Source organism: Ips typographus, linkage group LG13 (genome assembly GCF_016097725.1).
Source record: "Ips typographus isolate SLU linkage group LG13, UJ_Ityp_2.0, whole genome shotgun sequence".
NCBI lineage: Eukaryota > Metazoa > Arthropoda > Insecta > Coleoptera > Curculionidae > Ips > Ips typographus.
The window spans coordinates 4,888,550-5,010,445 of record NC_138434.1 but is presented as its reverse complement, the minus strand read 5'-3'; the positions used below and the strand labels follow the sequence as shown (position 1 = coordinate 5,010,445).

General features: G+C 36.2%; 3 protein-coding genes and 2 long non-coding RNA genes across 9 annotated transcripts; 2 read left to right on the top strand and 3 right to left on the bottom strand.

The window, feature by feature from the left end:
* Nucleotides 1-268: 268 nt before the first annotated feature.
* LOC145737085 (uncharacterized) lies at nucleotides 269-7,046 on the bottom strand. Its single transcript, XM_081991685.1, has 2 exons — nucleotides 4,397-7,046; nucleotides 269-2,117 (listed from the first exon to the last, which is right to left on the bottom strand). The coding sequence occupies exon 2, from the start codon at nucleotides 2,106-2,108 to the stop codon at nucleotides 1,647-1,649; it is 462 nt and encodes a 153-aa protein (XP_081847811.1). The 5' UTR covers nucleotides 2,109-2,117; nucleotides 4,397-7,046; the 3' UTR covers nucleotides 269-1,646.
* An 8,084-nt stretch (nucleotides 7,047-15,130) lies between these two features.
* LOC145737028 (uncharacterized) lies at nucleotides 15,131-45,415 on the bottom strand. Of its 3 annotated transcripts, XR_014180198.1 has the most exons (4): nucleotides 44,304-45,415; nucleotides 43,963-44,167; nucleotides 15,357-15,463; nucleotides 15,131-15,264 (listed from the first exon to the last, which is right to left on the bottom strand). It is a non-coding gene; the product is annotated as an uncharacterized LOC145737028 (long non-coding RNA). The 3 variants fall into 3 exon arrangements; XR_014180199.1 differs by lacking the exons at nucleotides 43,963-44,167; nucleotides 44,304-45,415 and adding an exon at nucleotides 15,828-21,311 and having other exon boundaries at nucleotides 15,357-15,475; XR_014180197.1 differs by lacking the exons at nucleotides 43,963-44,167; nucleotides 44,304-45,415 and adding an exon at nucleotides 15,828-17,220.
* A 22,716-nt stretch (nucleotides 45,416-68,131) lies between these two features.
* LOC145737161 (uncharacterized) lies at nucleotides 68,132-78,291 on the top strand. 3 transcript variants are annotated; one of them, XR_014180288.1, is made up of 5 exons: nucleotides 68,132-68,673; nucleotides 68,732-68,804; nucleotides 68,914-69,022; nucleotides 69,071-69,273; nucleotides 78,280-78,291. It is a non-coding gene; the product is annotated as an uncharacterized LOC145737161 (long non-coding RNA). The 3 variants fall into 3 exon arrangements; XR_014180287.1 differs by lacking the exon at nucleotides 78,280-78,291 and having other exon boundaries at nucleotides 68,149-68,673; nucleotides 69,071-69,491; XR_014180289.1 differs by lacking the exon at nucleotides 78,280-78,291 and having other exon boundaries at nucleotides 68,150-68,673; nucleotides 69,079-69,488.
* LOC145737205 (uncharacterized) lies at nucleotides 75,481-76,803 on the bottom strand. The gene has a single exon (XM_081991807.1). It carries the CDS (start codon nucleotides 76,171-76,173, stop codon nucleotides 75,481-75,483), a length of 693 nt encoding a protein of 230 aa, XP_081847933.1. The 5' UTR covers nucleotides 76,174-76,803.
* A 31,129-nt stretch (nucleotides 78,292-109,420) lies between the features above and the next one.
* On the top strand, nucleotides 109,421-115,140 carry LOC145737320 (uncharacterized). The gene is made up of 2 exons (XM_081991955.1): nucleotides 109,421-110,146; nucleotides 110,750-115,140. Exons 1-2 carry the CDS (start codon nucleotides 109,792-109,794, stop codon nucleotides 115,138-115,140), a joined length of 4,746 nt encoding a protein of 1,581 aa, XP_081848081.1. The 5' UTR covers nucleotides 109,421-109,791.
* The last annotated feature ends 6,756 nt before the right edge of the window (nucleotides 115,141-121,896 follow it).

Here is a 121,896-nt window from a genome sequence, read left to right as displayed (position 1 = left end):
AGTGTTATACATTTAATATTACATTATTACAACACAACCTAATTTAATGATCCTTTTTACATACAAAAGTTAATACACAACTTAAAGAGAATGCAATAAAGTGTGACGCGTTTTTAAAATTCTTCTATTTACCGGCTCTAAGCTCGGGCGCCACCTACTGAGTCGTTACGTGCCAGTAGGAACACGATTGCCTTCGGGCGGCTTTTAAACAGTGGAGAACGAAGTTTCTGGGTTTGTGAGCTCCGCAAGGATGAGTAAAACAAACTGGTAACAAAACATCTCTCTTTATTCGGGAAAGTATACGGTGACACTTAAAATAAAACTAACAACTCCGCACGGTGCAAGAAACTTAACAGTACCCCTTAACCTTAAACTCCCGGTCTTATCCTAGCGAGCGCATGCTTAACCTACGGTGCCTAAAACTAACGCGGCAATGTTCGGCGGCCGTCTCGCTTTGGTGAGAACTACCTTAAGAAGGAGCAGGACGAACGTCTGTACGACACTACGCCATACTTGGTTCGGAACAGGACCACGTTCGACCATACGCCAAAACGTGTTACGGTGGGGGAAAATATGTCATGCGAACTACGCCAACATGACCAGGTAACCCTGCGACCCTACGCCAACAGGAGGAAAAGGAGGGGAACGGATGTGTTCGACCATGCGCCAGAACACAGAGTGAAGGAGCGTCGTGCGACATGCGCCTGCACGACCAGGTATCCCTGCGACCCTACGCCAACAGGGGGAACAGGAGGGGAACGGATGTGTTCGACCATACGCCAGAACACAGGGAAAAGGGGCATCATGCGACATGCGCCTGCATGACGAGCAAGCCCGGCGACGCTACGCCACCAAGCCACGGTACTTACGGTTACGGACGGACGGAACGGTTCGGTTAGGTAGATCGGAGAGAGTCTTACGAAGGCGGTGCAAGACTGCCGGCTTAGTGCCACGGAGCTTCATTTATACTAATCGCCGGGCCCCCACTACAATGACGCGTCGGTGGTGGGGCCGCCGCCGCACAACACAGGAGCGCCACAGTTCCGATCGGTACGTTGCTCGAGGCTTACCCCCTCCACAATTTCGTCAAACCGCACACAGAAGCGTATTTACAATAATCCACGGTGCACAGTTTCACCCGTTCAGTGGAATTTAGTAACGAATTTAAACGCTTCGTTACACACCCCTCCTTCTTTCGGAAAAAAAAACAGTTACTTGATCGCTGTTTTTTCCTAATGCTAAAGAATAAAAGCACCCCGGCTTCCCTTAAAACAACCTTTATTCAAATATGAAAGTATAACGTAAACACGATGCGGAAAACTAAAATGACGTGAGATACCATAGTAAGGCGGAAAACTAAAGCAACGTGGAGTGCCGCAACAATGCGGAAAACGAACTTAACGTGGCACACCAAAATAATACGGTCAACCAAAGTAACGTGGAACACCACAACAATGCGGAAAATTAACCTAACGTGGCACACTAAAATAATGCGGTCAACTAAAATAACGTGAAACACCACAGCAATGCGGAAACTTAACGTGGCATTCTACAATAATGCGGTCAACTAAAACAATGTGGAACACCACAACAATGCGGAAAACTAAAATAATGCGGTGACCTAAGCGCTAAATAATGGTAAAAACTTATTTACAAAATGTACAACGGCATGCTAACGCTGAATTCCCGCCAGCGTCGGCATCTCGGATCCGGAGCAGGTACGGCTCAGCCGCCCTGAACTGAGCCGGTGACAGCCGTCGGGTTGGAGGCGGAGGCGGAGAGCAGGCGCAGTTACGGGAGAGGACTCCCAGTCTCCCACAACCTGAACAGAACAGGATGGCGGCGTTCTGCGCTGGGCATCCCTGCCGGCTGTGACCATGCTCCCCGCAACGCCAGCAGGTGTTCGGTCCCACCGGGATGAAGAGGGTAGCCCGACTTAGCCTCGTCCACTCATGCCGGAGTAAAGTAAACGGTACCGGGCCGACCGACTGGTCCGGTATTGTATTCAAGGGATCTTCCCCCTCGACAGCTGGTTTCAAACCTCTAGGCAGGGCGACAGCCAGGACCTCGGCCAACTCCTGAGCCAATTGTTCGGTGGTGTTGGTCATGACGGTTACCTGCGAACAATATACTATAACACCCGGAATACCCCATTCAGCTTGTTTTCACAAAAGCGAGGCGAAACGGTACTAAAACAAACTTTATTCAACGGACGCAAAAAAAATAACAACTAAACGGTATATACTCAAAAAAAAAACAACAAAAAGGACAAGGGGAAAGGGAATTAAGGTTTCGGTAAAGTTACTCGGACCCAACCGCCGCCGGACACGGGGAGCTTTCGGCGCACCCGGCCCTCCACGCCCTGTGGCCTCAATGCCCGTAGGGCCTCGACCACCCATGGCTCCCAACTATCAGGGTTTGGATGGCCCTGGATATAATCCCCCACGGCTGTCGGGGCGGCTGCAGTATCGCCCCTCTCCGGGACCTCGTCTGGGACTGGTTGGTGCGGTGGGGTGTCCGGAATCGGCGACAGCATCCGCGGTATCGGGGATGGCCACCGGATAGGAGACCCTTCCGGAGAGGGCCTCTTGGGAGCTTGTTTTCTGGCCGGTACTGGTCGGGTCGGTACCCGCTGGTAGGTGGCCGTGAGTAGCTTGGCCTCCCGGGCCAGGATTTTCACAGCCCTGGTACGCCTTGCATCCTTCTCGCGCTTCCGGTGCCGGTCTAACACCGGGCGAGCTAACGGGCCAGTGGTCGCTTGTCGTGGCGGAACGGTAAAATCCTTGGGCATCTATAAGGCGTCATACTAAACTTGTAAAATTACGGTTCAGGTAAACAAAATTATAAATCCCAGAACCACTAAACAAAAGAAAACATAACGTCGTATTCCTCAAATAACTTAAGTTTAACGGATAGGCGGCGGTCCGGTTTGCCCCAAAAAAAAAAAAAAAACGAAGCGACAGTCAGTATCATGCGAAGCTGGTATGGTATCCGAGGCAACAAACAACAAACAGAACCACTTCCTGGGCTGCCATCCCTTTTGCAACGGAGTTGGAACTCGGGTATACGGTCCATGGACAGCCAGTCAGTTCGGTTCAACGGGTGCCCCTGAAAAACGTTTACAAAACCTCGCCTGACTCTCCAAGATGTCCCGGATATCCTCCAGGAGTCACCGACAAAGTCCTCCAAGGTACTCCCATGTACCCACCAGGAGGTTTACGGTCCGTCGGTTCTCCAAGATATCCCATCCATCCTTACAGGCACAGTCAGTCCTGACCTACCAAGATGCCACGGCGCATCCTCCAGGCACGGTCAGTGGTTTACTTCCGGACCTCACGGAGCTCTAAAAAAAACAAACTAACGACTTACGCCAGTCTCGGACACCTTTTACAACAGGAAAGGAACCTCTGCCATGTTGGTGGAGTCACTTACGGCGGACGGACGGTAGGTTCCTGCAAATAACTGATTAAACTGCCAAGAGACTACAAACTACGAACCGGGTACAATCTGGGCAATGACTAACTACGGACTCTCTAATCCCTCAAACCTTTCGGAGCTCAAGAACTTACTTCGCGTGGTCCCCTTTACTAAAACAGAACAAAAAAGGTCCCTGCTCGGGCGCCAAATTTGTGACGCGTTTTTAAAATTCTTCTATTTACCGGCTCTAAGCTCGGGCGCCACCTACTGAGTCGTTACGTGCCAGTAGGAACACGATTGCCTTCGGGCGGCTTTTAAACAGTGGAGAACGAAGTTTCTGGGTTTGTGAGCTCCGCAAGGATGAGTAAAACAAACTGGTAACAAAACATCTCTCTTTATTCGGGAAAGTATACGGTGACACTTAAAATAAAACTAACAACTCCGCACGGTGCAAGAAACTTAACAGTACCCCTTAACCTTAAACTCCCGGTCTTATCCTAGCGAGCGCATGCTTAACCTACGGTGCCTAAAACTAACGCGGCAATGTTCGGCGGCCGTCTCGCTTTGGTGAGAACTACCTTAAGAAGGAGCAGGACGAACGTCTGTACGACACTACGCCATACTTGGTTCGGAACAGGACCACGTTCGACCATACGCCAAAACGTGTTACGGTGGGGGAAAATATGTCATGCGAACTACGCCAACATGACCAGGTAACCCTGCGACCCTACGCCAACAGGAGGAAAAGGAGGGGAACGGATGTGTTCGACCATGCGCCAGAACACAGAGTGAAGGAGCGTCGTGCGACATGCGCCTGCACGACCAGGTATCCCTGCGACCCTACGCCAACAGGGGGAACAGGAGGGGAACGGATGTGTTCGACCATACGCCAGAACACAGGGAAAAGGGGCATCATGCGACATGCGCCTGCATGACGAGCAAGCCCGGCGACGCTACGCCACCAAGCCACGGTACTTACGGTTACGGACGGACGGAACGGTTCGGTTAGGTAGATCGGAGAGAGTCTTACGAAGGCGGTGCAAGACTGCCGGCTTAGTGCCACGGAGCTTCATTTATACTAATCGCCGGGCCCCCACTACAATGACGCGTCGGTGGTGGGGCCGCCGCCGCACAACACAGGAGCGCCACAGTTCCGATCGGTACGTTGCTCGAGGCTTACCCCCTCCACAATTTCGTCAAACCGCACACAGAAGCGTATTTACAATAATCCACGGTGCACAGTTTCACCCGTTCAGTGGAATTTAGTAACGAATTTAAACGCTTCGTTACAAAAGGAATAAAAACTATTTGATTCTTGTATTTTGTTGTTACAATTTTACACTTCACATTAGTAAGTAAATATCGTTTAACAGGTTCTAATATTAAATTTTCACTTTTATAAATATGGAGATGTGATGACTTTATTGGAATTTCGAACACATTTTCTAAGTTATTTACAGACCTTCCATAAATAACTGCTTTATTATTTATTAGTTGAGCATTCTGCAAAGCAACAATTTTGTTATCATTACTTAAAAACCACTTATTATGAGTATCTACAGAAAGAAAAACATCGCTAAAATCTATTCTAGAAAAACATCCATTTGCATCCTTTTTTTTCAGAATAGGAAATTGTATACCGGAATTTGATCGAACGTTTTTCATTAAATCAATTTCCCATTGTATGACTTCACTAATTCTTTTGGCAACTTGAGATAGTGGAAGATTTCCATTTCTTAAAAGTCTGTTTATATAATAAAGTCTGTTTTCAAAAGGATATGAACTAAATCCTATAGACGGACCAAACCTTCTAACTCCATCAGCTAAATGTACCAAATTATGCACATTACTACTAATATAATCCTCGCCATAAATATCTCTGTACTGCTCAACATAAGAATTAAGTAAAGCTTCAGCAACATCAATAATATTAAAATAAAATTTTGAGGCGCATATTGTTACAGCACAAAAGAACTTCAAAAAATGTTGATAGGCATCTTTTGGTAATACATCTTTTAGTATAACTATGCTTAAATAATGCAAAAATGTGTGATACTCTGAGCCTTTCCAGTGGCAGAGTACATCTAATCCTCGCACAGCTCTATGAATCTCAGATGGCATTTTACAATTTTCAAGAAAATTGGATACAAGAATGATGTCTTTCGCACACCATTTAGTTTTAAATTTTCCAAAAGTACCATCTCTCCATCCAAATAAGCATCTCTTCATTATTCCTAGGTCAATTAAATGCAAAGAGTCTCCAACAGGGAAATCTTCGACCATGTCTATTGGCAGTAAACATTAAGGAGTTATTTGTTTGTGATGTGATCCATATAACTTTTTTTTAAACATTTCGCTAGTTCGTTTTGGACAGTCAGCCCTTGGAAAAAAGACAGTGCGGGAAATATAAGAATATTCACCAACAGTCGTACATTTGAGACAACCGTGTTTACCATTGTAGTTTACTGTACCTAAAAGAACAAGAAAATTGATAACAATTTAATACAGTGTAGGTCGAGTTTTTTAATTAGGGTAATATAATGTGTACCTACCTTTAATAAAGGCTCTGGCAGGTGAATCACAGACAAAGCATCTTAATTTGACTTCAACCTTGTTTCCATTTATAGAAAGTCCATTTGAAAAAATAACTTGGCTTTCATTTACGAAAGGTTGCAAGAACTGCAACAGATCGCTAGGTTTTCCTTTGCCACAGAATATTCCAATTATCATGGGCTTTATATCCGGGTGCTCTTGGATGTTAAATAGAATGGGCCAGAACTCTGTTTTACTGCTTCTGTAGATTGGCAATCCATCAATGTTGATTGTAAGAGATAAACGCTCAGGACGGAATTGTTTAATGATGTTAAAATTAGTTTGAGACAATACTCAAGACCATGATGCCAATAAATTCCACTTTCGCCAATTTTTGTCAAAGATATTGATTTATATGTTTTTAAAAAGGTTCTGGGATCTTCAGGAAATATGTTATCAATTCTTTTGTTTAAAATTTGAGTTAATTTTTTAAGTGCTACATGGGAAATGTTATATGAAATGGCCCACTGTCTAAGGTCCTGCCTAAATTCGACATTCTTGTCTAGGTCTGAATTACGCATGCCACTCATCTCAAGATTCTCCTTTTCTAGTTTTACTAAGCAATTACTGTTTATCACTCCGATATCTTCCTCAACATCACTTGAATAAATATCATTTGTTAAACTGATTATTGTATCACTGCAAGATGAAGGTGCTTTATTATCACTATTATCAGCTACTGCAATCCCTTGAGTGCTATTCTTCCTTGCAAAATTAAAGCTTTTATTATGCATAATACTTTCATAACGCAGTTTTACTTTTCTGCGAAACGCTCCACTTTTTTTAATTTTTTTCCAGTTTGATTTTTGATGTTTCATTTTCAGCTATAATTCATAATAAAGTATATCATTTTAATTTTATATATTATATTTTTTACCACGTACTTACTAAGATAAATTGTGTTCAGCTATAAATTATTTACACAAATACAAAATAATTTATTTAACATAACCACATTTTAGTGTACAATAACCTTCAGAAAAATTGTTATAGTGAACATCTTAATAGAATATTTTAATTAAAGCGGCAAATAAAATACGTATAAAATAATTGTATAACAAAGTTAGACAATCACACAATGTCCTTTATAAAATATTATTGCAACAATTTCGAGAAAGTTAGCTGAAATGTTTTATAGTGGTGCAAGTAAAGTAGCTATAAGTTCTTTTGCAATTTTATAATAATAGTTTTATTAGATAACCATAATATTTGTCATGGAAATGTGATGGTAATAATTTTATAATGTAGATTTTAAGCCAACACAATTTAGTTCCAGGTGAACCTTTTATAAAATATATAAATCACAGGAAAACTTTTACATAATGGTAATAAAATATTTTTGTCACCAAAACTTCCAATTATAAAACAAGTTTTCTAGTTGGGTAAGCTATTTCGTGGAGACGTAACTCCAGCGCGCTTCTTTACAATTCGTCCAGCTGATAATCTGAATGATGACTAACTTTAGCCTTGATTTAGCTTAGTAAGGCAAAATAAAACTGAGACAAACAATAATTGCAACGGGCAAATGAGTTGTAATGCAATAATGAGAGTTTTTTTAATATGCCAGAAATGATTTAAGTTAATCATGTAATACTTGCATTTGCACATTAACCCTAGAGTACTAATACTCGTAAGATTTACGACGCCGAATTATTTGTCCCCAAATTCGGCAACAACGGAAAGTTTTTGTGTCTCCCAGTAGCTTCATCTTTAGTACTGTGCTAAACGCTGATGGATTCACGTCGGTCGGATTTTTATCGGTAGTGCGGAAATTACACATCACGTCGTAAATATTACGACGCTTTAGTATACGTGATAATATTGGCGATAGTATTGTGAGTCTTTTCTTTGGTTTTATGCTGACTTTTTTGATTTGTTGTATAAGTAGACTAAACATATTTTATATTTTGTAGAAACAGTATGCAAATTTAAGGGTCAAGCTAAGATTTATATGTTTTTTAATTGTAGAAACTGAAAAATGACAAATAAACCACTAACTGAATTGGAACTACAGCAAGAAGTAGAAAATATTATGAATGGAGATATTAGGATATTATGAATTGGGACATTTTGATTATAATGAGCCTTACGAGGACAGTGAAAGTGACTGGGAGGATATGATCAAGAATCATCAGATGATTGACCTTTAGCCAACCTATCAATTTTGAGTTGTTTCAAAAAGTGCAACGTTCTTAGCAATAAGTTAAATTTTTATATATCTATCCACTGATACTAGATACTTTTTTCTTCTTTGACGTGTTTAAACATAATTACCCTGTAATTATTTGTTTTAAATAAAAGCTGTTATCTATCTATCTATCTATCTATGTCAAAGCCGAGGTCGAAGCCATCCAAATATTGTTTTTCCTAAACAAACAAACATGAAAGGTAAGAATAGTCAAAAGTAGTCATCTATACGGTATTGTCAAAGAGAGTCAGCTCAAGAAACATCGTCCATTTTATATCCGGTTGCAAAGGAGAATCTCGTAACTGTTCTTCTATAAGGACCCACTTTCTACACTTCTTTCATGACACCATTCTTGACATAGTGATTCGTTACACCAATGAATAGATTGCAAGACACATGTTTGAAGGGATCATACACAAATGAATAGAACTTACTAGACACATGTGAAGTAGTAGTCCATTTTTTCTCAAAGTGGAGGTGTAAGTGTAAAAGTGATGGGAAAGAACACACAGCCTTCTTCACAAAAAATTATATATAATTTTAATAAATATTTTTTGTGGAGAAGGCTGTGTGTTCTTTCCCATCACTTTTACTAGACACATGTTTGAAGGGATCATATCAGGAACTTTCTATCGAGCTATTCTGAAAAAAGCATTTCTGAAAATCTAATTCCAGGAAAACCTGATATAATTATAAACTATAATGAAACCAAGTCAGGAGTAGATACTTTTGATCAACTGTGCAGTAATATGACTTGCTCCAGAAAAACACGGAGATGGCCTATGTGTATTTTTTATGAAATGATTAACATAGCTACCATAAATTAGTTGTAATGCAATAATGAGAGTTTTTTTAATATGCCAGAAATCATTTAAGTTAATCATGTAATACTTGCATTTGCACATTAATAAGATATTTTTCTTATTACAGAAAACAATTAGGAAAAAGTGAAAGAAATTTAATTGAGAACATTGCTTCCAATTTTTGATAAAACAAACTTCTCCAAAAGAATTTGAAGTTAAGTAGAAACGATTTCTGTTTCTGTACTTTTTTGAAGCAGGCTAATACGTTCTACTCGTTATAAAATGGAAACTAGAGCGTCTGTTACATACTAAGGAGTTCAAACTTTTTAGTTTTGGGATCGGATTATTGATTATTTTTACATGTCAATTAACTTTATAGTATAGGTAACTCTATACTACAAGTTATAGGTAACAATAAATGCAAATTATAATTTGAATATAAGTATATTAACCTTTGTTCATATTTTTATTTCATGTAAACGCACACATGAGAGTCCACAAGCCAGAGCGAAGTAATACCCCACGTTGATCCTGCTCTGCTGAAGACATTTAATTTCTTCCACGACTGTCGACGTTGGTGTACAACATAGTCCACACGCAATACCAACACGTCATAGACTTTTAACCACATCACATTTTATTGGCATTTAGTGATGTGCGGACATTGTGCAGTGCAAACCTTCGAGGTAAGAGTGAAAAATTATCGCTTTAACAATAATGTTTTCTGTGTTGCGCTATTAAATTATGTTAGATTAAAAATGTATTTAAATAGAAGCGACTTAAGGCAAATGGAGTAGAGTATTACGCACATTCAATAATTGGTATTTTCAAAGCCTAGATATTTCTTTCTTTAGAATTTTACTCCAATATTCTTTTTTAAGTATATTAAAAGTTATTTATTTTAACCATAAGCAGTAGGTACTATGTTTTAATCAAACTGTACTTAGTAGTACCATAACATTTTATGTACGTCGATCTAAACTTTCGTTGATTTAAAACTGGGAACCAGTTTTTCTGGAGAGGGGGCATATGCCATGAATAGAAAATTTATTAATTCAAAAGATAGACTTATTATTTAAAAAATGTAAATTCATTAATTTGAAGCAGATGTTCGAAGATGGAAAAATAATAAAATGCGCGAGGCAAGGTTACAGTCAGAATGCAAGTAGTACATTATGTTTATTTTTAGCGATCATAAATCACCGCTACTGCTATGCAGAGAAGTGAAAGCGACTCTCGAATATTTTCCAACTTCCAGTACGCAGAGCATACGAGGCAGTGAGGCGTTCAAGCAAATCGTCATCTGACGAAGAGCATTTGAATAATTTTATGCTTTTCAAATTTTCTATCTCCAGTCAAACGTCTTTCACTTTAAAAAAAAGCGACACCTGCAAAAAGGCCAAATCTGCCCATAGGCAGATCAGAAATCGATTTTTCTGCCAGTCTGGCTTCTGACATGCACGGAAATCAGTACCAAACAGGATTTGTAGAATAAGCACTCTGCTGAAAAACCAGTTCTGATCCACGTGCAAGAACAAGACGCTATTCCAGTTTCCGAGGTCAAAACAGACGATCTAGAATCAGAGGAAGTCAATTCGAGTAGAGTAGAGTAGAGAGTAGAATTACAAGAGGCAGAGAACTATGTCCTTGATATTGATTTGCTTTGTCTGAAATTGCAAGCTCTTGAAAACATAAATGACTTTTATCATGAAAATAGAGGTAAACAAGACAGTGGTGATGGCTTCATAACCAGCAAACCTCATCTGACAAAGAACATGGGAATACGTCCCGCTTTTCGAATCTTCTATCACCATCCATTCCATTTCATTCCTAAAAATAGCGACACCTGCAAAAAGCCCAAATCTAAGTGCTGATATTTACCAAAGCCCTAACCCCCAGACAGATCAGAAGCCACCTCCTCAGCTAGTTTGGCTTATGTAACTTGTCCGGAAATCAGTGCCAAACAGGATTCTGGAGTCAATCTAGAGAAGAAGCACTCTGGCTAGTGGTTGAGTGCAGATAAGTCAACTGAAAAACTGTTAATTGTGGGTGACAGTGTTGACGCCAAACCGTCTACAAATGCATCAGGCAGTTTAGTCGAACGGCCAGTTAGTTTGTCTTGCACAAACTTACTCAATTTTGAAACCAAGCATCAGCAATTATCTTCAAGCCAGAATTCTAAAAAACTCAATCTAAGTTCTCGTGATGATAAAGCAAAATATTTAACCAGAGAGATCAACGTGACAACGCCGCAGCCTTTAGGCGTATCGAAGGTATACTGCATATGTAGTAAATAATCTCGTTAATCTCGTAAAAAAACCGCTTCAGAGGCAATTTTGATAGATTAATGGTCAAATTTAAAAAACAACGTTTATTCTTAATTGAGACTCAGCTGAGAATAGCTGCAGACTGGAACTCGAGTAAGCTTCCATTTGAAGTCAAACGGCAAGATTCCCGATACTCTTATGATGGTGTACAAGATAATGAAAGCTCCACATCATCCTAGTCGTCTGAATATCAAGAGAGCTTGCAGATCGACAGTAGACTATAGACCAAACTATAGCCTTGACGTTGAACTGCTTTATCTAAAATTGCAATATCTAAAGGATTCCAATAAAAATAAAGCTAACGATGTACAAAACTGTTGTGATAGCTTCATATCAACTAAAAATAACGTTCAGAAGACAGTTTGTCGATTAGTTTGCCTTATATCATCAATACAACAGTAACCAACAGTCAGACGAATTTATCATAGAAGAGGAACCGATAGTAAACCGAAAGGCTACAGACTATAGCCTTGATGTTAATTTACTTTGTCTGAAATTGCATTATTTAAAAGAATCTTATGAAAATAGAGACAAAAATTTGCATGTATTATGATGGTTCCATATCAAGCAAAAACGAGGTCAAAATTTACTCAAAAGGATTCCAGAAAAATTTCGTCAGTTATTGAAACCCTACTTAATAGTTCATAAGACGGAACATCAAAACAACTGTAACTAATAACAAATCAGACAATGTAAGCTACATATCAGTCGAATTTATCCAAGAAGAAGAGGATGTGCCATCAGTTGACGACGTTGAAACAGAGGATCGAGTGTCAGAGGAAGTCAATTCGGAAGGAGAAACACAAAACGCTACAAACTATACCCTACAATAGCAAACTATTGATCGTGATTTGTTTTGTCTGAAGCTGCAAGCTCTAAACGAGTCTTACGAAAATAGGGCCAAACAAGAAAGTGATGATGACACTAATTCATCAACAAACTCACCACATAGTTCAGAAGAATTAATTTGCCTTGTATAACCAATACTTCGCAACTATCCACAAGTAAAAAACGTGAATAACTTAATCTGGACAAAGATTTCATTGACAAATAATATTGTTACAAAGGCCTCAAAACCAGTAAGTTTAAGTGATTTCTAGTATTGTAAATTGTTGTGTAATTAGTAAATAAAGTTTGTTGAGTTTATTCAAAGTCTCACTTATCAAAAGAACCCAGTAAAGTGTAACAATATGTAACTAAAGTGATCAACTTGGCAATATCGAAGCTATTATATGTACTGAGACCAGCCTGGGATCAAAAGAATACCGCAATGGTGGATGGTGGTAAAGGATATAGTAAACTACCGCTTCAATATTATAAAAATTTTGTTTCAAAGGAATTGGAAGATATGAGGCTATGTTCGGATGTCCACCTCGGATGGGATTAGCCTCAGCTGGCATTCCACATGATGTAATCAACCATTTGACCACTGAGGAAATTGTAGAAAGTTTGCGAAAAGAAATGGAAGAAGACCCTAACGAGCTTGAGACTCATACCGCATTTAATTCGCCTAGGGAAAGAAAACATGAAGAAGACACAGCTCCTGAAAATATTCAATTGCAAATTAAATTTGCTGAGGCAATAGATGCTGAAAGTGTGCCGGAACACAGTAAGTTTATTTACTGATGTTATTATTTGGAATTTGACTTAACAAATAACATTCTATTTCATTATGGTTGTAGCGTACGAAGAGAGAATAACCAGAGAGTTTGCAACCAGTGCTCTACAGTCTTAGATCTCAAAGAAGAAGTTAATATTGACGGAAAATGTCTTAATTGCGAGCGACAGGAAAACATTACTTATGAGCGTAAAAGATCGAGAGAATCTTTGGAAAAACAAGCACAATGCTGAAGCTCTCCGATCAAAAATTCTCCGAGGTTCAGGTTGGAACTACGGTTCGTGTACCATACCGGATGTAGACAGAGCTCGTGGATCGCCCCTTAATGTATTGGCTGTTATCAGTAGTGTATATGATGGTCTTTATAAGGTTTGTGAGTATGCGATTAAAATGTATACCACAGAATAATTTTGAAATTTTCGAGACTGTCCAAGGCGTGAGACTTAGAGAAGTTGCAGCTGCAAATTGTATTTTAGGGGCGCAGGGCTACAAGCGTTGTCACTGCAAGGGTAGATGTAAAAACAATAAGTGTGCATGTCGCGCAAATAAGAAAATTGCAACTCGAAGTGCCATGGATATCTCTCTTGCCACAACAAAAATGATTAGTTTTGGATAAATTTAATGTCATTTTGTTTTGTTGATTATTTACCTACTGCAACGGTTCACCTTTGATACCTCAGTGATCAAAATAAAAGACACTATCCAGTCCTTCTTAGTGATTATCGTTAACGGCCGGTAAATGTGTTTAAGATAAAAATATTAACAACATTACCAACCTAGAACGGACAATATCGCCAATGCCCGGACATTATCGATATTAGCGAGCAAAAATGGATATTTACGACTAGGCCTGGTCATTATCCTCATTGTCCAATTATCGTCTTTATCCGTAACATATACCTATATTACAAACCTACAAGCTTGCGCTTGTTGTTTGGTATTCAGACATGCATCATACACACTCAATTTAAAGTGTGTATATCTTAACACGAACAGTACCCAATTTCGTTCATTCGAAAAACAGAGCTATATTCCAGCCAGGATTCCCAGGACGGCCGTTTCGGTTCCTACAAATCGATTAATCACCCTTCAACGGATTTTTTTCATCGATGTTCTAAGCTGCGATTTTAAAACCGAGAATCGATTTTCTTTGGCGATTATAAAAGAAAAATCGTTTTTAAATGTTTTTATTAAAAATATAGACTAAAAATATTAGAAGGAAAGCTTAGCTCTATAGGAACCGGAATGTGTGACGTGTGAGGTGACGAGTAGGTTAAATGATCTGAGTTAACCGGGATCTGTAACCGCGTGATATTGGTTTTGTTTGTCAATAAGGTAGTCATATGACATATGATATGATATAACATAACCTATACAGTTTAGCAAACGGAGCGAAACTGGCATTGATGACATTTGAAAATTCCTTATGTTTAGGTTGAGGCAGTGATTTTGTATAGAGTATAGATGCAGCTATGCCTAATGCCTGAACCTCTTAATGGCAGGCTATGTTACGGACATGCCCAACATATTTTTTTCTACCCGTCTCTTTCTACGTTGTAGAATTGCGTTCTATCATCTCTTATCGTACCCGGTCCCCACTTAACGTTGGAACAAAGAGAGGACATACGCGTTGTTTACGTTTTTAAACACCATCTGGCATTCTAACGTCCTTTCCTTTCGAGATAGAATTATAGATAGTGATTTAGAAGTTTTGTCAGTGGTTGAACAGGACCATGATTACTTTGAAAGTTTACTGACGTTATCACATTTTGTTGAAGAAATTGATATGAAGTATATATAAAAATTGACTGCAAAATATGTCAAGAGCATTTATGCGACAGAAATAATAAGTGTAATTCAACACTAAATGAATTAAAAAGTCGAGGCGGGCTCATCAAACCCAGTACAGATGTCGTCAAAATATGTAGCCGACTTGAAACTATAATCAGGCAATATAAATCTGATATATTTTTTGTAAAACAAGTTGAAGATAGGGTATTACTAAAATTAATGCGTAATAGCGGGGATTTTTTTGATACTCCTGAAATGAACATACACATTTTAAGCCAAGATATATTAGATAACCATAAGACGCAAATGATTAAAATTTTTGCTAAATTATATTTAAAATTAAGATTACGTTATGAAGCTAAGAAGAAGGCGGATAAATCAAGTATAAGACAAAAATACACCAAACTTATATTATTTAAAAATCAATACATATTATGTAAAAAAGAAATACATGGTTTTATTTTGTTTTCTAGAGCACCTTTAAATTCTCGCCTGAATGAAAACATTAAATCCATGTTATGATGTTCCCTGCAAAAAGACATTTTCAGAAAAAATTGTACCTGAGATTTTCAATGAAGCATTCCAAAAACTAAAGATTATATTCAGTGGATAAGCCTTACCACAGATATTTGGAGTTCTATGAACTCAGAAGCATACTGCACAGTAACTGCACATTTCCTCCAAAAATCAAAATTATGTTCAGCAGTTTTGCAAACATCTGAGCTTCCTGAAACCAAGACTGCAGAAAATATTAAAAATTACATTGAACTGTGTGTGCAAAGCATGAACGCCACTTACCATGCTTTGCACACACTTTAAATTTGTGTGTTCATGATGGATTGTCAAAAGACGAACACTTAACTCAATTGCTAACAAAATGTCGTTCAATTGTAACTTACTTTAAAAGAAGCAATAATGCAATGGATTTGCTCAAAAAGGAGCATGACCGAATGGGAAAGCCACATTTAAAATTGCTAAAATATATTGACACAAGATGGAACATGATGTATTTTGACTATGCTCACAAGAATAATAGAAATTGGAGACCAATTAATAATGGTTCAAATTAAATCTGATAAGGCACCACCTACCTTGTAATCATGTTCTAAATACTATTAATAAAAGTATGTTGTGCTTTCAACTAAACTTTTTTGACTCACTTTTTCTGTCACCCCCTACCTGCTTCCTACCAACTACCTATCATACTTATTATTACTATAAGATACCTGACATCCCTCTTTTCTTATAAAAAATAAAAATATAATACAATTTGTTATTTTAACGAACATAATCTTTAAGATATTCCGGCTTTTTAATCAACCGTCCAGACCTTGATAGACCAAGTACCCCGTAGACCAAGTTGTAGGATTATTTTCAGTTGAAGGTCTAATATTATTAAAATTCTGCAAAGAATTTTCTACAAAATCAGGTTGATTCTCTGGAACATGGTTTACATCAAAATCAATCAATCAAGTGCATCATCAGAACTTACAGGGTTAGGTGAAGAAGCTTGGTATAATTGCACGCGATTACGTTCAACTTCAATTCCATTTGCTAATCTTACCCTATAATTTCTAGATCTTTGAGATGGTTCAATTACTTTTGCAGGAGTCATGTTATGTACAAGATCCTTAACATAAACATTTTCTCCCTTCTCGAAATCAAGAGGTTTACCTTTATTTTTTAAAACAAAATACGTAGTTCGCGTAGTTCGGACGTATTTTTATCGCTCTACATTTTTGTTTATTTTTGTGGTATTAAAGCAGACATAATTGCAAAAAACTATACAATGGACAGTGATAGTGGCGGTGACGAGATTGGTGGTAAAAATAATTCAATACAACGCATATTGAAGACAAAAAGAAGTGCTTCTGTGGGATCAATAAGCCAAGCAGAAATACGAAAAATAATTGGTATAAATAAATTACCTTTTCAGGCAACTCCTTTGAATAAATGTGATAAAAAAGATGTTATTTGTGATAACAAAATGAATGAGAAATCTGTCGGGGAAACATATGATAACAATAGCATAAACATTTCAAAATCACAACAAGAGAGTTTTAGCACGGAGAACGTAAATTTAACGCCGGATCAAGTTTTCAAACCTAGAAAATCGGTACAAATAACGCCACCCATGGCTACATCTTCCCAGAAGCAATCTCGAAACGATATAACTGATGCCGATGTCTTTGGTCAGAAAAGTGACATTACTGACGGAAAATCTTTGTATCTTTCCCATATTGGCTCCCAAAAAAGACAGCGATCGGACTCAAACCCAGAAAGTAACGAAACAAAAAGAAGGCCAAACTATCAACATATCCAGAATAATGAAAAAAACACCAAAAGCAACTATGTTGCGCAATCAACTGAGGATATCCTTATTGCAGTACTTGATTCTCTCCAGATTGTTCAAGAGTTTACTACATCTAATATTCTTAATGAATCTAAAAATGTCCAAACAGCATTATTTACAATTCATAAACATGTCACAACACTAGCATTCAGAATAGGACAAACAGAAAAAATAACCTTGAATTGAGAAATCAAATTAGGGAACTAACATTAGGCGTTGGAACTGCACTACACTTGCAAAGCCCTTCACCAAGTATGTCTCCTACTCCTCAGTCAACCGTTAAACCTGACAAACCATCATTTAGCGATATGTTAAAGTTTGTCCCAGCGCGTAACAACCCTGGATCTCCGGCAAGATCACTGAATGGAAAACACCACCCCAGTCTAAAACCAAACACGAGACAATAGTAAAAATAAAAGGACAAACTGACCCCAAGGTTGTTTTACAGGAATTAAAAAATAGTATAAAAACCTCAGATGTACCTGGTACTTTTAAAAGGGTAAAACAACTACCAACTGGAAGCATTATCATTGAATGCCAAAATGCATCTCAGCAAGAGAAACTAAAAACTAGTCTTGCCAGCTTTGACAAAAACATTGAAGTTAAGACGATTTCAAATACAGACCCTATGATAATGGTTACTGGAATCCTAAAAGGGTATACACCGGAATTTTTTATTAAGGAATTTGTCAATGAAAACCCAGACATGACAGTAACTTTTGGTTCCGATGTAGCAAACCATTTTAAGTTTATCACCAAAAGGGATTGTAAAAACAAAACAAAAGAAAATTGGATATTTCAGACACCACCTGACACTTTTAAATGGTTGATTAGGAATAATAACCTTACTTTCGACCTCTGTCCAGCATATGTCCAGGAATACACGAATGTTGCATTGTGCTTTAAATGTTGTTTATTTGGTCATGTTGCCAAGTATTGCACATCAAATGAGTGCTGTCATAAGTGTGGGGAAGCACATAGTTACACTAAATGTGAGGTAACTACCTATGACTGTCCTAACTGTAAGCGCTACAAACTAACCAATAGAAATCACTCAGCTCGAGATCCAAATTGTCCCATCTATATTCAAAGAATTAAGCGAATGCAGCAGCACACAAATTACACAAGCTCAACTTTTTTATGTTAGATGCAGACAAAGGACCAACAGAAAACTCACTGACTGCTGAAAATTTAGTATCTACTGAAGTTTCTGACTTAACATTTCAAATTGTGTACCAGAATGTTCGCGGCCTAAATAGCAAAACAAAAGACTTTTATAATGCAGTGCATTCAACTGAAAATGAGTATGATGCAATAGCTGTGACCGAAACTTGGTTATCAAATAGTGTCTATGACAGTGAATTGTTCCCAAAAGAATTTCAAGTTTATAAAAATCGAAATAGAAGTGACAGCAAACGTGGATGGGGTGTACTGATAGCGGTAAAACGATGTTTTAAATGCACTTTACTGGTATTAGATTATGTGTGTCCAGACATAGACTTAGTAGGTATTAAGATATACACAAGTAGCGTTAGTTTCATGTATGTATTAATTGTTTATATTACACCTAGTTGTTCAGCTGATAACAGAGATACTTTTTTTTTATATATTGAAAGTCTTGAATTTCTTTATCAAAATAATTTTATAATACTTGGGGACTTTAATATTACTGGCTTAAATAAATATTACTTAAATAACTACACAGACAATAATGTGGAGATGTTGCTAAATTTTATTGATTTTTTTGATTGTCAACAAGTGAATCGAGTAGCGAATTTTAATAATCATATATTAGACATTGCCATAACTACACATCATTGTAATGTATGTGAGAGCTCTTATGGATTAGTGGAAGTAGACCGACATCATCCACCTTTAAGGATAGAAGTTTTACTCAATAACAATAAAACTAAAGACAAACCTCTTGTACATTACGATGTCAGTCATTACAATTTTAGAAAAGCAGATTATTGTGCCATGTATCAGTTGTTTCAGAATACAGAATGGAACGATTTAGAAACCTGTAAAGATGTCAATTTGGCTGTCGACATTTTTTATGTAAAACTAAATAATATTTTTGATATATGCGTGCCCAAAAACAAGCCTTGTCCCAAAATATATCCTGTATACTTCACCAAAAGCATTATCAAAAATATTAAATTAAAAGAAAAGTTAAGAATTAAAAGCATGAAAATATTTAATCCCGAAATTCGCCATGAGTATGCCCAACTACGCTCCCAAATTAAAAGGGATATTAGCGCAGCACATAAACAGTATCTGAATAAAATACAATCTGACATTAGCCAGGATTCACGGTCATTCTGGCAGTACATAAAAAGTAAAAAAGAGGCGCCTGATATACCAAATAAGATGTGCTTTGATAACGTTGAGTACACTGATGGATCTATAGCAAATGCATTTGCGGCATACTTTAGTTCAGTCTACACAAAAGAAAATTCAGATATACCAGAGAGCTCTCATATGCACGAGGCACCTGAAGTGCTATATATTAGCGATATCAACAATGAGGATGTCTGTGACGCTATAAAAAAACTTAAAATAAATAAGGCCACTGGACCAGATAACATACGATCTTATATATTTAAAGGAATGGTTGGTTTTCTTGCAGAACCGCTTAGAATTTTGTTTAATAAATGTCTTAAAACAAATACTTTTCCAGTAAAATGGAAGGAGACCAAAGTGTGTCCAATATTCAAAAAAGGAGAAACATCTGATGTGCAGAATTATAGGCCTATTTCCTTACTATCATGTCCTGCCAAGTTATTTGAGTCCATTATATGCAGATATGTTTGTAGTTTTGTACACAACAGAATCAGTGTGTATCAACATGGATTTCTTGCCAAAAAATCTACAACTACAAATCTGTGTAATATTACCCAGTACATTGCTGAAAACTTAGATAACAAATACCAGGTCGATGTGATCTACACTGATTTTGCAAAAGCCTTTGATAAGGTGTCACATTCTATACTATTGAATAAATTGAAGAACGAATTTTGTTTTCATGAGAACTTAGTAAAATTTTTTCAATCATATTTAAGAAATAGGCAACAAAAGGTAGTCTTAAAAGGATTTCAGTCAAAGTATTATTTGACCACTTCAGGTATTCCTCAAGGTTCGAACCTTGGGCCTTTGCTTTTTCTTATGTTTGTTAATGGTATAGTGAATGAGATTACAAATTGTGGAGTATTGGTGTTTGCTGATGATTTGAAATTATACTCCAGGGTACGTGATGAAAGAGATTGTCAAATTCTTCAAGAAAACTTAACCAAAATACATAAATGGACCATTATTAATGAACTTAATATTAATGTTAGTAAGAGCTGTGTACTTCAGTTTTCTAGGAAAAAAAGTCTAACTAACTTCACCTACAAAATAGGCGGAACAGCACTGGCTCATGTTTCGGAGATGCGGGATCTTGGAGTGACTTTTGATTCACGGTTGACATTTAGGTCTCACATACACGAGATAGCAAATAAATCTTTAAAAATGTATGGTTTTATAGTTAGGAACAGTAAATTATTTGTGAATACCAATTGTATCCGTATGTTATATGTTTCATATGTAAGACCAATATTGGAATATTGTTCAATTGTATGGAGTCCATATTATAACAATCATAAATACACCATAGAAAGAGTGCAAAATAGATTCTTAAGATATATATATTATAAGGAAACTGGTAGGTTTGAAATCCATATACCCAAAATTGATGTCATGAAAGCACATAATCTCAAACCTCTAGAAAATCGTAGAAAAATCGCATCTATTGTCTTCTTGTATAAACTAATACACAATCTTATAAGTGATCCTGAACTATTGGCTAAATTAAATTTTTGTGTTTCAACTTACAGAACTAGAAAACCATCAACATTCTATGTCGATAATACTAGAACTAATTACTATTGCAATTCTCCTATCAATGTAATGTGTAGTCTATATAACCAAATTCAGGATAATATTGATATATTTAGTTTAGGCTTTAACTCATTTAAAAGAGAAACAAATGAATTAATTTAAATTAAATTAGTTATAGGCAGTAGTTAGAACAAATGTATTTTCTTTTTTTTTTTTTTGTCTTTGTTTTTCGTTTTGCCTACTCTGTAATTGGATAGTTATATCTGTAGAGTTTGTAGTAAATAAATAAATAATAGTATATTATATTACAAGCATGGAATGATACTTATTTCCCACGAGTACGATGTTTGCGCACGAGCCGTAAGGCGAGTGCAGTAAATCGTATGAGTAGAGGAAATAAGCATTCTGTGCGAGTTATATACGATTTTTTTTCTACGTCTGCAATTATTAAAAACACTTTTCAACATTTTTGTTATCTATTTATTTTTAATTGGTATTAAATTGGTATTTGACAAATTGAATGTGTCAAAATTGTGTGCGCCTGTATTTGTTTCTACGGAGACTGCCTTCAAATAAAAAAGGTGACCGTACGAATGCACTGTTTTTTGATATAGAGATTTTCACCGTTGTCTAAATTCACATTTAGTCATAAAAAATATTATCAGTTTATATATCTCATAAACAACACAAAAGTAATTAACTAGGTTATTGCCGCTAATGCACCGCCAACAGGTCACCGGGCAACCAGGTATCAGACGCAGCGTCAGCAGGAAAATCACCAAACCTTCCAATGTAGAGCACAGAACAATATTGGTCAGCACTTATTATTTTCATTTGTTTATAACGTTTGTAAATGTGTATAAATAGTTGTTAACTGTTAAATAAAAATCAGTATTAATCCAACAGCGGTTCTAACTCAACCTTCCAACCTAAACAACAATAAACTACCAAGTATCCTGAGCAATCTTCCTGAATTCCATTACAGGAATTTACATTGGTCCTTCGAGCAAAAAAAAAAAAAAAAAACCTTCAAAAAACCAACTGATTAGAATTCTCTCAAGCCTGTGCGGTGCCCAAGTATACCTTGGGTGGGAGTGGTTCTTCTCAGTTAATTCCCTTTACAAATAAAAACACATACCTTCCTTCCTGCTGTAACAAGTGCCTTGTCTGGTTGCAGCATTCCAAACTGATTAGAATTCTATCAAGCCTGTGCGGTGCCCAAGAATACCTTGGGTGGTAGTGGTTCTTTTCAGTTATTCCTTTGTATAGCAGGTGCACTGTCTGGTTATACAATTCTTGACCAAATTATACCATCCCCAATCAAACAAAGAAATCGGTTGAGATACCAGCAAACAACAAACAACTAACAACAAACCCAAACAAAGAAATCGGTTGAGATACCAGCAAACAACAAACAACAAACAACAAACCCAAAACAAAGAAATCGGTTGAGATACCAGCAAACAACAAACAACAAACAACAACCAAACAAAGAAATCGGTTGAGATACCAGCAAACAACAAACAACAACCAAACAAAGAAATCGGTTGAGATACCAGCAAACAACAAACAACAACAAAAAAAAAAAACACCTACTAAAATCATAAGAAGAAGCCAGGATATACAAACCTAGAAGAATGGGAGAAGCCAACAAACTCGCCAAGGCACAAGAGACCTTGGGTAAAAAATTAAAAACCCTATTTACCAATTACAAAAAAGGCGCCCACGCGAGGAAAAATGAACAATATTTTCTCAAGAAAACTGCAGAGTTCGAGGTCATTTGGGGAAGCATTGAAGAAAACCATAAACAGCTTATAAAGCTTGACGTTCCGACGCATCCGTATTTCACAACCAGTTATTTTTGTCAACTACAAGAGCTACTCCAAGAAATTACCAAAGATATTTCCGATTCCAAACAAAAGTTTCTTCAGGCAGCCAAACCACTCGCACAACAAGAAGCCGTATATTCTAATCCAAACCAGTGTCAAGCACCGAAAAATCGTTTAAAAGAAGAAGAGGTCCGAGTAAACCAGATGAGTCAAACTTTAAGAGACATCTCAACGGAACTAATCAATGAGCAGTCTCGAAGCCGATATCAGTTCCTACTAGAGAAGTTATCCAAGCAATGGGACGTTATCTCTGAAATATACATCGAGCTTCAAGTTCAGGAAATTGACCATACCATCAAGAATCCCATACAAGACCTTGAAAAGCAGTACGAAGAAACAGTACAAAACCTACAAGACAAGATTCAAGGAGTACAACAAACTGTGAGACAATGCAATATAGTCTTACCTCAAATCAAATTGCCAAATTTTGATGGCCTATACGAAGAATGGGTCACATTTCGAGATATTTTCATCAAAGTGGTTCATGAAAATCCAACAATTACAACAATAGAGAAAATGCAGTATCTTAAAACGCATGTCAGAGGGGAAGCTGGAAGACTGATCCAGCAGTTGTCCATAGCAGAAACCAACTATAATCCTGCTTGAAATATTCTCAATGACAGATACAGCAATGATAGACTCATAGTCTCCAAACTAATAGACAGGATCTTAGATCTTCCAGTAATTCAACATGAGTCACCATCCAAGATAAAGCAGCTTCACAATACAGTTGTGGAATGTCTTGAAGCCATCAATAATCTAAAAATTGATACTTCTAATTGGGGACCTATTATCAGTCGCATCATCTGCCGAAAATGGGATCATGAAACCAACAAGCTTTATGAACAATCGCTAAGCAAGCCCCATGAAATACAGGACTTTGTTGAAATTAGAAGATTTCTTCAAGCAAGATTCCAATCATTAGAAGCAATATCAGATGCACAAAAGAAAAATCCATACAACTCAAACAACAACAATGACAATAACAAACCCAGAAGTACTGATGCCTGCAAGTACTGCAATGAAGCCCACTTGATTTACCACTGCACAAAATTCAAAGCCTTATCATCAGAACTTCGACTAAAAGCTGCCAAGGACAAAAAGCTATGTTTGAACTGCTTAAACCATGACTACAAATCCAAATGCAATTCATCAATGATATGCCGCATTTGCAACAATCACCATCATACATACTTACACATCGATTACGACGACAAAGTAACAGCTCCAATACGAGAAGAGACAGAGATGCAGCAGACATTCTATTAAATACAATCAGAGCTGCCCAGCCACCCACAGAAGCGATTGTCCTCGAACCAGTATTTCCCCATGACGGCGCTGAACATTGATGGCATGGCAATAGACTGCCCAGAATGTCTAAATTCACATTTAGTCATAAAAAATATTATCAGTTTATATATCTCATAAACAACACAAAAGTAATTAACTAGATTATTGCCGCTAATGCACCGCCAGCAGGTCACCGGGCAACCAGGTATCAGACGCAGCGTCAGCAGGAAAATCACCAAACCTTCCAATGTAGAGCACAGAACAATATTGGTCAACACTTATTATTTTCATTTGTTTATAACGTTTGTAAATGTGTGTAAATAGTTGTTAACTGTTAAATAAAAATCAGTATTAATCCAACAGCGGTTCTTACTCAACCTTCCAACCTAAACAACAATAAACTACCAAGTATCCTGAGCAATCTTCCTGAATTCCATTACAGGAATTTACAACCGTTGCCAGCAAACAATAATTTCGGGGGACGGGTTTAGCCGTAGGAAATAAAAATTGAAAATACTGTTAGGAAAATGTTACTTAATCGATTTTGTTCAAATTATGATGACGTTACGTGTGAGTACTTTAAAAAATATTTATTGTTCCTTTGACGTTTCTCCAACTGAGATTTAACAAGGTAGTCCTCTTGATACTTGACTCCATTATTAAATGATTCTTAGGTAGGCAAAAAACCATTTAAATTGCGACCAAACCTCAGTTCGCTTGGTGACTTATTTATAACTGAATCAATTGGAGTAATTCGGTACTCCAATAAAGCTATATGTATATATCGGCCAAACTTTCTTTCGGCCGAAAAAATACAAGTTCACGGCCTAGGTATACAAATGACTATTATGATACCATAACGAGTAAAATTACTTTTTAACGCAGCTATTATAAAAGGTGAAGTTTCTTGTTGTAATTCTTAAACAAGAAAAATAAACAACAATTAAAAGGTATTTACGGGTTTTAAAATAAAATATGTCTATTCCAAGTTGTTTCCAAGGTCCATTAGGAACATCCCGTAATAGCATTTCTTCACCACTATGAGTTCTTTGGAATTTCAAGCATGTTATACAGTTTCTAACTTTATCTTAAATTTCTTTTAACTTATGTGGCCAAAACAAAATACGTTTAGCTCTATTTTTACATTTCTCAATCCCCAAGTGATTATAGTGAATAAGTTCCAATACTTCTTTTCTTAAAACTTTAGGTACCATTTTGAACGACTTGTATAATTTTGAGTGTTTACAGCACCTGTTTTGGGCTAGGGCTAACAAACCGGGAAGTAAATACCTGCTGTACTTACCGTTCAGCTGAACGGGAAGTAACATACAGGATTAAAGGAAATCTTCAGTTTATTTAGTAATTAGGATGATTTTGTTGAAGTGTTGATTGATAGTGTAAGCATCACGAGCAGTAATAGCTTTACTGATCTCAGACAAATTAGAGGTTTCGCTTCGCTCAGCCGCCAAACTTTGTCATCGATCAGTAAAGCTTACTTACTGTTCTTGATACTTAATATACTATTTCATGATTTTCCGACCAAACAAATTCTATATTTTTTTCGCGCATTGAATTAGTTAGATCAGATAAATTTCGAATAAATTTACTAATACCTACATATTTCTCTGATTATTACTTGTTGATTTCCTCTACAAACAAACCTTATATATGACTATTAATTGTGATTTATGAATAGCTGTTTATAGTTACTTCCCGCTATAAAATTAGTTTTAACATAGGAGGGAAAGCTGTAATGCTTCCAATAGTTTTTGTGCGTTTGCACCATTATCTAAAGAACTAAATGCTTTCTTTTTCATATGAGGGTCCAATAAAGTAACTACCTGAAGTGCTTGTCGTTGTTCATAGGGAAACAACCTCTGAATTATGGCTTCTGTTAAATTTTTCTTAAGCTTTAATGCAACTCTGGATACTACTGCTTTTCCTTATATTTTAGTATTTTACTAAATAATCCAAAAACAGTAGGAATTATTAGTGACGCAGTACAGTATTTTTCACCTACAATTGAAATGATAAGTACACAAAGATAGCATATTAATAATAAGAGAAATTCAAGTTGAATTAACCTGAGAGCTGTTTTATAGCATCATCAAAAGGTAAAACCTTTGCTAAGTCAGACAAGTCCTGCATTTCATAGGGGATGTCAGGTATCTTATAGTAATAATAAGTATGACAGGTAGTTGATAAGAAGCAGGTAGGGAGTGACAGAAAAAGTCAGTCAATGAAGTTGAGTTGAAAGCTAGAAAAACATTTTATTTCAACCAACAAATAATGAGACCGTAAATCGACATGTTTTTAACATTAGAAATCAATTAGAAGGTGAGCCAATTGATGTATTTATCACCGAGTTGAAAAAATTAAACAAAAATTGTAATTTTGAGAAACTGAATGATCTGATCTGAATGATTGAAAATGAAATCCATTATTAGCGAGAGATATCAGTTACCAACATTTGAAGAAGTAGTATCTAAAATGGGAAAACCCACTATATTCTCAACACTTGACTCTAATAAGGGTTTTTATCAAATTAAATTACATGAAGAAAGTCAATTGTTGACAACTTTTAATGCAGGAAAATATGGTGGATGGTGTTACAAGAGACTTCATTTTGGTATTTGTTCTGCTCCAGAAGTGTTTCAGAAAACGTTTACAGAAATATTTGGTGATTTACCTGGAGTACAAGTGTACATTGACGATATATTGGTGTATGCAAATAACGAAGAGAAACATCTTCAAAGACTAAATGCAGTTTTTGAAAGCGCAAAAGCCGTCAATGTTAGGTGAAATGAAAGTAAATGCAAATTTGGGGTAAAACAAGTAAAATATTTGGGGCACGTGCTTAGTGCAGAAGGACTTTCTCCAGACAATGACAAAGTACAAGCAATTATGGACATTCGAAGACCAGAAAGTAAACGAGAGTTGCAAACAATATTGGGAATGGTAACATATAGGTACAGCCATTGGCTCCATGTTACAAAATGTCAACTAAATATCCAATCACAGTGGCAATATTTCTTTGATTTTTAGTTAGAAATCCTTGTGGATTGCATCTGTGAACAGGCATATAAACGGCCTTGGACCTAAATCTCTTTCTCTCTTTCTAGTTTCTAGCTAGGAATGTTTGGATGACCACAGTGGACACTGAACACAACTGAACAGTTTTTAATGAAGACAGTTGCACCACTCTATGAGGTACCTGAACGTAAAAAAGTATCTTCCTTAATAGATGAAAAACATGAACTGCTCTCAACAATGTATAAGCATAAGCTGAAGAATGTGTCAACTGTTTCAATCACAACAGACATATGGACAGAAACAATAAATACAAATACAAGTTTGGGTTTGACCTGCCATTTTGTTTTAGAAAATAAGTTAACTAGTCTTACGTTAGGAGTGTTTGAATTAGATCAAAGGCATAATTCAGAATACTTGTCAGAATGTATTACCAAACTTTGTGAAGAATGGAACCTTCCTCCTTCAAAAGTCACAGCAGTCATTACAGATAATGGCCAACATTGTGAAAGCAGAATCTACAGTATTTGGGAAAAACAAGCACGTGCCTTGTTTTTCCCATACATTGGACTTGGTAGCTTCTAAAATTACAAATGATATAGAACAGATTAAATTTGTTATCGATAAAGTAAAAACAATAATGACTTTTAAACATAGCGTTGTGGAAGCAGATGACCTGAGAAAGGCTCAGCCAGTTAATAATGTATTAAAGTTGGAACAATCAGTTATATGTTAGAAAGGCTCACAAAGTTGTATGAATATGTGGCTCCTTTTTTGCTAAAGAGTCCAAAAGCTCCCCCTATGATTGATGCTTCGGAATTAGTACTAATCAAAGAAATTTTGACACCAGCAGATATCTGCCCGGAGTAGGTCATCAGCCCGTTCTGCACAGTCCACTCTCGATGGTACGAGGGTCCTGTAGCAGAAATCGGTGGCAACCGTGCCCGGCAGAACATCGGAGGGCATAGCAAGGAATTCGCTATTTAGAATTTCCGCAAGTGGCCCTCGAGGCTCCATGTATGTGACCAGGACACGGATATTATGGAAGAGCCGGTAGGAGACCATCCTTACCTCTCTCTTAAGCAGGAGCTGAAGGGAGGGTAAGTTAAGGAGGCGCTCCAACGCGGACGTGGGCGTTGTCAAAGCTGTTGCATTTGATATGATAATAAATAATGCCCATTCCAAAAAATGGACTCGACAGCACACAAACACAAAATTACAGACCCATTACACTACTTCCAGTACTTAGTAAACTGCTCGAACTGATTATAAAAAAAACAGACTTCAAGAACAAATCGGACAGTACATACCACCATATCAGTTTGGTTTTAAACCAAAACACTCGACTATACATCCACTTTTCATCTTAACTAACAACACACAAACAACGCACCTCAACGGCAACAAAACAGCTTATTTGTTCATGGACATAAACAAAGCTTTCGACAGTGTTTGGCACAAAGGACTACTTTACAAACTGCATAGACTTAACACACCAAAATACTTACTTTACACAATCAGAAACTTACTGGAAAATAGACAACTCCACGTTCGAATAGACAACACACTTTCCTTTGCTTTCAGTCCTGAACAAGGACTACTGCAAGGTGCACCCCTACCTTACAATATCTACTTTACAATATCTACTTTACAATATCTACTTTACAATATCTACTTTACAATATCTACTGCCACAACATATACGACGACAACAAGCGGGACAAAAACCAAATGGTAAAACAGCATAGATTTTACAATACGCAGACGACACTACAATTATTGTTCACGACAAAACTACATCAAAACTACAGATGGAGACTAACGCCCAACGCAACGAAAAACCAGTTTTTATTACTAAACCATCAAATAAAAAACGACTCTCCAAACATAACCACAGACGGCCACACAACTGATCCTAAACAAAACGTAAAATAATAGGGGTAACACTGCACCAAAAGCTACAATTCACTAAACACCTTAAAAATGCACGTACTGAAATTATTAAAAGGATAAAATACTTTAGGTCATTAACATACAAAAACAAGGGTATTAGCACGAAAACAGCAACTAAAATATACAAATCCATCTGTACACCAGTTCTAGATTACGGACACATACTCAGAGCAAACGCTACTGACAAAACTAAAAAATACACTCACATCACAGAACAGATTGCTCTAAGACTAATAACCAAAATACGACACCCTGCAAACCCACTACACAACCAATCTAAACAACTTCTCTACGAACGTACGAACATGACTAAAATAACTGACAGTCTCGTACAACTACAAACCAAGTGGAAAAATAACCCAAACAACTGGACAATTGTAAATCCACTATGCATAACAAGACAGACCAGAAAATCACGTTACCTTTTCACCGCGCTTCCACCCTGTTAGAGCACTTTATGTAGAATTATTTTTTTTTTTTTTTAATTAACTTGTACATAATTAAAAATAAGAGAACATGTACACAAAAAAAATAGATCTGTAAACATAGGCAGAAAGACCCTGGTAGTCGATAGCCTATTTTTCTTAACAATATATGATTTTTTAAATTTTATAGTAATATTGTGCCAAAAACTGGCTATCATCCATATCATTATAAGGGATAGACTATACTTACAATGGTGAGAAGGTGGATTGTTTTAAAAAAAAAAATTGTGGCATTATTGTAGTTTTAAGCACAATAAAACTATTAAATTTAAAAAAATCATATCTTGGTAAGGAAGCATTTGCGGACCCATGTTCATAGAACATTTTCAACTCGAACCCTGTATATATGTTATATCATGGTCACCCACCAGAGACGGACACTGACCCATAAGATTGCCAAGTCAGCTAAACGGAAATCGTGTTCCAACTACAAAACCATAGCTATAGTAAAATTGTGCAATCAAGCTGTGTCAGCATAGGCTAATATTATAAATTAGAGGTGTAGTGTAAAAATCGCGTCTATTAATATTAAACTTTTGCATGAGTAGTTAATAGTACCATTATTTTATTATTCCAATATAATTAAGTGATTTCTTGAAATAAATAATTTTTTTAAAAAGTGCTTCATAAGAAGAAGAACCCAACAAATTGGCGCAGTCAGCAGTAGGATTCGTAAACGTTGCTAGAACACGAGTATTCTAACTAGTAACGGCGGATTCCAATCCCTTAACGAAGAAAAGAACCTCAGACTCAGAAGTCAGAAGCAATCCGATCATCACTCGTGAAAACTACGTCCGGAAAGTCCAGTAGCAGCAGCGAGAACACGACGGAATGTTAATTTTTATGTAAGTAAAGAATCATCTCGATTTACTTTACAATTTTACATTTTTGTGTGAAACTGTTCGATTTTCCAAATATCGCATTTCCTTACACCAAACTATTAATACCCTATCCTATCTTTGGTTTAAGCTATAAGAAAGTAAACTTAAACTAAAAACAATTTTAATACTAGTTATAAAAAAAAATTATCTTAACATATCAAAATGCCAGATACAACAGCAACAGTTGTAGAAGTAGAACCTTACAAACTATCAGAAATTTTTTCAATTATTCCTCAATTTGATGGTGATCAAATCTTTCTAGGAAATTTTATTGATGCTTGTGATTGTGCTTTTAATATGGCTACAACACAACAGAAAGTTTTTCTTTTAATTCACATAAAAAATAAAATGAGAGGTAGAGCCGCTCAATTAATAAGTTCTAGAAATCCAGGAACTTATGCAGAACTTAAACATTTACTAAACTTACATTTTGGAGACTCAAGAGATCTCTCATCGCTAATTCAAGATTTACAAAGATTAAAACAATTGCCAAACGAATCACCCCTTACATTTTATAATCGACTTCAAGTATTAAATTCAAAATTACTTGCTAATATTCAAAAATCAGGCTTATCTAGACAACAAAAAGATGCTCAAACTAGTTTAATAGAAACTATGGCATTGAACGCTTTATTAACCGGTTTAGATTTTCGCTTAGGACAATTAATTCGTGCTAGTAATCCACAAACTTTATTAGAAGCTCAAAGTAGAATTCGAAGAGAACTTCAATTGTCTTATTTTGAACAACAAAAATCAAGTAGATTAACTCAAAATCCTAAACCACAAACCAAACCCAATTTGATTTCCAGATGTAACAATTGTGGCCGATCTGGTCATATTTAACTGCTTAATAAACTATGCAGATGATACTAATTTGATCATAAAAGAGGCAAGTCTATCAAAATTGGTATTGCGGATAGAAGAACAATATAACTTAATAAAGAAATGGTTTGATAGTAACGGCTTAATTTTAAATTCAGACAAATCACAGTGTGTTTTCTTCAAAGTCAAAATTGGTATACAACGGTGTTTTCCTATCGTCTTTACGTTATGGCATAAATTTTTGGGGCAGTGGAACAAATCTGGATAAAGCTTTTATTATTCAGAAATTGGCTATAAGAATAATATTCAAACTGCAATACCGAGAATCGTGCCGCGGTGTTTTTAGAAGAAGCGGTTAAGAAACCGCCCCAGTATTATACATTTATGAGTGTGTTGTTTTTTTAAGGAAGTATCCTGAAAAGTTTCTCCGTTTTGAAATAACACATGGTTTTGACACGAGAAATAAATTATACAGCTCCAATAGAATAGACCTTGAGTGAGAAAAACTGTACCTACTCTTGTCTTATGTTATACAATAGGCTGCCTGTATCATTAAAAACAGTGACAGGTTTGAACAGTTTTAAAACATCCCCTCATTTGTACCTTTGCAATATGAAGCCATACTCTTTGGGTGAGTATATGAATTTTATCGGCCCCACCAGTGCATGCTCATGAAGTGTAATTCAATGTTTTGTTGTTTTAAATTTGTTGTAATGTTCGATTTTAAGGTATATTACATAATTGACAATTACATGCTAAATTTCAGTGTAACGCGGTTTTATTGATTGATTTTTAATGATTTATATTATATTCATTTTTAAATTTTAGTGTGCATTTGCACTTTAATTCTGTATGACCTGTTTCAGACTTTGTGTACTTACGCAAATATGTTTTGAAATAAATGCCTTTTCGATTTTTTTGATTTTTTGATCTCATTTAAACAATTTGCAATACGTTGTATTACATACCTTACAGTGTAGGTATATCATGCTAGAAATAGTCTAATTAAATGTATTGTCTTGGGCAAGAAAAAGGCCTTGGCAAGAAATTGGTGAGCCTTCCTGTTCTACTTCTGTTGTTCTAGCCAGTGAGGGTACGCCCCCTAATGTGGAAGAAAACTTAGAGGAAACACCAAGAAAAACGAAACTCAGAAGGTAGCTATTCCAAGCTGTAAGCAAATGCCGTGTTAAAGAAAAAAAAGTGAGAGTGTTAAGGCAAAAAATAAGACGGTATAAAAAGAAAATACTATGTTTAAAACAGGTTACTAAAGATCTAACAAACAAAAATTTACTACCTCTAGAAAATTCCAGGGTACTTAATAACTTACCTGGAAAAACCAAAAAATTACTGAACCGTAAGTTGGGAAAAAAAAAACAAAATATTCTCCTGAGTTACGGAAATTTGCTATAACCTTAAGTTTCTTTTCCCCAAAAGGTTATGATTATGTTAGACAAGCTTTTGACATATGCTTGCCACACCAAAGTACCATTGGAAAGTGGTTTAAAAACATAAATGCAGAACCTGGTTTTACTACAGAAGCTTTAAACATTTTAAAATCTCATGTACAAATGTCCACAAAAAAAGTATTGTTGTTGGCACTTATCATCGATGAGATTTCTATTCGTAAACAAGTAGAGTGGGACGGAAAGAAATTTCATGGTTACGTGAACTATGGCATTAATCTTCAAGATGATGACAATGATATGGCAAAGGAAGCTTTTGTAATCATGATTAGCTGTATTAATGGGCAGTGGAAATTGCCAGTGGGATATTTTTTGACAAATGGCCTAAACGGAAAGCAAAAATGTTCTCTTTTATCTCAGGGTATACAATTAATTCACGAAACAGGTGCTTTTGTAGTATCATTAACTTTTGATGGAGCACCATCAAATGTTTCTATGGCCAATATTTTGGGTTGCCAAACTGAGTTTCAAATTTTAAAACCATTTTTTTCCTTTAATGAAAAAAATATTTACATTTTTCATGATTACTATCATATACTAAAACTAGTACGAAATACATTTGGGGAGCGAAAAAATTTTATCGATGACAAGGGAGAACTTATTAAATGGGATTTTATTAAAAAGTTGGAAAATCTCCAAAACTCGGAAGGGTTGCACTTAGGTAACAAGATCCGAAAAGCACATATTCATTTCTTTAAACAAAAAATGAAAGTTAAACTGGCAGTACAGCTGTTAAGTAATTCAGTTGCTGATGCATTGTCGTATTGTGAGGAGGAACTGGGGCTTGAAGAATTTAAAGGGTGTCAACCAAGATGCAAATTTATTAGAATATTTAATAATGTTTTTGACATATTGAATAGCCGTTCGCTTGTACCTCCAGGATTTAAAAAAGCACTTTGTGAAAAAAATATTGTCCTTACAACAAATTTCATAAATGAAGCAATTAGTTATATTTTTACATTAAGGTTTGCTGATACTGGTGAGCTAGTCATAAAATCTACAAGGATTTTTGGGATTCATTATATGTTTAAAGAGTGCACTGCTTTTATATAATGAATTGATTTCCCAACAAAATTTTTTAATATATCTGCCTCTATATAAAGCTAGCCAAGATCATTTAGAGCTTTTCTTTAGCTCTATACGCTCCAAAGGTGGTTGGAATAACAACCCAACCAGTCGACAGTTCAGTGCTGCATACAAAAGATTGTTAGTTAGGACAGAAATTCGAGATAAAGGAGTGGGGAATTGCATCCCTCTAGAGGATATCCCAATTTTGTCAGGGCCAAGTAGATTTAAAAATCCTGATTTAAATATTAATTTGAATGTGTCGAGACTACTTTCTGAGGATAACCCAGAAGAGTATGCATTACAAACAATTTGGAGTGAACACGAATATATAATGAATACTAATGTTATTAGTAACTGTTCACTACAAATTGTTATTTACATAGCAGGTTTTGTGGCATATCAACTTAAAAAAAGTATTAAGTGTGAAGAGTGTTTAGGCGCTTTAAGTGGTAATCGGGAAAATTTCCTAAATTCATTAATAACAAAAAAAAATCGTGGAGGCCTTACATACCCTTCTAAGGACATTATAGAAATATGTAAGATTTCTGAACATTTTTTGCCGATTAATACATTAAACCTGACAAAAACTAATATTGTAAATACAAGGTGTCTAAAAAGTCTGGAATATTGCAAATATCTCGAAAACTGCTGATTTTATTTTACTCAAAATTTGCGTCTTGTTAAAGTAAATAACAGCGCATGACGTGAGGGTGAAATGAGGTTCGCAAGTATACAGGGTCAGTCACAAAGTATACCAACTTTCTTAATTCAAACCTAACACACTGTATATTACTTCAGATTTTAAGAGTACTCATAAAGGCCAATTCAACGATATACGATTTTTATTTTTATTTTTTTTTTTTTTTTTTGTAGGAAAAGACTGACATCTTAAGTATCCTTCTCACTCAAAAACACCATTTTAAGTAATAGGAAAATTTGCCAATTAATTTAACATTATATTGACGTTAGCTGTCATTGTTACACCTATCATTGTTATAGGTGGGTAAAAAAAAAAAAAAAAAAAAAATCGTATATCGTTGAATTGGCCTTTATGACTACTCTTAAAATCTGAAGTAATATACAGTGTGTTAGGTTTGAATTAAGAAAGTTGGTATACTTTGTGACTGACCCTGTATACTTGCGAACCTCATTTCACCCTCACGTCATGCGCTGTTATTTACTATAACAAGACGCAAATTTTGAAAAAAATAAAATCAGCAGTTTTCGAGATATTTGCAATATTCCAGACTTTTTAGACACCCTGTATATTAAAAATCAAAATTATGTTTAATTCAATACAAAATAATTATTTTAGTAACTTAATCGATCATGTTTTAAATTGTAACACAAACCATATTTATTTTTTAACAGAATCCGTTATTTTAAAATACCTTAATATACGCATACATTTTATAACAAAAAGGCAGTCTGAAATTACAGATCCTGTTAGAAACCAGTTAACAAAACTAATATTGTTTAAAGGCCAATAAGTTTGCACAACTTTTGTCTCATGTAAATATTTATTTTTTTATAAGTTTGTTAGGTTAGGTAGTTTAATTATTGTTAATAAATTTTTAGCTAGATAGATAGTTCTACTAAGTTTTCATAATAATAGTTATAGTTTTATAATATTATTATAATAAAAATGTACCTATGTATTTTTTAAATATACCTGAAAATAACAGAAATTAGTGTAATACATTGTGTCTATTGATTTTTCCCACATTAAACAACTCAAAAGTAATAATAACTATAATTATTTTTTAACATTATTATTATTATTATTGTGTTAGTAAAAATCTACATTCGCTTTTGATGATACGCCACTGGGTCAATCGGTCTGGTGACAGATTGCTTCAGGACGATAGATGACAGCACTGAACACCCGATCATGACCACACCCGGATTTGACAACACCCGATTTTGACCTCAACTTCATCTTTTGGAGCAAGTATTATTAATGTTTTCTGTTTTTATGTTTCAGGTACCAGCCATGACCAATCCAGCCAGGATAAAGAAGACCAACCCCCCCACCAACGACTTTCCCCCCGGGTGGCGAGAACTTATTCTCAAAACTTTTCTTCACACTTCAAATGAAGTCGCAGATAATCAGAATGTTGCGTCAGATCACGAAGTTGCTACTTACACCTTAACTAAGTCGCAATTTCAACCAGTTTTAAGAAGTGATAATTCAGTTATGAATGGTCCGCTATGTCAAATAACCACTCTCAATCTCAGGTTTTGTTAGCCACCGCAGTCGTCACCCTATTTACAAATTCTGGCAAACCTATACAAGCTAGAGTTGTGTTTGATAGTGGAAGTCAAACATCTTTTATAACAGAACGATTAGTTAAACAGCTACAATTACCTGTTTCCAATTGTAATGTTAATGTTATAGGAATCAACCAGAATGTCTCAAATTCAAATGAGATGATTGACCTTAAAATTAACTCAAAATTGAATAAATTGCATACTTTCACTGTTCCTTGTGCTATTTTAAAAACAATAACATGCAATTTACCTCAAGTACCTATAAATATAAATGCCTGGAAAATACCTTCAGAAATTGAGTTAGCTGACCCAACTTTCTTTAAACCCAATGCAGTTGACATTCTTTTAAGTGCAAGTAGTTATGCAGAAATGCTCTGTGGACAGATTTTGCATTTGGGTAAAGGTATGCCAGTGCTTCAAAAGACCCATTTGGGCTGGATTCTTTTCGGTAGCATTCCTACTGCTCAATTTAATGTTAAAAATAGTTTATCGTTTTTTACAAGAACTTCTAGTTCAAATGACAATGCTTGTATTACTAAAACTCAAGTTGAAAACACTGACGCTTACTAGATTTTGGGAATTGGAAGAAATTTCAAATCTGCCAATTTTAACTCCGGAACATGAACTTGCTGAAACTATATTTCAGAATTCTTTTAAAATTCTTGATGATGCCGATGATGGTAAAATTCAAGTAAACCTACTGTTGAAATCTCGTGAAGAATATTTAAAACTCGGAAACTCGTATTCTGTTGCTCTCAGAAGATTTTTGAATCTAGAAAAACGTTTTCAGCAAAACCCTGAACTCTTTTGTAAATATAAAAATTTTGTGGACGAATACGTCTCTCTAAATCATGCGGAACGGGTGCCATTTGCTTTATCCAATGAAAATGACAAAAACAGACATTTTATGCCTCATCATTGTAATTATGCCTGCCTCAACATCGAAGTTAAGTAGCTTGACTACTAAACTTCGAGTGGTGTTTGATGCTTCTTCAAAGTCAGCTTCTGGTTACTTGTTGAATGATATTTCCTTGAAAGGCTTTCAGGTTCAACCTGACTTATTTGACATATTATGTAGGTTTCGAGTGGGAAAATATGCTGTAACCACTGATATCGAAAAAATGTATAGACAAATTGACATCAATCCCGAACAGCGTTTTTTGCAGTCAATTCTGTGGAGAGAATGTCCAGAATTACCCCTCGAATGTATTCAATTAAGAACAGTATCGTACGGTACCACTTGTGCACCTTATTTAGCGACTCGAACTTTAAATGAAATTGCAAACTTAAATAAAAATAAATACCCTTTGGCCTCTAAAATTTTACTATCTCAAACGTATATGGATGATTTACTTTTTAGTTGCGATTCCATTAATCAATTAAAGCAAACATGTAGTGAATTAAATCATTTGTTAAACTCTTATCAACTAAAACTACATAAATGGGCATCCAATAACAAATCACTTTTAGAAAGTAACTCTAGGCTTTTGTCAGCAACTTGCAAAAATCTACAAGATATTACTGGGTCTCCCACTGATTTGAATAAAGTATTAGGTTTATGTTGGCACTCAGAGGCAGATATTATTACTATAACGACACCAACAATTATCAATGCAAAATTCCCTTTGACCAAAAGAATGGTGCTTTCTCTATTAGCCCAGACATTTGACCCTCTCGGTTTAGTAAATCCAGTGACTGTAAAGGGCAAATTGCTAATGCAAAAAATCTGGTTAAATAAAATTGATTGGGATACACCTTTAAAGGGAATTCTTGAGACTGAATGGACTGAATTTATTGAAGACCTACCTAAAATAAGTCTTTTAAGGTTTCCTCGGTATGTTTTTGAAGACCAGGCTGCGATTAAGTATATCGAACTACATGGGTTTGCAGATGCGAGTCTAAGAGTTTACGGTGGTTGTGTGTATTTAAGAGCAGTTTATCAAAATAATTCTGTAAGTTGTACATTATTAACTTCTAAATCCAGAGTTTCCCCAGTCAAAACGGTCTCTTTACCGAGACTAGAGCTCTGTGCTTTATTGATTTTATCAAAATTAATTGACAAAGCTATCTTTTACAAAGAAACGTTAAATATTGACTCAGTGACTCTTTAGACCGACTCTGAAATTGCGTTAGCATGGATAGCTTCTCACCCTTCTCAATGGAATATATTTGTATCAAATCGTGTAAGCAAAATTCAAACATTAACTGCCAATTACAACTGGTACCATATCCCTTCAAAACTAAATCCTGCGGATCTATTATCCAGAGGTACTTCGGCAGAACATATAACTACAAATGAATTGTTATTTAACATCCGATAAATAACAATTATTTTAAAACTAAATGTGTAAAAACCGAAATACCTGAAGAAAGAAAAGTTGTTTTAAAGACTTAATGTAATATCAACTCAACACAAATTTTGGAATAATATGTTTTCCAAATTTTCTTCTTTTACGCGCTTACAACGGGTGATTGCTTATTGCCAAAGGTTCATTCATTTAAAAGTTTCAAAGCTTAAACCTGAAATTGGCGCTTTAACAGCAAAGGAGCTGCAAGCTGCACTTAACCTGATAATACGTAATGTACAATTAATTCATTTTGATACAATGATCAAGGAGCTATCTCAAAATAAACCCATTTCACAGAAATCACTATTAAATCTTAAGCCGTTCTTGAATCAGTCAGGATTTTTGTGTGTTGTTGGTAGATTGAGTAATGCTGAAATTTCAGAATCTCAAAAACACCCTATATTACTGCCATCAAACAGCTATGTTGTTCATCTTTTGCTGAAGTATGAACACATTCGACTGGGCCATGCGGGTCCACAAACGGTATTAGCAAATGTACGGCTAAAATACTGGTCTTTAAACGCTTTAAGAAGTATAAAGAAGGTTATCGGAGAATGTATGACATGTTTCCGATATCGTGCTCAACCGTTGCATCAAGAAATGGCGGATTTGCCTGATTGGTGTTGGTATAGATTTTGCTGGTCCTTTTACCATCAAATCATCATCACTTAGAAAATCTCCTTTACTAAAGTGCTACGTTGCTTTGTTTATTTGTACAGTAACAAAAGCAGTTCACTTGGAACTCGTATCTTCTTTGTCCACTGAACACTTCCTCATGTCCCTTAAAAGATTAATTTCAAGAAGAGGAAATCCAACCTTAACCTTGAGTGATAATGCGTCTAACTTTCAAGGAGCCCGAAACGAGTTAAATGAGGTTTATAAATTTTTTAAAAATAAAACTGAATTCTACTCTATAAGAGAACAATTATCTCAAAATGGTATAACTTGGAAATTCATACCGCCCAGAAGTCCTCATTGGGGAGGATTATGGGAAAGCAACATAAAATCTGCTAAATTTCATATGAAACGCATAATTGGAAACAGTAATTTAACTTCTGAGCAGTTTCAAACTGTAATAACTAAAATAGAGGCTATTCTAAATTCTAGACCTCTGTGCGCTCTTTCTTCAGATCCCTCAGAATTTCAGTGTTTAACGCCCGGCCACTTTTTAATTGGCGCAAACATTACTGCTTATCCTGAACAAGATCTATGTGATATTCCCTGCAACAGACTCTCGTTTTATCAATTGTGTTCAAGAATTCAACAACATTTTTGGAAAAAATGGTCTAGAGAGTATCTTCATTACAAACTCGCACCAAGTGGGTAACTGAATCCAAAAACGTTAAAGTGGATGATTTAGTCCTTATGGAAGATAATTTACCACCACTGCAATGGTGTCTTGCCCGAATTTTAGAAATTTTTCCTGGACCGGATGGTAAGGTCAGAGTGGTAAAGGTGCGAACTGTCAATGGCATTTACAACCGGTCAATAGCAAAACTATGTTTGTTACCAGAGCCAACCGAGTTTGGAACAACAACAGCTTTGATCAAGAGTTAAGTTTCAGTTTAGTTGATATTTACGTTATTTTAAATAATTTTGAAGATATTACTTCAACGGGGGGGGGGGGGGGGGAATATGTTCGAAATTCGCTCAAATGAATGGCAACATTGCCCAGACGGGGCCGTTTTTGTCGGCGCACCGACGTAGCGTACCAAGTAAATTGTTACCGAGGCTTCGATGTAAAATAATTGTACTATTTAACTGGACCGCTACGGTCTTTACCTTGATTTCCGAATTATGTCTATTTTTAGTTTGTTTTCGTTTTAAAAAATTACAAGAAATTTCAGTTTCGTTTGATATGACCAAGTGTTATCTCCTCCTCTAGAATATTTAACCAAGTTTGGTCAATATTAATAGAGGATGTAGCAACACAGGAGTCATGGTTTAATCTAATATATGCACTTTCTTTTATTTTACGTCTTTTTGAAAAAGTTTCTTTGTCTATGATACTACATTCATTCCATTTGACTCTATGATCATTATCAAACGCGTGTTGGCATATATTAGATTTGTGAAAGTCTCCAGTTCTTAAATAATTTTGGTGCTCTTTAATACGTTTTTTTAAAGGTCTGGAGGTTTCACCAATATAAAATTGATTGCATTCGCAAGGAATTTTATATATCGCGTTTCTTGTAGATTCATTTTCATTGTGAGGTTTTGTTTTAGTTAAATGTGATCTTAATGTGTTTTGAGTTCTAAATATTGTTCTGATGTTATATTTTTTAGCTATTCGTTTGATTTTGTCAGAAATACCTGGAATGTAAGGAATAAAAAGGTTAGTAAAAGGTAAAATTTGATTTTGATTTCCAGATTGTTTTGGATGTTCTAAATCCCTAAAACATTTATTAATAAATGTTTCAGGATAGTCATTTTCTTTTAGAACATTTTTAATGAATAATTTTTCTTTATTAAATTGTTCATTATTGCAAATAATTTTGGCTCTATCAAATAAACTTTTTACAATATCTTTTTTTTTTTACCATTATTGGATGATAGGATTTGTAGTTTAAATATCTATTTGTGTGGGTTGGTTTTCTGTATACTTTTGTTTCAAATTTGTTTATCTTTTTTGATTAGAATGTCTAAGAATGGAAGTTCGTTATTTTGTTCAGTTTCTGTTGTAAATTTGATTGTGGGTTCTATTGAGTTTATGTGAGTTAGAAATTGTTTGAGATGATCATTACTGAATGGATATATTGTGAAAACATCAATATATCTCCACCAGATTGTTGGTTTATAATTAAAATTATTAATGTTATTTTCTTCGAAATGTTCCATAAAAATATTACTTAATATTGGAGACAATGGAGAACCCATTGCCATTCCAGAATTTTGTTGGTAATAATCATTTCCATATTGGAAGAATGTTGTTTTAACACAAATTGTTAAAAGTTCTAAAATAGTGTTTACGCTTAAGCTTGTACGTTCCCCAAGACTTGAATCATTTTGCAATTTAGATCTAACAATTGAAAGAGTTTTGTCAACTGGGACGTTCGTGAATAAACGTACAACATCAAAACTTACCAGAATATGATTTGGATTAATGTCGATATGTTTGAGTTTTTCAAGAAAGTGAGGAGAGTTTTTTATGTAAGAATCTGTGTTACCTACTAAAGGATTTAAAATGTTTAGCAAGAAGCGAGCTAATGAGTGAGTAGCCGAATTAGGAACACCATAAAAATGTGGTGTTTTGCTATTATGTGGCGTAAGATTACGCCTCTCAAGATCAGAAAATTGATCTCGATGTTTTTTTAAAGTAGTGTAAATTTGCCTTTCAATTTTTTCTGTTGGGTTTTTATTTAGTTTTGTGTAATTGTTTTCATTTAAAAGAGTCATGACTTTGTTGTGGTATGTAATAGAGTCCATTATGACTGTAGCATTACCTTTGTCTGCTGGAAGTATTTTTATGTTGTTGTCTTTTCTGAGAGAGTATAATGCTTGTTCAGGTTTGGATAGGTTTTGTTTGATTTTGTGTTGTTTTTCTAAGATAAGTTTTGATCTTATTTTAAATTCTTGTTGATGTTCTTCTGGCAAATCTTGAGTTGTCTCTTCAATTGCAGAAATAATATCAAGTTTGGGAATGTGTTGTGGTGTAATGGCAAAGTTTAAACCTTTTGAAAGAACAAGTTTTTCGCTATCAGATAAATTTTGAGTTATCTTTTTTTTTTTTTTTTTTTGTTTTAGTTTATAGTTTTTTTTTTGTTTTTTATTTTTTAGTTTTTTTTCTAATCAAAAACAACATAAACAAATTTGAAACAAAAGTATACAGAAAACCAACCCACACAAATAGATATTTAAACTACAAATCCAATCATCTAATAATGGTAAAAAAAGGTATTGTAAAAAGTTTATTTGATAGAGCCAAAATTATTTGCAATAATGAACAATTTAATAAAGAAAAATTATTCATTAAAAATGTTCTAAAAGAAAATGACTATCCTGAAACATTTATTAATAAATGTTTTAGGGATTTAGAACATCCAAAACAATCTGGAAATCAAAATCAAATTTTACCTTTTACTAACCTTTTTATTCCTTACATTCCAGGTATTTCTGACAAAATCAAACGAATCGCTAAAAAATATAACATCAGAACAATATTTAGAACTCAAAACACATTAAGATCACACTTAACTAAAACAAAACCTCACAATGAAAATGAATCTACAAGAAACGTGATATATAAAATTCCTTGCGAATGCAATCAATTTTATATTGGTGAAACCTCGAGACCTTTAAAAAAACGTATTAAAGAACACCAAAATTATTTAAGAACTGGAGACTTTCACAAATCTAATATATGCCAACACGCGTTTGATAATGATCATAGAGTCAAATGGAATGAATGTAGTATCATAGACAAAGAAACTTTTTCAAAAAGACGTAAAATAAAAGAAAGTGCATATATTAGATTAAACCATGACTCCTGTGTTGCTACATCCTCTATTAATATTGACCAAACTTGGTTAAATATTCTAGAGGAGGAGATAAAACTTGGCCATATCAAACAAAACTGAAATTTCTTGTAATTTTGTTTTCATTATAAAACCCACCTTTCACTACAACAATAGATAACCTTTGCTATTGGAATGACAAAAATCAAAATTTATGTCAATTTTTATTGACAAAACCCTTCTCAGAGTTCCAAATTGAACATTATCAGGTTTAATATTTAATAAGTTGTTGTTTTCTGTGTTCTGCCGCTGTGTTCTTTCTTTTTTAGATTCTCTGAGGACGGTGGTAGATTTTCCACCGAAACGTCAGCATTTTTAGGTAACAAGACCGAGCCTAAGTCAGTGGTCTTGTGTTGGGACAACTAGGTTAATGTTATTTTCAACTTCGTTGAAAATAGTGCAAAATTCCATTTTCCCAACAAACCTTTTTTGTGTGAGACAGAAGACCCAATAAACAAAGAAAAAATGAGTAACTCGTCTCAACAAACATATAGAACATATCTCCAGAAAAAGTTAATAAAATCATGTACCTAAGAACTATCACTTTTGTGATAATATTCATCTGTCAATGCCAGGTTAACCATACTGCAGGTCCAAAAAAGGCAAAATAATTTAATTTTAGTATTAGCCATACAAAATTTGGTTTTTAAGTGAATTCAGTTATTACTAATAGTAAATTTAAATATTTTTTTTTATAAACTCCTTTGGTCATAAACATTGATTATATTCTTAGTACTAATATTAATAATATTACTAAAATTAAATTTTCTTTTATAAACTAGGCTTAAGTTAAGTCCCTTCCATTTCATCAAATTTATGCAGTACCTACTTTACAAAGACACTGTATTATACATATTAACTCAAAGTTGAGCAATGCAGTTTACTAAAGGGTATAATGATAAGTGTTAACCATAAAAGAATTATGAAAACTGCATTGGTTTTCATTTAAATGTTAATTTAAGTAAAATCAATATACTGACCTTAAAACTTGCTTTTTTCTTCACTGTTCTAATGTAGGTAGTTGAACCCATTGCACACAATTTCACTCTTTTCAAACTAATTGTTATGTTGCAATCTTCTTAGTGGGTAATTTGTTCTTCGCTTAGGTCAATTTCTTCGTAAAAGTTATATTTTCTCATCCACATGGAAAAGTAGTGAAGTATTCAGCATATACAGGATACAGATCTGTGAAATAGGCCCAATTTGTTAGTTGAACCACCCTTAAAAAATTGTCAGACTAGACAAATTTTTAGTAATGTATACATCAGCAGAGATTATTTAGGTTAGGTATGTAATTGCCTAATTGTCATTGTAATCTTACCTGGGCTAGCAGACGTTGTGTGCATTATGACCATTGAAAAATATACATTTACTTGAATTTAGTGTATGTATAGTCTTCACCAATTAATAAACTATTGTAATAAAAATACAATTATTTTAGCTGCATGTTAATTTTTTTGACACAACAAAACAAAAACAAAAGCCAAGTGACAAGTTGGCATTTGACATCACAACAGATCCAAGATGGCCTATCAGCGGAACTTCTTTTCTTAACGAGATACGCCGGGTGACGTCACAGTGGATGCTCGGGTGCACAATATGCACTTAATACCCAAGGGATTACAGGCGTTGTCCGTGGTTTGGTATTACTATTTGCTAGTCCATCTTCACAGAGTGGAGACATTACATTCTTCTGAGATGGTATTTATAGGAAGGGGTAAGTTCGACTAAACGAAATATCTAAGAATGTATGTATATTCATTAAGTATTGGATTTATTGGTTTAAAAGAACATTGAAGCAGCACAAGGATGTTTTCTTTACAATTATAGTACTTGATAGGCAGATGTTGTCTCATATAAGAGGTTTCTAGAACGAATATTTAAACTCACCACAAACTACTTTATTAAAAAATATGACTACTATTTCTTAGCATGCTTTTAGATAAGGCTACATATACTCGTAAGACATATTAGCATTAGAGGTTCAGCAATGCAGTTTACTGAATCACCTAATGATGATATGGTTATATTGTGTTAAACATAAAAGAACACTGTAAACTGCAATGATTTTCATTTTTCAGTGAATGTTAATATTGGAATTATAGTATTAATGTTAGTTTGAATAAAAACAGTTAACTTAGCTTAAAACATGCTTTTATAATGTTGTGTTATGTTATAATGTTGGTAGTTAAAAAAATTGCACCATGTTACACTCTTCACCATTGTTTTTAGTTTACTATAGTTATTCAACCTCGGGTTAGTACCGGGATTTCACTCTCAGGGGGCGCGTAATCCGCCGGTCGTTTACTATTACTATAAACCATAGAGAAACTAATAACTAAAACTAAGAAGAGAAGTTAATTCCATGATATGTGGTTGTTACAGAGTTTAGCAGTACTCGACAGTGGCGACTAGCTTGGCGGCTAATTGATCGATAGTGTCGATAAAAAAGATCCCACTTTTCTTCGCTTGATAATAGGCGGGACTTTTAAACGTACCAATCAATTGTTTAGCTTTTCAAAACTGTATGACCTTCACGGAATTTGGATTGCACATGCAATTTGATTGTGTGCAGTTACCAAGTATATAAAATAAAATAACTATAACTATTAATTTTTGGTACCAATTCGTCGTCTATAACCTGAGATGCTGGAAATTTTTAGACAGACATCTTCGATAAGATTTTTCCATTTTACTGTGTTCATTAAGGGAATCAAACAATTTATACATGTCGTGTACAAATTGAGCAGTGTGCATGGCCTCCGGAGGCAAAAAGCCGCCTGAGCAACCAGAACTACCAGAAGCTTGTTACGGTAAGTTTTAACCTTGCCCGTAACTTGTTTGTCCGTGATTCAGAGTTAACATCGACTGAATCGTCTTTAACATCTGTATACTTCCATGGTCGTGACAGTTGGTTGTCATTCTTGTTGTGCCGGTCAGTCCATGTCAATAGTGTCAATAGAGTTCAATGAAAATGGTGCATCACCAACTTGAAAAGTTTGTTCGCTGAGATTCTAGAATTGTGCAAGTCTATAAAAGGCCAATTTGTCATCTGGCCAGTTCTTTTTTGCGCTGACTATCGAGCGAGATCCACGAATTTGGTGTTCGATTTTGTGACACGCGTGTGTGTGAGGTTATTTCCGCCATTTTGGTAAGTTGCCTTAATTTGCTAGAAGCAACCCAGGTTTTAATGTTGGTTTTATTTAATGGTGGCCGTATTCCAGTGGTTGGAAGCGGGCCGTTTTGCTTTTTCGTCCTTTTTTGGAAATAAAAAGGTAATTTTCTTGACATGTGTTAACCTGGGTATTTAAAACACGTTGACTGCTATAAGAAATTCAGATATTTTTTGCTAGGGGCCTATTGTACTTTCACCCTTCTGAGTACCAAATAACACTATATTTAAAAAAAAAATATGTATACTTGTTACTTTTCCTAAATTATTAGATTTTGTGTGCAGGTCCCATCGGACCTATGCGGCCTATGAAATGGATATGTAATGTCATGAGCCGCTGGTCCCGCCAAAAAACCTAACCTATAAAATTGTGTTTGTTTACTTCGATTTCAGTCGCCGCGAAGTGATTTGCTTGTATAAAATACATATATAACCTGTATCGAGTTAGCATTACGCCCAAATCAAAGTAAGTAGCATGTTTACCATCAAATACATATAGGTATTATATTTCTCTAAACTCTTATTCAGATGGCTCGAAAATTGTCACCAGAAGAACTGGAAAATTTAGCCGAGAATTTTTATGAAGGAGTTTTGGATGACGAGGAACCGTTTCAAGACTCTGGAAGCGAGTACTGTCCCTCAACAGAATCTTCAGATTCAGACGAAGAATTTGAAGGACCAAAACAACTGGAACAACAAGAAACCGAAGAAGCCAATCAAGAAGAAGGTGAGACGGAAAACATCAATTACGGCAATAATGACGATTTGCTTATAAAAAAATTCCAATCTTTATATGTACCTAATGAGTATGTATGTGTGGACGAAACACTTTTACCTTTTCGAGGGCGTCTATCATTTAGACAGTACATAAAGAACAAGCGCCACAAATATGGCATCAAGCTTTTCAAGCTTTGTTCCGGTTTAGGATATACATTCAACGTCAAGATATATACAGGAAAGGAAAATGATTTTTTGACTCCAGAAAAAATAGTTTTGTTTTTGACAGAAACTTTGGCTCAAAAAATGTTAGAAGCAAATACGCATATCGTGGGAACTTTGAGAAAGAATAGAAAGAATATTCCGAAAACTGTAGTAAATAAGCAATTGAAGAAAGGTGAAGTATATGGGGAAGAGAAGGATGGGATGGTTGTAATAAACTGGAAGGACACGAGAAACCTGCTAATGTTGACAACTAAACACGGGTCTGAGATGGTTGAAGTAACATCTAGAAATCGTTCAAAACTAAAACCAAAAGTTGTAGAAGACTACAATAAGGGTAAGGCCCCGGTTGACATTTCGGATCAGATGGGAGCTTACTCCAATCCCTTACGGAGATCTCTAAAATGGTACCGGAAAGTAGCTTTTGAATTGTTGCTTACGACATCAATGGTAAATGCTTACATTTTATTCAAACTTACTACGGGAAATCAAATCAGCATAACGGAGTTCAAAGAAATGGTAATAAAAGATCTGGTCCGAATTCAAGATGACGTCGTACCTGAAAGTAAAAGGAGAAGGACAGTTCACACTTTACAAGAAAAACAGGGGGAAAAGAAGCATTTAGTACGTAGGTTTTGTAAGAATTGTTACAAGAAAAACAGCGCTACCCATGGGAGAGTATATGCAACAAACCGAACAAAAAAATGTACTACTTTTTGTGATGACTGCGAAGGAAAGCCGCATTTGTGTTTGGACTGTTTCAATGAAATCCATGATAATAAATAAGTGTCATAAATAACTGTAACTTTGTATTGCTTCGTTGGCAATATTTGAATATAACAATTATTTCGAAACTAGTGTTTTTTATTGAATCCAACAACATAGAGGGACCTTACAATGACGCTACTAAAAATTCTGCATACCAATGACGCCTTGCTAGGCCCCGCAGGTCCCAACATACGGTTTCTACCGTCTAATATACCGGCCTGCGGCCCCCAAAGCAACATTTGATTGTTGGTCCCATGGGACCAGCAGAGCCTGTCAGTAACATTTGGTGTTGGTCCCATGGGACCAGCAAAGCGGTCAACGTGTTAAGGTTAGATTTATCTGAAGGACCCCTCCTGGTTGTGGTCAAAGCTTGTCTCCTGGAGTCAGAGCAGGGTAATTTGTTGGAAACAAGCAGGGAGTGGTAGTTGGTTGATTTGCCGTGGACAGACCCACGCGGTAGCTACAGGGAGCTAAGAGTTCGTGGATTGGTGGATTGAAAGGAAACAAAGATTCAGGCACCATTTTATTTTCCTGCTGGATGACTGGCCAGCGGATAGCCACGTGCTAAACCACCAAGAGATTGGTGACTGTTTTGGAGGGAGCATTTTGCCTGGTTAGTGGGTTATAGTTTTATTGTGATTCACAAAGCAACTGGAACTGAACTTGATAGCATTTAGAGTAATAGTTACTGTTTTGACTTTTTAAGTATTGACCTTGGCTCGGTTAACCCTTGTAGTAACCACTGGAAGGGGACTTGTATTCTGGCTTATTGCCACTTAACAGATTAACCGAGTCAAGGTCAGTTAGCTTATTGTTTTTGGGTGCTCTTGATTTCTGCCTAGGTATTCTACAACAACGACATTGGCCTGGAGGATCGTGCTGTAGCGCTGCATCCCGATTCGTCCCCGGCTCCAGTAAATCTGGCAGTAAGGGCGGTATGTCTTAAGTTAAGAGTTAGCAACAGCCCTAGAACTGTGTTCGAGTAATTTCCTGAGTAAATTTTAAGCCTTCAGCCTTAACTGTTTTTATTCTTTGTAAACTGTAAATTTGTAAATATAGATTGTACATTTCACCTAGTTCAGTGTATGTTTTCGACTACCTTAAAACCCAAAAGTGTTGCTTAGCAGGGCTATCTCATGCTCAATTATCCACGCCCGAGATAAGTTTTAATTTTATTAGCAATAAGTAAAAAGATTGTAACAAGCTATCATGGACTCAATGGTACTGGCAACAGTTTGACTTAATGTTCGGGCAGCCACACAAAATTTCATTTTGAGTCGATTGTGATCATTTAAATATAAATAGACTTCAAGAATTTTTCTCATTGCTTGAAATTTTCTTTGTTGGTAAAATTTGTAACTTGCGAATATATGAAAACTTTGCTACTTGATCGTTAGATTTTAAATCGTATTTCATAAAAGCGTTTCGGGTTGATTTTAATAGATGTGGTGGATCGAAAATTGTAAATACTTTGTCCTGATTTATATTAAAATATGGTCCTGGCCTATCAGATTCTTGACTCAATTAAAATATTGCGGAGCGATTCATTGGACCTTGATCGAATACTGTTGCCAGTACAAGGTGGGCAAATTTCGATGTTTCTATAGGAGATCTGGAAAACTACAAGCGATAGAAGAAAACTGATATCCAAGTCTCGATGTCTTTTTTTTTGAGATATGTTTATGCTGTATTCAAAATTTTTTATTAAAAATTAGTTTTTGTGTTAAGTGCAAAACACCGATTTTTGTTGATTTAAAAATAACATTTTAATTTCGTTATTTTGGATTGTAGCTAAATATAATTATTACATTATTTGGACACTTTTTCGCATAGATTCCAGTGACGTAGATGAAATTTTTATAAACTCATTGTTTTTTGACTCATTTAGTTCCAATGCAAACAGACCTAATTACGGTTCAAGACTAGGTCCTTCCTATTCAAACTTCCGTCCCCGGAATATGCCAGTCATTGGAGATGTATACAATACCGAATTAGACCCTACATACGATCAATCTAATCTATCAACAAATCTAATTACCAATATGAAAATCCAAGCACATATTATCTTGACGGAACCGTCAATGAACAAACTGAAAATGATTTTTTTCAAGAAACTATGCCTGAGGGATCTGTTCAACAGTCCCTTCAGAAAGAAGGAAATTTTCACCAACTTTTCGAAAGCGACAACAACACTTAATAACACCACCAACTAAACCCCAAATTATATCCTTTAACCTAGATTCTAACAGCGAGTTATCATATATAATATTCCCTGAACATAACTTAAAGATACTCATTGACTCAGGATCAACTAGATCTTTCATGAATCCTGACGTAGTAAAGGCAATTTATCCTGATCGAATATCTTACGACCCGTTTGTAGTAAGTACAGTTTTCCAAAAATCAAACCACGAGTTTAGTGCATTCTTGCCAACTTCAAAAATATTTAATTTACCAAATAACCAAGATTTCTACCTTTTTAAAGTTCATCATGCGTCCGACGGTTTGTTAGGATTACATAACTCAAAATATTGTCACGAATGGAAAATCCATTAATTCAAAAGATGAACTTATTGACTTAAAAACATATGAATATTCGAGGATTGCAAAATATTAAGCGCACGAGGCAAGGTCGCACCGAGTGCATCATATCGGTGATGAGTCACCACCACCTGCTTTGCAGGAATATGAAAAACAGGCGACGAACAATAACAAACTACGTCAGCCGATCAATCGGGTATAAAACACGCCGATTGCAGCAGTATAGGATGTGTTAAGTGTTGAGATAATATTTGAATATTTATGTTCCAGTAGACAACCCACAAAACACGCAGTCAGCTGTGCATTTATGTTTAGTGGGTTGGTAGTCTTGATATATAGTAACTTTTGTTTTTTTTTGGTTGGTTACTAGATTAGTACCGGTAATGTAGGTTATGTATGTCGATGTTGAACTGATTAGCTGTTTTTCCCGGTTGCATTATTTTTCAATAAACTTCTATTAATTTTCCGGTCATCGGCGTTTTATTTAACAGGTTATGGGCCCAGGTACGTCGTGTCGGTTTTAGGGCAACCTGTTGATCGGAAAGTTCGGGTAAAAACCAAAGTACAAAGTCGTCACATTGGTGTTCACGTTCAAGTCGTGTTTTTTACGCGTGGTGTAATTGTAATTACGTTCAAGTCGTATCATTAAACTAAAGACTAAAGTGATGGCTTCAGCAGCAGTCAAGTTTGACTCCAGTATCCCGAAGTTTGATGGCTCAAACTTTCAGCTATGGAAGTTCAGTATCACCATTTTGTTGAAAGCAGAAAATCTTCTGTCCATAGTCAATGGCACAGAAAAGATGCCCGCCGATCAAAGCTCTGAAGAGTGGAAAGTTTGGGATTTGAAGAATTCCAAAGCACAAGTGCTGTTGTTATCGACAATAACACAGCAGCAGATGCTATTTTTAATAAATTGTGAGGATGCCGCTCAAATGTGGGGACGATTAATTTCAATTCATGAACAAAAGACTGAAATCTCAAAGGAACTACTTTGGCAACGGTTCTACGAATATAGGATGCCAGAAAATGCGTCAGTTGCTGAACATATTTCCTCAATAGAACTTTTAGTGAGACAGTTAAAAGATGTGAAAGAACATATAAGTGTTAGTGCCATTTGCTCCAAGGTCATTAACAGTTTACCATCCAAGTTCAATGCTTTTCGCACTGCATGGGACTCGGTGTCTAGTGATCAACAAACTTTTGAAAATCTGACAGCCAGACTCCTGAAAGAAGAAACCAGAATGACAAATGATGACTCTGAAATGTCCAGGCTTGCATTAGAGGTGAGGGCACTGCAAAGCCAATTGAAAAATATGAATGATTCTCCATCTTCCAGTTCAGCATATATCTGCGACATTTCATCTTTGTACAGTGCAAGTCATGATTTGGAAAAGGATGAGTGGATTTGTGACTCAGGGGCTAGCATGCATATGTCTGGTCATAAAGAATGGTTTAAAAACCTGAAACCTATTGAGAATCCCATGTTTGTCAGAATTGCAAATGACAAATTGATAGAAGCGACTGGAACAGGTTCCATTGAAATTAAAGTTTTTATTGAAGGTCAATGGCATGATAGAATCATAAATAATGTACTGTACTTACCAAATATTAGTAGAAGCTTGTTTTCAGTGGGAGTAATGACTGATAAAGGGTTTACTCATAATTCCTATAAAGACAGATGTGAATTTCGTGACAGTGATGGAAACATTTCTTGCACTGGAGTAAGGAAAAATAATTTGTGGATTATGAAATTTAAAGTGGTACCTCCACTTGAATGCAACTTAAGTCTTGCCAGTAAAAATTCACTAAGATTATGGCATGATCGTTTAGGTCATGTTAACTTCAAGGCCATTTTGAATACTACTAAACTAGTCAAAGATTTGAACATTAATGACAAGGAGGACTTTTTCTGTGAAGTTTGTCAACTTGGTAAGCAGTCAAGGAAGTCACATAAGAAACTCGAATCCAGAAGAAGTGAAAAACCAGGAGAAATGATTCACTCCGATGTTTGTGGACCAATGAACATCTCATCGTCCAGTGGATCAAGATACTTTGTATTATTCAAGGATGACTGCAGTGGATATCGAACTCTCTATTTTCTAAAAGCTAAATCAGAAGTTTATATAAGTTTGTGCAATACCAAGCTTATGTTGAAAGACAGACTGGCAACAAAATAAAAATTTTAAGAAGTGATCAAGGTAAAGGTGAATACCTCAACAAAGAATTCCAAGACTATTTGAAGAAAGAGGGCATATCACATGAATGGTCAGCACCCTATACTCCACAACAAAATGGCAGAACCGACCGCCGGACATTTGGGAATAGCAAAAACTACCGCCCAACGTTATTACTGGCCGGGAATGATGCGTGATATCGCTAAATATGTCCGTAATTGTTCCTCCTGTCAAAGATATAAGCTCTCACAGCAGGCACCTCCAGGCCAGATGCGACCGTCTCGTAACAACAATCCCTGGGAAACCGTCAGTACCGATTTAGTTGGCCCTTTACCTCGTTCGGCCAAAGGAAACAACTACCTAGTAGTTTTCCAGGACCGTTTCACTAAATTGGTACAGTGTAGAGCGATAAGGAAGGCAACAACCCGTGCCGTAAGCCAGGCTTTCTACGAGGAGATTGTAACTCGTTTTTGGTTGTCAAAGACCGTGCTGTCCGACAATGGCACCCAATTTAGGACAGCACGGTCGAATAGCTCACCGTTTCACTCCGCCGTATACGCCTCAAGCTAATCCTGTCGAGCGTACTAAAAAGACGCTCAAGACCATGATTGCGCAATTCTGTGAGAATGATCATCGCAAGTGGGATGTCTTTCTGACGGAATTAGTGTTTGCCATAAACACATCACAACATGACTTTACCGGGTTCACGCCCGCGTACCTGAATTTTGGCCGTGAGTGAGAGCCCCCAAAGGCTCTGTATCGTTTCGCTAGGCCGGAAATCGACAGTACCGAACCGTCCGTGGAGCCCCCCCAACTAACATTTGCGGATGTCTTCAGCAGGGCAACGGGTAAACAAGTCATTGTTGCTGGTCCGGTTGCTCGACAACCGTTTATACAGTGCAGGTAAAAAGTTAAAATTTTCGCATTTTTGTTCGTGTTTTACGACGAAAGGGCTCAAGTTACAGATCTGAAAAAAATACAGAAAACTAGTCCGTGATAGGTACTACAACTTTCATTAATACGATTTTTCAATCAAATCAACCGTACAGGCGCAAAAAAATCAAAACCGTTTTCCCATGTTAATCTCCTATGTCCAGGGTGCTCTTGGACACCTGGTATACTGTTATAAAAAAACGGGACTTAAAGTTCCTACTTGTGTTGCTTTAAAACTTGTAGAATTTAAATATTTAATAAAAACCATAAAAAACTTTTAATCATCTATTAAACTGTTTGCATCCATATAAAACTTTTGTGATCTACATTACATGCAAAAGTAATAAGTTAGGTTAGGTTAGGTTCTACAGAAAATGTAATAGAGCACGTGACAACATTTTGAATTTTGCTGGAAACAAGAAAATAACTAATTTAATACAACATAATAAATTTGAAGAAAAAGAAAGTGATACTGATAAATCTGTGGGTGATCTGAGTTTGAGCGAATTTGGGAGTTGTAACTTCGAAGACCCTAATCCCAAGGAATACCAGCTACAGGAACTTAATGGAAATGAAGAAGTTAGTTCTGAAACTTCCGACTGTGATCCTGCCAACGTCGACAGGAAAACTCGTTTATTAGATGACTTCAGACAGTGGGCTATAAAGACAAATACACCTCATAGCTGTCTAAAGGATCTTTTTTCAATTGTCAATAAATATTGGCCACATACGCTTCTTAAGATCCCAGGACTTTGTTACAAACACCTAAAAATGTTGCCATAACTCAGATCGGGGAAGGAGAATTTTACTGGCATCAGGGGTTAGAATTTTGTTTGAGAACTTACTGTGCTTCTCGAATAAAAACTATGTCAACAGTATGGATTAATGTAAACATTGATGGATTACCAATTTACAAAAGTAGCAAGGATGAATTTTGGCCAATTTTGTTTAATATACATGAATGTCCTGAAATCAAACCTATGGCTATTGGCATTTACCTTGGAAAAAGAAAACCTTCCAATATCGATAATTTTCTAAATCCATTTGTAGAGGAATTTATTAAACTTAGTGAGTCTGGTTTGGAGTTAGGAAATGGGTCCTTGGCGAAAGTAAAAATTCGTTGTTTTATTGCTGATTCTCCAGCCAGGGCGTTTATTAAAGGTAGGTGATATAACTCAGGATGGGCATCATATATTACTGCAAGTACATTTTTGTATTATGTTTTAGGTGTCGCAAACTTCAACAGTCACAATGGATGCCTTAAATGCACTACTGAGGGAGAATATTCCTATGTGACCCGCTGTAACATATTTCCAAGAAGTCATGCTATGAATCGAACTGATCAAGGCTTTCGAAACAAAACATATGGATCACATCACAAATATCACAGTCCATTATTAAAAATTCCTGAACTGGATATGGTTAAAGATTTTCCAATAGGTGATGCTTTACATTTATTACATTTAGGTGTACTTAAGAGATGCCTAACTGGATGGCGTGATGGTTCATTTAATAATTACAACACAAAATGGTCAGGAAAAGATATAAAAGAAATATCAATATTTTTAGCTCAATGCAAATTACCTTCTGAAATTCATAGAACATTAAGAGGACTTGATTGCTTAGCATTTTGGAAAGGAACAGAATTTCGAACATTTTTGCAATATGCTGGAGTTGTTATTTTAAAGAAATATCTACCCTATGATGCCTACGAACATTTTTTGCTGCTGTTTTGTGCAACATCCATTCTAGCTGCATCTGATGTATATCACCACTTTTTAAATTTATCTGAAATGTTATTAGATACGTACGTGGAAAAATTCAGAGAGATATATGGTGTAGATCATATAACAAGTAATATACATAATCTAATACACTTGACAGATGATGTTCGAAGGTTTGGTCCTTTAATATCATTTAGTGCATATCCCTTTGAAAACAAATTGTATTCAATCAAATGCTTGTTAAGAAATGGTAGATTTCCACTGGCCCAAGTAGCACGAAGACTTCATGAGCTAACTTCAGTTGAAAACAACGATACTACTAATGGAAAACCACACAACAGAACAGACTATTTTATTAGTCTTAAAAATGCTAACAATGGAGAAAATGTTGAAAACGCCTTACTTCAAAATATTGTAGAACATCATGAATTTTTTTATAAAGCAACGTTTAGAAAATATGGTCTAAATACTAAAGAAGACAGGAACCGGTGGTTCTTAACTCACTCAAAACAAATAGTATGTGCAGAAAATATAATAAGTTTTAGTAATAATGCCGTACAAATTTATGGATGTAGTTTGAAAAAATATTTTTTTGTTTTTTGAAACCCCTATTAAATCGTCCTATTTAGATATTTATTGTTCTGATGGCATAAAAAATAATCCCAACTTATATAAAGTATCTGAAGTTAAATGCAAATTAGCAAAAATAGATTTTAATGAGGAAATGAGTGTATTTGTACTTTTATTGCACACAATAAATGTATTGTAATTAAATAAACAATTTTCTAGTTCAATACCTCCTTTTATTAATATTAGTTTATAATACCACAGACAAAATTATAGTGTCACGTTTAGGGGGTAGCGTAGGAAGAGAAACAAGATCGTAGCTTAAGTATGTCGTCTTTATTTGGCACTGTATAACTCTTAGCATCGAACACCGTCCAAGAGGGGGTGTGTGGGTGTGTGTTGGTGTATGTGCGTAAGGCCTTCTGAAGTGCCGCCAAGCGGAACCCGCTCGATACGAGCAGGGTGCCCCTATGTCCGACACGCCCAAAGGATTTACTTAAGGCACTGCAACAGGGTAACGAGCCGTCCGGGCGCTAGGAAGTTCGGACTGTCGCTCGTGACCTCCCTCTGGGGATGACCCCAGAGTTCGGTGCCTTAGCCGAGCTACGGTGCATCTTTTATACTCGTCAGCTAACCTCATTACGTTAACCTTGCTGACTATGGTGGTTACTGGGTGTGCACCGTAACTACTAACACGGGTGTGACAATAGTAACAAAATTCTTTGGTATAAGTAAAGTAAAAGAAACAAAAACTTTTAACAAGAGAATATTAATTAGAAATGTTCTTCACTTTCAACATGACTTTCTTCATCACTAACCTGATGATCCTTAATTTGTAGAATGGTTTTACTAGAATCGTCTTCTGAATCAACTTTAATGACTTTTTTGTATTGAAGATTATTTGGCCTATTTTTGAAAGTTGACATTCGCTTATTCTTTGAGACATCTATATTAGCGCGTCTTCTAGCATTTTTTATTACCACCTTAAAAAAAATTTCGCAGTCTTTAACACTAAAATTGGAATCTGCCAAATGAATGATGGAAAAGAATGCATTAATAATATTTTTATAAGATTTAAATGCAATTTTTCTGTCTTCATCTCTACTGCCTCCAGCCCATGAACATTTAATCAAAAAATCCCTATTGAAAAATTGATCCACCAAGGAATAGCAGCAATTTTGACAATTTTTTTTTACCAGTTGTGCCGCATATTTTGGACTTCTCCTCTACCTAGAAAAGCCAAAAAAAATATGCATGTTCCACACCTGTATATTCAATTTTACCAATTTCTGAAGCACACCTGGTTTTGAGAGCTCAAGTTCAAATGTTTCTAGTTTTTCATATGAATCAACAGGTAGATCATATGGCCTCCTTTGACCAACATCCTTACTATTTTCTGTGCTATCTTCATTATTAGATATGGGATTTCTGGTATCCAGCAGGATATTTAGCATAGTTTTCAGTTTTGCTAGTTCGCCTATTATTTTTGTTTGATTCCTTATTATTATATTTCGATTTTCTTGCGTAGCTTCACAGGTGTGAGACTCATATAATATAAATTTTATTATGTAGGTATTGTTGCTGAATATCACCACCCACATCTTGAACTTCATATACTATGTTCTCTACATCTTCATCTGAAGAAACCTAAACAAACATTAATGCATTAAAACTTAAGTGCAAATATGTAAGATGTAGATTTTTATACCAGCACATCAACATCTAGTTCCTGCACATCAAAAGGTTCTAGTTCTGTTACTTTATATTTTTCCGACAGCTTTCCATTTTGTGTTAATGGAATAGATTGGAGAATCTTAATTGTAGGCTTGACATTTTTTATGCACTCGCTACTAGGTTCGTTATTGGTGCTTACAGATGGAAACACATTTGTCTTCATTATGTTGTTGAGGGTATTTAAATCCTAAAAATTAATCAAGGTTATTACTGAAAGCCTTGCAGGGCAGTTTAAAAAAAACTGATCTTACTGTTAAATTATTGTTTGATTCAGTAATGATCTTTTTTATTATTGGATATGGTTCACCTTTGTTCATGGTTGATGATAAGGTATGACATTCATAATACTCCGCCTAAAATAAAAAAAAATAAACATTATAAACCACATATACACATGATAAGTATTTTATTACATACCGAATTAACACATGCCTCATCAGCCACTGAGTTAAAAGAACGTTGAGGCGATCGAGCAATTTCTCTCCTGGGATTTTTTATTTTAGCAGATAATTTCAACTCGCTGCCACTGCATTCATTGGTTTCACTATCACTAACTTCCGTCATAGCCTTCATTTCAGCTTCTTCTGATTGGTACAACAAAAAGTTGTCTCTTTTTTTAATGCAGAACAATTTCTCCCATCCTTCACCGGGTAGAGAGTTTGGATTTTTAATTAGTTTCAATCCCAATGAACTCCTTAACTTTTTTGAAGGCCAAAACAAAGTTCCATTTTTCTCCCATCCACCGGGAACAACCGTAAGGCATTTTCCTCTGGTTCCGTGGTTTGGACGATTTTAAACGACATTTTTTTTGTATATAGTTCTAAAAATCCACCTAGCACTGACTTTAAATTACTGTAAAAAATACGCACGGTTACAAATTAATCTAACCTCAAAACTATAATTGATGATTCATGACATATGCCATTTGTCACTGCCCAGACTCGTATAAAACTAGGGATGGTTATTGGGCCAATATAAAACTAAGAGTAATTATTGAAACTATTAATTGGCTTTTTGTAACGAAATTTACTTAATTGAGCGTTGTGGATTTATTAGCAGATGCTCAGTTTTGTACTCGACCAACCAATATTTATAAAAGTTTACAAACATTTATAAGGAACTTCGCGGCAATAAAATTACTTTAATATTTATAGACATAAAACATGGCTGTTATATGTGAAAATAAACGTCGGCCATATTTGTTTTTTTTTTACTTAACTTGACTCGAAACTTTAAACTCGGATAATTTTTTTTATGTTTCGGCATCTTGTAGACACGAATACTTTCAAATGTGATGTACAAAGTATGCAAGTAATTGCAAATATGTTTTTCCTTCAATTTCCCAAAATATAACAGAGCATTGAAGTCTCACAATTTTATTTACAAACATTCAAACGGGAATATGTCATGGGCCCGTGAGTTTTGGGATAGGTATCATCTAATTTTTCACAGCAAATTTTGATTGGCAAGTAAATGTAAGTAAATGTGCATCCAAGACCGAACTCCAATTGCTGATAAAAATAAAATCAAAAGCGCCATTATTAAATTATTTAGTAACCTTATAAAACACACATCAGATCACCTCGAGAACAACAACCATCGTGCAGTCAAAGTTCGGCTTGACGATTATTTTTGAAGCGAAAGAGAAAATGCAAATTGCATTTATTAAACGAAGAGGAAAGACACAGTAAACACGTGAAAGGCATGTAGGTGGCGCTTCGTATATTTTTAGTTTTATAAAAGCGTTTATAAACACTGTTTTTAGAATTATAGTAGTAAGAGAAATAATACTGTTACCTTTACAAATCTGGTTGTTTCTTAATAGAGGTTTTCAATTGGTAACGAAAACATTATTGTTACTAGATGCTCAGGATAGCTTAAGGGTATATGTTTTATAATATGACCGAAAACTGGTCATCGTTACCGTTATAAGATTCTCCATTTAAGTGCTATTAGTGATATATTTGGGTAAAGATTTCGTTTCTGAGGCAAATTAATAAAACCTAAGTTTTATAAAGTAGAAACTAGAACGTAACACTGCCTATTAAAACACAAGAAATGTTAGTTGGGCCAGCTCTCCGATATTGAGGAGCATAGTAACCGCCTCAAACAGCTTTGTGATATTTATGAGCTGGTCCGTCTGAATCTGAGTCGGGCGTTCACCACTCAAAGCCGACATTACAACCTCCGGAGACGCGAATGGAGATGTCACTTGGGAGATCAAGTTTTCCGCCGGGAAAATCCTCTGTCTTCCGCTGTCCGAGGTTTTGCCTCGAAACTTGCGCCCAAATATTCTGGGCCGTATACCGTTGTCAAAGCTGTTTCTCCCGTGGTCTATGGTCTTAAAGATCGTACCGGCAAAACTTTTCGACATATCCACATAAAGGACCTTAAGTCGGCGTATGTCGAGGCTAGTGCGGAAGTCGATGGTAGGACAGGTCAATCGTAACCGCCTGGAGTTTCTTTTTCTCCTCCCCGAACGTTTTCTCAGCGTTTTTTTTTTGCCTGTCCGACGGAACCCGCTTTTCTTTAGATGTCCGTTAACCGTACCGTTCCGAAGTCTCGCCGGCGCTTGCCCGGTGAACCTCCCCACCACCTCCATGAGAGTAGCCAACACCTTGGCTGTCACCGCCATGAAGACCCGGGTGGCGCAACTCAAAAGGGAGGCCCTGGCATTAAGAGCCCCCCCGTTCAGGAGTCGGCCAGCGCTCACCAAACCTGACTCTGCTTCCGGTCGGCCCCGGATGGCCGGTCGCATTCGGGTACTGTCGGACATCCGAGTGCGTCTGGTAGACCCGAGTTCTTTACGGTTCTTTACGGACGACGGCTTATGACGCCAATCTGGAGCGGCTGGAATGGGCTGTGCAACATACTGAGGAATTATTTCCTGACCCTGCCCGTCCTGTCACCGTCGAAATTGCACCTGACTGCAAACCAGCCCGGGTGACAGCAGAACCGTCCGCCGAACCGACCCCAGTGGATTGGGAAGCAGTGGCCGATACCATCATGGCCACTCCTGACCCGAAGCGTTGGTCCCCCGCTTTGGTGAGTCAGCTTCGGACTCTGCGTCCGCCTGACTACCGGAAACACCGCCGGTTACGGAGACATCTTCGGACCAGCGATGGTCGCCGGGTACACGTCAACGTGCCCTAAACCCGTCAGTGCCGGTGGTCCTTTCCTGACCCTCCGTCCGTGAATTTGTTTTGATTTTTTTTTGCATAAGTAGCCGTCAGCCGTCAGGGATCGCCTGTCTAGACATTGTCCCTGCAGACCTTGGTTTCCGGAAGAGGAGACGACCGTATTGCCACCTCCAAAAGTGACTCCAACTACACGCCAGTTTGTGTCCCGAGGAGTTCAATCAGAGAGAGGGGTGTGTAACGAAGTTACGAATATTTTTTTTGTTTTGTTTACTAAGCCGTCCGTTAGTGCCGTTGGTTTTGCGGCGATATGCAGATAAGGGAACTATTAATAGAAGCCGTTTAGTAAAGTAACCAGTGCTAGTACTTTGCCAAAATACGATAAGCCGTATTTTTAAGTTATTATATTTTCTCAGGATTGGCCAGTCCGATTTTTACCGTTCTTGTTGGAAACAATTGGTAGAATTACAGGGTTTACAACAACGTTGCAGTATGATGGCGCGTAGGAGGAAATTAGTGGTTTACGACTTTCCTTATAATTATAATTCGCGAGTTAATAGCGTCACAACTCTTTAAATGATATACAAATGGCTGGCCCAACTATTCTTTTACGTTGTCGAAAACACAATTATGTCATCGCAGCGGACATAGAGAAAATGTGTCGCATGTGGGTAAATTCCGATCAGCGTTCTTTACAGAGAATTATTTGGCGTGATTCAGTCGACGACCCTTTAGAAACCTATGAACTTTCTACCATTACATACGGTACTAAAGCGGCTTCTTTTTTAGCTATCCGCTGCCTCTGCCAAGTGGCTATTGATTATGAAACCAGTCACGCAGAAGCTTCTCGAGTGATTAAGAATGACTACTATGTCGACAATTTGCTGACTGGATCGAATTCTGTGGAAGACACAGTAAAATTAGCAAATGATATTTTATCCCTTTTGGAAAAATATGGTTTTCACCTTCGAAAATGGATTTCAAATAGTGCTCACGTTCTCAATGGCATCAACGCTTCTGACAGAGCTAATTTTATTGACTTGGGAGAGAATGACAACACGAAAACTTTAGGGTCAGTTTGGAATGGTCAAAGGGACAAATTGTTGTTTGAAATAGGTTCAGAATTTACCAAAAATATCACAAAGCGTTCGGTTCCATCAGAAATTTTTCAAATCTTCGACCCACTGGGTTTGTTAAGTCCTGTCATTATACTCGCTAAGGTCATTTTGAGAGACATATGGACAAGCAAAATTGGTTGCGACAGTCCATTATCTTGTCATTTGCATACTAGATGGCTTCAGCTTTGTGACGACTTACCATTACTGAATTCTCTCAATATAAACAGACAAGTAACTCGGAGGGAAGCAACTAATATTGAAATCCATGGATTTTCGGACGCTTCAGCTCATGCTTACGGAGCGTGCATCTACATCAAGTCAGAAAAGGTTACTGGTGAATCTTCAGTCCATCTAATTTGCGCAAAATCTAAAGTAGCTCTTTTGAAAACACTAACAATACCCCGCTTAGAATTATCAGCTGCAGTTTTGCTGGCCCGGTTGGTACAGAACGTGAAGACATCCTTAAACATGTGCGTTTCTAAGACGGTCTATTGGAGCGATTCTACTATCGTTTTGGGCTGGTTGCGAACGTGTCCAAGTGCTCTTCAAGTGTTCGTTGCAAATCGTGTCTCGCTAATTCAGGAATTGTCATCCGTCAACGAATGGAGGCTCGTGCCAACTTTAGATAATCCTGCAGATATCGTTTCGCCTGGTATTACTCCGAGTGCCTTACTCGACCATAACTTGTATTGGCATGGCCCTGAATGGTTGTCATTTGACAACACGCATTGGCCCGAGCTTTCTCATCTTCCTACAACTGACCTGCCTGAAATGAAGAGATTGAATATGCATTCTCAAATCAACCAACACAACAGTTTAATCGTTAATTTTGATAATTATTCCAATCTCACAAAACTTGAACGAACAATAGCCTATTGCATTAGATTTGGACTTAATTGTCGCTCCAAAAATCGCTTCACAGGTCCATTAACAATCACAGAAATTAATCGAGCGTCACTCTTTCTTATTAAGCTTTCGCAAATGCAAAGTTTCGAACAAGAAATTGATCAAATTTCTAGTGGTGCTCAAATAAAAAAGGGTGGCCAAATACTCAATCTTAATCCATTTATTGATGAAACCGGCATTTTAAGTGTAGGTGGCAGATTATCACATTCTGAATTTAGTTACAACAAAAAACATCCGATTATTTTGTCAGCGAAACATAAGTTTACAGAATTGTTGTTTTCTGGCGCTCACTTACGTTTATTACACGCTGGTCCCCAGTTGTTGTTGGCAAATATTAGAGAAGAATTTTGGCCTTTGGGTGGGCGTAATTTAGCGCGTAAAATTACTCGAAATTGCGTTCGCTGTTTTCGTTCAAGGCCTTCAGAATTACAACCCATGATGGGAGATTTGCCCAGCAAAAGAGTCAATCCAGCACCTCCGTTTTATACATGCGGCGTTGACTACGCTGGACCGATTTTAATTAGAGATAGGGAATGCCGCTGATATTGTCACGACTAGCGTGACGTGTTGAATTTAATTCAACTTATTTGCCTTGCCCTCGTTTCAGCGTGAAAATAAAACACAGTTAACTCTACCATCAAGTTCTATTAAATAAGTACCTTAATCTAACAACTCCTAACTTACTAACTAATAAAATAAACGGTTTCCTAACCCAACGAAAACGTTGCTAACTCCCAATAAGATCATAATCAAATAGGCGTAAATTAATACACAACATAAAAGTACAATAATCATACTTACACGTCTCCCAAGCAAGACACAAATTTTCATTATCGTTTAATTAATGTATATGCAACCGTTTTTCGTAATATTTTAGTTTTGGTATATCGTTTAAACATCTATAATACATTTATAACCAACGTCTATTTTTTAGCCTTTTAATATACGTATGCAAGTCACAAAATAATATTCTATTACTGAACAGCGTAAGTAACGCCGTTATTTCTAGGTCTATAATATAACATGTTTTAGTGGCCTTAAATTTATCACTTTGTAATTTATGTCTGGCCTGTTCAATTTTTTTGCTAATCAATTTATTCACCTCAACAAATGATTTCTATATGTAAATTATTATCATAGGAATTTATTTTTTAATAATATTTTTATAGGCAAAAATCGTGTAACTGTTAAACGTAGATCTCATAAAATTATAAGTACATCAATCTACGTCGATCGTATCCTATTAGATTTTCTTTCTCTGTGTGGCTTATAATCTTCTTGTCACATAATAAAACTAATATATTATTGCGTTAATACATAGGTACCTACAACTCAATCAAAAAATGTAGGACACCCTCTGACCTGTGACTATAACCACATTATTACGTATTGTTTCTACGTTTTATGAAGTTTTTAGACTTTATTATAAATAAGCGTTTACGATAGACCAAACCCTATTTCCTCTTTGGATAAATTGCATAAAAACGCGTAGTAGTACTAAAATAGTGTAACACACCATTTCATCATAAATTACCAATTTTGAATTCTTTTTCAATGTAAGAATCAAATGTTAAGAAATATGGAAATTTACGTATTACCTTACGAAAATATAAACAGTTTCAGTTGGAAGAATCATCAATTGTTTGAACATTAATCACAAATTTATTATTTATACTTCTTGTACCACCAAGTGGTTTTCGGAACAATCTTGCTAAATATTTCCAAAGTTAGCAAAACTGGAAACTTCATTATCCAAGTACAAGTGTTAAAAATAATATTTGACTTCAAATTCAAATAAAGGCGGGATACTCGTCGTCGGCTTCAAAGAAGAGCGTTGCCAGTGTCATTGTAAAGTACGTAATTCTGAACTTTCTTACTCAAAATACATCAAAGCAAAAAAATATCGAGATCTCATATTGTCTGATGTGGTCAAAAACTGTTAACCTTTCTGGTAAATTAACAAGACAAATCTTCATACTACGTAGTAATCCAGTTTCAATAAATTTTCTGTTAGCTTTTATCTCTCATACGTGGTAGAACTTTTATTTTCGCAGGACTGGCAACGCGGGACAACCGGCGCAAGCGCATTAGCGGATCATCTCGGTCTTTGTGTTTCAACCTTGATTTTGCTCGGCGCAAGAAACACGATTTTAGTTTCAGAATAGGCCGCCATTCCGCCATTGTGGAATTCTAAATTCTGCTTGAAAGTTGGTGCTGTTTTTTTAAGTGGAATCTTATGTTTGAAGTGCTAAATTGCATCACAAAAAGTAAGTAAAATACTTAATTATTATTTATTAGGCTATATTTTAGTACATTATTACTTTTGTTGATACTCATATGGTATATTCTTTAGATATAACCACATGGTTTCTATCCAAAAAGCCTGGATTTACTCTACTGTTTTACTAGTTTATTCTCAATTCGTATGATTAAAAGTATCTCTTTATTTTTTTTGCCGAATTTCTGTGTTTTTAGTAAGTACTAAAATTACTAAATTTTTTTACTTTATTTCTTTGGTGTCAAATAGTAACAAAATTGATTGAAGTCTATAAGCATTACCAGTTAATGCAAATCCATCACCTTTTAAATGTTTTTTATTACATTTACAGACAAAAACAAAATGCAATGCGTAATTTTAGTTTTAAGCTTATAGGTATTTTTCTCTAATAAACTTTTCAAGGTTATGTTGTATTAGCAGTTGTTGTTTAGCTTTTAGAACAATTCTATATGATAGAACAAGCCTCAAAATTTGTAAAAGTAAAAATTAAAATCAAAGAATTGAAGAGTTTTTGAAGTAGGTATATGTATTCTTTTTTTTTTTTTCACATCAGGGGTATTTGAAATATTTTGAGTGTATGTTTTTTTTTTATGTTTTTTTTGTGTCCTGGGTATGGTCTTAAAATATAAATTTTAAGAGGGAATGCTTCATCGGCAACGAAAGTAAAAGGGTGTATTAGTGCACTATTAGGTAAAGGTCTGGGTTTTGGAACAGCCATTTGATTACCATCTAACATTCTACCAAATACTGATTTAGCAAATACTCCTCCATCATTTTCACTTCCATAAGCACCTATATCCACCAAGGTGAAATTGTATGTAGCATCACAGCTTGCCTTTAATATAATACTGAAGGTCTTTTTGTAGTTGAAGAAAATGCTGCCACTTCTAGGTGGGGCTTGAATATTTATATGTTTGCCGTCTAAGGCACCAATACAATGAGGAAAATTCCAGAGTTCATCAAAGGCACGAGATATCTTAAGCCATTCCTTTTCAGATGAGGGTGGCTTTAAATAAGACTTGGATAATGCCTCCCAAATTGCAATGGCAGTTTCTTTAACTACATAGTGTACAATTGAGTCTGTACCGACATGATAAGCCCACGCTATTGTTTGCATTGTAGAGCCCTGGGAGAAGTAACTAAGAACAAAATTACATGTATTTTTAAAGGTCTATACGGAAAATAAAAAACTTGACTTACTGCAGGGTCATAGCCAATCTTTCCTCGGGACCTATACCATCTGGCAACGACTTTTTTTTTAGGAATGGTGTGACTATTAGCAGTAATTTGTTGAAAGATTCCACAGATAATCTAGTATATTTGAAAAATTGTTTAGCATCATTTGATTTCATGGGCGGAAAGTAAGTTTTGTAAAATCCTTTTGTTTTTCTTTGTCGATTTATCAATCTTGTCTTAAATGCCCGTTTTTTTCGATCACTCTGTTTTAATAAAATCAAATAGCACAAAAGTATTCCTGCACCAGCAATAATAACTGTATCCTCTTCATTATCCATTGCAGGCTTGTTGGATTTTTGTATTGTTAAGTAAACCACCGTGTTTTGTAAAACAGTATGCACCACTTTTCAAAATATAAATCATATAACTAGGTTGTGATAAATTAAATTTAAAATGTATTTCTACCGTACTATGAATGTCAACCGGTTTCTTACTTCTAACTTTATTGCTTATCTCTTACTGTTATTGCTTATTTCTTACTGAAATCAGACTATGAATCCCGCTTTACAGTCAAACGGTTACTGATCATCTCAGCTTAATTAGTCAATTATGCAATGAACTAAACGAAGAATTTGATGTAATGATAGCATCAATCTTATTATCAAAGCAAAATATATTTCATCCAAACATAATTACCCCAAGGCACTTAAGGTATGAGTTGACAAAATTAAAATTAGTATCAAATTTGGAATTACCTTATGATTTACACGACTTTGATAATTTTCAGTTTATAGTTTCTTCCAAACAGTTTAAAAAGCAGATTGCTCCAACACGTTAACTCTTTGATGCACCATGGAGCAAAATTTGGACCACTTAATATTTGTCAACAGATGCATAGTGGTACATAAAATAAACCACTTCAAATTCGCTAAATACCTTGCAGCACAGTCGCTCAAAAAATGAACCACCAGCCCCACTCGCGTAATATACTGTTGCGAAGGTCGTGGAGCGAAATTTCCCGCAATTTTTTAGTCCGTTGTTTACAAACACGCGTTGTAGTAGGAGTAATTGCGCATATTTTAATCACCCACTGTTTGTTACGATTAATCAAAATAGTAAGTAAGTAGTACATATTGTGTCCAGATTTTGGACCTCCATGCAATTAGGTGATGTTTGATTATTTTCGCATCTTAGGTGATCGCCATGGATTCGGATTATCTTCCATTCAGTTTGGTTGGGATGTCGAAAGCGGAATTTGAGAGGGAACTGGAGGATGTGTACAGCATACCAAGTGATCAGAATGGGACAACCACACGTAACCTAAATCTCATCCGTCTCAAAATGGCTGCCGGAGTGTGACGTCAGTCGCTACAGAAGGAAACTGTAAATTGATCTGTTTGTCGACAATATTGCAGCAAAAAAAAAACTGTAAACTATTACAGTTTTCTTCTATCATTATTCCACTCTAACTTGTTAATGAATGGAAGTTCATTCATAATCTGATTCGAAAATCATGAATGGAGGTGAAGCTCATTGATAGAATGGGGCTTGCAAGTATGCAATAATATTTTAACCTATTTTGCCTTGGTTTTGTCACAGACTTTTGGCAATGTATGAGGAAATGTGAAATATGCATGTGCTGTGCATTTGGTGTGATTAGTGCGTTAATTAAATAATAACAGAATACTTCCAATTGTGGTTTGGCTCATTCTAACTCATAGAATTTCATTTCTTCATCCATGAGAGTTGAAAACATATTGTAGAAAATTCTCCAGAGACATTATAGTCTTTCTTACCAACCTACACCAGATCAATGTAATAATTTCAACTTGATTTTTCTCTTTATATTCAAGCATTTGCCCTTGATTTATATGGCTTTATTTTCATTACTCATATGTCTTTCATAAAATCATTATATTAGACTATGAAGGCTTTCACGGCCGGTCAAAACTGAAATATGAAAGTTATCCGAGCTTATAAGCCGCCAATGGACCACGGGTTATAAGCCCGGATAACTTTCATATTTCAATCATTATATTTTTTACCTGATTCTCTCATTTGAGAATGTCTGTAAAAAAGTGGTTTCCAATTATTATGTTATTTATTATTTAGTATGCATTATTGACAAAGACAAAATTATATATTATAAGTAGGTATTTATAAGGTCATGGATTTATAAAACTACTGACAAAACAATAATTTTTAAAATAAACTTTTTTTATTATTCCTATTTCTTATCCTATAAAGTAAACAGGAAAGTTCAACCATTCATTAATTTTTATTCTAGTGGTTTTAAAAATCAGCTTACATTTTTTGTATCCTATGTATAATATTATAATGTAATATAGTTTTAACATTTGCAAGCAGGTGATAAATTATTAGTGCAGAATATACATATGTATATACCTATAATAATAATAGGTAATTTGTTAAACACAGACTAACATCACTATTACAAAACCAGTCTTACAGTTTATCATTTTAGCTAGTGGGGATAAATCTACAAAATGTCCTAAGTAAGAAAGTAAGTCGCACCATAACCTCAAATCAGTATCCCTTCAATAGACAAATTTGTTTTGCAGCTCATTCCAGCTAGTTTTTCAAGCAAACGTGGTTTCTAGTTGTTGATACAAACCATCAATCATCTTCAGGCCTGTAAGTAAAACTTGAACACATTTGAAGTGTTGATAAGTGAAAAATCATGGAACCCAGACCATAGTTGAAGCACATAAAACCACCTCCTATATTGTTCTTTTTTTTTCAGTAGAGTGACATGTTTTCATAAATGGGTAGATATCACTGTTCAAACTTTGTTGGACTTGCCACATCCACAACCTACATCAGAATTTGGACTTTCTAAACAGGTGAATTAGGTAGGTACTTTTAGTATCATAAGTAAACTATAATAACTATTCAAATAGTTTTGTAGGAGAATCACAGTTACAGTAGTGGACAAAACCTGTCAGAACATTGAAAATTGGGTTGGTTAATCTCGTGGAATCATCACTTTCAAAGTTATCTGGTTTAGTGACTTTTGTGTTGTGTTTTCTTTTGTTCATGTGTTTAAGTTCAACCACAGGTTCAACACAGCATAACTGTTTTGTTTGTTGTACCTATGTTGTATGTAAATAAAAGGGATTTTTTGGAATCACTGATCAGATTTTTTTTCCTAGATTTACAAGTTAAGGTATCTTAGATGTCTTAAACATATGATGTGATGATGTCTCTTGAACAAGTATTACAAGAAATCTTCCTATAACAGGAATAAAAATGGGGCCCTAAGTAAGAGTGGGACCCTAAGCAGACAGCTTACATTTATTAGTGAATGATTTTAGCCAAACGTGAAGATGGCTTAATCACTTAGTGTTATGAGTCACTAGGTGCTGTTAGCTGTTATGCTAGGATTTTATCTCTGAGCTTTCTAGAACTTTTTACCACTGTTTGTTTTTTGCCATCTGATTTAATAGTAGATCTGCACAATTAAAATGTGGCTACTGTCATAAAAATGGCCATACTGCTCAAAATTGTTGGAATAAACATGGACGACCATCACATAGAGGTGAAGAAAGTGGCGATGCCTTCGTAAGTTTGCTGGAATTGGAAAATCAACCACAGGCGTTTACTTTAATCGCTGAATCCAAGCTAAATGGTTGTGATTGGTGTTTAGACAGTGGTGCGTCAGATCACATGACTCATGATGTTAACAATTTTGCATTTTTAGACTATTCAGCTAACAGGACAGTTAAAATTGGTGATGGTTCACTCATTAACGTTATGGGTGTTGGACTGATAGTCTTAGAGGCTTGGAATGGCAGTTGTTGGATGAGAACAGAATTGAGAGACGTCTTGTATGTACCACAGCTGAAGATAAACCTATTCTCAGTAAGTAAAGCTTTAGATAAGGGTATGTTGATGAAATCTTCAAAAGAAGTGTAAAATTGTTGATTGTCAAAATTGTACTAGAGCCATAGCCATGCGGAGCAGTAAACTGTTTAAAATGTTATTTAGATCTAAAAAAGATGTTCAAACTGTTAATTCTAATGTTGCTTATGTAGTTGAAAGCGTCAATAGTTGGCACTGTAAAATGGCCCATGTGAATTTTCAGCATGTCAAGCAGGTTTTAAAGCAAAATAACATAAAATTCAAGGACGATGCCACTACATGTAATGATTGTTTAAAGGGCAAAAAACATCGAGTTCCTTTCAGTGTGAGTCAGTCTAGAGCAAGGCAAATTGGAGAGTTAATGCATACTGATCTTTGTGGACCATTCGAAGTGGAATCCTTGGGTCAATCCAAATATTTCCTTCTGCTTGTTTAATCTTCATTTAAACAATAGGTTATTGACATGACATGATTTAAGTGATTAATTATTTTCAATATGTCTCAATCGAACTCATTAAGAAATAGTAAACATCCGCATAATGTGTTTGTACAAGCTATATTATGTAGGACGATCAGTAGGCAGCATTTGCAACATCAGGTTTACAGCGACCACTAAACTGTTTTGTTTGTGAAACCAGTAAATATATTGTAACTTATATTTGTACAACAGTTTGAACATCACTGGTAATACTGGTTAGTTTTAAGTGATTGTAGAAGTAGATAGAAGAATAAAGTTAGTATTTGGTTAAAGCACAGTCTTATCATTACTCAATTAAACACTGCTTAAGGATGATTATTCAAATTACAGAGTTGTGTATTTCTTAAAGAATAAGTCCGAGGCCAAAGAGAAAATTAAAATTTTCATAGCAATGTTGGAGAATCAGACTGGAAACCGATTAAAAACTCTCAGAAGTGATAATGGTTTGGAATTCATAAATGAAGAATTAAGGAGTTTTCTGGAGAGTAAAGGAGTCAGGCATGAGAGAACTTGTGCCTATTCACCGGAACAAAACGGCCGTGCTGAACGGGAAAATCGGACTATAGTGGAGGCTGCACGCACTTTGATACACAGTAAGAAGTTGGACAAATCGTTTTGGGCTGAGGCAATAAACACCAGCGTGTTTGTCTTAAATCGAATAGGTGAAAGTAATAAAAAGAATTCGCATTAAACATTTGGGCATAAAGTCATGTTTTATTAAAGAGAAAATTGATAGGCGTGTGGTGAAAATTGAATATATTGTTACGGTCTGGGCCTACTATGCTCGATACTTCTTAACGGACGCTCGCTTCGGGATGAAACCGATGCGCCGCAATATCTGGCCGGGCGCGTATTAAAGTAGGCCACAGTTAGGAAGCGCTACCTGGAATATTCTTGAATGGTCAAGGCAACCCGCGAAGCGTTTCGCGGTCATTCTAGAACGTGGTTTGCGAATATAAAAGAAGCGGCGTTGACGACGGCGTAGTTAGTTAGTAGTGTAGAGAATAGTAGTGAATTGGAGAACGCGGTAAAGTTTAAATAGTGAAATAGTTGTGGAATTGTAGTAGTGTTTTTTTTAATAGCTGAGTTAATTATTGTACAGAGTGTTTTGAAGTGTAAATAAATTTATTAATTGTTGAGTTAAATTGACTTTGTGTGAACCCACGGGAAAATCGTAACAATTGGTGTCAGAAGTGGGATCAGACTTTAGTGCGACGTGAATTGGAACTAAACTTCGGGTTAGAGACTTGTGTTCAGAACCGGACTAGAGATTTTCGGAACAGTGGTGTGTTAAATTTATTTTATGCCAATAACAAAACGTCAAAGTGCAAACATGGAGGCCCGATTTGAAGCTATGCTTAAACAAGCCAAAGAAGAACTAGAAAAGTTTCGAAAACAAAACAAGGAACAAAAAGAAAGGATTCGACAACAAGAAGAAAGAATTCGACAACAAGGCAAAGAAGAACAAGAAAAGATTCGAAAACGAAACAAGGAAGAACAAGAAAGGATTCGACAACAAGAAGAAAGAATTCGACAACAAGACAAAGAAGAACAAGAAAGAATTCGACAACAAGACAAAGAAGAACAAGAAAGAAGGAGACAACAAGATATAGAAATGCGCCAAGAAGATAGAGAGCGGCAAGAAAAGGGTAACGTAGAAATATTGAACGTTCTAGCGGGGACCAAAACAGAAATCCAAGAGTATGTAACCCATAGTCTTAAAAAGATGGAGAGTGATGTTCAGTTAAAATTAAACGATGTTCGGGACGACATTAATAAAATTCAGAACGGTGTTCGGGAGGACATTAATGATGTTCGGGAGGACATAAATAAAATTCAGAATGATGTCGAGATAAAGCTACGCGACTTAGAGCAGAAAATTGACAGCAGAGGAGTCAGCTCTACAGTGTTCACCGGAAACGGGTTCAACAAGATCAAGCCTCCCACATATGATGGTCAAACTTCATGGGCAATGTACCAACTCCAATTTGAGGCCGCTGCAAATGCAAATGGATGGAGTAACGAGGAAATGGCTGTAGCACTAATAGTGGCATTACGAGGACCTGCATTGGAGCTGTTACAGACGGTGCCTATCGCCCAACGAAGCAACTATGAAGCATTAGTAGCTGCATTAGAACGTCGTTATGGGGATCAACATAAGAAAGGACTGTATCGAACGCAATTAATGGCAAGACAGCAGAAAACTGGTGAAAATCTAGAAGAGTTTGAAACCGAAATTTGTCGCCTTGTGCATCTGGCTTACCCAGCCGTCCCGGATGAAGTCCAAGAAGAACTTGTGGCACAGTATTTTGTAGATGGGATTCGAGATCCGGAGGTAAAGAAATGGCTGAAGATGTTCAAAGGGAGCAACAACAGCGAATTACTGGTTCGAGCGCTGGAAATTGAAGCTGCGTGCAATGATTTAAAGCCAGAGCCTATTCAAGAGGAAGGAGTACCGCCAGCCGATCATGTTGCTACATCAATAAATAAAATTGAATCAATGTTCGGCCAATTAGTGCAACAAATGGCAGCATTAGGAAATGGTCAGTCCAGACAGTTAGAACGGTCACGTCCGATCACGAGAGTGGAGTGTTATCGATGCGGACGTACGGGACACATTAGAAGGAATTGCAGACAGCGGTCTTGTTCTCCAAACCCACAGTGTCGACGAAATCAGGACATCAGAACAAATCACCGGAACTCCTCTGTTAAAAGAAATATTACATGTTATATTTGTGGACGTAAAGGACATTACCAATGGAATTGCAGACAGCAGTCTCGTTTACCGACCCCGCAGAACTGGCGTAACCAGGAGCAGGAAATGAAGAATCCGGAAAGACATTTACCGCGATATGTAGAGGATCGTCAAGCTTTGGATAGTGACTTAAGGTACCGGAAAGGACAAATTCATAATGGTTGGAGGATTGGTCAAATCGCGAAGGTGACGGATAAAGAGGCTACAAGAAGAATGAAGACCAGCGTTTCTAAGGAAGACATAATAAAAGGAGAGCGCTCAGACTCTGATTTGAAAGTAATCAGAAGATGGTTGGAGAAGCATTTGAAACCGGATTGGCAACAGATTTCCAGATATGGACCAACAGTAAGGGGTTACTGGTTGCAGTGGAATTCGCTTCGACTGCGAGATGACTTAATTACTCGCAAATGGGAAAGTCCAGACGGAAAACGCTTTGTTTACCAAACAATAATGCCCAATTCCTGCAAAGAGAATGTGCTGCGAGAACTACATGACAGTCGCGGAGGAGGACACTTTGGAGTAAACCAGACTTTGGCTAGAATAAGAGATCGATTTTACTGGATTAACTTCAGAAAGGACGTTGAGGAATGGTGTGAACGGTGTGACCAGTGTTCGTTACAGAGGGGATCCATCACAATTCGGGAACTTGAGAGAGAGAAGATGAAACCAAACAACGACCGTATGAAGATGACACTGGACCACAGACCAACTGGTGGCAATTATAAGGAAGGTGATGCTGTGTGGATGTTTCAATCCAGGAGGAGCAAAGGATTAAGTCAAAGATGGCAACGACACTGGGAGGGACCTTACAATGTGGTAAAAAGGTTAAACGACGTCGCCTACAGAGTCCACCGCAGCCCCAAAGGCAAGATGAAAATTGTCCATCTGGACAGACTCAAGAAATACCAGGGACTAGATGAAGCGGATCGGGACGATCAGCTTTAAGAGGGGGGCAGTGTTACGGTTTGGGCATACTATGCTCGATACTCGATGAAACCGATGCGCCGCAATATCTGGCCGGGCGCGTATTAAAGTAGGCCACAGTTAGGAAGCGCCACACCTGGAAGATTCGAAGCAAATCGCGAAGCGTTTAGCGGTCATTCTAGAACGTGGTTTATAGAGAGAGTAGTATAGTAATAGTGAATTTGGGAACGCGGTTAAGTTTAAATAGTGGAATAATTGTGGAATTGTAGTAGTGTTTTTTTAGTAGCTGTGTTAATTATTGTACGGAGTGTTTTAAAGTGTAAATAAATTTATTAATTGTTCAGTTAAGTTGACTTTGTGTAAACCCACGGGAAAATCGTAACAATATCTTCACGGTCGTTTGATATAAATTACTGAAAGTTGGTATAAAGGGGTTTTGGCAGGCGTTAAATACGATGCTTTCATTTGTTTTGTAGTAGCTGATAGGGGGCGCTAGCTGCAACCATATCCGTTCCTTCAAGAGACTAACTTTTTTTTACGGAACTGAAACGACCATATGCTCTCAAAGATGTTTTCTATGTAAAAAAGGTATACTTGTTGTAAGTCTTAAAAGTTGACTGTTTTCGAGTTATTTAATGTTTTATTATTGCATGCATTGTCGTATGTTAATACGATATGTGCTGTATACCCTTAAGTTACACACATAACAGTTTCTGTATGTAAATTTGACCGTTTAAAAAATGTTTGTAGTAAATACAAAATCTAAAAAAATTAATTAGTAAAACTTTTAATAAATCACACAACAAAATGATAAATTAGATATTAAGTGGGTATACAATCATTTGCGTTGAAACAACCTAAACTACAAACTGCTAGAAATTAAAAAACTAGAAATGAAACAGGTTTTTTTTGGCCAACAAATGTTCTATATGGCCACCATTGACACTAATACATTTTGAAATGCGTTTCATGAATGACTGCCTAATCTTGAAAAGGATTTCTTCATTTCTAACTTGGTCAGCAGCATTAAGAATTCTTTCCCATAACTGGTCGCGGTCATTGATGGTCTCATTATAAACAATTGTTTTCAAATAACCCCAAACACAAAAATCTAATGGATTAAGATCCGGGCTTCGAGCAGGCCATGGAATCGGTCCGCTTCGTCCTAGCCATCGATGTGGAAAAATATAGTTTAGATAGGTTCTTACTTGTACGGAAAAATGTGCTGGAGCTCCATCTTGCATGAAATACATATTCTGTCGCAAATTCAACGGTACTAAAAGACCACCGAGTTAATTTTGAAGAAAATTTAGGTAAGATTTTCCATTAAGATTTGATGGTAATTCATATGGACCTACGACATAATCTCCAATTATTCCACACCAAACATTTATTTTGAACTCGTGTTGGAAGTGCCGTTCGGTTATTAAATGTAGATTTTCCATATCCCAAGCATGCATGTTCCGAAAGTTAAATACACCGCGTCGAGTAAAAGTGGCTTCATCGGTGAAAAGAATGTTATTTAAAAATAGCGGATTTCTGTTTTGTTGGGTCCGGAAAAAGTGTGAAAACTCTAGTCTGCGGAGAAGATCGGCTGGTAACAAATTTTGCACAGGTGTAAAATGATATGGATGCAGACCTTCTTTACGAAATATTCGAAGTATTGATGATTTACTCACACCGCATTCTGCCTTCAATCGTCTTGTACTTAGTCTGGGATTTTCTGCTACTCTAACCAAAATTTCTTCCTCTTGGTCTGCAGTTATAACTTTTGGACGTCCCAAACTATCTCGCTTAGGTCGAAACGATCCAGTTTCACCCAAGCGGTCATAAATACGCTTAAATATCTTGTGATTGGGTTGCCTTCTATGGGGATATATCTCAAAATACTTGCGACAAGCCGTTCGTCCATTAAAGTTTGTTTGCGCGTAGACACATAGCATATCTCTCATTTCTTCATTAGAAAACAGCGTATGTCTTGGCATATTTTCACAAGAAAACTTATTTCAGCACATGAATTTGACAGATAAACATAACTTTAAAATGAAGCTAGTGGTTATGAACGCCCTTTTTGTTTTTGTATCAAAGCCTACTTAGAATTTAAAAAAAATAGTAATCAAAATCTGCTGTACATGTAAATGCATGCAATAATAAAAGATTAAATCACTCGAAAACGGTCGACTTTTAAGACTTACAACAAGTATACCTTTTTTACGCAGAAAACATCTTAGAATCATATTTTGAAGTCATATGGCCGTTTCAGTTCCGTAAAAAAAAGTTTGAGCCTCTTGAAGGGATGGAGATGGTTACAGCTAGCGTCCCCTATCAGCTACTACAAAACAAATGAAAGCATCGTATTTTACGCCTGCCAAAACCCCTTTATACCAACTTTCAGTAATTTATATCAAAAGACCGTAAAGATATGACAAAAAAGCTAAAATAAAATTTCAAGTACAAAAGGAAAGGAATGACACGCAGTCGTCTCCACATTACTTTATTTCGACCTTCAAAAGGTAAGGCCTGCTCTACTAGTTTCGGACATATAAATGGCCATCTTCAGGAGCTACAAGAATAACTTACTCTACTTATGCGTAACAGGTGTTTAACAAACGGGAAAAAACCTACCTCAACTCGACAATCAATGCGTCTTTTTAGAAAGGGGGAGACAGTGAGACCCATGTTGTAAAGGTTTTGTGAATTTAAAGTTGTTAAAGGTGGGAATAAAGCTATAAAATTTTTAACACATGTAGTCTAAATTAAAAGGGTTTTAAAAAATTGAATAATTACCTGATTATGGAGAAAAAAGAAAAACTGACACTACATATTTAAACGACAAATACTTAAAATTAAATAAAAAAAGATAAATTCAGATACAATCCACCATCCACGGCAGAGGCGATCGAACAGGAAACAAAATGGAGATTTTTAAAAAACTTTAAAAAACCGCAGTGATAAGCCGTTAGTACAAAGGCTTATAGGCTACTTTGTACTAACGGCTTATCACTGCGGTTTTTTAAAGTTTTTTAAAAATCTCCATTTTGTTTCCTGTTCGATCGCCTCTGCCGTGGATGGTGGATTGTACCTGAATTTATCTTTTTCTCCCCATAGGGTCTAACCCAGCCCTTAAAATGGGTCTAATTTTAAGTATTTGTCGTTTAAATATGCAGTGTCAGTTTTTCATTTTTCTCCATAATCAGGTAATTATTCAATTTTTTAAAACCCTTTTAATTTAGACTACATGTGTTAAAAATTTTATAGCTTTAGTCCCACCTTTAACAACTTTAAATTCACAAAACCTTTACAACATGGGTCTCACTGTCTCCCCCTTTATAAAAAGACAGCCCGCGCATTGATTGTCGAGTTGAGGTAGGTTTTTTCCCGTTTGTTAAACACCTGTTACGCATATGTAGAGTTAGTTATTCTTGTAGCTCCTGAAGATGGCCATTTATATGTCCGAAACTAGTAGAGCAGGCCTTACCTTTTGAAGGTCGAAATAAAGTATTGTGGAGACGACTGCGTGTCATTTCTTTCCTTTTGTACTTGTACAACTCCACTGAAAGAAAATGGACTACTACTTCTTTTTGTAAAATTTCAACTTTCACACCCTGTATCTTTCTTAATATTAACTTTCGGTATAGGACAATTCAGCTAAATCGTATTATTTTGATGTCAGGAATATGCTGTAGCTCTATGTCCCATTACTTATGGTCCACCCTGTATAAGTAAATTAATGGCAGTAAACAGATTTGGATGGCTACTCAGCCATATCCATCTAAATGACAATAATCTTATGCCTGGCAGAGATCAGCCAAATTAGAATAAGCTCTACAGGCTTCGCCCTTTTTTGAACATGATTTCGAAAAATTTTGAAAAATGCCATGTACTACAACAAAAACTAGCTGTAGATGAATCTACGATTCGATTCAAAAGCAGGAGTTCTATCAAGCAGTACCTTCCAAAAAAAACAATAAAAATGGGCTATAAAGTTTGGTGTCTAGCGGATCAATCTGGCTATTTGTACAGGTTTGCAATTTTCACGGGAAAGGTAGGAGATAAAACTGAGAAAAACCTAGGAGAAAGAGTGGTCAAAGACTTAATAAAAGGCTTAGAACATAAAAATCATTATCTATTTAATATTGTAGGGTTAGTTCTTCACTGTGTATTAAAAAGCATAAAGTAACAGTGTCTTCGGAAATTAGATTGGAAAGGTCTGCCCATCAGCCAGAAAGAAGCACCAGACGCTGTGGATTATGTAGCACTAAGACGAATCAAATACGAACAGAGTGGACTTGTTCAGTATGCAAAGTACCGTTGTGCTTGTCAAAGTTGAGAACATGTTTTCAACAATACCATCAGAAGGTAAGATAATTAAATAAATATATACATTTTTCGTTAAAAGTGAGAGTAATTTTCAGGCCATAGTGGTATTAAATTTGTACCACCCCCCACCATTTTACTTAGTGTAAGATTAAGTTCAAAAAAGAAAAATAAGTTATATTTTGTTGCATTTTCTCCAATAAACGTGTTTAATTAAGAAAATTATGGCTTTATTTTTTACGTGCAACATAGGTAAAAAAAGAGCAATTTTTATTCGTGCCTCTAAGGGATATGTTGTACAAACAAAATTAACAAGAAACCATCTCGATCACAGATTTAAAAAAATACGTGACATCTTATATCAAACTGACATTTTAGAAAAAGGCGTAGTTGTAAAGAAACGACGTTTTAATCAAGAGATTAATCGCAAGAAAGGTACAAATTTCATCGTTTTCAAACCATCTCATCACAGATTTCAAAAAACCCGTCGTAAAATATGTGACATCTTGTAAACATCAACCTGAAATTTTAGGAAAAGGCGTAGTTGCAAAGAAAATAAGTTTTAATCAAGAGATTAATCGCAAGGAAGGTACAAAATCATTATTTTATCAGGTACATTATCCCCGTCTAGAAAGAAGTTGCAAAATAAAATATTTACCAAACTTAAGGAACGTTTTCCACTTAAGATTTTTACAACCTCTGAAGATGATCATCTATCTAGACCATATGAGCTAGTGAGGCGCAATTTTAATGACTCTGTTCCTCATTTGAGAACCATTTCCAAGTGGTATACATCAGTTGATGATAGTTCTGGGTTCACCCAAGAGGCATTAGTTACTTTGCAAAGCAAGTCGTCGAAAACTGGGGAAACCTTGTTACGTAATTTGGTCATGGACGAAATAGCAATAGGAAGAGGATTGAATGAGATGGTTTGCGCTTCACGGGATTCATTGATGTTGGTGGTCATATTGACTCGGAAGAGTTACCCCAGGCAAAGGAGGCAATTGTTTTTATGTTGGTATTGTCACACCCGTGTTAGTAGTTACGGTGCACACCCAGTAACCACCATAGTCAGCAAGGTTAACGTAATGAGGTTAGCTGACGAGTATAAAAGATTCACCGTAGCTCGGCTAAGGCACCGAACTCTGGGGTCTTCCCCAGAGGGAGGTCACTGACTGGTCTCCGGGTTGGTCGGCGAGCAACCTTCCCTAACTTGAAGTGGTGGGTCGGCTCGCTACCCTCTCAGGATCCCAGGCTGAAAAGAGAAGGGTTCTCTCGCAACTTGAAGTGACCGTTAGAACCCTTAACCCTGTCAGTTGTTCACTTGGTCCTTTGGTCACATCGTACAAGAACACCTTGCGTGCCCCTTTACGGTGTAGCTGAAGGGCTAAAACCAAACTCACCCTCCCCGAACTTCCATGCGCTCAACGACACGAAGAATAACCCCTCTTAAGTGTTTAGTTTACATTGTTTTATTATAAACGAGGCTTGCCTGTGACCTAGGTTGTTTCTCTACCATCCCGCACTACGCACCCCCTAAACGTGACGGTATGCTTAAACGCTTAAACCAGTGTTGGAAAGTTCCTGTAGGATATTTTCTAACAAGCGGACTCACAGCAAGCGACAAAGCAGAGTTAATAAAAAAGTGCATGCAATTTTTGCATCAATCAAATGTCACTGTAAAATCGTTGACATTCGATGGAGCAGTTGCAAACATAAGTGCAGTTCAGCAGCTTGGCTCAACTAAGTGAACCCAAGAATTTAAAAACTTATTTTGAACATCCTGTAAAGAAAGAAAATGTTTATATTTTCTATGACATGATATATTTAGGGACTAAAATTACAAGGACGACCCGTTATCCAATCAAAACGGAAAACTGGTTTTGTAGGGTTTTTAGTTGGAATGGAATCACTGGAATCCTTGTATAACGACAATATTAAAAAAATCAAAACATGAAATATATAGCACCTTATAGACTTTCACAAGGTCATTTCAGAGACTTGTGAAACTTTCACAATATCATTTTTTGAGGCAATTAGAAGCAAAGGTGGGATCAACAAGAATCCGACATCAAGAAAATTTCAAGCTGCTTATAAACGTCCGGTTCAAAGTCAGCAAATATTACTGAATTGAAAATGTTGCCATTCTAAATTGCAGCGGTATTACAAAAACATACAAAGAGAAAGATATGGAAAAAATAATAATTTTGTTTTACTTGAAGCTGAAATTAAGAATGACTTAGATAAATATAAATATTCATGGGATTTAACAAAGTATGTTAAAGACATTGTTGGGTACATATCTGGATTTATTGTGCGCAAACTAAAAACCTGTATAAATTGTGCTAAGTGCTTAATGCTACTTCAAAGTGTGACCTGTATAAGTAAATTGAAAGAACGAAAAACATATGGGCGGTTAGTAAAAGCGTCTCATTTGATAGTTAAAGTATGCAAAAATGCGGAAAAATTTTTAAAATTTTTTGCAAAGACGCAAAATTCAATTAATAAAAAATTTGATGACAAGTTTCTAGAACTTTTAATTGTAAGTACAATGAATCACATATAAGCCATAATTTTATGACCATTTTGGGGACCATTTATATGATGCCCAGTAAGCACACTTGTTACATTTACTCCTATGTTATATAACAAATGAGGAACAATAGTTATATAAGTTTTGTTATGAATAACTTATATAAATAATGTCACGAATGGAAAATCCATTAATTCAAAAGATGGACTTATTGACTTAAAAACATAAGAGTATTCGAGGATTGCGAAATATTAAACGCACGAGGCAAGGTCGCACCATGATGCACCGAGTATGTCATGCACCGAGTGCATCATATCAGTGATGAGTCACCACCACCTGCTTTGCAGGAATATGAAAAATAGGCGACGAACAATAACAAACTACGTCAGCCGATCGGGTATAAAACACGCCGATTTCAGCAGTATAGGATAAGTGTGAACCAATCCACGGAAGTGCGACCAGCTGACCCAAGAAGTCGAAATGTCGACTCTCCTCGAGAAAAGATCAAGTTAAGTAGTCCGTTCTCCAAAGTTGTTCCAACGCGAAAGTGACCAAGCCAGCCGCCAGAAAATGCTAAGTCCTTAGCTTATGAGTCTATGTAAGTACAATTGTTAAATTGTCAACTTTTAGTGTGTTTATGACCGTATTGTGCAGACCCATTTGTGTATAATATATTTAATAGATTTAAGTGTTTAATAGAAAACTCAGTGTTTGATTCCATCCTTAAAACTGAGATCCCGGCGCGACGTTTAACGTCGTGAGTCAGTTTAATTGATGAACCCAGAAGGGCTCATAAATTAAACGTGACATTTGGTGGAGGCGCCGGTCTGTTTTGAGATGGATGAAAAACAAGAGTTTTTTATTTTTATTTTTTGGGGTATGATACAGATTCAGGAGAATAATGTGTGGGCTATAAAAGAAATTAGAAGAAAGTATTATTTTCTTTTGGCTAGGGATAGTGACGTTGATTTATTTAGTGATTTTTTGGGGATTACCTTTGCTATTGAAGCGCTCATTTGATAAAATTTTGGTTTAATATGGGTGGTACATCTTCAAAAGAGGAGGAAATTATTACTTCTCAAGCGGGAAACAGTGGAGGTGTATCAAATAGTTCGGGAAAAGATAATTCATGGTCAGCTAAGGAAATTTTAATTATTATTTTTCTGTGCATGGGGGTATTAATGCTTGTGTATTTTAGCGTCAAAAAAATTATTAGTTTGATGAACAAGCAAATTCGTAAAGAAATTGCTAGGAATAATCAACTTGTTTAAAAAAAATTAAAAAAAAAAAGAAAAAAAAAACAAAAATAATTTGAAAAAAAAAATAAATATAGCACATAAATGAATTTAAACGGTCATTTAAAAATTGTCCATGAGTGAGTCGAGTGACAAAGACCGAGTAAAAACTCGCAGTAGGGCTCAAAGTTTGTCGGAAAAAGAAAAATTCGTGTTACGTGAAGCTATCGCTAGAGGTCGAAACCCAGAGAAGGTGATAAAAGAATTGAAAGATTTCAAACCCGACCATCACAGTTCGACTGTGAGTTCTCCTGCTCCGACACAAACGGCAACTTCTTCACAAAAACAAAAGCTTGACAAACCCAGTTCAGTTGTTTGTTTGACAAGCCGTGAGGACGAAGAAAATACTCTTGACAATACTGTCGTGAGCGTTCAAGCTCAAACTTCCCAAGCCTCGGCTTCAACTTCTAAGCCCTAATCCACGGAAGTTTATTTCAAACCAAGAGCTTCGTTAAGTAGAACTCCGCCTAAACCACGAGAAACAGAAGAGCCTTGGCAAGAAAGTCCCTTAGAAGTGGTAGTGCCACCAAAGCTTATCTCATCCCGCCCCTCAGAATTATTACAAAGTTCTAATAATCCTTGCCCACCCCCTGTGATTCGGGAAAGAAACCGTGCCATACGCCCTAACAATACTTCAGTAATGGCTAACATGACTTTATAGGCAGCTTTGGCTGAGCCAAAAACTCCAGCCACCCCAAAGTTTACATGCCCATCTACATTTAACCCTTCTATTGACTCTCCCATTATTTTTGTGAATAAATACGAAAAAGCAGCGATTGTAAATAGCTGGTCAGAAAATCACAAAATATCTTATTTAGCTAATTTTTTGGAAGGTCCAGCCCATACATGGTTTGGTAATTATATTAGTGAGCCAGAAAATCAGATGAAAACATGGCTAAATATAAAATCAGATTTTTTGAAAGAGTTTTCAGGAGAACAGCCACTCCGAAAGTTAAAATTTCGATTAGACACTCGCAAACAGCAAGACGTCGAGGATATAAAAAAGTACTATTATGATCTCTTAGCAATCGCAAACAAGATTGACCCAGAAATGACTTTTGATGCGTTTAGGGATCATTTTGAAAATGGTTTGCATCCATCTTATTATGAGATGTATTATTTGCTTAGTTCTAGGAACAGAAATTTTGACGATTTAAAGCAATTGGTGATTAAGCTAAGCGATATAAAAGAAAGAACATTAGTAAATCAAATGACCCAAAGTACAGCTTTATTGTCAGTATCAGCGGCAGTGAACAGTAATAATAACCCAACAAACCGGCAAAGGACCTGGAATGACACCAGGCCACGAACATTTTTTAATAGGAATTTTTCAAATACGGTTTAAAATCAGTCACGAAATACCTATGTTCCAAGGGTGAATAATTTTAGACCAAATCAAAATGGTCCGAGGTACAACTCATTCAATAGGGGGCGACAATTTGTAAGAAACAATTCGCAACAAACCCAAAACCATGATACTTTTAATAGGGACAGAAATCAGTTTTCTAATCAAAACTGGAGAAATAATAATAATGATAATTATTTGCCTCGTACGAGAACGCATGATGGCCGGGTTATTTGCATTGATTGCCGTAGGACCGGTCACGTGTCTTGTAACTCCAATAACAGGCCATTTCAAAGGAATGCACCTCAAGGCCGGAGAAACAACAACACAATTTCAAAACTAAGAACCCCGAACGAAATTGTCCAATTGTCATCTACGGGCATCAGTAAACAAACATTAATAGTACATATCACAGTTAACGATAAAGATAACGTCCCTGTTTTACTTGATACAGGAGCTTGTAAAAATGTAGTCGACATAAATTATATCAGTAACATGAGACGGTTACAAGACAATATACAATTGATAACAGCAGGAGGTTATACAGTGCAACCTCTCGGCAATTCTGAGGTAATTATAAAAGTTAATGGCACAATTATTTCCGTTGAGGCACTAGTGGTGCAAAATTTATCAAAAGCCTTGATTTTGGGACATAACTTCTTGGCTAGTAAAAAATCATTAATTGACTACAATACCAATACTGTGACATTATACCATGAATTTGACGCATTGATTTTACATTTTGGCAACAATGTCAACAACAACATGGGAAAAATGGAACAAGTGGAAAATACTGATAAAGTATTTGCAAACGTCGAGATTGGGTCAACCGCGCGAAGTTTTAAGGTTACACTTGCAACCGACTACATGGTCAAGGTTGGTCGCGAGATAACGGTACGACTGAACTGTGCCTTATCTCCACACGAGTTCACAAAGTACTGCTTTATCGAGAACGATAAATACCTACGACCAAGAGGATTGATTTGTTCAAATGTTTTTGCAAGAGATGACAAATGGTACATCAAAATTAAAAATATGAGTTTTAAAGAAGTGTTCATATTAAAAAATACCACAACCGGGTATTTAGAGAAAAATATAAAAATGGATATAACAAAAATTCCAGTTCATTGTATGATGAAACTGAAGATGATGAAGAAATTATTACGATGAATGACCATAATCTAAGTAATATAACGAACCCAGAATTGTGTAACAAATTGCAAACGCCAGTTGCAGAGTATAGTGACTTTTTTTCAAAAACACCAAAATATATGGGGAGAACAGATGTAATTGAACACGAAATTGATGTAGGAAGTGCTATACCTATAAACAAAAACCCTACAGAGTAGCACAAAAAGAAAGAGAGATAATAGATAAGCAAATAAGAGAAATGGAACAATACGATATAATAAGGCAAAGTAACTCGCCCTGGGCAAGTCCCGTCGTATCAGTAAAGAAAAAGTCTGGAGAGACACGATTTTGCGTGGATTATCGCAAGTTAAACAATGTAACAGTAAAAAATTCGTGGTCAGGATCTAATATTGAGGATATTTTGACTTACTTAGGAAACGCCCAATATTTCTCATCGTTGCACATTTATTCAGGTTATTGGCAAGTCAAAGTAAAATAAGAAAGTAAGCCACTTACTGCCTTTACAGCGCCAGGTCACGGATTATGGGAATTTAATGTAATGCCTTTTGGATTGTGCAATGCCCCGGCAACATTCCAACAGTTAGAAGATGTAGTGTTTAGAGATTTAAAATGGAAAGAAGTTTTAATTTACATGGACAACATTATAATTTTTTCTAAAACAATGGAAGAACATTTGGAAAAATTACGTAAAGTTTTCAATAGACTTCGAAGTGCAGGCCTAACATTAAAACCTAAAAAATGTGAGTATTTAAAAGAAAAAATTAATATTCTTGGTTATACAATTTCGAAAGATGGAATTTTTCCTGATAAATCAAAATTAGTTTCAATTGAAAATTTTCCAAGGCCAAAAAATGTAAAGGGTGTACAAAGTTTTTTGGGACTTTGTAACTACTACCGGAAGTTTATAGAAAATTTTGCAAAAATTGCACGTCCCTTACATGATCTGACAAAGAAACAAAATAAATTTGATTGGCAGGACATACATGACGAAGCGTTTGAAACACTAAATCAAAAATTGATTAGTGAACCAGTTTTGGCACATTTTCAACCAAATAAAGGATGTGAATTAAGGGTAGATGCATGTAAAGATGGAATCGGAGCAATATTATTGCAGGAAGATCATGAAAATGCGTTACACCCAATAGCATACGCAAGTAGAAGCCTTAGTAAAGCTGAAAAGAATTATTCTATAACAGAACTTGAAGGGTTAGCAGCTATATGGGAGCTATCCTATTTTAGACATTTTATTTATGGAAAACCAATAAAAATAGTGACAGATCATCATGCACTATGTTGGCTAAAAACTTTAAAAGAGACTACTGGACGTTTAGCGCGTTGGGCGTTAAAATTATCGGAATTTGACTACACAGTACACAGTACATCATAAATCAGGAATTGCTCACAGTGATGCAGACTGCGTAAGCAGATATCCTGTTTTGCCAGCGAATACGAAAGTACAAGAAATTGACGAAATACCAAACTTTTTATTAGATATACGTAACATTGCAGAATTAAAAGCAAAAGATGAAAACATTTTGGAAATAATTCAGGCTATAAAACCTACTGAAGAAGCTACAATTGGTATACGCAAGCAAGCGAAAAATTTTAGGCTTGAGTCAGAAGTTTTGTACCGTATAAACCCGCATGGAGTGGGCCAGACTAAACTTTTAGTGATACCGCAACAGTTAATAGGGAAAATTTTGTACTCCCACCACTCGGAACCGCTGAGTGGCCATTTGGGATTGTTAAAAACCCTAGCGAAAATAAAACAAAGATACTATTTGCAAAAAGACGTGGAACGTTTTGTAAAAGGATGCCCGGATTGTCAGGCCAGGAAAGGCCAACAAAATCAAAAGCCTATCGGTCTGTTACATCCTATCCCAGTTGGCACCCCATTTGCAAAGGTTGGAATAGATTGGTTAGGTCCGTTTCGCAGAAGTAGCAGCGGCAAAACCATGATAGTGGTAGCGACAGATTACGCCACAAGGTGGGCGGAGACTGACGCATTACCGAGCGGCAAAGCCGGACCTGTAGCAAAGTTTATACTAGAGAGGATTATTACAAAACACGGTGCACCTAAGGAATTGTTAAGCGATAGAGGAAAAGTTTTTCAATCAGAATTGGTTACGGAATTGCTAAAGAAGATGGGGACGACAAGTCAGTTTACGACTGCATATCATCCCGCAACTAATGGCTTAACAGAAAGGTTCAATAAAACGCTTGCTAACATGCTATCTATGTATACTAATACTAATCAGTCAAATTGGGATGAATATCTTCCACATGTGACCTTCGCATATAATTCTGCAAAGCAGGATAGTACTAAATTTTCACCATTTATGCTGGTGTACGGTCGTGAACCTATTTTACCAACAGAAGCAAACTTGTTGCCACCCTTAGAAAGTAGTAATAGCGACCAAATTAGAGACGTTGGTTTAGCAGTCAGAAATTTGGCAGTTGAAAATATAAAACGGCGACAAAACATAGATAAGTTACGCTACGATTGTAAACACCGCCATATTGAATTTGAAGAGGGTGACCAAGTGAAAGTTTTCACCCCTATTAGGAAAGTAGGAAAAAGTGAAAAATTACTGCTTAGATGGTTTGGTCCTTACTACATAAATCGACAAATGTCTGATGTGGACTATGAAATACGAAAGGGCATTTCACAAAAATCTAAAACTGAGGTAGTCCATGTAAGCAGAATTTTACCTTACCATGATCCATGGACACCAGAAGGAACTCCTCAACTAAAGTAATACAAGCATTTCAGTTAATATTCATTTATTTAAAAAAAAATAAAAATTTATCGTTTTGGCATGGGTGCCAATAGCCTCGACCGCCAAACGGGGCGCCGCTGATGTTGGGGACCCATCGTCTGGCTCTTCATTCCCAGTTTCTCGCTCTTCCGGCGGGGGGTTTTGAGGCCCCGGAAGGACCGGCATCGGCCTAAGGCCCCATTTTAATGGTGGCTGGAAAATATTTTTTTCTTTGGAAGAAAGAAACCAATGGATAGCTAAACAAAGTGAATTTTTCTTTGGAAGAAAAACTATATGGGTGATAATGAATAATAGGAAAAAAAACATTTATACTTACTTTCAAATAAAACAAAAAGAAAAAAATTACTCAGAAATACTCCAAACGGCTTCTGTAGAGGTCGGAGGACGAACTGTGGAGAAGGTGATAAGACAACCGTATAAATACAATTCAAAAGCCTTTCCACTAGTACAGTGAAATGGTGAGGCTAGCAAATTTTGAAACTTGAACACTTGTCATATTAGGTTATCAGAGAAATTCTTCCCAAAGGTTAATGAGTGCACCATGCTTAAAACCATGGAATTCGCTGGTTTAGCCGATTCGGAATAATATCTCAATGAGACCAGACATTGTTCAGTACAGACCAAGTAATGCTTAAAACACGAAATGCAATTGAAGCATAATATTGAAACAAGGTAACAACTATAATGTATAATAAAGCTCCACATACTGAGCTGTGTACTTATTTTTACAGGGCCCAAGGATTTTATTCTGTTATCTGCGTCTGAATTTTTATTGCGCAAATTCTTAAAATTCAAGAACAGATATCAGTTTAATTTTCCCTATAAGATAAAAAATGGTTACATGCAATGAAAATACAAATATTGAATGTTGTCATTGTAAAGTAGGTACCTACCAACGAATAAAGATAAATATATGAAAAATTAATATTGTCGGTGTAATAATCACCTTGAACATATAGTTGTTTATGCATTTTTGCGAAGAAAGCAACTAATTCGCGAGCGATAATTTTACAAATTTGATTTATCTCTACGCGCAGTTATGAATATTGTTGGTTGATGACGAACGACTAACATGACAAATAATGAAAACAGTAAACAACCGTTCAAATTGTTTACATGACTAATTTTGTTCGCACAGTGCATACACGGAAATCCTTGCTTTACAGCATTAGGGAAATAAATTTCACACGTTCCATTTTTTTATTTTTTTAGGAATGGAAAATGGATCGTATATACTAACACATAAATAAGAGTTAAAAATGATGCTAAAATAAGACATGATATTGTATATTAAGCCTTAAGTAGCACATATTAACCTTTGTTCTTATATTTCATGTAACACTGAGGACTATATGAGAAGGAAGCCAAAGCAGACTATGATGAGCCATTATTGTTATTGGAACTCACGAAGGGCTTGGACAACCTTGCCCAGTGTTGCGTTATTTTGACAAATAATGTAAAAAAAAAACAAAAAAACATTAATTTCAATGTAAGAGATGGTCAAAATGTTTGCGAAAATAAGTATTGAGTGTAATGTAGCGAATTTGTGAAATAAAATAATTTTCTTTTTTAATGTTAATTTTTGTAATACATCTGAAAACACTTAATATCTCCGAAACAGTTGAAGATAGGTATAGGACATTGTACGTGTGTGTCTAGAATTTTCTGAAGAATCCAAAAAACGAATAATATACAGGGGGTTGTATTTAAAATAAGAAAGTTGGTATCGGCCACTGTCACAGGACACACCCTCTACATAATTTTATTTTTTTTAAATGCGACGTGTCCAAGCGTTTTTCGCAACACGCTCTCATCTATTTGTTATCGAATTTATTCCATTTGGCTTTTCCACACTGTATGTAAACCTACTAACCATTTATTATAATGTCTTCGTATGTACACATGTAACTTCTAAATTTGTGTTAGGCTAAACAATATATTTTTACTTGTCTTAAAATTTTTTTAATTATTGTTCATATAAAACTGGGGACCAGTTTTTCTGGGGCGGAGGCATATGTCACGAATGGAAAATCCATTAATTCAAAAGATGGGCTTATTGACTTAAAAACATATGAATATTCGAGGATTGCGAAATATTAAGGGAAAGAGGCAAGGTCGCACCATGATGCACCGAGTGCATCATATCGGTGATGAGTCACCACCACCTGCTTTGCAGGAATATGAAAAATAGGCGACGAACAATAACAAACTACGTCAGCCGATCAATCGGGTATAAAACACGCCGATTGCAGCAGTATAGGATGAGTGTGAACCAATCGACAGTAGTGCGACCAGCTAAACCAAGAAGTCGAGATGTCGACTCTCCTCGAGAAAAGAAGATCAAGTTAAGTAGTCCATTCTCCAGAATTGTTCCAATACGGAAGTGACTAAGCCAGCCGCCAGAAAATGCTCCTTAGCTTATGTATTCATGTAAGTACAATTGTTGGATTATTAACTTTTAGTATGTTAGTTTATGACTGTATTTTTTGGTCAATAGATTTAAGTGTTTAATAGAAAACTCAGTGTTTGATTCCATCTTTAAAACTGAGATCCCGGCGCGACGTTTAAAGTCGTGAGTCAGTTTAATTGATGAACCGAGAAGGGCTCATAAATTAAACGTGACAATATTTGCAAGCCAACATTAACTATAATACAAAACGTTTAAAAACCCCTTTTGCAAGTATCCAAATTCAATTTCATCAAACAAATTCTGTAAATTGTTTTATTACTGTAAGTCCCCGCATGGAGCAAGTAATTAAGATAAAAACTACGGTTGCAAATGGTAATGTGATAGTTCCTTACCAAAAAATTAACAGCTGTGAAATTCCAGAATCGTTGACGGTTGCAAAAGATGGTTATGCGTTAACCACAGTTTTAAACAGCGGCATTTCACCAGCTACAATAGATTTCTCTGAACCTATTACAGTAGAAAGTTTCGATATTTCAAAAATTGAAAATATAGATTTAAACAATTTCGAGGATAATATGGCATCAGAACCTAACTTGGACACATCAAAACTCCGACTCGATCATCTAAATTCGGAAGAAAAATATCACATTGTAAAATTATGCAAAGCCCAATGCCTAACCTAACCTAACCTATAAGATTAAACACTCTATTAAAACAACGGACGAGTTACCGGTTTACGCAAAAACATACCGATACCCTTTTGTTCACAGACAGAAAGTCAATAACCAAATAAAGAAAATGTTAGATCAAAAGATCATTAAGCCTTCGGATTCGCCTTGGTCATCACCAATTTGGGTGGTACCAAAGAAGTTGGATGCTACCGGAAAGCAAAAATGGCGAGTGGTTATTGATTAAGTTAAATGAAAAGACGATTGACAAAAAATATCCCTTACCACAAATTACTGATATTTTAGACAAGCTTGGCAAATGTCAGTATTTCTCAACAATTGATCTTGCGTCTGGTTTCCAGCAGATCGAAATGGAAGGAAGTGATATTCAAAAAACCGCGTTCAATACAGAAAATAGGCATTATGAGTTTTTGAGAAAGCCCTTCGGATTAAAAAACGCACCCTCAACCTTTCAGCAAATCATGGATTCTATACTGCGTGGTATACAAAGTGAAAAGTGTCTTGTGTATCTTGACGATATAATTGTATTCTAAACATCATTGCAAGAACACATAGAAAATCTCAAGCTCGTTTTCCAGGGATTAAGAGACTCAAATTTCAAAATTCAACTCGATAAAAGCGAGTTTTTAAGACGTGAAGTTGCTTACTTAGGTCATGTAGTAACACCATGGGGAGTAAAACCAAATCCGGCTAAAATCAAAGCAATAATGAATTTTCCTATTCCTAAAACAACAAAACAACGAAAAGGTTTCTTAGGATTTGGGTTACTATCGGCGTTTTATTAACAATACCGCAAAATTAACTAAATCACTAACTAAATGTTGTAAGAAGGGTGCTACCATCGAGCACAATAATGAATTCTTAACTTGTTTTGAAACTTGTAAAAATCTATTAATTAATGAACCCATCTTGCAATATCCGGAATGGTGTCATCATTGACAAATAAGTATTTGGATGTTCAAATGTCCTTCAATATCATGGGGGCTCACTTTTGATCCTTCTCTTGGTCATTGGGCATCTACAATAATGATATTAAAAAAGTTTAATTTGTTCTTCTTCTTGCAGTGCCTATCCGGTTCGGATGCTGGCGACTAGCATGGCTATTCTGACATTATTCCTGCACTAGGATGGCCAGGATCTGCACATGATGCTAGAGTTTGGCGAAATTCTCCCATTTATTCAAAATTAAAAAATCATGTCCTACCAAGCTGCTATCATTTATTAGGGGACACTGCTTACCCACTGGATATTTTATTAATGGTGCCTTTTAAGGACAATGGTGTTTTAAATCAACGGCAAAAACATTATAATCAAGTGCTTAGTGGTACTAAGGTTGTAATAGAACAAGCATATAAAAGCCTGAAAGGCATGTGGCGAAAACCGAAATACTTAAATGTTGCGTAAAAAAAATATTGCAAGTATGTAATTGCCACTGCTTCTGTTTTACACAATGTGTGTATCAGGGGGCAAATTGACTATGATAATTTTGAAGATGACCATCGTGAAAGTGATGCTCAGGAGTTACAAGCTGATCTGAGATTTTTAGAGGGAAGCAATAAAGCTAAAGCGAAAAGAAACAACTTGGTGGCTCACTTGTGGTTGTAGTTTAAAATTAGTAATGCTTGATATAGTATGTTGTCTTATTTAAAATATGCTTTTTTGTCTTTGTTCTTTTATTTAGTTGATTTATTTATTCAGTGCTGTATTTTCATAGAGTTTTTTTTTGTTGAAAATTGAACTATGTATATATAATATGTATTTTAAAGCACACCGTACAATAAAAAGGGCTATCGGCCTCGTAGTCTTTCTGCCCATGATACATTCGAGAAAGAAAAAAGAAAAAAAAAAAGATTTTAAAACGAGTTAAATTATGCCTTAATTCTGGTTAATACAATATCAAAACTCTCAGCTGCAGTTTACAATGGAGCGTGAACAACAAAGTCAAATTCCATTCTTGGACACAATGGTAATTAGGAGTCCTAATAGCAAGTTGTTACCAACTGGTACGTTAAACCAACAGCGTCCGGAAGAGTTGTTAATTATTTATCATCTCATGCTACAACACAAAAAATCTCAATTATAAAAAATTTGTTATACCGTTCATATAAGCTTAGCAGCCCACAATTTTACAAAGAAAATACACAAAAAATTAAACAAATCTTGAAAAACAACAATAATTATCCAAATACGCTGATCAATAGGGTATTAAACAAATATGAAAGGAAGCTTACTCTGAACAGTGTCCACGTACCAGAAATGACTTACTTTAAATTTCCGGTCGTGCCAGGGTTGTCAACAAAGATCCAAAAACATATAGATCATGTCAACCCCAACTGCAGGCTAGCTGGCTAGCCTTATATAACCCTAATACTTTAAATAGCATTTTCTCAAGGTTGAAAGATCCAACTCCAAAGGACATTTCTTCAAATTTAGTGTACAAAATACCATGCGGGGGTGCGGCATCTTAGGTTGGCATGACAAATGCCTTGGCAATGCATCATTTTAGTACAGGTCACAACTTCAACTTTGGAGATGCGACGATTTTAGACAGAGAGCTTAATTACACTAAACGCCGTTTGAGTGAAATGATTTACATTTCAATTAACAATTGTGTTAATTTAAGATCGGATACTTAAGACCTGAACACCCAGTATAATTTACTGCTGAATAAATACAAACAAAAGTTAGAAGCACGAAATTCCAATCGATAGCGTTCAATAGATGGACCATTTTTTCTTATAAACAAGACTACTTTTCGTTTCAGAGTTCAACCATCATATTTGTGGTCTGTCATTACTAGTAAGTAGTAAGAGAGATTTATTTAGCATAATAGCTACATATAAAAAACAATATTGTCACGACTAGCGTGACGTGTTGAATTTAATTCAACTTATTTGCCTGGGATCTCGTTTCAGCGTGAAAATAAAACACAGTTAACTCTACCATCAAGTTCTATTAAATAAGTACCTTAACCTAACAACTCCTAACTTACTAACTAATAAAATAACAGGTTTCCTAACCCAACGAAAACGTTAATAAAATCATAATAAACCAGGCGTAAATCAATACACAACATAGAAGTACAATAAACATACTTACATCTCTATAGAAGACAGAATCTTGGAGAGAGGCTTGTCACGAATAACTTTACTTGAGCGTTACGGACATGTCTAATTGACATTTGCGGTTCGGTCACTAACGTGGTGCACAGCAAAACTGGACTGGCTGGAATGAATTGAACTGAACCCCTCTTTAGGGTACAACTTCCTTTTTATAGCATTCCAGACACTGGTTCCACCAATCAAAATTCCCAGACCTGGTCTCGTTTAGCCGACAACTCGTGACGACCTTTCGACCCTCGGTACTGGGAAAACATTCCACACATTTCGCAAGTCTTCCATAGCTCCAAGTGTTTATACGATGTCTCAAACCGATTAGCGAAGTAAATTGTTGTTTTTATTTTTAATTTAATTTCAATCACCGTGTATTTCCGCCTTTTTCAAACAGTAATAGAATAGAAGTACAAATTATAGTTTATATAGATGTTTTTGTATATAAAAAATGTAATTAATGTTCTGAAAACGTCTAAAGTACCATCCACTGTTGAACAACCTGTATATTCAGAAAATTGAATGAATTTTTACATAAATCATCTCTGAATTAAATGTGCTGCACTATAGGCGAGCCGCCACTACTGGCATGGGTCAACTAAGATGTTAGTAGGGTAAATATTACTAGATTCTAATTTATTCTGTTTGTAGTTACATGACCATGATGAATGAAAATCGAAATATCTTTTGTGATATTGAGAAGCAATTGAACACTAAAATTCCACAAACCTTGAGGAACATTTTGATTGTCACTGGATTTGATGATATACAACTTTTAAAGGATATAACAGAAAAAAATATCTTTGAAATAGAAGTTTTCGTAAAAACAAAACTTCATACTTGCATTAAACAGGAAGACTACATAAATTATTACGGTCCACTTTATTGTAATAGCCCCGAAAATTTTGAATTTGTTCTGGGACATAAAATAATACTTGACAAAATTAGTCAGTATTGTAAACAAAAACTATCTAAGAAATTTGACAAGGCTACAATGACCGAGCCATTATTGGATGAAAATGAAAAGCAAGTAAACATAACGGAAAAACTACCAATACTACTGATATTTCACTAGAAAACAAATATTTTGAAGACTATTAAAAACTGGACGAAGACCAAATTTGAAAGTTTTGACACTGCTGATTTTGACAACATGAAGATATTTTGTACCGTAGCCGAGTCGACTAATTCGAATGTGTCAATGACTTGCACCATAAACTGCTTTTGCGGAATTAATATAAAAATTTCAAAAATGAGCAGATCGTCTGGCGGTAGCAGTAGGTGGATATACAGGGTGTCCCATAAGTGACACGTCATAGTGACACCGCAGGTAGGTCAGCCAAAGAGGCACCGAACCAGCCTAACATGACCCTAGTAAAAGTTGCATGGGTTTCGAGTTATTAGCAAATTACGATTTTTCATGAATTTTCACATTTTTTAACATTGTCAGTGCCAGAATTCTGTTGGAAAGCTCTCGAAGCTTATTTTTTTTATTGTATGGAATCCTAAATAGTTACTTAAGATGCCATGAACATATTTTTGTCAAAAAGTAATGTAAAGTTCCGAAAAATACTGGATAAATCTTGATGTAAATTATCAGCAAAATAAGAATTTTCACTTTGGGCACCTGCCGTTAAAAAAAAATGTTGAAACGAAACGAGCAAATAACGTCAAAAGATTAAGAATGTTATGCAAATTCAGAAATGGTAACCCCGCTAGCCATCGCTGTCAGGTAATTTTGCCGCTCGCTATGATATCGCATTTGATACCGGGCTTTCTCACGAAAGGAAAAAGATGGATAAGGTAAAGAGAGGGAGGAATATCACTGGCTAACTATCTGGAAAAATTTCAATGAAATAAAAACAGGTTTAACTTTCAATTATTTATTTTAATCCTTAAATCTAACTTACAATAAATGTTCGAATTGTCTCCCTCGGACTCGAATTGTCTCCTCGGACCTCGGAAGAAAAATCTAGTGGATTCAAGTCCGGAGAACGGTGGCCACAATATTGGTCCTAATCGCCCAATCCACCTGTCGGGGAATGTGTTGCTGAGGTGCTTGCGGACCCGCCGAGCGTAGTGTGCCGGGCAGCCATCTTGCTGAAACCACATCCTTTGCCTTAGTGTCAGCGGCGTATCTTCCAATAATCCAGGCAGATCATTTTGCAGGAATTGTAGGTAGTTTGCCCCGTTTAAGATAGCAGGCAACTCGACCGGTCCTACTATTTGGCCGTTAAAAATTCCCGTCCACAAATTGATTTTAAATTGGTATTGGGACCGGTCTTCTCTTACTTCATGCGGGTTTTCTAATTGCCAGCTGTGCATATTATGCAAATTGGCATATCCATCCCTTCTGCAGGCCGATTCATCACTCCAGAATACTTGATTTAAAAAGTTGTAATTTCCTCATTTTGCGACAAAATTCAACACGCGGTGCGTAGTCAGCTGAGTGTGTACGCGTTGGATATGGAATGGATGGTATTTGTGCCGTTTCAAAATACGGTGTGCTGAGGATTTTGGGACGCTAGTGCAGCGTTCAATGGTTCGCACTGAAGTGCCCGGCTCTTCTAAAACCACGTCGTCGTCAACAGTCCGAGGTCTTCCAGCTCGGCTATTCGTACCTGGTAGCCTGCCCTCGCGATAAGCATTTACGGCTCTCAAAATAACTTCATAGTTCGTAGGATTACGACTTGGATATCGTTACTAATACAACCTTGCAGCTAATCTTGCATTGTAAGTCACATTGCCTCGATTCGAAACACGCCTAGTTTCGCCATAAATCAGGTGCATGTCAGCGTACTCACTATGAGTAAACTGGAGATTGCGATTCGCCATTGATGCATACAAAAATCAGTCTCCGATAGAGTGTCGAGTTGTCGTTTTATTCCACAAACAGTCCACAAATAAAGAGTAAATCAGAGTCCAGAGAAATGCCAAGTCGATTTTAGTTTAGGAACACACGAATACAGAGACACGGAGAACACGGGTATCGCACGAAACGCAAGGTAACGAACTGATTTGCTTCGCAGGGCCACTGCTGCTCGTGCTACATGTAAATTATCGGACAAAGCACTCTATCCATCCCTTTCTTTAACAAGTTGATAAAGACAGGACAAAGCCCGTGATGTGGGGGTAATAGTAATAATAATTGATGGATTGAACAATTTTTTTCCAAACTTGGCAATGACCAGGCAGGCCAAAATGAAGACTTATCGGCAGACTCTCATGAGCGGAATAATTCACATGATTGTAAGTTAAGTCGAGATTTAGGTAATATTTCAGGCTCGATCTCAGGTAATGAAAGCTTTAGTCAAAATTGTGTTGTTCAAAATGTCAATGTTGAAAACTCAGAAAAAAATAAACCAAAAATCCATGTGATAAATTCAGTAGTACTAAAAGATTTTAAACCTGTTCAAGGATCAGAAGTTCCATCTTCTGTTTTCCTTTCTGAAAATATCTCAGACCCAATTGACGCGTTGAATTCAACAGAGCAATCAACGAATACCTTAACTTTACTACCATCTGCGATAAATCACACGACTCGTAATAAAATTAATCCCGGTTCTAGAACAAAGTGGTCAGCGGTAAAATATAGCCGTCCAGAAAGAGAACGCCGCAAACGGGAATTGTCTGTAAGTAACCAACCTTTGATTACAAACTTTTTTAATATTGTGGAAGCAATAAATTCTACTATTGACAATATACTCGTAAATATGTCAACTATAACCGACTGCATCAACGAAACAGTTAATAACTGTGAACTTCGGAGCACCAAAAGCTCAACCGAAACATTAACAAAAAGTAAATTTTTCGAAATTCTTGTTGATGTGGCCACTAAAAACTTCAGTGGTAACAGCAAAGTAAATTCATATGACGAACAGCTTAAAAAATTGTCTTTATACTTATTTTATTCTGGAGGAAAGTTGTTATACGAAACTTTGCAAGCTAACTTAAAACATATATTGCCTTCTTTGTCCACATTGTACAGGTTTCGAAGAAATTTCCAAATGGGGCAAATAGAAGAAGGGGAATTTAACTTTAAAGGTTTGAGTACTTATCTGGAAGAAAGGAATCTTCCACGAATTGTGTGGGTGTCTGAAGATGCCACTCGAATCAACGGCAAAATAGACTACGATTCCAAAACAAACAAATTTTTGGGATTTGTATTACCTTTGCAGAATGGCATGCCAAACTCATCTGCGTATTTAGCTAGAAATGCGGATCAAATGAAATATTACTTCAATAATGCTAATAAGGCTGAATACGCATATGTAGTTATGGCACAGCCATTAGATTCCAAGACTCCAGCCTTTTGTTTAGCGGTATTTGGTACTGACAAAAAATTCACAAATCTTGATGTCTCACAAAGATGGCATAAAATGAGAGAACTTGCTTCAGCTAATAACATTGAATTATTAGGATTTTCTTCGGACGGGGACACGAGATTACTGAAAGCCATGAAAACTGAACTAAGGTTTCCACGGCAACATCACACCAAACTGTGGTATCATCTAGACAATGACAATGTAATAATCGCGCATCATGGCGTCTTCAATGAACACGATCTCGGTAAATACAGAAGAAAAGTGCATAAAGTGTAATAGAAAGGTAACAAATGGTAAAAAGTGCAGTGTCTGTGAGGTACTGTTTATCCACAACAACTGTGCATCAGCTATGGGGTACAATTCTGATGAAGAAAGCCTAAAATGTGAGTCATGTGCGATACCTAACCTAAACGACAGTGCGAACACAGTTGTAACCATTGGCGATACTAAAGAAACTAATTCTAAAGACATTTTAATTGATAATCTTGTAAAAGAAAATTCAAATCTGTCAAATGAAAACCTGCTGTTAAAAAAGCTTGTTAAGGAAATGGATGATAAACATGAGCTCCTTTTGTTTAAAATTGATGTATTGGAGGGCAGGCGTGCGACGCAGAGCGATTTTGTTATACCAGTTAATCTGACAACGCCGCAACGTCCAGCAGCAACGAGCCACCAGAAAGGGGCACCAGCACCAAACCCAGTGGGAGAGACCACTCAGAATCGACGCCCCCCGGCGCCCCCTTGTCGAAAAGAAGGGGCCCCATCATCTCAAAACCGAAATCAAAACAGACATGGTCAACGACCCGATGTAAAAAATCAGTATACAGGTGTGAGTAAAAAATCTCAGAATAAACACAGTCAGGTAAATTTAACATCGGTTGTCGGCGGTTCGAAATATGATACGGATGTAGATAAAAACAGAAATATCTCTGGTTTTAACAAACTAAATACATCTAATCAAAATGCGACGAATAATAGAACGATTATGATTGTGGGAAATAGGAAGTATGACGATGCTTTGTATCAACCTGCTCCTTCTGTTGTATCATTTCATGTGTCGAGGTTTAAACCTGAAGCAACGGAAGAGATGGTGAAAGCGCTTTTCAAAGAGACATTCCCTGAAATTCAATGTGAAAAAATTACATCCAAGTATCCCAACAGCTACTCGTCATTCAAAGTCTCCATTTTCGAGAGCAACCGAAAGCAGTTTTTGGATCCGGAAATTTGGCCGGCGGGCATTATAGTGAGCCGGTTTTTTCAACGGAGAGGGAAGCCATCTCACCTCGTCTGAGTAAGGATCAAACGAGAACGGCTACCAAAACAATTAGCAACACTAGGTATGATATTTATTATAGCAATTGTCAAGCTCTCAGCCAAGAAAAGGCTGATTTGATTGCCGTTGGGCTGTCAAATAAAATAAATGTTTTGTGTTTTTGTGACACCTGGGCAAGCAGGGATAGTGTAAGGTCAATTAATTTTGAAAATTTTAATTTAGTATCACATAACTGTCGATCCATTCAGAGGGGCGGTGGAATATCTGTATATTGTCATAAGGACATTTGCGCATCACCTCTCGATCTTTCGACCATGTGTATCGAGAGAGAATTTGAAATAAGCGGTATTCTCATTGATGACCTCGATGGTATCGTATCATGCGCTATACTGACCTGTTATCGATCTCCAGGAAGTAATTTTAAACTATTTTGTGATAAGATTATTTGTGTTTTAGATAGTTTATTTAAGCCACCGAAGCGAATGCAGATTTCCTTGGTTGGCGACTTTAACATAGACCATTACAGGGATTCGAACGATTACATAGCATTACGTGATATTTTAATTACTTACGGCATTTCGGGTAATTTTGTGAACGAGCCCACTAGAGGCAATAATACTTTGGACCACTTTTACACCAGTAGTACATTGGTTTCTCTGTCTGTTCAGGACAACAACTTTTCCGATCATAGATCTCTGAATGTCTGTGTTGGGTGCTCTAACCCCAATAACAAGCGGCCGCAATCAATTATGAGGAGAGTCTTTTCTGACGCAAGCATGGCCGCATTTTCTGATGGCTTATTCCGTGAAGACTGGATTTCGGTTTACCAAGAGACAACCGCGAAAATTGCTTTCGAAAATTTTTATAATCTATACTGTCACTATTTTGATGTACATTTTCCTTTAAAGCGTATAACTGTTCGACCTAAAAAAAATTCTTGGATAAACCCAAACGTAGTAGAGTCGGGTTTAAGGTTGAAAGATCTATTTAAACTCAAGACAAAATATCCCGCTCTCAATCAATTATATAAAACCAAAAAGTTAGAGCATGTAAGGTTGGTATCCCGCTCTAAGAAGCAGTTTTATCAGTCTCGAATATCGTGTTCTGACAATCCCGTCAAAGAAGCATGGAGAGTTGTGACGGAAGTCACTAACAAATCTCCTTTACGTAAGAATATTGAACTTTCGATTGGCGGCTGCATGGTGAGTGATCCGATAGCGATAGCTGAGCAGTTCAATAAGTTTTTTAAGCAGGCTCCCGAATCAGTAATCAAAAATATTCGGTCAGGAGTTCAACAAAGCACCAATTCAAAAAATAACCTCTCCTCTACTATCTTTTTAAAACCAATAACAGAAGAAGAACTGTATGACATTGTTACAAATAAAATTAAAAACAAACGATCAACAGTTTTAAAGTACCTCATTAATTTATCATTTACTGAAGGTTACTTTCCTTCAATCCTTAAAATAAATAAGGTCGTCCCTGTTTTTAAGAAGGGTGATGATAGCCTTATGGATAATTACCGACCAATAGCCCTAACACCTGTTTTTTCAAAGATTCTAGAATACGCGTTCTTAAGTAGATTAGAACATTTTTTTTCTTTTAACAATGTCCTGCTCCCTGAACAATTTGGCTTTAGAAAGCGCTGTTCTACTATGACAGCCGTTCAACACTTTTACGAAAAGCTTATACATTATTTGGAGCAGGGAAAGGGCACAGTGGGCGTTTTTTGCGATCTCAGTAAAGCTTTTGATTGCGTCGACATAAAGCTTTTACTCGCAAAGTTAGAGACGTACGGTGTTCGGGGACCAGCTTTGAACTGGTTGTCGGGTTTCTTGTTAAATAGGTATCAGTATGTGGTAGTGACACACACCAACCCCGCAGGAGGAGTAAAATTGGAGCGTTCTTGTTTACTGCCAATAAATACGGGGGTACCGCAGGGTAGTGTATTGGGACCTTATTTGTTTCTTGCTTATGTCAATGACCTTATTTCGGAGATAGGCAGTAAGATGGATACAACACTTTTTGCTGACGATTCTTCGTTCATTGTGGCCGATAATGCAGATGATATAGAGCACAGGTGTGGCTCGGGTTTGGAAGCATTCAGAAGTTGGTGTTGCAATAACTCTCTCTGTTTAAACATTCAGAAAACCGTCTTTTTGAGATTTCATACTTATCAGAGTAAGAGTAATCCTGCTCTGTCTTTGAGAGTTGGAGATGAATTAGTTTCACATTCTAATACTACAAAATTTTTAGGGCTCATCTTTGATGACAAATTAAACTGGAAAGAACAGTGTGACGTCTTGTCGTCTAAACTCGGTAGTTTTTGTTTCCTTATCAGAAACCTTAGATCTGTTTTGTCCGCTCGGCAAATTATAAATGTGTATCACGCTTATGTAGGTTCACGACTGCACTACGGAATTTGTTTTTGGGGTGTGTCGCCGACTTCTGAGAGAGTGTTTATAGCACAAAAGAAAATTTTTCGATGCATTATGGGGGCGGGATATCGGACTTCATGCAGAGGGTGTTTCCGTAACCTGGGTATTCTGACACTCACGGGAATTTATATTTATGAAATTTGTAAATTTGTACATCAGAATAAAAATTGTTTCTCTGCCGGCGTGGACATGCACTGCTACTCTACAAGGGCTAGAATGGACCTTCGGCCTGCTAGATGTCGTTTGGAAATCAGTAAGGGCTCTCCTCACATCGCGGGCCTAAACATTTTTAACAGACTACCTATAAGTATAAAGTCTGAAATTAACTTCAGAAGATTTAAAATTGCGTTAAAGCGATACCTTATCGAGAGGGAATTTTATAGTATAGTTGAGTACTTTGGTGGATCTTAAATATGGAAAAGTCTGTTTAATTTGTTATTTTGTTGTCTGTCAAACTTTATTTTGTTAAGTGTGTTAATTGTTCGTATCTGACTTGTGACGCATTCCAAACATATTTGTATGTCAAATGGAATAAAGGAGTTTTATTATTATTATTATTATTAATGACAACCGAAACTATATATTATGTATTCAAGATCAAACTCACATTTTAACAAAAATGCGAACACGGCTTCTAAATTCGAATGTTCAATTAGCAATGGGCCCGTATCTGGTTAGCGTAGATCATTTAATGGCCGTTGTAGAAAATAATACAAAAGATCAACATTTTTTAACACAGTCTGATCTTTCACTTGAAGATAAAATGAATTACAGTTCTGCAGAAAGAATCTGCTCGCCGAAAGTACAGGCACTGTTGAAAAATGATAATACTTCTGCAACAAGAACTTTTTTAAAAATAATGGATTATCTTATTGACTCGTTTTTACGGAATGACCAAAGTGTTGAGAAGCGAGTATACAAAATATGGTATGTAGTTTTTTTGTGTAGAATTTGGAGGCAACATGTCAAACGACATCCTAATTTGACTCTACAAAAAAACTTCATAACATTAAATTGTTATACATGTATCGAAATTAATGCACATGTTTTACTTGAGTTCATAAAAAAACTTCAAAACGCGGACAATTTAGATTCCAACATGTTTATTCCCAGTTTACCTAGTAGTCAGCCATGCGAAGGGCTGTTTCGATCTGCACTTTCTATAACCTCAACTTTTTCAACCGTAATAAACTTTAGCATAAAAGATTTTATAGTTTTTAGTCGCATTGATAGGATTTCTTTTATCAATTTCGTGATAAATGATCTCCAAAATGTATTTATTTTCCCCAGAGAAAATCTGCGACGTCAAAAAAACGCCAACATGTCAAATACAAATAGCGTCGATTTAAATCTAGATTTTGACAAAATACTCGGTCAGGCAATGAGAGATGCTTCGCAGGACGGTCAAAAATTAGGTTAGGTTAGGTTAGGTTAGGTTAGTGGTTGGCAATTGGAACATGTCATCAATTAAACATTCAAAACAATAAAAAATGGCGGACGATGTCGAAGTGTGTGTAGTCTGCTCCGACAATTTTATTGTTAATTCAAAGTGAAGGCTGCAAATTGTGCCGAAAAAAGTTTCACTTAATTTGCGTAGATGTTAAGGACTCCTGGCAAAAGTTATTAGTGGAGGTCGGGAATGTATTCTGGTTTTGTGATGAGTGCAAACCGAAGTGCCTGGAATTTGTTAGTTTGTTTTGTTTTTGGAGTTTGTTTTTTTGCAAGGAAGAGGACTCCAACACAGGAATTGGATCCCAATCATTAAAGGTACAACATAATAACATCTCAGACTACATGGTTCCTGTTCGCTCAACCCTTCTTAATATTTACTATCAAAATGTCCGTGGTCTCAGAACCAAAACTGAATCGCTTTATCTTAGTGTATTAGCAGAAAATTATGATATTGTAGCTGTCACTGAAACATGGCTTTGTGATGGCATTTCTAATGGTGAGCTTTTTGATGATAGGTATATAGTCTTTAGGAAAGACAGACAGTGTCAACAATTGAGTAGAGGTGGAGGGGTACTTATAGCTATTAAGCATAACTTATTCTCCTATGAAAAAATTGAATTTGACTGTGATAGTGATAGTATTTTGGTTACGATACAATCTAAAAACTATATTCTATATCTATGTGTAGTTTACATGGTGCCTTACTGTAATGTTGATACATTTCAGGGCTTTTTACACAGCCTTAGTGACAAATTGTTAAATATTAAATCAGAAAATGTGTTAATCATAGGGGACTTTAACCTGCCATTTTTTCATTTGGGTCGGGGTGACAAGCATGGATTATTGCGACAGTTTTTGAACCTCAATGATCTGGGGCAGCTGAACAGTGTTGGTAACTCTATGAATAGGTACTTGGACTTGGTATTATTGAATGTCAAGCTGAAAATTGGAAGGGCTAGTAATCCTCTGTTGTATGAGGACCCTTATCATCCAGCTCTTGAAGTCTCGGCTCTCTTCTCTAGAGACACAAAATCTAAAACTTATCACAAGGCATATAAATATGACTTTGCAAAGGGTAACTTTTTATTACTGTATCAATTACTAGGACACTGCAATTGGTCAGATGTTCTGTGTTGTGACAATGTAGATGATAGTTTGAATAGGTTCTATGAACACATGTACAACTGTTTAGATGAATCAGTACCCCTAAGAGTCCTAGGAGCTTCTAATGGGGAAAGCCGGTATCCACCGTGGTTTTCCATTGATCTGGTAAGATAAGGAGGAAAAATTATTTACATAATTTATTAGTTGGGAATAGAGCTAGTCAAGCTGATAAAATGTATTATAAAACTCTGAGGTGTCAGGTTAAACATCAGACTAGGTTAGAGCATCTTGACCACAAAAAAAGTATTGAAAACAATTTAACTAAAGATCCTACAACATTCTGGTCATTTATGTCAAAGAAACAGCAACATAGCGGCATTCCTGAGAAAATGCGTTTTCACAATGTTACGCTTACAAATGAGCGTGACATTGCGCAGGCTTTTGCACATCATTTTAGTTCTGTGTATGAAGTGGGTAACTCCGTCAAACACATAAATACTTTCGATAGCAGGGGGGGCTTCATATTTCCCTTGTTGTCAGATAATGATATTATCAATAGTATTAAATCATTGAAATCAAAAAAATGTACTGGGTCAGATGGCGTTCCTACATACATTTATAAGGGATGTGTAGACGCTGTATTAGCTCCCTTGAAGCATATCTTTAATCTATCACTGAAGTATAACGTTCTTCCAAGTAGACTTAAGGAAAGCGTCGTGGCACCAATTTTTAAGAATGGAATCACGGAGGATGTGAGCAATTACAGACCTATCAGCTTACTAAATTCTCTTAGTAAGATATTTGAGAGGATTATCTATAATTTCATATATTCATATGTGCTCTGTGACATGTCGAAGTATCAACATGGTTTTTTGCCTGACAGATCAACAGTTACCAACCTGTGCGTTTTTTCTGAGCATGTGGCAGATGCCTTGCGTGATAAACAGCAATTAGATGTCATCTATACAGATTGTGCAAAGGCATTTGATAAGTCGATCGCTGTGTACTAAGTCGATCACTGTGTACTACTACGTAAGCTTGAGGAGGCGGGGTTCTCTGATGGAGTGCTGAGGCTCATGAGTTCCTACCTGCTTGGACGTTAAAGTGGGCTTCTCATTGTCCGATTATTATGTTGCAACTTCTGGGGTACCCCAGGGGAGTATTGTGGGGCCTTTACTTTTTCTGATTTTTATTAATGACTTACCGAATTGCCTGCAAAGCTCTACCGGCTTGTTATTTGCTGACGACTTTAAGATTTTTAGTCAGATAGGCAACGATGCTGATTGTAGCATTCTCCAGGGTGATTTGGATGAGGTTGCTGCATGGTTTTATAACAATAATATGACACTGGATATTAAAACATGTTTTATTGTTACATACAGCAGGAGGCGTACGTTGGTGACTGGAGATTACTATATAGCAGGTTCTAAATTGGAAAGATGCAATGAAATCAAGGATTTGGGAGTTCAATTTCAAAGTAATTTTGCTTTCAATAACCATTATGACTATACAGTGCGTTTTTTTTAACGCGCAACATAGGATTTTACGTGTTAAATTTTTAAGCCCATGTTAGACCCTTTTATTTTGGAACTACAAGTCTATAACTTGACTGGTGTGTCTTTAGTACCCTGAAGCTTAAGTAAGTCTACCAATTTGGTCTAAAAAGTGATTAAAAACTGGAAAAAAATCATTTTTTTTCGAAAAGATTTTATCGTTCCATACTCCCTGTATGCATTGTTGTTCCTTGTTGTTTTTATACTGGCAGGGCAGGTAGCAGGTAAAGTGACATATTTTGACTGCATCACGACCCGACATCTTTTGAACGTCAAAAGGGCATTTTATGATTGTTTGGAATACTGTTTGGCTTCAAACGGAGGTCACTTTGAACAATTCACTTATAAAAATACTTCTTTTGTTCTTAACTTTCTTGATATAAAGTTAATGATCACCCTGTTTTACTTTCTACTCCAAATTTTACCTGCTACCTGCCGTGCCAGTATCAAAAACAACAAAGAACAACAATGCATACAGGGAGTATGAAACGATAAAACCTTTTCGAAAAAAGATGATTTTTTGCAAGCTTTTTAACACTTTTTAGGCCGAATTGGTAAACTTACTTAAGGTTCAGGGTACGAAACAGCCACCCGTCAAGTTTTATACTTGTAGTTCCAAAATAACATGGTCTAACATGGGCTTAAAAATTTAACACGTGAAATCCTATGTTGCGCGTTAAAAAAAACGCACTGTATAATAAACAAGGCGTTTAAATTACTGGGTTTTGTCATACGTAATACCAAAGATTTCAACATCGATACAATCATCAAGCTTTATACTGCACTGGTCAGGCCATACCTTGAATATGCCTCTAATGTTTGGTCACCAGCTGATTTTTCTAATAGCAATGAAATTGAGAAGGTTCAATAAAGGTTCTTGCGCTATTTATATGTAAAACAAAACAATGTGTATCCTTTTAAAGTGTCGTACAATTCCATGCTTGTCACTTTTGACTTGACTACTCTTGGTGCTAGGAGGAAAACTCTGGCTGTTCTCTTCATCTACCACATTGTAAATAACACTAAATATTTTGGCTGTGATCTGATTAATTATATAAACTTCAAAGTTCCTAAAGTTAATTTAAGAATTTTATCCCCCAGCCTTTTCTATGTTAATAATAGGTCTGTGGCTTCACCCCTCAGCGATATGACTTTACAGTGCAATGAGCTGATCTCTACTAATGTCATACCAGATATTCTGTTTGTTACCTTATGAGCGACTGTTTTAGCTCAACTGTTCCTTTACTTGTAAGTACCCCCTAGGCTGTTTGTAAAGTGTACCTAAATAAATAAATAAATGATGATTGCAATATAGTAGACATTGCAAATAATTGGCAAGACGTGTGGAAACTTAGATCTCAATTTGACAGATAATTTTAACACATTTATTATTAATGACTCTGTGTTAGAAGGTCTTAATCGAGAAAATCTAGATCTTAAAGATTATTCCGAGGATTATGCTAATAAAGACTTAGCCGAGTTCAGTCCCTTTGTAAGAGTAAATTTGTCAAACGGCAAAAGCAAAATAATAAAAAAATCCTCTTTGTGTTGGTTGCTCTATGAAGGAAAAGGCAAGGTCAGTGTCGACAGATTAAGACGTTTTGTTACCAATACTAAGCTTTCCAAAAATCCAACTAAAAAGAATCCAACTTTACGAAAATGTACAAGAAAAACTGTCAAACTGGGTGGTAAGCGAAAAAACAAAAACCAATTTCCAGAAACGGATATTGAATCCGATTACACACTAAATGACTCGACAGATTCTGAAAGTTTCTCGGACTCAGAGCATTGCAATAACGAGAGTAATATGATCGAGAAGTTGAGGCACAAAAATGAGAAGTGTGTTTCAAAATCGGTTTTAAAAGAACATTATTATGCGGTTCTGTATGATAAAAGCTGGTACGTAGGAACGGTAGTAGAGAAACTTGACGGTGATGTTTTTAGAATGAAATTTTTAAAACAAGAGGTAAATGTTTTTATTTGGCCAAAAAATGATGACATTACAGAAGTCAATAAATAATTTATATTTTACGGTCCTATACAACTCATTGGATCGGGTCCAATTCAAATTTGTACTAATGATTTAGATGCCATTAACAAACAATATAAAAATTACAAACATAATTTGAGATAAGCTGCTATAGAATCAAATAATTAAGTACAACAATTGATATTTTGACAGCATAATTATTTGACCTGTTATTAATAATTTATCCGAGTTGTAGATACTTGTCTAGTCTTTTCTTTGATATTAGTTATGTGGCTTTAATACAATAAACATAAGTTCCTTTCTGATATCTTTAAATTTTAACTGAAAGATTTGCATAACTTACTTTGAATATTTTAGCTACGACATTTGTTACTTTTTTTTTACTAAGACTTAAATGTACTATAAATATATTCATTTACTGAACTTTAGTTTTTAACTCGATGGATTTTTAATATATGGAGGTAATAACAAACATTTTATTAATTTGTATTATTCCTACTAAATTGCTATTAACTTAAGGAACTAACCTTGTATTCATACACCTATATATTTTATCTTGGAACTTGGAACATATTGTTATTCTGTTTACCAGGGAATCATAATATTAGAACCAATTAGACCAATATTCTATTCAATTTCTTCGATATTTTATGGAAGTTTACCAGTATTTCGGTGAAAGTGCATGGTATTTTTCAGAATTTGTAGTAGTTCATGGAAGGCCATGGTATTTCGGCTTATATAGTGGTAATTTGTGGAAGTTTGGGATGAAAAGTTGGTATTTCATGGTATTTTGCCGAAAGTGGTTTTTTAGTGTACAGATTTTGGAGACTAATTTCCCCCTCGGTTATTTCTAATACTAAAATTAAATTATTTTTTTTATAAACTTCTTCGGTCATAAGCATTGATTCTATTCTTAGTCCTAATATTAATACTATAACTAAAATTAAATTTTGTTTTATAAACTAGGCTTAAGTCCCTTCCATTTCATCAAATTTATGCAGTATTGTCACGTTAAGGGGTAGTTGAGGGGGAAGAACACACAGGTTTCCACAGGTAACCCACTTTTATTAAGTTATAGTGCCTTAATGACTAGTCAGTAATCTTACCCCCAGATTGCCAAGATGGCGGGGAGCATGATGTGATCTGGCTTCTAGGCAGAGGGTACACGGGGGGCGACGCTTTAGCGGTGATGAATGAACCCTAGACTTCGTAAGTAGGAACGGCAACTTAAGCTGCTCGCCCACACTATTTCCTTTGCTAGGGCTGATCTAGGGTGTGGCACTTGGTCTCCTACTGCTCCACGTTACGTTACACAATAGGCATACCCCAGAGTTCGGTAATTTAGTCGAGCTACGGTGCATCTTTTATATTCGTCAGCGACCTCATTATGCTAACCTTGCTGACTGGGCTGGTTACTGGGTGTGCACCGTAACTACTAACCCGGGTGTGACAGTATGTATGTTGTATCTATGTACATTTTCTAGTTTCAACTGTCATCTGTTAGCTGAAAAATTTTGTTTTGAAAAGTAATGTCAACGTGTAACTATAACCTAAAAAAGGGAGATTATTGGCGTTAAGTAAAAAATAGGCACATGTTCTTGATATCTTTTAGGGTTTTAATCCCAATCTAAAGTTTAGTTCTAACACCGAATAAAGTTGAATTCGAGTAAAGGGTGTTATATTTTTTCCCGATCCAGAGTGCAAGAGACAACTCCAAGGGCAAAACGGGTAGTTTTGTTCGAGGGCAACATTAGTGGCGACCGTGACAGGACTCTTGTGACTTTGGTTGGGGTTGGACAGTTTTGTAGTGTATTTTTTGAGCTTTTGGGGACATAGTATGGAGCAGCTAAGGAAGAATAGAAAAATTCTGCGTACTATGTTTACAAAGAGTGCCAATGATTTGGAAGAGCTACTAACTGGTGAAGAGGTGAACTTAGATGTTCGAGTGGCCTTCGACATGTTGAATAATAAAGCTGAGAAGCTAAAAGCTCTCAATGAGGAAATATATGATCTACTGTTGAGCGAAGATACTGAAGAGGACCTCATAATGACGGAGTTAGAAGCATGTGATAACTACATGAAGAGATTCTCCTTATTAAGTTTACGTTACGAATCCCTCATGCAGAAAGATAGAAATGGATACCATGCAGCTTCAGGAAACCCGGAAACCAATAGTGTTGCACCGTTACAAGGTAAACATAAGTTTAAGTTGCCTGTTATTGAATTTAAGACATTTTCCGGTAATATCAAGGAATGGTTACCATTTTGGTCACAATTTCGCAAAGTTCATGAAGACCCTGACATTGATTGCAATGATAAAATTGAATACCTTATTCAGGCTACTGTTCCTGGCAGTAGAGCCAGGTTACTAGTAGAAAGTTTCCCTGCTGTTAAAGAAAATTATCCTAAGATCGTTGAGTCACTAAAATCTCGTTTTGGCAGGGAAGATTTGCAAATAGAGGTGTATATACGTGGTCTGCTGCAGCTTATTATTAACAATGCTACCTCTAGTAATAATATAGACGTATGTTCACTTTATGATGGCCTGGAAACACAAATTCGTGCTTTGGAGACTTTAGGCATTACCACAAGTGGATATTCAGCAGTGTTGTTTCCTTTGATTGAGTCTTGCCTACCTGAGGACTTATTAAGAGTGTGGCAGCGATCGTTTATTAGTAGTAGTATACCATCAGATCCACCAGATGTTGAAGCAGTCAGTCTCGAGGCCAAACTAAAACATTTGCTACATTTTCTGCGAAATGAGGTTAATAATGAGCAACGCATTGTTCTTGCAGCACAGGGATTTGGTCTACGTAGTGAAACTGTGGACAATTTTCAAGAGACCCCTGTGAAAGCAAACTCCCGTCGACAGCCTAGTGCCAGTGCACTGTTGGTGCAGTCAAACCAGAAGCCAAGTCCACCACAACGAGAACCAAATAAATGTGTATTTTGCAACAGTTGTCATGACAGCCTAAACTGTTTTAAAGCCCAAGGTATGACTTTGGAGAAGAGGAAAGAGTTGTTGTCTTCCATGAGGGCTTGTTTTCGATGCTTGAAGTTGGGTCATCAGTCACGGCAGTGCCATGCCAGGGTTAAATGCATAATTTGTGGAAAGTCACATGTAACCCTTATGTGTTTCAGTCTATCAACAGGTGGAAAAGCAGTGACAGAGCTGAAAGCCGACGAAACTCCCGCGTCGACGTCCAACGATTTTTTGACTTGTACTAATGGGACGGGTTCTCATGTATTTTTGCAGACTTTGAAGGTTAACTTGAATGGTCCACATGGTTCCAAAAGCGTGAGGGTACTTATTGACACTGGTTCACATAACAGTTACATACTAAAAGCCACAGCAGACTCATTAGGATTTTCTATAAAACAGAATTTTAAAATACGCCACTGTTTGTTTGGAGGAGTGTCATCTGAACAGAACCACAATGTTTATGATATTTGTTTAAGTCAAGGAAATTACAAGTGTACTTTAGAAGCTTTATCTCAAAATGTTATTTGTACAGATGTTTTGCCTGTTTTTTATGGACCCTGGATGGACGATTTGAGGCAGAAGGACATTCCCCTCTCTGATTTTAATACTCCAGGCCCCATAGAGGTGTTGATAGGGTCGGATGTAGCTGGGAAGCTGTATACTGGACGTACCCTTAAGCTGACAACCGGTTTAGTTGCTGTGGAAATGCTACTTGGTTGGACCCTGATGGGAAAGGTACCAATTGATAGACCTTTAGGACACACTTTAAGTGCTATAAGTTTACTTATAAATGATGCTTTACTGTCCCAACTATGGGATTTAGATACTTTAGGAATTCGTGACCCTTATGAACAACGCTCTCGAAGAGAACAAGCTTCGGCGGCAGTACAGCTCTTTTTAGAATCTGTTCAAGTTACACCAAGGGGTCGTTATAAAGTAAGGCTTCCCTGGGTAGATGGACATCCGCCATTGCCTTCAAATTATGAGCTGGCACGAAAACGTTTGAAAAACACTTTGACGAAATTAATCACCAGTCAATTGAGGCAACCTTACGATGAAGTTTTCTTGGAATGGATTAAAGCTGGGATCATTGAAGAAGTTAGAGAAAACCAGGTAACTTCATTGGTTCATTATTTACCTCACAGGCCAGTCGTCAAGGAAAATAGCACTACCAGAATTAGACCAGTGTTCGACGCGTCAGCCAAAGACAAACAGGGACCCTCACTGAATCAATGTTTAGAGACTGGCCCCAACTTAATAGAGCTGATACCAGACATACTTCTTCGTTTCCGTCAACATAAAATAGGTGTGTCTGCAGATATAAGAAAAGCATTTCTACAGATTAGTATTCACGAAGCTGACCGAGACTTTCTGCGCTTTTTATGGGTCGATTCTGAAGGGAATGAAATAATTTATCGACACAAACGAGTAGTCTTTGGTATTAGAAGTAGTCCATTTTTGTTGGGGGCTACCTTAGAGTACCATATAAATCAAGGTTTGAAGGAATGTAGTCTTGAGTTTTCCAAACAAACTTTAGAAAGACTTAGTAAGAGCTTTTATGTAGATAATTGTGTTTGTAGTGTTCCAGATGAAGAAAGCTTGATTACTTTTCGACGAGAAGCCACTACATTTTTGGAGAAAGCATTATTTGACTTGAGAGGGTGGGAGTTTTCTCATCAGACGTTACCAGAAAACAGCGAACCCGTGACTGCGTTACTTGGAATGGAGTGGAACACTGACCAGGATACCTTAGGTTTGAATAAATCGCTGTCACACTGTTTTGAACAATTTATGAATACCCCTGTAACAAAAAGAATAATGCTGTCTGTAGCTCAAAGAATATTTGATCCTATTGGGTTTACTTGTCCTACGACATTGGTTCCCAAACTGCTGTTGCAACTGACATGGGGAATGAAAATAGGTTGGGACGCTGAGGTTACTCCGGATATTTCCAAAGACTTTAAGAACTGGCTGACAGAGTCAAAACATCTTTTGGACATCAAGATTCCTCGTTGGATTCATGCAGGATTGGAAGACGCAGAAGACTGGACGCTGCATACTTTCTGTGATGCAAGTAAAACTGCTTACGCCGCTGTTGTTTTCTTGCGTGGAGTTAAACATGGTAAGGTTTTTGTTACTCTCCTAGCAGCGAAAAGCAGAATCGCTCCAGTGAAAAGAATAACTATACCACGATTAGAACTATTAGCAGCGGTGATTGGAGCGAGGTTGTATTCTTCAGTCCAGCAAAGTTTACAGTGTAGTTATGGAAGTTTTTTCTGGACTGACTCCTCTACAGTTTTAGCTTGGATTCGACGACAGGAAGAATGGAACGTATTCGTCACCAATCGAGTCAATGAAATAAAAAATGCAACCCCCTTCGATGCGTGGAGACACGTTCCTGGCCATCTTAATCCTGCAGACCTGCCATCTCGTGGATGTTCGGCCAGTCAACTTAAAAAATCAAATTGGTGGGAGGGCCCAGAATGGCTTTATACAGCATCTGATAATTGGCCTAACCAATGTTCACTAACAAATGAACAAGAAGTTCAACGTGAACGCAAGAAAGGGCTTGTTACCTCATTATTAGCCAATAATGATTGTAGTATGACCGTAGATGATTGGCATATGACTTATTTCTCTAAGTATTGGAAAACCGTCCGAATGATAGCTTGGATATTTAGATTTTCTCATAATGCTCGATTTCCTTCCAGACGATTACAAAGTGTCTTGTCTACTGAAGAATTGAGTAAAGCAGAGACGTTTATATTTAAGCTGCTGCAACAACAGTCATTTAAAGGAAATGAAGAAAAACGACTTGGAAGTTTTGATTATTTTGTGGACAAATCGGGTATCATACGTTTGAAGTCTAGAGTGAGTCAACGCGACGATACTGACCAGTTTCGTTACCCTATTATTTTACCTGCCAAAAACCAGCTGGTTGAAAACTTGATATTTGACCTTCATATTAAATCGTGTCATGTTCGAGCACAGGGTCTATTGGGGATACTTCGAGAAAACTACTGGATCCCGGGCGGTAGGCGAGTTATCAAATCCATAATTTCTAAGTGTGTCGTGTGTAAGAGACATAACGGTAAATCGTACGTCGTGGATTCACCTGCTCTGCCGCGGGACCGTGTTCGCGAGGCTGCTACATTCGAAGTGACCGGTTTAGACTTTGCTGGACCTTTATATTTAAAAAATGGAGAAAAGGCATGGATATGCCTTTTTACTTGTGCTGTATACCGTGCGGTGCATTTGGAACTGTGTACTTCACTGTCGGTTGTTAATTTTCTTCAAGCTCTTCGTAGGTTTATCGCTAGACGAGGACGACCACGGACCATTTACAATGATAATGGGACTAATTTCGTAGGGACAGAGACACTGTTCAGCAAGCTGGACTGGGATAAAATTACTACGGAAACCAGTATAGAACGTATTACCTGGAAATTCAACCCTCCGTCCGCACCCTGGTGGGGAGGATTTTGGGAAAGGTTAGTGGGAGCTGTTAAACAACTTCTCCGTAAGACTTTAGGACGGGCGTCGTTGAATTACGAGGAGCTAGTCACAGTATTGTGTGATTGCGAAGCAATTGTGAACTCCAGACCGTTGACGTGTTTGTCAGATGATCCCGAAGAACTAATACCTCTCACTCCCATGTTCTTTTTGAGAGACCAGGCGAGCAGTAGCGTTTGTGACATTGATGCAATAGATGGTCAGTCACTTTGCAAAAGAGTTGTATATCTCAGGAAAATCCGAGAAGATCTACATCGAAGATTCCGAGCTGACTATTTAGGTCAGTTAAAGTTACTAAACTGGGGAAAACGTACAACAGAACCTAAACTTGGTGATATTGTCCTTATTGGCAATGACAATGAGAAACGCCTCGATTGGACTATGGGACGGATTTGTGAGCTGATGCCTGGCAAAGACGGACAAGTACGTTTGGTCAAAGTGTCTACTAACCGAGGAACCTTTATGCGGCCGATTCAGAGACTTTACCCTTTGGAATGTGTGCAGCAGGTTAAGGTATGTGAACCAAGTTCGTCCGAATGTGTTCCTCAAGTCGTGAAAACCACCTCCAAAAAGAATGGTACAGATGAGGCTGATCCAGAACAAGAAGTTCTGATCCCTAGACCGGCTCCAGTGATGCAGAAGACGACTAGAAGCGGGCGTGTGTCTAAGATGCCCAAAAAATACTTGTAAATTTAAATTTGATTTGTGAGTCACTTGATTGTACTTTTTAAGTGACTCAGGTGGGAGAATGTTGTATCTATGTACATTTTCTAGTTTCAACTGTCATCTGTTAGCTGAAAAATTTTGTTTTGAAAAGTAATGTCAACGTGTAACTATAACCTAAAAAAGGGAGATTATTGGCGTTAAGTAAAAAATAGGCACATGTTCTTGATATCTTTTAGGGTTTTAATCCCAATCTAAAGTTTAGTTCTAACACCGAATAAAGTTGAATTCGAGTAAAGGGTGTTATATTTTTTCCCGATCCAGAGTGCAAGAGACAACTCCAAGGGCAAAACGGGTAGTTTTGTTCGAGGGCAACAATGTACTTTACAAAGACATTGTATAATACATATTAACTCAATGTTGAGCAATGCCGTTTACTAAAGTGTATAATGATAATTATTAAACATAAAACAATTACGAAAACTGCATTAGTTTTGATTTGAATGTTAATTTACGTAAAATCAATATACTGACCTTAAAACTTGCTTTTTTATTCACTATTCTAATGTAAGTAGTTGAACCCATTGCACACAATTTCACTCTTCAACTTGATTAATTTGTTTCAATCTTCTTAGTGGGTAATTTGTTCTTCGCTTAGGTCAATTTCTTCATTAAAGTTGTATTTTCTCATCCACATGGAAAATTAGTGAAGTATTCAGCATATACAGGATACAGATCTGTGAAATAGGCCCAATGTGTTAGTTGAACCACCCTTAAAAATGTTTAGTAATGTATACAAGTGATGCATCAGCAGAATTTATTCAGGTTAGGTATGAAATTGCAATTGTAATCTTACCTGGGCTAGCAAGCGTTGTCTGCATTATCACCATTGAAAAATATACATTTACTTGAATTTAGTGAATAATCTTCGCCAAGTATTGGATTATTGTAATAAAAATACAATAATTATTTCAGCTGCATGTAATTTTTTTTGATACAACAAAACAACAGCAAAGTGACAAGTTGGCATGTGAGTGCTAGAGATGCAAAACAATCGATAGCACTATCGATTTAATCGATAGTGCTTCACAAATTCTTACTATCGAGATTATCGATAGTAAATACAAAACTATCGATAGTAGCGCACACAGCGCCATCTATTGACGACAGGACGCAAAATTGCAATAAAAATGAGATATGACAATTATGACATATAAATGCAAAGGACAAACGGACAATGACAACACAATAATGGCATGACAAGTGACAAGACAATACAGAAATTTTAGAAGTTGAAATATTTGAATTGTTTGTGTACATTACTATACTTACTAGTATTATTACTATAACTTATAGTCTTAAAATATCAGTCAGTACCTACCTACCTACTGAGTTACTGAGTAAGCCAAGGAGAACCTACGTAAGTTCAGATAAACTTCAATTTCACCAATCACACAATCACAATTCAAATAATATGCCAAAAGATGAATTTGGACGACAATTCGCTACCTGCTTATTATGTAAAAAAGAATACCGAACGAGTGGGAATACATCTAATCTACGAGACCATCTAAATAGGTTCCACAAGTCTAAACTAGGAAAGCGCATTCACACAGAGGAAAATTCAGGTTCAGACTCAGATAGTGATAATTCTGGTCCTGCGGAACAAACACCAAAACGTAAACAACAGAAACAGACAAAATTAACAGGATTTGTACAAAAACCAAGTAGCTGTTATTCCTGAAATGATCCCACAAAGTTAGAACTTGACAGGCTTGTTGCCTTTATGATTGCAAATGATTTCCAGCCATACTCTATTGTGGAAGATGTGGGATTTGTCAATTTTGTTACAGCATTGGACCCTAGGTATGAGCTACCCTCCAGAACAACATTAAGTAAAAAAATATTGCCTGCCTTGTATAATGAATTAACTGCAAAACTTAAAAAAATATTTAGTTCAGTTAATCATGTTTCTATAACAACTGATATGTGGACCTCTGTTGCCAATCAAGGTTACATAACTGTAACAGCACATTTTGTTTATAAGAATGCACTCAAAACTGCTGTTCTTGAAAGTATGCAAATAGAGGGACGCCATACTGCTGAAGCAATCAAGGATCATTTACAGGTATTTCCTTAATGTATCATTTTAGTATATTATCATGATATTATGTACAACTCAACTACCAATAGGGATCAAAAACATGTGCAATGGAGTTTGACAAATAAAATATCTTGCTTAGTATCCGACAATGCTGCAACCATGTTAAAAGCAAGTGAACTGTTACGTGTGACTCATCTCCCTTGCTTCGCCCGTACCCTGAATCTCACAGTAACAGATGGCCTGGAGCCTCGGAAAGGATCTGGAGAAGAAAAGTTAGGTCACAGTCACAATGAAGAAATAAGCTCTGAAGAGGACAACCTAAGAAACTTGTTGCAGAAATGCAGGAATATAGTAAGATTTTTTAAAAAAAGCACATTAGCAATGGACCACTTGATAAAGGAACAAGAAAAAAAAAATAAGACCCCATTAAAGCCAATTCAAGATGTTTGTACTAGATGGAATAGTACTTTATACATGCTAGAGAGGCTACTTCACCTTCATAATGACAACTGCCTGACAATTGCATTGTCCAATTCAGCCAATGCACCTGAAATTCTTAACTTTAGTGACATATCAACAATAAAGGAAATAGTTGCAGTGTTAAAGCCATTTGAAGAAGCCACAAAGCAGGTCTCCGGGGACAAATATGTTACAGTGTCAATAATTATCCCAATTGTAGTAGGTATCCAAACGAGCTTGCAGAATGTGGGTATAGGTTTAACCTGTAATATTGCAAAATATCTTCATTCAAAATTAATTGCGTCAGTAATAAAACGATTGTTTTCTTATGAGACAAGAACCATACTACGAGTCGCCACCCTTCTGGATCCCCGCTTCAAAAAACATGCATTTAGGAATTCAGAAAATGCTTCTCAAGCTCACATACATACTCAAAAAGAACTCGCAAATTTTATGCAAAAAACAAAATTACTGAGCAATGCAGTCCTCGATGATAAAGGTGTGTAAAATGAGCCAGATTCTACTCCCTCTACATCAAAAGCAACCAATTCCAGCACCTGTGTGGACGTAGACCTGTTTGGTTTTTTGGCTCAACGTATTACACAGGCTGATCAAATTAGTACTGCTTCAAGTGATTCAATAATTTTGATGCGTCAATATATCGAGCCAAAAGTCTTGCCAATGGATACAGACCCCATTGAATATTGGTCATCACAATCGCAATTTCCCTCAGCTTTTGCTGATTTTGCAAAAAAAAATTCTTTGCATTCCAGCAACAAGTGTGCCTTCGGAAAGAATTTTTTCCAAAACAGGCCAAGTCATTAGCGAGCGACGGTCAAATTTAAAACCAAAAAATGTCAATATACTAATTTTTGTGGGCCAAAATAAATGGATGTAAAATGAGTCATTGGAATGATTTTATTGGTTTATCCTGTTGAATTTTTGTGATTTTTTGACGACTTTACATTTAATTTTTTAATTTTTAAACAATTTGTTATATTTTGACATTTTTATTTATTATTTTGTTGAATTTTTGTGATTTTTAACGACTGATTTAGTTTTTATTTGTGATAAAGTTTTTGATTTTTAGTTTACATTTAATTTTTAAACAATTTGTTTTATTTTGACATTTTTATTTATTATTTTGTTGATGATTTTAGAATAAAATGTTTTATTTTTAATGTGATTTTCTTTTATCTTTGTCCCTGTCACTATCGATAGCACTATCGATAAAATCGAGTTTTATTTTGTGCTATCGATACATCGAATTTTTGCACTATCGATAGTTTTGCAACTCTGCATGTGACATCATAACAGATCCAAGATGGTCTGTCAGCGGAACTTCTTTCCTCAATGCGATACGCCGGGTGACGTCACAGTGGATGCTCGGGTGCACAATATGCACTTAATACCCAAGGGATTACAGGCGTTGGCCGTGGTTTTGTATTACTATTTGATTTTCTCTCTTCATTAAAGTAGTCATCTTCACAGAGTGGAGGCATTACATTCTTCTGAGATGGTATTTATAGGGGTAAGTTCGACTAAACAAAATATCTAAAAATGTTTATTCATTATTGGAATTATTGTTTAAAAGAACATTCCAGCAGCACAGAGATGTTTTCTTTACAATCATAGTACTTGATAGGTAGATATTGTCTCATATAAGTGTTTTCTAGAACTAATATTTAAACTAACCACAAACAACTTTATTAAAAAATATGACTACTATTTTTTAGCATTCTTTTAGATAAGGCTATACCAGGTGTCCAAGAGCACCCTGGACATAGGAGATTAACATGGGAAAACGGTTTTGATTTTTTTGCGCCTGTACGGTTGATTTGATTGAAAAATCGTAATAATGAAAGTTGTAGTACCTATCACGGACTAGTTTTCTGTATTTTTTTCAGATCTCTAACTTGAGCCCTTTTGCCGTAAAACACGAACAAAAATGAGAAAATTTAAACTTTTGGCCTGCACTGTATAGGCGGTTGTCGGGCAACGGGTAAACAGATCATTGTTGCTGATACGGTTGCTCGACAACCGCTTATACAGTGCAGGTAAAAAAATTAAATTTTCTCATTTTTGTTGGTGTTTTACGACGAAAGGGCTCAAGTTAGAGATCTGAAAAAAATACAGAAAACTAGTCCATGATAGGTACTACAAGTTTCATTAATACGATTTTTCCATCAAATCAACCATACAGGCGCAAAAAAATCAAAACCGTTTTCCCATGTAAATCTCCTCTGTCCAGGGTGCTCTTGGACACCTGGTATATATATACTCGTAAGACATATTAGCTTTGAGGTTCAGCAATGCAGTTTACTGAATCACCTAATGATGATATTATTATATTGTGTTAAACATAAAAGAACACTGTAAACTGCAATGATTTTCAGTTTTCATTGAATGTTCATATGGGAATTATAGTTTAGTTTGGATAAAAACAGTTAACTTAGCTTAAAACATTCTTTTATAATGTTGTGTTATGTTATAATGTTGGTCCTTAAAAACATTGCACCATGTTTCACTCTTCACTTTAAATGTTATTACTCTTTAAAAGAATTCCTAATTGTTGTTTACATTGGCAACATTGCCCGCTAGATTGGCATTTCTGGTTTTTCGGTGGTTTGTATGGCACATGGCGCGAAGACGTCATTCTGCGAGCAACTTTTGTACAAGTAACATGAGAACGTGCCTGTAAAAGTGAAGTCATTCGAATAAACCATGTCTGATCTCTTTTAGTGTCTTCCACCGGTCCATCTAGTGATGTAACACAATCTCAGCGATCTCACTAGTAAATAGCTTCCATTGACCGGTCTTAGATAATAATACTTTATGATGTATTGTGTTACTGTATTGTATTTTGTAGTTGACATGTTTAATGTTGTGAATATAGTTTATATATGTTTAATCTTCATTTAAACAATAGGTTATTGACATGACATGATTTAAGTGTTTAATTACTTTCAATATGGCTCAATCGAAAACCATTAAGAAATAGTAAACATCCGCATAATGTGTTTGTACAAGCTATATTATGTAGGACGATCAGTAGGCAGCATTTGCAACATCAGGTTTACAGCGACCACTAAACTGTTTTGTTTGTGAAACCAGTAAATATATTGTACCTTATGTTTGTACAACAGTTTGAACATCACTGGTAATATTGGTTAGTTTTAAGTGATTGTAGAAGTAGATAGAAGAATAAAGTTAGTATTTGGTTAAAGCACAGTCTTATCATTACTCAACTAAGCAATATATTATTAGTTTATTTTAAAGATCCCATAATTTCCATCATGTATGGATGGATGTTAACCCTTTCTTAAGCGTGTCTCGTGCAGTGCGCAATAACTTTGGCGCTCGCGCATATACTCGTCTCGAGCAGTACAAATCAAATAAGCATAGTTGAAGATTCTTTGGTTGAATTTTGCGCGTTAGTGTCTTTTGCAACACACGATTATAAAGGAATATTAATGTGTGAACGGCGAAAAACAATAAGCGATTTAGATTGAAGTAGGAGTCCAATCTCACTCTGTGGAGCTGTACAAATTCCGGGGTAACAGTAACACTCAGTCGTCTCCACAATAAATTTATTAGGTCTTAAACCTCTATAAAAAAGGCCAAACATGTTACGAGCGCAGAAGCAGCTCATCATCAGGGGCTAGAAGAACATGTTGAATGTTAAAACAAGTTATACAAAAAACAAAAGGATTTTTTTTTTGTTTATTGGGTCTTCGGTCTCACACAAAAAAGGTTTGTTGGGAAAATGGAATTTCGCACTATTTTCAACTAAGTTGAAAATAACATTAACCTAGTCGTCCCAACACAAGACCACTGACTTGATACTCGGTCTTGATTCCTAAAAACGCTGACGTTTCGGTGGAAAATCTACCACCGTCTGTCTCTAAGAAAATCTAAAAAAGAACACAACGGCAGAATAGAAAACAACAACTTAATAAATATTAAACCTGATAATATTCAATTTGGAACTCCGAGAAGGGTTTTGTCAATTGAAATTGACATAAATTTTGACTTTTGTCATTCCAATAGGCAAGGTTATCTATTGTTGTAGTGAACGGTGGGTTTTATAATGAAAACAAAACTACAAGAAATTTCAGTTTTGTTTGATATGACCAAGTGTTATCTCCTCCTCTAGAATTTTAACCAAGTTTGGTCAATATTAATAGAGGATGTCGCAACACAAGAGTCATGGTTTAACA

Coding starts and splice junctions, on each gene's coding strand:
- LOC145737085 (XM_081991685.1), bottom strand. CDS start 2,108: ATGACCAACACCACCGAACAATTGGCTCAGGAGTTGGCCGAGGTCCTG.
- LOC145737205 (XM_081991807.1), bottom strand. CDS start 76,173: ATGCCAAGACATACGCTGTTTTCTAATGAAGAAATGAGAGATATGCTA.
- LOC145737320 (XM_081991955.1), top strand. CDS start 109,792: ATGGAGCAGCTAAGGAAGAATAGAAAAATTCTGCGTACTATGTTTACA. Junction 110,147..110,749: donor TAGTGTTGCACCGTTACAAG/GTAAACATAAGT, acceptor TTGTTCTTGCAG/CACAGGGATTTGGTCTACGT.